General features: G+C 35.1%; 7 protein-coding genes across 7 annotated transcripts; 3 read left to right on the top strand and 4 right to left on the bottom strand.

The window, feature by feature from the left end:
• Positions 1 to 7,062: 7,062 nt before the first annotated feature.
• On the bottom strand, positions 7,063 to 19,416 carry LOC131854380 (ankyrin repeat domain-containing protein 13D). Its single transcript, XM_059205496.1, has 13 exons — positions 19,150 to 19,416; positions 18,020 to 18,161; positions 17,506 to 17,676; positions 15,510 to 15,653; positions 12,632 to 12,809; positions 11,929 to 12,068; positions 11,741 to 11,835; positions 11,020 to 11,196; positions 9,879 to 9,996; positions 8,835 to 9,091; positions 8,003 to 8,127; positions 7,534 to 7,740; positions 7,063 to 7,126 (listed from the first exon to the last, which is right to left on the bottom strand). The coding sequence occupies exons 1-12, from the start codon at positions 19,249 to 19,251 to the stop codon at positions 7,536 to 7,538; spliced, it is 1,854 nt and encodes a 617-aa protein (XP_059061479.1). The 5' UTR covers positions 19,252 to 19,416; the 3' UTR covers positions 7,063 to 7,126; positions 7,534 to 7,535.
• A 4,556-nt stretch (positions 19,417 to 23,972) lies between these two features.
• Positions 23,973 to 30,452, top strand: LOC131854378 (dnaJ homolog subfamily C member 28). The gene is made up of 4 exons (XM_059205494.1): positions 23,973 to 24,192; positions 27,825 to 28,037; positions 28,472 to 28,822; positions 29,858 to 30,452. The coding sequence occupies exons 1-4, from the start codon at positions 24,082 to 24,084 to the stop codon at positions 30,293 to 30,295; spliced, it is 1,113 nt and encodes a 370-aa protein (XP_059061477.1). The 5' UTR covers positions 23,973 to 24,081; the 3' UTR covers positions 30,296 to 30,452.
• A 2,310-nt stretch (positions 30,453 to 32,762) lies between these two features.
• On the bottom strand, positions 32,763 to 74,781 carry LOC131854379 (trifunctional purine biosynthetic protein adenosine-3). The gene is made up of 24 exons (XM_059205495.1): positions 74,292 to 74,781; positions 69,616 to 69,863; positions 64,165 to 64,345; positions 60,081 to 60,294; positions 54,678 to 54,808; positions 54,369 to 54,492; positions 53,397 to 53,619; positions 48,102 to 48,318; positions 47,279 to 47,477; positions 45,888 to 46,131; positions 44,706 to 44,953; positions 43,519 to 43,668; positions 42,747 to 42,906; positions 41,788 to 41,872; positions 40,896 to 41,142; positions 40,038 to 40,153; positions 39,590 to 39,725; positions 38,999 to 39,201; positions 37,733 to 37,769; positions 35,693 to 35,877; positions 34,944 to 35,105; positions 34,337 to 34,470; positions 33,638 to 33,761; positions 32,763 to 32,959 (listed from the first exon to the last, which is right to left on the bottom strand). The coding sequence occupies exons 1-24, from the start codon at positions 74,460 to 74,462 to the stop codon at positions 32,774 to 32,776; spliced, it is 4,125 nt and encodes a 1,374-aa protein (XP_059061478.1). The 5' UTR covers positions 74,463 to 74,781; the 3' UTR covers positions 32,763 to 32,773.
• Positions 74,782 to 76,363: 1,582 nt separating this feature from the next.
• LOC131854369 (mRNA-decapping enzyme 1A) lies at positions 76,364 to 79,093 on the top strand. Its single transcript, XM_059205482.1, has one exon. It carries the CDS (start codon positions 76,441 to 76,443, stop codon positions 77,722 to 77,724), a length of 1,284 nt encoding a protein of 427 aa, XP_059061465.1. The 5' UTR covers positions 76,364 to 76,440; the 3' UTR covers positions 77,725 to 79,093.
• A 5,279-nt stretch (positions 79,094 to 84,372) lies between these two features.
• LOC131854363 (CTD nuclear envelope phosphatase 1 homolog) lies at positions 84,373 to 96,475 on the bottom strand. Its single transcript, XM_059205470.1, has 7 exons — positions 96,232 to 96,475; positions 96,077 to 96,143; positions 93,194 to 93,384; positions 89,564 to 89,676; positions 87,893 to 88,008; positions 87,383 to 87,534; positions 84,373 to 85,907 (listed from the first exon to the last, which is right to left on the bottom strand). Exons 1-6 carry the CDS (start codon positions 96,328 to 96,330, stop codon positions 87,389 to 87,391), a joined length of 732 nt encoding a protein of 243 aa, XP_059061453.1. The 5' UTR covers positions 96,331 to 96,475; the 3' UTR covers positions 84,373 to 85,907; positions 87,383 to 87,388.
• A 746-nt stretch (positions 96,476 to 97,221) lies between these two features.
• On the bottom strand, positions 97,222 to 104,878 carry LOC131854362 (beta-hexosaminidase subunit beta-like). The gene is made up of 10 exons (XM_059205469.1): positions 104,620 to 104,878; positions 103,454 to 103,688; positions 102,039 to 102,148; positions 101,185 to 101,393; positions 100,264 to 100,376; positions 99,705 to 99,906; positions 99,141 to 99,267; positions 98,717 to 98,800; positions 98,207 to 98,415; positions 97,222 to 97,470 (listed from the first exon to the last, which is right to left on the bottom strand). The coding sequence occupies exons 1-10, from the start codon at positions 104,791 to 104,793 to the stop codon at positions 97,278 to 97,280; spliced, it is 1,656 nt and encodes a 551-aa protein (XP_059061452.1). The 5' UTR covers positions 104,794 to 104,878; the 3' UTR covers positions 97,222 to 97,277.
• Positions 104,879 to 105,421: 543 nt separating this feature from the next.
• Positions 105,422 to 115,828, top strand: LOC131854375 (AP-2 complex subunit mu). The gene is made up of 11 exons (XM_059205489.1): positions 105,422 to 105,576; positions 106,737 to 106,925; positions 107,888 to 108,050; positions 108,413 to 108,528; positions 109,147 to 109,249; positions 110,908 to 111,030; positions 111,576 to 111,735; positions 112,098 to 112,331; positions 113,086 to 113,224; positions 114,571 to 114,701; positions 115,620 to 115,828. The coding sequence occupies exons 2-10, from the start codon at positions 106,749 to 106,751 to the stop codon at positions 114,676 to 114,678; spliced, it is 1,323 nt and encodes a 440-aa protein (XP_059061472.1). The 5' UTR covers positions 105,422 to 105,576; positions 106,737 to 106,748; the 3' UTR covers positions 114,679 to 114,701; positions 115,620 to 115,828.
• Positions 115,829 to 144,179: the final 28,351 nt, after the last annotated feature.

Raw genomic sequence — 144,179 nt, 5'->3', positions numbered from 1 at the left:
GGGTAGTCAAGAGGTATTGTGGTTGGTTTTTGCGACTGGTCTAGCGATTTACAACACCCTCTTAGATCCGATAATCGCGGGTTCGATTCTCGCAGGAAACCAATATTTGATTGTGTAACAGCCTGCAATACCCAATATAGGAAGGTGTTAAATATGAAATTGAAAGTAATACTTTCACAAAATGCAGTTTACAACACCGTGTTAGTTCCGGTAGTCGCGGGTTCGATTCTCGCAGGATACAAATATTTATTCGTGTACTAGTCAGTAATAATCAATATACATATGTAGGTGTTAAAATGCCATTTGAAGTATAAAATAAAAACCTTAAAAGATCCGTATATTTATATAAAATTGCCAAATACAGCGTTGTCACAATCGGGTGGCGATCTTACAAATGTGACCGATTGTGACTTGTCACAGTTGTGACTATTTCTGGATGGACTGAATCCCACAGGAACGAATTCCTTTATTCAATTATTATTTCTACCATCCATTAAAAATAATACCTTCAAATTGTCTTCACTTATTTTAAAATAAAACAATCATTAAAAATTCAATATACAGATATATAATCACAATAAATCACTACAAGTCAAGGGTTGTACATGGAATTAAAATAATAAATGTCATACTGGAATTAAAACATATTATTATGTATGTACAATAGTATTAATGTTTGTATTACGTTCAGAGAGTGTTGTAGCATAGTGGTTATTACCATAAACAAAACCGAAATGTCGTAAGTTCGAATACGATCTATATAAAAACTTTGAGGGTCAATTTCTACTTCTGACAGACTCTCCTGTGATTGAAACACGTAATTAATCCTAATTCATATAACTACCTTAAAAAAAGATGGTAAATCACTTGCTCAAGAAATGTTTAAAATATACAAAAAAATAATTAAATAAATGCAAAATATACCTTCAATCACTATAAGATATTATGATTATAGAAATTGATAAATTAGTTATATATCCTAAACATACATACTTAAATATATAACATATACCTCACGGCTCAAGTCGAACGGGGCCTTTAGACTCAATCAGGTAAGCATCTCCAAGATTCAATTAGTTTGTTATCCGTGTTATCCATCACAAGAGAGTTTAACACAAAATCTCACAAACATTAATAACAAATGTCGGTAATAAACACATAGCCACTACGCACTCGAAACATAACGACGCGAGAACGTCAGTTAATAAAAAATACATTCATCAAAGACCTTACTTAGCACTTAACGTAACGAAATATTGATAAATTAAATCAATTCATTTATTAGTTGCTTAGAACTGAGGATAATTTCGTTTAAATATTTTTTTTTTACCATTAAAAACAAAATTAAGTGATACCTCTTTATAATATTTAATCTCAAAGCTTGGGAACTTTATAATATAGAGTAGGAATGTCTATGGTTTTTATGTAATTGGAAGAGAACGGCAAACAAGCTGACGGTCACCTGATGGTAAGTGGTAACCAGGGATGTTAGGGAGCTCCGTAACCGTAACCGAAACTATCGGATATCAGATATAAAAATTATTCGTAACCGTAACCGAATACGAAATAGAAGTTTCGGATAACATCGGATAGGGCCGGGCCTAATTAAGACATATTATGTAACTTTTTTATTAGCTGTTTATATTTTACTTTTGAAATCCCTTAATAAAATCAAATCCGTAACCGAAATTATCCGAAACTAACGGATGATCCGAAATAATTTATTATCTTTAAAAATAAATATTTTGTAATTCCTTTTTATTATTGTTTTTTGATCATTTCTGATTAAGGGGGAGTGTTGTAACTGGCTAATCAGATATGTATTTTATATTCTAAATTTGTATTTGAATTTCTAGGAGTATTAATTGAGATATTTCTATCCCACAACATTCAATTTTCAAAATTCTTTTTTCTTATTACTACAACAATCCGCGTCCGTGGGTGCGGATAAATTATTACGGAATATATTAATTACGCAATAAATTATTTCGGATCTGGTATAATAATCATTCCTATATCCGAAATTTCATATCCATAACATCCCAGGTGGTAACCGTCGCCTATGCACATGAGCAGCACCACGGAAATCACGTTGCTATTTGCCATTCCAGATTTAACATGCACTCCGAATATACATTCATAAATTATATATAATATTTATTTTCATATATTTTACATCATATGATAACATTATTATATCATTAATATAAACAATACTAATAGGACAGAAATCATTAAAACTATTTGTATACGCATGTTAATTACAAAAATATTGCACAGAGCCATTCAACTGTACAAATAGCTGCTGTGACTTCGCTTCAAATCAGTTATAAGGTTGAAGGTAATAAATAGAAATAGAACTTACTCAGTATAGAGATCTAACTCACTCCAGAGAAGAAAGGAAGAAGGAAGGGGATTGTTAGTAATGTGGACTAATAATCCTGTTGCTAGCAATGTACCATGTCAGGTTGAACTCCACACGGTTCTCCCTGGAAACCAACGTGTAAATTGCCATTTGCCAAGGTGAGCTAACTGCCCTGACCTTATGCTCATCTTATCATCTACCACTGGTGCCCCGCCAGCGTAAACCGTTAGCGCAGGCGAGTGTACCATATCATAATCATCCATTAAAAAAACTAATTCCATAAACCAATATGCCATGGCAGATGGCTTAAGTTAAGACATAAGACTGCTTTTTGTTATTACTTTTCTATTTACTCTTTTTTTTATTGTTTCCTTTGTACACAATAAAGAGTTTATTATTATTACTAGCTGTACCCGTGACTTCGTCCACGTGAATTTTAACTTTATTTGTCTAAAATAAAAGTAGCCCAAGTTACTTCTTATTACATCAGCCGGAACAAACAAACAGACAGACAGACAGATAAAAATTGTAAAAAATGTTATTTTAGTGTATATATTATATTCATATGCATGTAGTAAAAAACGGTTATTACAATATTACAAACAGATACTCCCATACTTAGAAATAATGACTGCGTCAAACTTAAAAGTTTTTTACATAAATTAAACATTCTATTAGTTAATTAATTTTATAAATAAAGATCATACATTATTTAAATAAAATACAAATCCAAAAGCGTTATAGGGTCACAATATCTTTAAAAAATTACAATAATATATCTCTCTTGTTTATAGACCCACGAAATAACTTATACAGACAGACTTGAATAGGAAATTGAGTTATACGGTTAGATTGAAGTATTACAGTATTCATATTTTGAGTTTAAGTCATTACCTACCTGTTGTATGAAATTTCCCAATAAATTATGTTCAGAGCCGAGGAACAACTGCTCCATATATTTACACCTCAATATGGAAGAGGCGTTAGACAGAAAGCATTTCAATATACACATTCTAAATACTAACATACGCATTTTCGATATATTGGTCTAGTTGACAAAACCATTCTTATCTCTTGTTAACCTTCTCTTACAGTAAAAGAATGAAAAGGACGAGTATATAAATTATAGTACCGTATAATTAGTTAAGCAACATATCCCATACAATTATAATTACATATGGTTATATATATATAACAGGGGCGACCGGCCGATTACGCCTGTTACCAGACTTGGCAAAGTAATCGTAAAAAAGGTTGGCAATTTCCAACTACAAACCTGATTATACTAGACTAGTGGAAGATGCTCAGAGGCACAGACTAAGTAAGTACCTAGTTACTAAGAATAATTTTCACATTGATTAGTTTTCTCTCTTAATAAAATAAAAAAATACTACATGATTGTGTACTGAACTATGTTGTTTCATTTAAGATTTCAATAAATATGTAATTGGTACATCGCACACGGTTTCAATAGTAAACAGGAGATCTTGGGTATAATCAAGTTGGCCACCCCTGATATATAACAATTCTTACACAGTTCATTTATTGACTTATAAATAAATATTAAATTTATAATTTTAATGGTTTGTATTCTCTTTCGTATTAATAAGCTCGTGATGTACGTTACAAAAGCAAAGGTAAAAGCTCTGCTCAGTTTGGGACTAGATGGCACTGTGATCCTGGATTAGTAATCCAGAACAACTTATCATATATTGACGTAATGATGAAAAACAATTAACGTGTGTATATCAATGTGGGTACATTTCGCTCAATATATATAATATATATTTAGTTCGCCAAACGTTTATTTTTTTATATAAATTTATATCGTAATTAAAAAGTTGATGGCACAAGAGTGAAAATTTAGGGTTATATGTATTTTTTAATGCTAAATCATATAAAAAAAATATCACAAAAATTAAGAAAATCTTTTTAGGGTAGCCCACCCTTATTACTTACGGGTATAAAAATAGAAAACAACTTATCCTTAGACCTACTACCGAGGATACATAAAAAATCATCAAAATCGGTTCATTAGTTTAGGATTTCATTGCAGACAAACAACGTGACACGAAATTTATATATCGATATATATCGAGCGATTTGATAACTCTCGTGAATATTTTGTCATTTTCTTTTAAATTAATAAAATAGGTGGTCAGTAGAGATAGTAGTATTTCATAAAAATGGTTTTAAACCATATTTTATAATCAGAAATTTAATTTAAATTATAGTTTGCGTCTTATATCTTATTACTAATAGAATATGAAGCACGACTACGTGACGAAGAACTAAAATCCTTCCATAGAACCTTCACAGTGGTACAGGGCGGAAGTTCTTAAAAATTACACGCTTCATTTCGAGCTCTTCTAATGCTGTTGGCCGCAGCTGGCCTTTGCGACTTCACCGAATGATGGGGGGGAGTGCAGATGGCACTCCAAACTCGAAGGACTTATGGAGCGGCTGAAGGCTAACTCCTGCCTGACGGGTATAAGTCTGATATATAGGTTAACTCCTGCCTGACGGGTATAAGTCTGATATATAAGGGTACTATAAACCAAAACACTACACTCGTGTATATAAGGTTTATTGGTCGGTTTCAAATACAGGTACAAAAAATGGTATAAAGTAAAATACATATGGACTTTCTACAAAACGAAACGTTAGCGAGTTTCAATTTTGTTACAGCGCCATCTGTTTGCGCTGCATGCAAACAATACTATTTTATGGATTATAATACTTTAACAAAGTCTGATATATAGGTTAACTCCTGCCTGACGGGTATAAGTCTGATATATAGGTTAACTCCTGCCTGACGGGTATAAGTCTGATATATACAAATACCACACTTAGTCAAAGATAGTAGGGGAATCTGACAAAGTGTGGTATTTTGAAGGGGACGGTCCTTTGAACGGGTACGCAGCCAGAGTGAATAAGTTGATTGTCATAAGTTTGGTGTTTCGGGTGTTTTCGAAGTGAACTACCCAACGATTGGCATTATAAGGAACACATACATTGGCAAACATTTTAAGTTTATCAATAAAGTAACATCTATTAATGAAAACATCTGGACGGACTTATTAAAAACTAGTAACCCGCCCCGGTTTACACGAGTCCAATTATTGTTGGGACTTTTTTAAAATGATATACATCCATATTTAATAATTCAGGTTTCTACAGATAAAATGTTTTTCAGAACATACAAAATGTTATATTTTCCTATTAATAATGTTAGTATAGACTAGGAATATCGCCTCAGTGAATCCGTTATGCAGTTGTGGTGTACGTGGGTAGACCGAGATACCTTCTTAGTACCTATGTTAAACATAGACAATCGTCATAGACCACTAGAGTCCCTACGTCACATTTTAAATATACTAAACAACTTAAAACAAATTAAACAGTCCCATGGCTAAAAAACATACAAGACTTTTCATGACTTGTTTTAAAAAATAATAGAATATTTCAAAGCAGATTCGTAAATTAAAACTTAGGCAACTATTGTATATATATTACCATTAGCTGCTTTTGGGCGCATTTTTCACGAATGCGAGGGGTCAAAATGCCTCATGTACCTATTTTTTATTCATTCTTTCGCGCGTATGTTTAATGTCATTACACTTTCTTTTAAAACTATTTTTTTTTTAGATTATCTTCCAGGCACGTTTTATATTTATAAATGACCAATAACTCTATAATTATGTTTTTGCTTTATAGTTAGACGCCATTTTACAATGGTAATTATTTATTAAAAATGTAAATAGATGTTTGTACATTATTTTTTGCGTGAAACCGTGAAAGAGCACACGTGCAAAGGCAGCTATTGATAGCCAATCAATGTATAGTGCCACTCGCTAATATTAAGAAAAAAATATTAGGAAATAAAATTACACTATTGTAATAATATGTCAGAACGACTATGTACAGAGTGAAAGCTTGAGCAGTAGCTGAATCTGAATATCTGAATTAGTTAACTTTTAATCTGAAAAATATTATGACCATTATTAGAATGCTGATACTGGCTGTATTGATCGCAATTATAATGTTTTATGATTTTTTATTTAGATTATTGAACTTTCCAGAATTAGAACTAGCTGCACAGCTTTCTTTCTGTATGTTTCTGTATACCACGATGATGGCAAAAACACTGTGTCACATTAGAATTATTTTAAAATTATTGGTATAATAAAATCATAACAATACAAAAATACTCGTATTAAATTCACAATGCATTGGACAAAGCCAAAAGTATGAATGACACTTTTGTAAAAACTTAGTGGAAATCAGAGAATACATTTTGAAACATATTATTCAGAAACTTATGTTCATTTTACAGTAATATTTTTATAGCTACGTACAGGAATTTAATGGACTTACTATTTTTTCGTCTTTCTCCGTCCGGAAGTCTACTTAAGGGTGAGTTACATCGTCACGGCTGCAGTTTTCTTTCTCTTATTATACTAAATTAATCAAGTTACTCTATTTGTATGAAGTACAATAATAATGTAATATATTTGATAAACACTTTCCAGTTTGTTTCCGTGATAAAATGGAAGATTTCGTGATTACTATTACTGGCCTTATACCTTTAAAGGGTTTTTGTTGTACCTTTAAAATGAACCCTGTCAAATATCGCCCTGCTTGTCTGTATGCTGTCAATCAATTATAAACTTTCTTGTTATTGCAATAAATATCTCACTAACTTTATACGTTTAGGCGTAAGTCTTCATTTGGTGGACGCTTTATATTTTCTATTGAGATCTGAAATTAAAATAATTCAAATTATATCCAAATATCTTTATTCATGTATTATTCATTATTAGGGACAATATTAATATAAGGAAATTGGTATTAACACGAATAATTTTATGGTAAATAAATTTAACTCTCGACGTGCCGTGGTCACGAGCAGCGCCTCGTGCAGCCACTGACCGTCAGTTGTCGAGCAGCGCCTCGTGCAGCCACTGACCGTCAGTCGTGCAGCCACTGACCGTCAGTTGTCGAGCAGCGCCTCGTGCAGCCACTGACCGTCAGTCGTGCAGCCACTGACCGTCAGTTGTCGAGCAGCGCCTCGTGCAGCCACTGACCGTCAGTCGTGCAGCCACTGACCGTCAGTTGTCGAGCAGCGCCTCGTGCAGCCACTGACCGTCAGTCGTGCAGCCACTGACCGTCAGTTGTCGAGCAGCGAGAGCCGCAGCGCCTCGTCGAGCGCGCGCTGCTCCGCCAGCAGCTGGTGCTGCCGCGCGGAGTGTTCCTGCACGGAGGCTGCGAGCGCGGCCTGCAGCTCGTCGTCGACGTCCTGCTCGCGCTCCGCGGCCGGCTCGCCCTCCGCCGCCGGCAGCAGCGACACGGACCGCAGTGACGCCTCGATCGCCCTGCACACATCCCAACCCGTTACTCAACTAAATATACAGTAGTTATACGGTATACGCCGCAATTACATCATACAGAGATAATCTGCAGATTAAGCAGTGAAATTATTGGATAAGAGGCATGACATCTGAGTCCTCTGGAATGGGTTTGGCATGAGAGATGAGGCCATCAAATTCTTTACCATGTTTCTTACATAAAACCAGATACATACAAGTAATATCATGAACAATTCCCTAAGAAAGAAAGGTTGTACATAGAACTAACCTCTGCAGCTGGCACTCCTCGTGGGTGAGCAGGCCGTGCCCGGAGGGTGAGGGCGGGGAGGGCAGCTCGTGCGGGGGAGAGGGATTCCGCGGCCGCTCGCCCCGCAGCGCCTCCCACACGTCCACCTGGTACACCAAACATGATACATTTATTAAGATGCGAAGTACAATAGAATTATTGCGAGAAATACAGATGCTATGTTTACAATGTCAAAATTTTAGAAACCAAAATGGTTTTGGTGGTGGTGGTGCTGGTGGTGGTGGTGGTGGTGGTGTCACCTGGTCGTCGGGCTGGTGCGCGGCGGGGTCCAGCATGCTCTGCCGGATGGCGTAGTGCAGCAGGCCGTCGTCGTCGCCGTGGGTGGTGGTGGTGGTGGTGGTGGTGGTGGTGGTGGTGTCACCTGGTCGTCGGGCTGGTGCGCGGCGGGGTCCAGCATGCTCTGCCGGATGGCGTAGTGCAGCAGGCCGTCGTCGTCGCCGTGGGTGGTGGTGGTGGTGGTGGTGGTGGTGGTGGTGGTGTCACCTGGTCGTCGGGCTGGTGCGCGGCGGGGTCCAGCATGCTCTGCCGGATGGCGTAGTGCAGCAGGCCGTCGTCGTCGCCGTGGGTGGTGGTGGTGGTGGTGGTGGTGGTGGTGGTGGTGGTGGTGGTGGTGGTGGTGGTGGTGGTGGTGGTGGTGGTGGTGGTGGTGGTGGTGGTGGTGTCACCTGGTCGTCGGGCTGGTGCGCGGCGGGGTCCAGCATGCTCTGCCGGATGGCGTAGTGCAGCAGGCCGTCGTCGTCGCCGTGGGTGGTGGTGGTGGTGGTGGTGGTGGTGGTGGTGGTGGTGGTGTCACCTGGTCGTCGGGCTGGTGCGCGGCGGGGTCCAGCATGCTCTGCCGGATGGCGTAGTGCAGCAGGCCGTCGTCGTCGCCGTGGGTGGTGGTGGTGGCCGCGTCGGTGTACCCGCGCCCGATGTCGAAGCATGCGTCGTCGAGGACGCAGGCGGGCCGCTCCCCCTCCTGGATGCAGTCCACGTGCCGCACGGGGCTGCTCGTGCCGAAGATGTTCCCGAACGTTATCCGAGCGTTCAGCACGTGGAACAGGGGGATCTCTGTTTGCCAATGATACGAAAATAATAATAAAAAAACAGCAATATTACCCGTCCTATTGTGGATAGATATAAGTTTTTACAGAAAGATATAGCAAGGTGAAAGGGATTGTTAGGAACATATATTAATAAGTCCATTGCTAGCAATGGTACCATGTCAATGGTGATGTGAATTTACCACCATGAACTAACTGACCTGACCTCATACTCATCTTATCATGTTCCACTGGTGCCCCGACAGCGTAAACCTTTAGCGTAGGCGGGTGCACCATACCATTATCACCCATAAAAAAAGTGTCAAGTTAAGCAGAACTTGAGTTAATACTACTACTAGTGATTCTAGAAGAAGGTTTATATATATAATACATGTGGGTGTACATGTATTATATATATAAACCTTCTAGGGCGAAGTAGGGGCGAGTAGCTAGTAAAATTATAAATGTGAAAGTTTGTTACGCTTTCACCCAAAAACTACTGAACCGATCAAGAAATTTTGTACACATATTCCTGGAGGTATTAGAATGAATATCCTATATTCATTCTAATATTACATTTTATATAAAAAAAAATATATAAAAAACAAAAAAATAACATATCAACTTTTTGCCACTCTAGTGCCATCTAGCAGCCAGTGATGTGTGTGTAAAAACTAGTATAAATATGTAGAAACATATTTTTATACATACATAATACGTGACTATTCAAAAGTGCTTATATTAAGTTTATTTGAATAAAGATTATTTCTAAGTCCAGCGTCGTTCGTCAGGCGCCGCATAATCGTAGCACTTACCAATTTTGACAGGAAACCCGGCGGGCAATTGCATTTGTATGAAGTCCCTTAGCTTGGCGAAGTGTGGGGACGATATCGACGACATCAAATCCAGGATTGGCACTATTTGCTCTTGCAACTGTCGAATTATTTTAAATTTTTACATAAATACAACTATTAAAAATTCTTGAAATGAAACTTTAAGACAAACCTTTAGAGTGCATTTCAAAAATGTAAATTATCTTAATATAGTATTTTACTAGAGGCACGATATAATAATATCGTAAAATGGTGACGAGGCGAGAAGTGATTATTTATAAATAGCTGGAAGAATTGCGATTAAATTTTCTCAAGAATACCTTTTTAGATATAGTCAATATATTATAGTGTAAAAAACGTAAGGTAATTTTAATGTATTCATTAATTGTAGAATTTTACACAGTTACTAATACTAGCTGATCCTCCAAACGTTGTTTTGCAATATAAATTAAGTCCTACTGATATGCATATCAAATTTCATAATAGTCGGTCAAGCCGTTTTAGAGGAGTATGGTAACTAACATTGTGATACGAGAATTTTATATATAAGATGACTAAGTATCGGAACTAAAAACTATAAATAAATTGCTGTATACATCCAAATAGCGTTTCGGTTTATTAGCACCCTTAGGATTTTAGGGTTTATTAAATAGGCTAAAGTGTTAAAAAATTACCGTTAAAAGTTAATTTTGAGAATTTTGAAAAATCACACGCCGCATACTGTTTCACGTTTTTTTCTTTCGGACTACTCTAATGCTGTCGACTGGCCTTTACAGTTTCACCGGAAAATAGAGGGCGAGTGCAGTGGCACTCCAAACCCGCAGAAGGATTTATGACGCGGCTGAAAGTCAACTAACGCCTGACGGATACGACTGTTAATCTGAGGGCACCGCTAGATTTTGAACTACGGCTCAGGTCGTCGTAAATCTCCTTTGAATTGGACAAGCGATCGGCCGGAGGGGAATTTTATGTAGTGAAAATATTTTTTTTATACTACGATGGTGGGAAACAGGCATACGGTCCTTCTGATAGTAAACGGTTACCGTAGCCTATGCACGCCTGAAACACCAGGGGTGTCAGATGTGCGTTGCAGACCCTAAATGTATGATGAGTATGATCTAACCTCAAGCGGGTAGTCCTCGCAGAGCCAGAGCGTGGCGCGGAACTTCTGCACCTTGGTGGTCTCCACCCGCGGCCGGCCCACGTCCCGCGCGGGGGCCCCGGGCGGCGGGCCCGCACCGCTGAAGTACTCCTGCCACGTCACCGGGGGCGACTTGGACTTGCTGTCCTCTTCGGGATCCTGAGGAACACCAACACATTATCTGCTGTTTTATTATTTAACACATACTCTACATAATTTGAAACTTAAATTAGCATACAATTAGTAGAAGACAATTATCAGAAAATAATAGAAAATAATATAAGCAGACAAAAATTTATAGAATATGATAAGCTAATAGAAAAGGTAGCAAAATCAAATAGAAATTAAAACTATTTTACTATTTCTGTGTCCATTTAATCTAATCCATCCAATGTCCATTTAAGTGCAAATATTTGTATTCGGCACTATGCTTGCTACTATCGGTCTGGCTGATTTACAGAACTATTTACAGAAGAATGTATTTAAATATGTCTAACAGTTGTCTAGTACCCACAACGTAAGCTCAGCTTAGCTTGAAACTAGATGACATAGAGTGAATTTTCCCGTGTCACATTATTGGAGGTCGCTTTTTTGCCATAATGTAACCTTGTAACACCAGAAAAATGACGCTGGCTAAGTTACGCCAGGGAATTGACTCCTAAAACAGATATTCAGAAACTTGGACGACGCAGGTGACACAAACCTCGTCTGGCGTGGCGGTGAGGGGCGTGGTCTCCGAGAACGAGGGCGACTCGGCCATCGCCAGCAGTTCTGCCAGGGGCGCGGTGGAGGCGGGCCCTGCGGCGGCCGGGCCCCGCTCGGTCCCCGCGGCGGCCGGGCCCCGCTCGGTCCCCGCGAGCGCGGCGTCCCCGGGGTCGTGGTGGGGCCCGCCTGTCCCCGCGGCGCGCGGCACGTGCTCACTGCGCGTCTTGGACACCAGCTCCACGTTGTTGGCGCTGAACACCTTGCACTCGAATCCGTTCACGTTCTCCGTCTTGTCCTGCCGCCAGCCCCAGATTCCGCTCTTATTTCTGACGAGTACAGCATATAATTATATTTATTTGGAATCTCTTCGGCGTATTTAAGATGTGCAATTAACAGTTTTAACTATGCAAAACTAATCGAAAATCATGATAAAGGAAATAACTGATGATTATGAAATTATAAAATGTAACACTGCTAATAAAACGAGCTACATTATAACTGAAATAGACGAAGCAAAAGTATCCATGTAACCAATTTAACGGCTTCGGTAGTTTAGCACTTTAGCTCACCACTTTTTTACACAGCGCTATCCAGTCCCAAGGTTTTAGAGAGCTTTTATTATGGACACTAAACAATTTATATAAATACTTATACACATATTTTATAAATACATAAAATACATAAGAAACACAAAGATCAATATAAGCAAGTAACCGAACCGGCTACCATCGACAAATAAATCGAGACTGTCAACATTTTGTTTCCTTTTTTTTTTTGAGATGAAAAATGAGATGCCTTTGTTGACGGCCTGGTGTGGGTCGATGTGATGCCTTCTTATCACAGAGCTATTATCAACCTATCAAACATTCTAACGTCCCACAAAGCATACCTCTCGAAGCTAATCTTGTCGGTGTCCAGATAGTTGATGGCTATTGGCGTGTTCAGCCGCTGTTCTATAATATCCACTGTCGGAGGTGGCCACTCGCTCGCCCGGCAAATCGGCTCCATATGCTCAGTCCACGACGTACCTTTCTCGTGGTCCAGCTCTATTAGACTTGCAGTCCGGCCTAGGGACAACATGGACCAGTTGTGTAATTACTTAGGACTTAGAACAAGTTTTATTTAAAAGAGCAACATGCTAGTTTCGTGTTCCATCACGTGATGATTCTTCGTTCCGAATGAGTGGTAGAATAAAAAAATGTGATTAGGTACTCAAAAGTGCTTATGTTAAGTTTACTTGTGTAAAGACTATGTTGGCGACAGCTTCTCAGGGAGAACAGTGGACTGTATCGATGGTGGGGTTTAAAAGAAACGGTTGTCTCTTGAAGCCTGTTTATTCTCTCCACAGAAGTTTCACAATTGAGTTATAACCGTATTCGATGTTACATTCAAGTTTCAGCCGCTGTAGCTCAGACTGTATGGCGTCTATAGGAAACTACCGCGACTGACTTTACAATAATAACGGACTATAACTGCCGTCCGTACTGTGTTCGATTATGACAGCCGTCGGCATATAACAATCCGACTATGACTGTCTGAGTCCCTCTATTATAACAGTATTATGACTGCATTATAACTATATTACGACTAACTCGATACAAAAATTCCTCGCCTTATATATGGGAGGTATAGACTGTAGTGGGGACTACAGTCCTTACAAAATTCTTACTGGCAATAAACCAAACCTTATTTCTATCAGACAATGCACAACGTTATACAACTTCATAACAATATCTTTGCACATTGCCGAAATTCCCTTACTTCTTTATTCTCACAAACTAACAGTTACTCATAAAGAATGCATTGCATTTTACAACTCTACCCAAGAATATTTAACATCATCATCATCATCATCTGCTTCATCCTTATCCCATTTATTTGGGGTCGGCGTAATATGTTTTTCGTTTCCATTCATCCCTGTTCGCAGTCATCGCGTTATTTACTTCCTTTCTTACCATATCATCTTTCACACAGTCCATCCATCTCTTTTTTGGCCTTCCTCTGCCCTTATAACCATCCACATTCATTTGTAACATCTTTCTTAAAATATTATCCTCGTTCCTACGCATTACATGTCCATACCATGATAGACGATTACTCTTCAACATTTAACATTGGTGCAATAACCAATTTCCTTGTCTAATTACAATGCACTGTAAACACGGATTGGACAATATTCATAAAGACATGAATTACCGTGTTCCGTCCGTTAGTCTACAATAAGAATATGTTTACAATAAGAAACCCTACGGTCATCATAAACCCGATGGCTAGAAAATAGTAACGGTGTTATCTTATCACAAAAGGCCAACAAATATTCATTGTGTTTATAAACAATGAATGCCAAATGAACGCTGGTACCCAAACAGATGTTCAACCGTTATCGTAGTTTTAAACAGTGAATCGATGTCTTATTCTAAAACAGCACTTTTAAAAACTAATATTATTTCTAAGTTATTGTCCAATTTCAACACACAACTTATTGTCTACCTAATCTGCACAAATAATATAGGTGCGTCGCGACGCCGCTTATACGTGTCGCCTGTCGTCAATAGACTATTTATATTCTAGTTCTTTAAATTTTCTATTACAACAAGACAAATTGACACATTAACTATCCCTTAAGGCAGAGTTATCAATCCTAATTTTGCAAACGGCCATATATTAAATTTAGAATATGTAGGCGGAAAATGTACTGAATTATTATAGAATTTTATTTATTCAATTATATATAAAATTCTCGTGTCACGGTTTTCGTTCCCATACTCCTCCGAAACGGCTTGACCGATTCTCATGAAATTTTGTGAGCGTATTGAGTAGGTCTGAAAATCGGCCAACATCTATTTTTCATCCCCAAATGTTAGGGGTAGTCCACCCCTAAATTTTTATTTTTTATTGTTTAGACAAAATTTTTAGTTTCTATTTTTTTATGATACAACATACAAAAATACATACAATCCTAAATTTTCACCCTTCTATCATCAACCCCTATTTTTTTATAGCAATTTATATGGCATAACAACGTTTGCCGGTACAGCTAGTAGTAAATAATATACGGTTGATAAATATATATGCGATAAATGTGCGATCGCCTTATTGTTACAGCCCGGGGGTCGGATGTGGCGCGCGGGCCGTATATTTGACACGACTGTCTTAAGGGGTGAATATGTTTTAACTGAATACTGTAATGGTTTATGTTGTTGGCAAGGCACCAAAAGTAAAACAAACATTTTATATGTGCATAATAATAAATAAATAAGCCTGAACAATTAACACGGCGCCACATAGTCCCACGGTAAGCAGAGCTTGTGTTATGGGTACTAGACAACTGATATAAATACTTAGATTTTTTTGTAAATACATACAAAACCAGACCGATACAAAAAAATCATACTCATGAATACAAATGTTTGTACCGTGCGTAGAAAATCTGTCGATTTCAATTCATAATGCTAGACAGCCTTTGATACAGATAGTGGTTTAGTCCTATATGACTTGCAGTCCAGCTGTAATGGACATTGGACTGAAATGTCCAGATAAATACAAACAATCATACTCATGAATACAAATGCTTGTACCGTGCGTAGGAAATCTGTCGATTTCGATTCATAATGCTAGACAGCCTTTGATACAGATAGTGGTTTAGTCCTGTATGACTTGCAGTCCAACTGTAATGGACATTGGACTGAAATGTCCGCGGACTATCGTATCGTAAAGCAGTATGCTAAACCGCTAGACCACTGGATACAAAACGAAGTTCCACTGACCTTGTCCTCTGAATATGAAGGTGCGGTCACCGCGCTGCCAGCGATTGTTCTCGAAGCCGACGAGTGTTGTGTCCACACGAACATTCCCCCCTCGCTTGTACACCTTGTATGTATCAAAGGGGCACATACGGGATACTAGGGGGACTGCAGAAATACATACATATTTATTTATTCAAACTTTATATTAAACAAATGTTATGTAAAAAAGCCTATTATAGGATAGATGAATTTATAGATGATATCAATATATAGCAAGTATAAGTTTATTTGCGGACAACGTTATAATTTATTTTTCATACTGCTTTCTTGATATATGATAGCGTAGCGGCTTTTGTATTAATTGCCGCATGCATCCTCATGTAAAGTGCGAATACTGTAACTACCATATAGTAATTTTTGTAGCTGTGACGTGGTCGAGTGGAATGAGTAGTCATGCTCACTAAAATGTCCAGACATGTGGCGGCGTGGTGGGCCGGGTCATTGGGCTCCCTAAAATATGGTCGAGCGCAGTGATGGCTGGCTCATCCGTCATACTCGTAAACGAGTGCTGCTTGTAGGGACTGGTCTGCTCTTATCACTACGACTGATTTAATCTTATTGTCTTTTTATATTTGAGCCTAAATAAATTAGTGCTGGTTGGTAGTTTCTATTCACACGTTTCGACTTGTAAAATGTGAACTTACAAGGATTGTTTAAAAGAGCAACACACAAGTTTCTTGCTTATTCTTCTTGTGATGAGACAGCTTTCCGAATAAGCGGTAGATTTAAAAAAAATGTTGACTATTCAAAAGTGCTTAAATTAAGTTTATTTGAATAAATGATTTTCTTTTCTATTCTATTCTATTTATTCTTTTACACACAAAATTGTATACACGGCGGACGATCATTTCAGGCAACTAGACCCATATGATAAATACCTTATAGAGTAACATACATATGAATTATAATCTAAATATATATAACTCAAATGTGACTGACATAAATTAACGCGATGCCGCGGGCGAAACCACTGGAACATAAATGAAATTATGCATGACAGATCTTAGTCACGTCGCGTATCCGATCTAATAAGGCAATATTGATTAATTCTACCCCCCAAAGTCAAATAGTCGTAAAATTTTATAATAGTTGTTCATTTTCATTTATTTATTTACTTATTCATGCATAAAGGTCTATGACGTAGGCATAGCTTATAGAGTAATATGATAATTTCCAGTAATAAAATATAAATATAAATTGTCTCTGTGGTCACATAAAACAAACTTAATGCCTGATGACATTCTACCAGTCAACCGTCGCGCTGATCTAATAAGGCAATATTACTATATTATGTGAAGTCATAACAGTCGTAATACCCATTTTATAATAGTTGTTCATATTTTATTTATTTATTTACTTATTCAGGCTACTAATAGTCCATGTCATACATAGCTTATAGAGTAATATAGATATGAAACAGTAATAAAATATAAATATAAATTGTCTCTGTGGTCACGCTACTGATGCTTATCTAATCATCCTCCACTGGTGCCCCACCAGCGTAAACCGTTAGCGCAGGCGGGTGCACCATTCCATTATCATTCTTTAAAAAAAAACTGGCATAAAATATTTCAGCACTTTCAGATTTTCATATTTCATATTCAAACACAATATTCACCAAGAGCAAACAGATAGATAGACAAAAAAATATTAAATTCATTCTTTATGTAAGCACGTATATACTTTAATATGCATTTAGTGATAAGCTGTTAATTTAAAATAACAATCAAACATTTGTTTTCTTGAATTTTACTTATTTATATACATTTATGAGACAGATTATTACATTATGGGATTTTTCAAAAAAGGTATTTTAAGGTTTCCTTATATTTATTTAGTCTATTTTATCTTTTCTTTGCTTGATCCAGGAAAATTATATTGCAGCTTCCCAAATTTCATCAATTAATTACTCAAGGTTTATTTCAGGTTTGATTTTCTGTTGTTGCTTATAACTTACCCCAGCTCGTGAACTCCCACTTCATTTCTACATAGAAGTCAGGCGCTAGTCGGAGCTTGTCCAGCAGGTCGGGGATGCTGATGGAGTGGACCAGTACGCGTTGGTAGTCGCGCCGAGATAGGACCAGCGCCAGTAACTCGGGGTCACCACTCGCTGTCGCCTCTTGGACCGCTGCATTTGACAGAACAAGTAAATTATACTATAATATGTATATAAATTATCATAATTTCATTTTAAATTATACACTATATTAATCTGATGTGTAAGCTATATTACTGTAAAGTTTCATCAAAATCCTTTCAGTAGTTTTTGTGTGAAAGAGTAACAAACATCCATCCATACTCACAAACTTTTGTGTTTATAATATTAGTAAGATATAATACACATAGGTACATATATTCAGAAATGTTTGCAGTGTATATTAACCCTTTTCAAGTAGATATAGTAGGTACAAATGATATTATCAGTTATATTACTGTGTGCTTCTTTTATATGTTGATTATTAGATCCTTACCAGTCCATCCATCTTTCTCACAGTTGACATCAGCACCAGCATCGAGAAGAGCATTTGCTGCATCAATGTATCCGAGGGTAACCGCCAGGAGCAATGGTGTTCGGCCGCGAGGATCTTTCAATTCCAAGTCCTGAGTGGTGAACTAGAAATAACAAATATTACCAACTTACTATTGTATAATTCAAGAAAATGTAAGAGTATTTAACCTTTTCAATGTCCGTCATCTGTCGTAGCGACTGAAAGTGAATAGGTGGTATGTACCAGCTGTATGTTTTCAAACGCGTTTCAATCCTATTTTGTTTTTATATATATATACTTTAATGCACTTATTAATAGACAAAGACAATTATACAAAGATGTGAGCAAGGGCGGGCTTATCTCTGCAAGAGATCTCTTCCAGCCAACCTAACCTGTGATAGAGGTGATAGTTAGCAGGCAAAGATAGTGCTTGAGTTTTTGTAATAGATAACAATATTCTAATGTATACTTAAAAAAAAGATTTTAATAAAGATAAAATTGGTAAAAAAGAAGTCACAGTTTTGTGGGCACAGATCTGTGACAAGACGGCAATATGGTTTAAGAGTAGTGCACAGACATGTGTCAAAACATTTGAAGGGTTAAGTAAATTGTAAGAGAAAATAAAATTGGAGTTTTTACCCTAATAAGCTGATGTCATACCCTTACCATTAAGTTTTACCACTTACTCCAATATTTTTTTTCTTTTACAATTTACTTAAATACTTAAGGCTTAGTATGGCTTCTTGTATTGTGATAATGGGATTATTTTCATGTGAAACATACATTACATTGTTTGTATGGCTTTATTAAGAGCCTTGAACAATACTACAAAAACATTTTGAAATTTATTTAAGTAATTTTTTAATTATTTGTAGTAATATTAGTATCTAATGGGGTTGACATGTTTGGAAACAAAAACCCTATATAATATATTGTCCTAGAATTTAGCGGTAATCATCAGCACTAAAATGATGTTGTGTGTAAAACTGCTAGACCAACACTTTCAAATACATTCCTTTAAAGGTCAATTCAGTCTGGTCGCTAAATGCACCATATATTTATTAGTTGGTTGTATCTTGTATATATTATAATGTACAGAAGAAAGTAAATACATTTTTAGTCTCGAGAGCACTCCTCAGTTCTTCATGCTGGTTGTTCCACACCATCCAGTGTAAAGGATAACGCTGAGCTACCTCCTCCGCAGTTAACGCCATTGTTTAAGAACTAACGTCACTAATTACAACGCGAAATATATTATCGTCATAATATTAAATACACTTCTAAAGTAACAATATGTTAAAACATTAAAATATATTAAAACTAAGGACTTTCAGAATTAATATTATAATAATTTCATTTTATACTATCTCTGTCTTGCTCTGCCGCACTGTCACACTGTCAGTCAATTTGAGACTGAGTCTCTGAGTAATTTCTCTAAATGCTCTGTGTTGTTAAATTAGTGAAATGTATGGGTTGCTTAAAAGTAGACAATTTTGAAAATCGGTTTATTTTACAAACATCTAAAGCTAAAAGACAGTTGGTATAATTTCAGGAGTACTAGATATTTTTAATGAGTTCGAGAGGCATTTGTGGCTATTTGTTAAACACATACATATCTTATGGATAAATGAGATCCCTGTATTGGTCTACCACGAAAGTTACTGCGATTATCGCGTAACAAAACGAAATTCACCGAAATACTCGCTTTTAATTTCCACTAGTAAGTTACAGTCATTATCTGGTTTCTTCGGAATCCATTTATTGGACGGTTGTGCCATATCACTATGATCGTGAACGAATGAAAGATGAGAAGTCTTTTATTATACACTCTTAAATTAGGAAAAAAATAAAGTGGTATACTCCGGATAAAATAAAATGTACAGTCGTTTATATTTAAATGTATTTAAATAAAAAACTACTAAAATTAGTAGTATTTTATGTCATAAGAAAACGTCAAACCTCTATTTACATTTGAATTTTTGTTTTTATTTTTTTATATATAAACTTAAGTTTTATCATCACAAGTGTTTTTAAATGATTTTTTATTGCTAAATTTGTTCGTTAAACATCAATGAAAATGAACATCTAATAACTTTGATTTTATTTATTAGTTTCTATTTATGACAAACGCTAACAAATGTATTTATATATTTAGATGAGTAATCCCACTGTGGAACAATGCATACATTTTAACATTCCTAGCAGAGCACCAGGAGTTACTCGTGGCCACTGTAGAAATGCAGAAGGGCGAACAAGATCCATTTTAACCAAATTATGGGTTCGTTTTCACAGACGAACTCAATGCATTGGAGGTGGATGCACTAAAACTGTAAAGCAGTGGCAGAAGGTAAGCACTTTTCTTGATATTTTAGTACGTGATATGCATTTAAAATGTTAAATAATTTTGTTATTAAATAAAATTTTCCATTACTGATAGTTTATAAATTTTAGGTATGGGCTGACAAAAAATATCTAACTAAAAAAGCTGCTACTGCTGCTCGAAGGTCTGCCACAGCCACTGGGGTAGGGCCATCATCTGCTGAGCCTTTAAACCCAATACAGTGCAGAATATTTATTATGGGAGAGGAAGCTTTGGAGAACCTCAGTCGGATGCACATGTTCCTGCATTTCCAGAGATGAGAACCATTACTAAAATAGTTCTCTAGACTTATATAACATAATGGATGTACTCTGACTGTAGTGAGCATGCATTACTTTTTTATTTTAGTATATGGTACCTCCAAATAGCCTTTTCCGCAAAACTGAATGTCACTATATATCAAGGACAGCTGTTTCAATGTTAACTAAGAGAGAAAAGATAAGACAGTACTAATAAATAACACTTACTTTTACCTTATTATTGATTAAAAAATATATATCATAATAAATTATTGTTATATGAAAATATTTCTGTAAATATTAAGATCTCTCTCTGTAATGAGCTTATATGTCCAATCACTAGTATATTCCTAGACATCATGTCTGTTTTTAGTCCAATCATGCTTTTAAATCTTTATTTGTTTCTATACATTAACGTTTTGTATGAAAGAAAGAAATTATTCTCATTGTCGCAAACGCACGTTTGTTCGAAATGGAGGAAAAATCGCATATTTATCGACTGGTAGAAAACAGGGCTATTCGCCAAGTACTCAGGTGTAATTAAATGGACTATTTGTATGCAAGAATGGAGTGTCTACAAATAATTTTAACGACTGAATATGAATGAATAATTTTTGTGGTTTTTTTTTTTTTAATATGACCAATGATTAATGTGTGATTTGTGTTCTCTACTTGTTGATTTGTGATAAATGAATGACTATAATAGGATAAGAACAAATATATCATTGTACTGGGGAGAGAATTTGCAAACATGAATTACGGGTTAGACAGTTGATTTGTTAAATAATGAGCTGATGTAAAGTTACTTAGTTTATATATATCATTGATACTGATTTGTTCTTATGACTTTGTTCCAAAATTGGATAAATAATGAGTTTAAAAATGTTACTTAGTAACATGTATATAAGTATATTTATCTTACAGTTTATCTAGCAACACAAAGTACTAAGAAATCAATTTTTACTATTAATTTAATGCGCCTCATGAAGCTAAGCACTACTTTCCTAATGAATTTTTTCATTTATATATATATATTTTAAAAACCTGAAAGATATACAATTTGATAATATTTTTATCTATATATATATATATACATATATGTGATTATAAAATAATATTTTATTGTAAAAAGTTTTTAATTTTGTAAATAAGTAATGTGGACTGTTATAATAGAATAGAATTCTTGTGGGATCATTTATTCAAATAAACTTATTATATTGCTGATCTATGACAATTCATAGTATCCTATAAAAGTTATATCATATTTGTTTAATAATCATATTATAACAGTACAACAGTGTACCAGTAATTTTTATACTACAACAAGGACAGTCATTCCCCAGGAGGATCTTAGACTTCTAGACTTCTTTTTGCATATAATATTTCATAAATGTACAGGCAACAGAGATATTTGATTCTTTAAAATCTTGATGTAATGACTATCTCGAAGCTGCCTTCAGCATAAATAGAACATATCCTTCTCCTGAAAGAAAAGAAAACATACTTAACTGTGATTGGAATTTTATAAATGCACTTGATGTTATAGACTATTAACAGCTAATCGAATATTTAACATAAAAAATATGAAATAAATCTATAATCATCTTTTATGACATCCTAATAATGAAAAGGAATGACAAAACATTGTATTCTTGTTTGTTCACCACTTTTATATGTAGTACAACTACAAAGTTAACAATTACGATTTATTTACCCAGCAAATAAGTTGTTTCTCCTATGAAACTCTCCAAATGATCTTTGATCTCGTTATTCTCCCAAATGAATGCATCATCCACCATAAATATTCACATTACTGTCAGCAATCTAAAAAATAGGACAAACATTATAAAGATATTTTAGTGACAAATATAATAACACTATGCATTTTACATTACTTACTTACAACTTGTAACATTTAAAGAGTGGTAATGTTTTCTATTGAAAAATCTCTCTTCATTGACTGTTGTAAGTAATTATAGCACATGGGTGCTGTCGATACATCCTATAACATCAAAATACCATACTGTGTAGCAAAACTGAAAAATATAAACTACTGATTATTTAAACATCAATTAACTTATGCTGATTTCTGAAATTAACAACAATATCATTTATAAATTTACAGCTACAAATAGTTGACTGAACTAAATTAATAGTATATGTATTATAAATCGACAAAGAGCATAAAATTCTATAAAGTTAAATCTTAATCATATTTAATATACATAAACTTACTTTCTCTTCAATATGTTCCTGTCTTCCCTGGACTGAGGAAATCTTATAAATTTCCTTAGTATTTAGGGCATAATGTCCTGTTACAAATCCCTGATGCAGTTTGAGACAGACTGCTGAGCCATAGTGGTGTCTAAATTTTGTCCGACTGCACCCTGGTAGCTACCACTGGCATAAAAATTTAATGCAGTGAGAATCTGAAAAAAAATAGATATGGGAATACTAAATAATAGGTAAATACTAAATTTTTTTTACATCTACAAAATGTACATAAGTTCTTTTTTGGTTATTGGATCGATTGCTCGACTATTTTTAGGCAGGGGTAATAATCGTACCACATCCTGACAAAGATTCTCGAAGACTTCCCGACTGAGTCTGTATTTAGATACAAACTCGAACTAGTACGCATTTTTCTTTTAAACCTGCGTCTTTCAATTTCTTCTTCATTGAGGGCTTCTAAAATTCCAGCCAATCTTGCCATAATGAAATTAAATCAAAATAAAGTAATGCTAAGTTGTAGGTTATATTGAACACAATAATATTTAAAAACACTAATTAGTTTAACTTTTATCACATTATTCACTGTAACACATTAACTGAATTATTAATTAATCACTTTTTTATATATTACAGCACTTATATACGTAAAATCCATACTTACGAAAGTAAAAAGTTAACTATTTAGGTTTCGTCTACTTCGCACTTTAAATCACGATAAACGTGCTGTCAAAACGTCATAATCACGTACGAACGGATACTTCATGGTACGATTTGGGACGATCGAAACGATATTCTCCGTTTTCGGGCACGATTTCGGAAAACGTTTTTCATGGTACGAATCACACGAAATATCGATCCGAAATTTCGGAGTCACTTCGTGGTAGACCTACAGGAAACTGAATTCGCTACCGATACTTTTATTGATCTCCAAATCCCGATTTTATTAGAAAAACAGTAACTAAACATTTATTTTTCCGGTGAAACACTATTCGAATTAAAAAGAAAAATAAGCACAGACTTCTTGACTTGAATGACGGATAACGTTTGTCAATCAGTTTTCTGATCTTATTTTTAATATATTTTTTTTAAATATAGTAATAAAAAGTGTTGTACTTTTATATTATCGTAATTTTAATTTTATCTTCACGATAATAAAGATACTGTTCTAAATTTAATTATGAACATAAAGTAAAATGGGCATCTCCTCAAATACAGTACTTTATTTTAACCAAATACGACCAAAAAAGTATAATTACAATGTTTTCATCAGGAAATTCACATCCATAGCTCAAAAGAAATTGGAGGTAAGCAGGCAATAATTTATATAACTTTTTTTATAACACAGGGGACAAACGAGTATGCGGCTCACCTGATGTTAAGTGATTACCGCCGCCCATGAGCACCCGCAACACCAGGGGAATTGCAAGTACGTTGTCGGCCTTTTAAAAAGGAATAAGCTCTTTTCTTGAAGGTTTCAATATCGTATCGGTTCGGAAATACCATTGCTGGAAGGTGATTCCACAATGTGGTTGTGCGAGGCAAAAAGTTTCTAGAAAACCGTACTGTGGAAGACCGCCATTCATCCAGATGATCAGGATAGGTACGGTGGCGAAACTCAGCAGTTGGTATTAATCCGAACAATTCCTCAGAACACTCCCTGTGATACATGCGGTAGAAAATGCACAGAGATGCAATATCTCGCCGCAAAGCCAATGGGTCGAGTCTGTCACATAGACGTTGATTACCAATGATTCTTGCTGCTCAGTTCTGAATGCGGTCAAATGGAAGTAGCTGGTATTGTGGTGCTCCGGCCCAGAGATGAGAACAGTATTCCATATGCGGCCGGATCTGCGCCTTGTATAATTGCAAGCGATGGGCCGCCGTGAAATACTGTCTCACTGTAGTGAGCACACCAAGCTTCTTTGAGGCTATTTTAGCCTTGTCCTCCAAATGACCGCAAAACTGAATGTCACTGGATATATCAAGGACGCCAAGGACCTCGAGATTTGGCTTCACATCAAGGAGAGAAAATAACTCTACGTATATGGCATGAAGTTATATCCTTAGAGAGAAGGGAGAGAAATTGATTAATATTGTATACAATAAGTAAGATTTATATTATATTCTTATATTAATATATAACATACATGACAGGTATTTTGTATGTAATTTCTGGGCAAAGGCTTCTCTTGCACTCATCTACTTCTCTCTCTCTCTGTCCTGAGCTAACTATGACCAATCCCTGCACAATGCATCCAGAACATCATGCTGTTTTTCCATCCACAGCTTTTATTTAAAATATTATTTATTTATTTATTTATTAAGAAACCTAAACACTCTAAATAAGTATTTGTTTCTATACATTAAGTTTTGCTAAGAATTAATTGAAAGAAAGAAATTATTCTCATTGTCGAAATTAAAACACTTGTATGTTTCATGTAAAAATAATATTTATGTACTGTCAAAAACAGGGCTACTCACCTGAAGTACCAGGTGTAACTATAGAAATCGGACTATATTGTAGCAAGAATGGTGTGTTTATTATCACACAATTTTAAGCAATAGTGAATACTATTTATGTGCTGGTAGTAAGCTGTATTGTGAGTGTTTTACCAATATACCAATGGCAGACCTCCTGTGTAAATGCAGGAGCTCTCTACACTAGCATGGTCCTGTCGGATGATAGTACACTGATACTGCACTCAAGTAAAGAGGAAAATCCAAGGATAAGAACATGTAATGTCATCTTTGTACTGGGAGAGAATCATATGCAAACATGGCAAGTAATAGAGGGTGATAGACAGCATCCTTATCATTTTCAACACACCTAAGAGCTGATGTAGAAGTTTGCTCCAGTTATTACTCACTGATACTGAAGGTACATAGCAGTACTACCTGACTTTGTCTCCAAAATTGGATAAATGAATGCTGTTTACAAGACTGGGAGTTAGTAACATGTATAACGAGTATATTTGGTCACATAGCAATCCAAAAGCTTTGACTAAGAAATCAATTCTACATCAGTAATAATAATAACCCAGGAAAATCACAATGCCATCTCATCCCCAAGCTAAGCACTCCTTGTTTTAAGGATGCTAGAAAACTGATAGAAATATTTATTTAATGCAATTTTTTTCCTATATATATATATATTCCTAGAATACACCTAGAAAGATAAACAATCATAATCACTAATACAAAGATTTGTATCATGTGAGGAAACAAAACTACGACCAGCAGAAGTAAAGTGGTGTGCTCATCTAGACACCAATACCCCTTTGATATGTGGACTGTTATAATAGAAGATATTCTTGTGGGACTAATTTCACTACCACAACATGAAAGGACAAGCTGACTGGATGACAACCTCATAGTGATTCCCATACAAAGTTATATCAATCTTGTGAGGGATAATCATATTATATACCAGTACAACAGTGTACCAGCAAGAGTATACTACAACAAGGAAGTCGCTTCATCTCCCCAGGAGGATCTCTAGACCTTTACTAGACTTCTTTTTGCATGATTATGTAAAAAATACAGTGTACAACAGAGAAGTGTGCAACATCAGAATCAGAACAAATGGCGTGCCTCGAAGCTGCCTTCAGCATGATTAGACAGCATATCCAGAAATACATTTACAAACGAACTTGTACATACAACAGCAGGAAAGACACTCCTACCCTTCAAAAGTAAGAATGACCTACCTACTTATTAAACATTAATTTGCAACAGGGATGTTACGGAGCTACGTAACCGTAATCGAAACTATCGGATATCCAATATAAAAAATATTCGTAACCATACCCAAATCCGAAATAAGTTTCGGATAATAACCGATAGCAGCGGAGCCTAAGTGAGACCTAATATAACCATTTTATTAGTTATTTGTGTTTTACTTTTGAAATTCCTTAAAAAATAATAATATCCCTAACCGAATTTGTCCGAAATTTATGGATGATCCGAAATAATCATATCTCCATCCGTATCCGAAATTTCATATCCATAACATCCCTGATTTCAATAGGATTATTCTACAATAGTCTTGTTCGAGGAGTGGCGAGTACTAGGCCAACAGGAGTAGCCAGGACTGTGAAAGGAATCACATTGAGTCATGATGGGATTAATGACCATGTAGGTTGAAACATGTTTATTTTAATGTAATAATAATAATAAATAAAAGAAAGTTTATTGTCACATCAAAGGCCCATTTGTTTTTTTTCTAATCTAATGTTTGTAAATTCTTAACTATCTAGTTAGTCTTAACTATTACAGTTACAGTCATTAAAAATTGTTAGATCTCTGTAAGTACACTTGTACACAATGTTGTATTATAGACAAATCAATTTTTTTCATCAAAATGTTCAGAATGTTGGAGCTACAGCCCATTCTGATGAATAGAGATGCAGTTTTTTTTCTAATCATGGCATAAAAGTCATCTGTTCGTGCAAGAGCGAACATGCCAGATGCACTACAGAAACGCGGCAGCCATCAACATCCTGAAACCATTGTACTGTACACGCAGGGCGTTGTATATCGCTTGTGTAGTTGACCCACAGAGCCGCCGTGTAAAGTTTGACAGTAAGCTTTAAATAAAATTAATTTAGCTTCTTTACTATACTGCGCGAATCTGTGCGCCAATATATTACACCTCTGCCAATGCTCTGCATTCTCTCTCTATGTCCATCTGCTCCTTCAGGTCCTCAGCCACATAATGTCCTAGATACTTAAAATACGCTACTCGCTTAACTGGAATACCATTGAGCAATATTTTAATGTAATGTAGAATAGTGAAAATCTTGCAATCAGTCGAAGACTATGAGCAGTTAGATAAAAATTCGTTTAGTAATTTTTGCGTGAAAGAGTAAACATCCATCCATACTCACAAACTTTGCGTTTATAATATTAGTAAGATAATATAAAATCTTTGTTACAGGAATGCTACTATATCCTCAATATACCGCTAAATTCAAAGCAAGATGTGATCCGTCAAGCTTTTCTGGACCTGGCCAAGAAATATCACCCAGACTCTGGCTCCCCGGATGCGGATATGGATAAATTTGTAGCCGTTGAGAATGCATTCCGGACGCTGACCAAACACAACAATGGCAACATGGAGGAGGCTGATAAAATTGTCTATGATATTAGAGTTAGTATCATCTTGTATTTCATTGACGACCGCTATGGTCCAAAGGTGTAGCACACCGCTTTGTTAGCTACTTTTATGCGACACACTCTTTCACACGCGTTACGGAGCCCACGCGATTCATCGCGGGAAAGAGCGCGCGCAATTGTTAGAGAAAGAATATATTTTCCAGAATCACGTTTAAGATTTTAAATTATCAATGACTCAATTATATTTTTGCTCCATAGTCAGATGTCCGCCATTTTGCAATTCTAATTAATTGTTACAAAAAGGCGGTAAAGCACGCCCGATTGAAGGACATAAGAATGTGCGTGCGGTGTTTCTAGTTCTCTTTGTCTATATTTATATGCATATTATTTCCTGCTTATTAACCTACACGCCGGAAAAAGTGTGTACAGTTAAAGGCTATTAATCAACATGACACTTTAAAATTTCAGCACACAGCGCCCCAGCACCGTCAATACCTAAGTTTCGAAGGTATCGGCTATGGTACTCCGTTCCAGCGGCAAAAGCAGTGGGCACAAACAAAAGCACAAAGAGCAGCCAGCAACGTCATGGAACACCGCATGTCTAAGGCTGTCGCTAGTGAGAATACCTTAATGAAAAAAGGCCAGTATGGACAGAAGCATGATATTAAAACAAAGTATGGATTCGATAGACTCGTAGAAGATCTAATACAGGAGTCCATGTCGAAGGGGGAATTTGAGAATTTAAGTGGCAAAGGGAAACCTTTGAAAGACCAAAACACGAATCCTTATGTGGATTTTACCACACACAAGTTGAATGAGGTTAGTTATACTATAAATCTATATCTATACATATTAGTAAAATTGGAATGTCTGTTTGTAATATTGAAATAACCGTTTTTTATTACATGCATATGAATATAAATACGGTACATACCAAAATAACATTTTTTACAATTCTTGTCTGTCTGTTGGTCTGTTTGTTCCGGCTAATCTCTGAATTGGTTGGACCTATTTTGACGGAACTTTTTTTGGCAAATAGCTGATGTAATAAGGAGTAACATAGGCTACTTTTATGTTTGAAAATTCTTTAATTTTAGAAAAATTAAATTAATTTCCACGCGGACGAACTCGCGGGAACAGCTAGTATCTAATAATAACTCAAAATAATTCACACAGCGCCATCTAGTCCCAAGCTAAACAGAGCTTGTGTATCTAACCCGCGACTTAAAAGTGAGGCGGTGTGAACACCCACATTTGTACCGTGCCATTAATCTAACCCGCGACCTTTGGAAGTGCGGCGGTGTGCTAAACTGCTAAACCATCGAGACTAAAATCTCAACCCGCAGGTGCCAAAAGAACACTGTCAGCGTTTCACATATTTAATATTAATTTAACAGTATTCACATTAAAACTGTCCAACTACTATATTTAAATTGTAACATTGTGGATTCGTTCATTCCCCGGCGCGTGTTCTGCATATGTAACAGTTGTGTGTGCTCAATGATAATGCAAATTAAACATTTATCTATCTAATCTAACTATGCCGAATTCCAAGCATACGAAGTCGCTGGAACATAACTACTATACCCCGCCCCCCTCCGATAGATCCCCCGTCCAATTCAAACGGAAATCGCAATTACGACGGTTCGAACCCTTAATGGTGCCCTAAAACTAAAGTCGTATCCGTATCAAACGGGAATTGGCCATCAGCCGCTCCATAAGTCCTTCCGTGGGTTTGAAGTGGCATCTACACTCGCCCCCCTATCATCCGGTGAAGCTGTAAAGGCCAGCTGCGGCCAACAGCATTAGAATAGTCCGAAAGAGTACAGCTCGTAATATAATGTCTTATTACAGATGCTTATCAACAACGGTTTCACACCAGAATGGATAACAATGGCCAAAGAAATAGACGAAGATATTGAGGCATTAAAGATGGAAGTAAAACGTGACAGAATGTCTCTAGGCCCTCATCCCCTGAATGTCACAGAAGAAGCCAAATGGAAGGAACTATGTGACAGCAATAGAGATTTAGCTAAATCTATTAATAACAAAATTAACACCTACAATTTAATCGTACCTTTAATAAATAAGCAAAAGTTTCACGTTGAAATTGATAGCATTTTTGAGGATGTGTTAAAGAATGGCGTTGATAGCACGAACAAGCCGATTGAAGATAAAAAGGCAGATGTAAAAAACTCAGTTATTGTTGATAATAATGAGGATTTCTTTGGCACATTCTTCAAGGCGTTAGGTGAATTGTTGACATTTAAAAAAGAGAAGAAACAATGTTAAAAGTGTCTAGAGCAATAGGTAGTGTTTATCCATGTTACCGTGAAACTTCTAATATATTTTTGAATTTTTATATTTCTATTTGCCTAAATAGTAACTGAGGTGATTAGAAATAATGCAATTGTTACATTTAGTTTTGTTAGTACATTTTTTATATACTATGTTGGCAACACATATTGTTGCATAATTTGTAAATATAAATGTGTTATATATATATACACAATACCAAATACTGAACCAATAAATTTTATACTTAAGATAAAAACGTGTTTTGTGTGTCCATTCTGAACACAACTCCTTTACCCAAAATCCCATTCCCCCCCCCCCCCCCACCCCCATTTAAGTTCAGACACCATTATTAAAAAATATTATAAATAAAGAAGAAGAATAAGTAACAAAGGCATCTGTGATAAACATAAATTAAATAAAACATCAGAAAAACGTACAAAATCTTTTATTAAAAAAACTTATGCATTATATTTTAACATTAACAATATTACACTTAGTGTAAAATTATAAACAAATCATCAATTCGCCTAATTGGAGAAGTAAACAGGAATTTTAATATAATATATAAAAAATATTACCATTAAAATTCAACATGTGATAAATAAATCAGATGTATAAAGTGGATTTACATAGACTTGTATCATATAAAACTACTTTATACATACTTATACATTGCAAAATATAAGTTCCTATTGAAATAAGAATTTTAATTGATTTGCAGTAATACAGTATAATTGCTAAAAAACAAACTATAAGATATATAAAGTAAATTTACATAAGCTTGAAAAAAATACATTGTGAAATATAAGTTCCTATTGGTATAAGAATATTAAATGATGTGTAGTTAAATGCGAAAATTATGTCTTTTACATTAATTGTTGGAAAATTTTAAAATATTTATCCTGTATATGTTAATATATATTATTTTATCTATGGTAAGGATAATGTTTGAAAAGTATTCTTTTCTTTCCATAGAGTTAGAAAATCAATTTTAACGTTTTTATAATGTAGGCATACTTAGAAAGAGACATCTAAATGAATAACACTGAATCAATTAAAAAGTAATTAACTTTTGAATTGATTCAGTGTAAATTTCTAAACTATAAAATGTAACCAAACATAATACAGTTTGTGTTATCATAATTAATTTTGTATGTATTAAATAATTATAATATATACTTACATAACTTGTCTCTGAAATAAGGCTGTACGTATTTAGGTATATTTTCACCCAAGAAAGTACCAGGAGCTACTTTAAAAAAAATTCGTGCCGTGTCTTATTTAAAAAGTTATCGACAGTTATACAATTTTCTTATTGTTTTCTTTATAAATTATACTTCTTATATAATTCGAGTATTTTCACATTATTTATATATATAATACCATATACTAATAAGAAATATATTCTTAAAATTTTGGAATGTATAAAATTATTATGACGATTTATTTATTAATAAAAAGTGTATTAATGGCACCAATAATATTCGTTATTAAATCAATTATATAATTAAAGGGATTATTTCAAACAGTCTGAGGGTTAATTACATAACCCTGTTACTAATAAATATTAATTAGTATTAATCTGTTCATTCTAGCCTTATCTTAGCCTAGCTACTCGCCCCGGCTTCGTACGAGTGTACATGTTTTATATATATAAACCTTCCTCTAGAATCACTCTATAAAAAAACCGCTTCAAAATCCGTTGTGTAGTTTTAATTAAGCATACAGAGGGACGGACAGGCAGCGACTTTGTTTTATATTATGTAATGATTTTACAAAGACATCGTGATATAGTCCAAAATGAAATAATCCCTTTCTATATAAGTTCTTGGAATACATACATAATTCTATTAAAAGTAACAATATTTATTAATATTTACACTACTATAAAAAAAACATATGACCAGAGCTTTGTTCTGTGAAAAGGATTAAAAACTAGACAAATTTAAAAAGACTATTCTGGTATTATCGCTATTAGGAAAAGATATTTATTTTAATCTATTATTGATCAATTCAAACGATAGAAATTAAATTGATATATTGTTATTGCTTTACGATTGCTGAGAATTAAAGTACAGTTATGCATCGTACCTTAGAATTTCACTGCTACCGTCAACAACAACAGGCTGTCAGAGGCAGAAGTGGGTTAAACAGCAGAAAATTTTACTGACGGTCCAAAGTGGCCACCGACGTTTATATACAGGAACGGCACCACGGATGGTAACCACATGACTCACTTATGAGGACTAAGACGTACATGCGTAAGTACGTGTGCTCGCAGCATATGCGAGGGGGTTTCACTCTTCACACTCTTCAAACCGAAATACGGCTTAGACGAGTGCTCGACGGTGGAAGTAGGTGCGAGATACGTGTGCTAATGTAGGGGGAGGGGGGCGTCATACGAGGTCTCTTGCGATTGGTCGGCGGCAGTGATAGTCCGCGGCTGATGTGAGGAGGGGGGGTGGGGCACAGCTAGGAGTACCAGACGAGTTCTCCGCGCGCGGAGAGCCGCACCCGCCCGGTGGCCAGCAGGCGGAGCGCGCGCGGGTAGGCGCGGTGTTCTGCGAGCAGCACGCGCTCGGCCAGGGACTCGCGCGTGTCTCCGCGCACCACGGCCACGCGCTCCTGCAGCACGATGGGGCCCGTGTCCATGCCCTCCTGCACAGTTACCATATGACTAGTACACTCTTGCTACCTTTGGACTACAAAATCCGGGACACTACAAGTATATTAGGCGTAATGTGGGCCGACGGCGCCATTGCTAGAAATGTGTGGTACATTGCTAGCAGATTGACTCGTATTATTCTTATTGAAAACCATAATATTTTGCCTCGTAAATTTGCCACGATGGGCTAACTGACCTGACCTCATGCTCATCTTATCATCCTCCACCGGTGTCCCGTCAACGTAAACTGTTAAAGTAACGGACTGATGCTCTTATTGCTAGCAATATACCACGTCAGGTTGACTTCCACGCGGTTCCCCCTGGAAACCATCGTGATAAATTCTTGGTGAATTTGTCACGATGGGCTAACTGACCTGACCTCATGCTCATCTTATCATCCTCCACTGGTGCCCCGCCAGCGTAAACCGTTAGAGCAGGCGGTGCACCATTACATTATCTCTTAAAAAAAAAACTGTTAACGTAGCCAGACGCACATTTACATTATTTGAAAAGAATATGAACTAAGTTTCTTGTCAGTTCTTCTCATCTCATAATCGCTCCGAACTGACATCAGATTTGACATATCACAGGAGTCTGTAATAGACTTACATGAATAAAGATATTTTGAATTTGAATTTAAAATGGAAAGTTTGCGTATAGTGTATACTAACATCAACGAAGTGCACGGTGCAGCCGCTCTCGCTGTCGCCGGCGTCGAGGCACTGTTGGTGCGCGTCGAGGCCGGGGTGGCGCGGCAGCAGCGACGGGTGGATGTTCAGCAGGCGGCCCTTCCACCTGCACCACACCACCGACACCACCGTTACAATCATCATTATTATCCCAATCACCACTCAACGATCCTAATCTCAAACCAGACACACCTTGTACTGTGAGTAGCAACTTATAGTAAGTTGCTACTCACAGTCGTCGTCACGTTGCGTCTCACCCGGAACGCCTTCAAAATAAGTGAACACAAAAACAACTAATTGTAAAAATTGCTATTTTAAAGTAACAGGCGCTTTATATTTGTTTTAGATGTACCACATTCTTTATTAATATTTCTTCTTCTACAACTCCCTTATTAATAATATACGCGAAGTTTGAGTGTGAATGGATGGTTATTACTCTTTCATGCAAAAACTACTGAATGGATTTTAATGATTTTTTTAATTACAATAATATAGCTTATACCTCAAAACAAAACATATGCTACACACTCCACGCTGCTGAAACTTCTTCGTATCAAAAAATTACAAATTTTATCTTTAAAAGTAATTAGTTGATCCATTTTTGGATTTAAATTTAAGCTCAGTTTGTCGGCGAAGATAAGGATCATTTTTAAAACTTACTCAGATACTATAGTACGTTACCTTTGCACAAATTCAGCGGACAGGATCCTCATGTAGCCAGCGAGGCAGACGATGTCAATTTTGTGAGATTCGAGCGCAGCTGAGATTGCGCGGTCGAATTCCTCGCGACTCTCGTACTTTGTGTAGTTGAATATCTGATGAATATATTTTTTATATTATTCATAATAATTTTATCAAACGCATCAAAAATTCTAAGGACTAAATTCTTATTAAATACTAGCTGTTCCCGCGACTTCGTTCGAGTGGAATTTAACTTTATTTTACTAAAATGAAAGTAGCCTAAGTCACATTTATTACATCAGGTATCTGCCAAAAAAATTCCCGTCATAATCGGTCCAGCCATTTCAGAGATTAGCCAGAACAAACAGACAGACAGACAAAAATTGTAAAAAATGTTATTTTGGTGTATATATATATATATATTCATATGCATGTAGTAAAAAACGGTTATTTCAATATTACAAACAGACGCTCCAATTTTATTTATATGTATAGATGTTCTGTAATTTATATTTTTATCGATTTATTTGTTATTTTGCTGAAGTAGATTTCATTACTTAATGTTATTCTATTTAATTATTATGTTATTAGCATGTGTGGGGCTTACCAGGGTGGGTATGCCAGCTTCCTCGGCCCGTTTGAGCGCGTAGGCGTTCTTCTTGTTGGTGACGACCAGCGCCACCTCGGAGCACATGTACTGCGCGGGGTCGCGGGTGGCGTCGATCAGCGCCTGCAGGTTGCTGCCGTTACCTGACGCCAGCACCGCCACCTGCAGGTCACATGTTCAATAATCAATGCTCAATATTTATTGCGTTAAAAATAAATAAAATGAGGTAAGATCCCGTGATTTTTACTAATTATACGCTTCAAATTTAAAACAGTATAAAGTTTTAGGAAATTATCAATATTTAGCATTATTTATAGAATAAATCACTTTAACTAAATTCTCCCCACTACAACTTCCGTCACTGTAGAGTAAAAGAGCGCGGCAGAAGGCGCACCCGTCTCTATCTCCAGAATGAATGCTGAACGCTGTGCTCGCACAGCGTTTATTATGTTAATTTTAAGATTATTTTATTAATTATTGAAGTCGACACATCTCCCAATAGTTCGTTATTTATAGTCACTAGGACTCTTTTATATATATATTGGTATTGGTCATAAATTATCTTATCTTAAATTAAGTTAGAATATATTACATATTTATTTATACTGATCATTTCAATTACACATTGTAATTGTAGAGATTTTGTTTGTTATATGGAGATTATGAGTTAGTGGTGTGAATAATACTGGTGATAAGAAATAAATATATTAATGTGTGACAAATTTAACATTATATCGTGACATCAATACCTTCTTGTTGGGCAACATGGGCATGCGCCGCGTGAATTCAACGGCTGACGCGAAGTTGTCGACGAGGACACGAGCGCCGCCGGGCGGACGAGCTTGTATGCTGCCGATGACCATTGCGCCGAACGAACGTGTTATGTTCATCACCTGTGTTTTATAAATATACAATATAATAGAATAGAGATATCCTTGGTACAAAATAGTGATGTCTGGAGTTTTGGTTGGAAGAAGCATTCATTCATAATTTTTTTACTTTACTAGCTTGTCATATAAATTAATAACGCCATAAAAAATAGGGGTTGATGATAGAAGGGTGAAAATTTAGGATTGTATGTATTTTTGTATGTTGTATCATAAAAAAATAAAAACTAAAAATTTTGTCTAAAAATTAAAAAATAAATTTAGGGGTGGACTACCCCTAACATTTAGAGGGATGAAAAACAGATGTTGGCTGATTCTCAGATCTACTCAATACGCTCACAAAACTTCATGAGAATCGGTCAAGCCGTTTCGGAGGAGTATGGGAACGAAAACTGTGACATGAGAATTTTATATATAAGATTACGATATATACAGTACATTTTTATGATACGGACAAGAGTCAACAACATCCGTTTACAAGTATTGGCAAAAACTTTTCTTTATGGCACAGAGTCATATAACATAGTAGATTACAAAAATTATATAACTTGTAAAACAGAATTTATCTACGTTTACATCCCACTGTCAAATAAAAAATAATGTAAGATCCTCCAGAAAAATTAAGTTAGTGTTGCCTAAAAGTACCTTAACCCTCTTTCAAAAAAATGTATTTTACATGGCACACAAAATATATAACACTTTACCCGCAGATCTAATATAAAAAACATTGACATATACATAATTTTAAAAATAAATTAAGCAATGGCTGTTGACACACATGTTTTTACTCTCTGGACGACTATTTCATATTACATACTAAATATTTATAAATAATAATAAAGTAATAATAATTGTAATAATGGTAATAATCTATAAATTTAAATATGTAATATTAATCTAATTGTTATAATGTAAATATTAATATATGTAATTATTAGGTTTATTAATAAAATTTGCATGCCTACTGAAAAAAGGCATATTACAGCGCAGTGTCCGCTACTGTCACTGGGGCGTTATTGTTATGTGCATATCTGTCTGTAATGCGCGCGCATAAATGACGCGCGGCACTTACTTACTTACTTGCACTTACAAGACTAAACTGTGTAAGCAGCGCGCGCATACAAGCAGTCTGTCACAAATTCATATAGTGTATATCTAAATATATGCGTTGACTCGCGCGCAAGATGACTGACATAGTGATCTATCAACGCACAGTGCGCGTTGAAACCACTGGACGGATCGGGATGAAATTTGGCATGCAAGTAGATGGCGTATGACGTAGCGCGCACATCCGTTAAAAAAGGCGGCATTTTGATTAATTCTACCCCTAAAGGCGCGTTGATACATTAACGCGCAGCGAAGCCGCGAGCAAAAGCGCGGCAGTTAATATGTTAATATACTGACGACCTCGCGTTGGTCCGCGCAGCGGGCTAGTACACGCGGCAGCTTTACGACCGATGATCGCGCGCGTTCGATTCCGCGGCACTCGGTACGCACGGCACAAACATTTGTATTCATGAGTATGATTGCGGCAGGTTGTATCGGTACTACGGTGTTTTCTATATATAATTGAGCCGAATTTACACGGAAAAAAAAATGACGCGCGGCAGGTATCTATGTATTTGTATCAGCACGTGCCAGTAGTGCGCGTTGAGCCGGGCGCGCACGGACAAGCTTTACGCGCGGCTTAACTTGGGTCTGTGTACGTACGGGGTGCACGTGCCAGTTGCGCGTTGAGCCGGGCGCGCAATCGTAGTATAAAAAACGGCAGTGCCATATAACGGAATACGTTACGCGTTGAGCGGGCGCGCACGGAGCGCGGCATGACGCGCGGCAGGTTGTCTCGGTCGTACGGGGTACAATGCCAGTAGTGCGCGTTGAGCCGATGCGCGCACGGAGCGCGAAAGTCGCGCGGCATGTCGTCGTCGGTCACGTGAACCTGCGTGCGCGTTGAGCCGGGCGCGCACACCTGTATACGCATACGGCATTTGTATCTACATATTTATATGACCATTATTTCTTCATTTTACACGTAGCGCGGCATGACGCGCGGCACTTGTACTCGCAACGTACGGATGATCTGCATTACTAATTTATTGAGCCGCGCGCGCACCGAAAGAGGAACAGTAGCGGCGGCAAGGAGTGCACGTGCTACGTACGGGGTCAGACCAGTACGTGCGCGTTGAGCCGTGCGCGCACGGAGCGCGGCAATCAGGCGACGGTACGTACGGGGTGCAGGTGCCAGTAGTGCGCGTTGTGTCCGTACGTACGGGGTGCAGGTGCCAGTAGTGCGCGTTGTCTCGGTACGTACGGGGTGCACGTGCCAGTAGTGCGCGTTGAGCCGGGCGCGCACGGAGCGCGGCATGACGCGCGGCAGGTTGTCTCGGTACGTACGGGGTGCACGTGCCAGTAGTGCGCGTTGAGCCGCGCGCGCACGGAGCGCGGCATGACGCGCGGCAGGTTGTCTCGGTACGTACGGGGTGCACGTGCCAGTAGTGCGCGCGTTGAGCCGGGCGCGCACGGAGCGCGGCATGACGCGCGGCAGGTTGTCTCGGTACGTACGGGGTGCACGTGCCAGTAGTGCGCGTAGTGCGCGTTGAGCCGCGCGCGCACGGAGCGCGGCATGACGCGCGGCAGGTTGTCTCGGTACGTACGGGGTGCACGTGCCAGTAGTGCGCGTTGAGCCGGGCGCGCACGGAGCGCGGCATGACGCGCGGCAGGTTGTCTCGGTACGTACGGGGTGCACGTGCCAGTAGTGCGCGTTGAGCCGCGCGCGCACGGAGCGCGGCATGACGCGCGGCAGGTTGTCTCGGTACGTACGGGGTGCACGTGCCAGTAGTGCGCGTTGAGCCGCGCGCGCACGGAGCGCGGCATGACGCGCGGCAGGTTGTCTCGGTACGTACGGGGTGCACGTGCCAGTAGTGCGCGTTGTCTCGCGCGCGCACGGGGTGCATGACGCGCGTGCGCGTTGTCTCGGTACGTACGGGGTGCACGTGCCAGTAGTGCGCGTTGTCTCGGTACGTACGGGGGTGCACGTGCCAGTAGTGCGCGTTGAGCCGCGCGCGCACGGAGCGCGGCATGACGCGCGGCAGGTTGTCTCGGTACGTACGGGGTGCACGTGCCAGTAGTGCGCGTTGAGCCGCGCGCGCACGGAGCGCGGCATGACGCGCGGCAGGTTGTCTCGGTACGTACGGGGTGCACGTGCCAGTAGTGCGCGTTGAGCCGCGCGCGCACGGAGCGCGGCATGACGCGCGGCAGGTTGTCGAGGAGTCCGCCGCCGGTGATGTGCGCCAGCGCCTTGACTCGTCCCCCGCGCAGGGCCGGCAGTACGCTGCGCACGTAGATCCGCGTCGGCTTGATCAGTTCTTCGCCTGCGCACCACAATTGTCATCTCAGTTTTGGTCACGACTCAATCCCTACTTTTCTACAATTATAGAATCTTAAACCTGTGTCGACTGCCAGAATGTAACAATACAGTGTTAATATAACGTTATTAAAATATAAAATTATTTGCCCACAGAAATTAGTAATATTTAAATTATCAGGCTCGAAGGACCAAAGTTGTATTTGTATTCCGATCGATGTGGCAGACAATACTAGAAATTAACGTATTACAATACTAGAAAGTATAGTAATATAATATTTTGTGGCTCTCTCTCTCTTCCCAATTATTACAAGAATCTTTATAACCTTACATAAAACATATATACATTCTGATTATAATAATATTGATACGAAAAACTACATTCCACGACTTACCTAAAGTAAGCCCTTCTTTGCTAAACGGTGCTTTGTCGTCGAGCGTGAGACCAAGTTTCTTCATCAGCTTGTGTATTAAACTGAAGCCGTTGCTGTGTACACCGTTGGACGGTAGTCCTATTATGATATCGCCAACCTGAAAATAAATAATAATAATATTATATACATTAGAATAATAAATACGGTTTCGGTTCCACATTTTCAATACTAGATAAAAATTTCGGTGTAACTTCTTTTGTCATTTACATGTACAAAAATGTGTGCTATTTTGATGAGCAACCATACCATTAGTTTTTTTCTTTTTTGTTGTGCATAGCGTGCGTGTCGTGTATAGTGTGTTGCGTGCGTGTCGTGTATAGTGTGTAGCGTGCGTGACGTGTGTTGTGTGTAGCGCGAGTGTTGTGCATATCGTGCGTATTATGTAGCGTATAGTGTGTAGCGTGCGTACCGTGATGTCGTTGATCTTGGGCAGGATGCGGTCCCGCTCGACGACGCCCAGCGCGAACCCCGCCACGTCGTACACGCCCGCCGGGTACATGCCCGGCATCTCCGCCGTCTCGCCGCCTGAGGAACCATGACATTACACTATTAGCTTCTTTCAGGTACGGCAGGCTTCATTAATACAGCCGCGTCATATAGTCAGTAGAGATTGGCTTTATCGTATCAGAATTTCACAGGATTTAAATAAACAAATGCAGCACGTGAGAGTGAGAGGAGTGGAGCGTGCCAGCGAGAATACCGATGAGTCTAGCTCTAGCTAGCAAACGCTCACACGCCATGTAGTCCAGGAAGGTGAGCGGCGCGGCGCCGTTGAGAGAGAGTGAGAGGAGTGGAGTGTGAGCGAGAGTACCGATGAGGGCGGCGCCGGCGTGGCGGCAGCCCACCACGGCGGCGGCCACGTGCATACGCCACGCGAAGTGTCCAGGAAGGTGAGCGGCGCGGCGCCGTTGAGAGAGAGTGAGAGGTGTGGAGCGGGGAGTACCGATGAGGGCGGCGCCGGCGTGGCGGCAGCCGTCGGCCACGCCCGCCACCACGGCGGCGGCCACGTGCAGCTGCAGCCGCCCGCACGCGAAATAGTCCAGGAAGGTGAGCGGCGCGGCGCCGTTGAGAGAGAGTGAGAGGAGTGGAGTGTGAGCGAGAGTACCGATGAGGGCGGCGCCGGCGTGGCGGCAGCCGTCGGCCACGCCCGCCACCACGGCGGCGGCCACGTGCAGCTGCAGCCGCCCGCACGCGAAGTAGTCCAGGAAGGTGAGCGGCGCGGCGCCGTTGAGAGAGAGTGAGAGGAGTGGAGTGTGAGCGAGAGTACCGATGAGGGCGGCGCCGGCGTGGCGGCAGCCGTCGGCCACGCCCGCCACCACGGCGGCGGCCACGTGCAGCTGCAGCCGCCCGCACGCGAAGTAGTCCAGGAAGGTGAGCGGCGCGGCGCCGTTGCAGAGGATGTCGTTGACGCACATGGCCACCAGGTCCACGCCGATGGTGCCGTGCTCGTTCATCTTCTGCGCGATCCGCAGCTTCGTGCCCACGCCGTCCGCCGCCAGCACCAGCACCGGGTCCTGAGTAGTGAACAAGTGAAAAATAATCATTGTAGCGGATTCGATATACCAGTAGTGTTGTAGTTGGTTTGAGTTTAGATGTTCACAAGAGGAAAATATAAATTTTAACCGACCACAACACATCTTCAGTATCAAACTCTATGACTGCACTGATTATTTTTATTTTCAACAAAAGAAAATATTCTTAACTTCTAAGAATTTAGTCGTGCTCAGTGGTCTAGAGACCATCGCCTGTAGCGTCGTACAGTATTTCGCAACATTTCATATCATACCAAAAGTCAGTTCACATTTAGTAATCATAAAAATCATTAACGAATTTTATCATCAGTATCTATTTTATTCAATTTATCGGATACTTTTTATAAATTCAGCCCGAACAATTGGTCCTTCGAGCCGGATCTTAACCAGCTACCTATGGATCGCCGCCTTACTGACGGTCATAGGTTCGATTTCATACGACACAAACATTTGTATTCATGAGTATACTTCTTGAAAAATATTATTTTTATATTTCCTAACTTATATTTTTGAGGCAAAGGCGTGTATACGCGTACATATATTTTAACCAAGTTAATATGCTGGACCTACCACAAAAATTACTTAAATTAGACTACTTATATATAGTAAATAAATTTATATAATTACCTTGTACTCTTGTTCAATTGCCTTCAACTGGAAGCAACCCCCGAACCCGCCGAGGCCGCCTATCACACCTGACCGCGTGGTCGACCTGAATCCCAATTATACAAATTCATTATAAAAAAACACCACTACATATGTATGTATGTACTATCTGACCCCGCAAACGTTGTTTTACTATATAAATTAAAATCGCTATTAAAAAGGAGGGGTTGATTGTAGAAGGGTGAACATTTAGGGTTATATGTATTTTTAAAGCCACATTATAAACACAAAAAAATAAAATAATGTTACAAAATAATATAATAATATAACTATTAAAAAAAAATGTTAATCACTTAGGGGTATGAAAAATAGATAGCCGATTCCCTCTGTATTGAATATGCATATAAAATTTCATAAAAAATAGGTCAATCATTTTCGTTTTTTGAGGAGTATGGTAATTAACATTCTGATACGAGAATTTTCAAATTCTAAATTCTTTATTTAGGTAACTCAATTTTTACTACGGTTGTGCCTGTGCAGTAGTGCTAGGAGGCTCCACTTTTCCATCGCTTATATCATACATAACTGTTGATTTCGACCATATGCAGATTGTGTTAAGGCTGCATTTATTTTGTCTTGGGAGAAGTGGAATTTTGTTTTGAAATTATAATAAAATGACGTTGACGTGTATTTTGGCGACTGATTGAAATATACACAAACGGTGGCCGGCCGGCAGATACGTACACATCTATAGCTACTGTACATCCCAACACTAAACTCTGGACTACTACTGCGTCCTCAGATGATAATAAATAAATAAAACAACCAAATTAACAAACTTATACAGCTACATTCCTAATAGACAAACCAATATTTTTTGTAAAACGTTTCTAATTTATTATATTTATTTATATAATTTAATTTTAAATGCACACACTATAGGAGTATGTGTGTGTGTGTATGCGTGCGTACATATGTACCTGGCGAGCGGCTTGATGAGCGATACTAGCGAGTCTCCGGCCTCGATGTCTACGCCGCTGTCCTTGTAGGAGAGCGGGCGCGGAGCCCGGGCCGCGGTCCAGGTCGCCGCCAGAGGCTTCAGCGCGGACAGGAACCCCGATACCTCCGTCTGCGGACCGCCTGCCAACACACGGATAATACTCTCACTACTCAGGCTCACAAGATCACCTTTTTTTTCCTTAAAATTAATGCAGCGCCATCTAGTCCCAAGGTAAGCAGAGCTCGTGTTATTGGTACTAGATAACTAATATAAATATGTACATATATATGTTTTTTTTTGTAAATACATACATACATAATATATATAGAAAACGTACGAGAAATCGAACCATGACCATCAGAAGTAAGCGGTGTGCTAAATCGCTAGACTACCGAGGAGGTTGATTCCAATATTTCTATTTCAAAATAAATATTATTATTGTGTATTTTCAACTATACCTAAGACCGTTGTATACACTAAAGTGTATTAGTTTATTAGTACCCTTAATACCTAAGTATTCTCAACTATACTTAAGGCCGTTGTATACACTAAAAAGTGTATTAGTTTATTAGTACCCTTAATAACTAAGTATTCTCAACTATACTTAAGACAGTTGTATACACTAAAAAGTGTATTAGTATATTAGTACCCTTAATACTTAAGTATTCTCAACTATACCTAAGACCTTTGTATACACTAAAAACTGTTTCAGTTTATTAGTACCCTTAGCATTTTAGTATTTTCAACTATACCTAAGGGTCCTATTTCTTCGACGGTGCCGATGACTGCGAGGTCTTCTCCCACCAGCAGCTGAAGTTCGCTCAAGTGCTGTGGGTCCGCTATGAGGACCATTCCCACACCGCAGTTGAATGTTCGCAACATCTCGTACTCTGACACTTGTCCTGAAAACATTACAGGATAAGAGGCATCTTATAGAGCAAGATCCCAGGGCTCCTAGATATTACTTATTTTCTGAATAATAAAACAGGTGGGATAGAGTAGTTTAGTATATACTTCAAAATTATGCTCGCTAGGTCGGGATGAGGGTCAGTTTATCGGTACGTTATGTATATTTCATTTATACCACGTAGGGGGCAAACAAGCATACAGGCCATCTAATGGTAAACGGTTACCGTAGCCTATGGACGCCTGAAACACCAGGGGTGTCACGTGCGCGTTGCTGACCCTTAAGAAACCTTAACATACCCTTCATAAAAAACCCCCATGCTGTGTAAAAGTACATGGATTCAGTTTTAACGTACCTGTAGTACTTAAAAACAGGACCTACTTTTCTTAAAATCCGAGTCCTAATTTTTATATATGTTTAAACAATGTTGATAATTAACACTGCCATAACCTCATGTTGGCAGTAATTTCTGCCAGACACTCTAAAGCTTACAAAAAAACATTTTACTTAAATTGACAGAATGTAAGTAAAATTATGTTTTTTTTTTATATATATATATATGACATTTTGAGAACCATGTTAATACTTTTTGTAAGCAGAAAGACCAATCCTAGAGGCAAAAGGTCTTCCAGACACTATTGAATTGATGATGTGGGTATGACCGTGAGCATGATCATGAGGTTGGCTTTATAATTGTAATTGGTCTAATAAAAGTTTTTCGTAAACTAGTAACCAACTCTTGTCAGCCACGGCCAACAACATTCGTCAGAAAAAAATATGTCCTTCATAATGTTGGGGCACTCGATACGATACGACGAACTAATTAACAACATTATTGAAGGAAAAATAGATGGAAAGAGAGGAAGGGGAAGACCAAGACACAGCTATATCAAGCAAGTAAAAGAAAAAGTTGGAGTCGTATCGTATCAACAGCTAAAAGGACTGATGGAAGATCGTGGAAGGTGGCGGGAGCTCCACCGACAAGAGCACAGCTCTTAAATTATGAATGAATGAACAGATTTTGAACTTTACCTTTAGCCTGAAGCCAAGCGAAAATAGGTTTGATATTAAATTTCGTAGCATCCAGTTTGACCTTCAGATGTGGTGGTAGTATCCTGGGGATGTTCTCGAGTAGTCCGCCGCCAGTGATGTGAGCGAGACCTTTGATTAGATCTTTCTTGATGGCCGGCAATAGGGCTTTCACGTATATCCCGGTAGGGGTAAGGAACTCTTCCCCGAGAGATTTGTTATTGGTGCTAAAAGGGGCTGGATCGGTGTATCTGAAAAAAAAAAAAGAAATACTGTTTCAAATAGCGACCCATCAGTATTTCGCCCTTGCATTATTATCCTAGCTATTTTTTTATTTTTTTTTTTGTTTAAAACTATGACTACTAGTTGTAGTAAAGGTGTGCACGAGGTCCGTACAATGGACTGCGGCACACTCACCGCAGGTTGTTCTCGGCCATGATCTTCTGCACGAGGCTGTACCCGTTGCTGTGTGCGCCGGTGGCCGGCAGCCCCAGCACGAGGTCCGTACAATGGACTGCGGCACACTCACCGCAGGTTGTTCTCGGCCATGATCTTCTGCACGAGGCTGTACCCGTTGCTGTGTGCGCCGGTGGCCGGCAGCCCCGGCACGAGGTCCGTACAATGGACTGCGGCACACTCACCGCAGGTTGTTCTCGGCCATGATCTTCTGCACGAGGCTGTACCCGTTGGATGATCTTCTGCACGAGGCTGTACCCGTTGCTGTGTGCGCCGGTGGCCGGCAGCCCCGGCACGAGGTCCGTACAATGGACTGCGGCACACTCACCGCAGGTTGTTCTCGGCCATGATCTTCTGCACGAGGCTGTACCCGTTGCTGTGTGCGCCGGTGGCCGGCAGCCCCGGCACGAGGTCCGTACAATGGACTGCGGCACACTCACCGCAGGTTGTTCTCGGCCATGATCTTCTGCACGAGGCTGTACCCGTTGCTGTGTGCGCCGGTGGCCGGCAGCCCCAGCACGAGGTCCGTACAATGGACTGCGGCACACTCACCGCAGGTTGTTCTCGGCCATGATCTTCTGCACGAGGCTGTACCCGTTGCTGTGTGCGCCGGTGGCCGGCAGCCCCGGCACGAGGTCCGTACAATGGACTGCGGCACACTCACCGCAGGTTGTTCTCGGCCATGATCTTCTGCACGAGGCTGTACCCGTTGCTGTGTGCGCCGGTGGCCGGCAGCCCCAGCACGAGGTCCCAATGGACTGCGGCAGCAGGTTGTTCTCGGCCATGATCTTCTGCACGAGGCTGTACCCGTTGCTGTGTGCGCCGGTGGCCGGCAGCCCCAGCACGAGGTCCGCCGTGCGCATGCGCTGTGCGCGCGGTAGTTGCCGCGCGCCGTCGACGACGCCCACCGCGAACCCCGCGAGGTCGTACTTGCCCGCCTCGTACATCGACGGCATCTCCGCCGTCTCGCCACCTACCACCCACCGACGATATTTATTTTTAAAGTGATACTTCTATATAGACACACCCCGTAAATAGAAACACCCCGTATAAGGATTTTTAGTCACGAAAAAGCGTCATCGTCGCGTGGAGGGGATATATCGCGTTGTGAGAGAAAGAAAGGCCGGTGACGGCGGAAAGAGGCCAGGCGCGCGGGGGGTGGAGAGCGGTTAGTCCGCTAGTCTCGACAGCGCGTACTCAGCCAACTTGTCCGTTAATGTTTCACTTCTACCATGTCTCCCAGCATACATTCCTTTTTTTAATTTCCCCATGGTATTAATAAGTACATACAGAGCTGGTTGCTAAAGAAGCAACAATCAGATAAGATACATGTGACCAAAAAGCGGAGGCTCAAATGGTCTGCTGGAGTTACGCTTGTAGACGAGGTGCCAAACCATTACTTGCGAGGAACATTGAAATTAAGACCTATCCAGGATAGGACTGAGTCCAGATTACGTCGGAACGGTCTCATGACATGAGAAGGACAGAAGACTAAAAAGATAACTATGATTAAAAAGGTACTAAACGGTCAGAAACAAAAGAAGCGTGGAAGACTCGTGAAAATTTAGACCCAATGACGATCCAGAAATGAATACTCTGTAGACGCATGATTAGGAGAGCCGACTCCAATTAAGATGGTATAAAGCCGGGAGAGATATTAATACTTTTGTACATAGCACGGCTCAATAGCTGTCTACACACGTGCAGAGCGCACGTGTAAACGTGTTTAAGCGTAAATTGGTTTTCACGCAGAAAATAATGTAACGAAGAGAACGAACAAAACCGCGTCCGTTGTCTACGCACGCGTTCTCAATTGTGCGTGCTTTAATGCGTCATTATAATAATTATTTACTATTTCAAAATGGCGGAGATCTCGCGTCTTCGACTAACATATGACGATGTACTCTTGAATGAAAATCCTAACACTCAGAATCTATTACCAGGCAGGTTAAACCGTGTTGAGATATCGTTAGGTAGCTTTAATTTTCGGGTCATACAATACAAACTCAAGCATAATACTAAGATCACGGAGATCAATTTTCATTACGAAATAAACAAATGCGTACATTTCACCAAATATCTTACAGCTAGATCACAGAATTTTGAACTTTATTACTTACCCAAGAGAGCACATCCGGACAACATGCAAGCATCAGCGATGCCGCGGACGATGGTGGTAGCAACATCGACCTGCAGCCGTCCGCAGGCCATATAGTCTAAGAACGCGAAAGGCTCGGCGCCGGCGCATAGGATATCGTTAACGCACATCGCCACCAGATCTTGGCCTAGGGTGTCGTATTTGTTCATTATTTCAGCGATCTGAGAACAGAATAATGAAATAACTTGTTAGCACAGAACGGCTGAACGGTCAACAAAGACGGCCTCAGTGATCTAGTGCGAGGATTAAGTATTTAATGATAATATCCATGGAGAAATACACACAGCACCCATTCACTAAAAATTCGGGGTTAGGGGATTGTTGGTAATGTGAACCAATAACCCCATTACTGACAATATACCATGTATACTCTTACATAGTACCCTAAAAACCATCGTGATAAATTCATGGTGAATTTACCACGATGGGCTAACTGACCTGATCATGCTAATCATATTATCCTTCACTAGTGCCCCATCATCGCAAAATGGTAGCGCAAGCGGGGGAACCATTCCATTATCATCCATTAAAAAAAAACATACAGCGTCATCTAGCTCATGTTAAATAGAGCATGTATTATGGGTACCAGACAACTGATATAAATAATTATATACATTTTATTATTGTAAATACATACATAATATACATAGAAAACAACCAGATACAAACAAACATACTCATGAATACAAATGTTTGTACTTTTCGAGGAATCAAACCCATGACCATTAGGAGGAAAGCGGCTAAACCGCTAGACCATCAAGGCTGTCAGATAAATATAATATTACCTTCAGTTTGGTGCCGACCCCATCAGTTCCCTGTACGAGCACGGGGTCCTTCAAGCTGGGGTCCATGGCGGACAACTGGAACAACCCACTGTAGCACCCCAACCGACCCAAAACTCCTCGTCTATGGGTGGCAGTTGCTAGTGGTTCTATTTCACGGACCAGTGTCGCTGCAGCATCAATATCCACTCCACTTTGCAAGTATGACAGACCGTTGATTCTGGTAACAAATTTTTTGTTTGTATTCTCTTATTGTAAAGTAAAAAAAAATGGAGTTCATGGACCATAGTTATATAAAGGAGGAGTCAAGAGTCTCCATTCTCAGCTTGGATATATGAGACGAATTATGAATATGAATACAGTATTTTTTTCGGACTACTCTAATGCTGGCCGCAGCTGGCCTTTACAGCTTCACCGGTTGATAGGAGGCGAGAGCAGATAGCGCTCTAAACCCGAGGAAGGACTTATGAAACGGCTAAAAGCTAACTCCCACCTGACAGATACGACTTTAGGCTGAGGGCACTGTTAGGGGTTCGAACTTGCGCTTACGCCGTCGTAATTTCGATCCCTGTTTGAATTGGATGGAGATCGATCGGAGGAGATGAATACAGTAATAATTATTTTTATGTTAGAGTTAAAAAAGTATGTCAATAATTATAATAATAATCTCAGGACAATTCACACAGCGCCATCTAGACCCAAGTTAAGCTAGTTAAAGCTTGTGTTATGGGTACTAGATAACAGATACATATATATATATTTGTAAATACATAAATATTATACATAGAAAACACCCAGACCGATATAAACAATCATACTCATGAATACAAATGTTTGTGCCGTGCGAGGACCCGCGACCATCGGTCGTAAAGCGGTGTGCTAGACCGCTAGACCACCGAGGTCTTCTAGCGGTAATATAATATTATGGTTTGCTTGCAACGCCAATAGATGGCGCTGTGACAAATTTAAAACTCGCTTGTTTGGTTTTGTAGAAACATTATTATTTATTTATACATACTTTATATTACAATTAAACTTACAGATACATGAGTATGGTGTTTTGGTTTATAGTACCCTTAGGACCTTATGATTTTTAAGTGTATGTAGCGTAATGGTTATCACCTTATCACTGTAGCGTTATATTTACTTAATATATTTATTTTCTGAAGTATCTAGCTAATGTGTATGCAGGTGTAATAATTGAACTACATTAGTAGGTTCATTTAATAGTGTACTACATGGCTTATTAGTGTTAGGGTTCACATCGATATTGTCGAAAAATCTGATATTTTATATTAAAAGAAGGTAGTTTTATTATTACTCGTTATCGTTAAACTAGTTGCATATAACCCCCACTCATATCTTCTCTGTATAAAAGAGAGGGTTTTTGTAGGCCGCGGCATTCGGTCTTTGAGCACAGGATGTGCTGGTTGTATTTTAATTGCTAAAGTGAATTGTGTTAGAGACCTAGTTAAATTAATGTTATATAGTTGTTATTTTATTATAATACATACTTTTACTAGTACATAGAGTTGATATATCTAACATAAGTATACATGTTGTACATTCATCGCGGAGTAGTAACGTGGACTAACTTTATAGCAGTTAAGTCTAAATTAAGTGGATACAAATGGAAGGGTGCCGCGTGTTGATAGAAATATTACAAGAGTTAGCACATATAATTGTCTAAAATTGCATGCTCAAAATGTACCTGAATATGAAGTATGTATTTATTCCCTTTGCTTCGCTTTAAGGATTGCGCCAAACGTGACATGGCCACATTTCAAATAGACCACCGTAGCTGGGAAAAGCTCGCAACCAATAAATCAGATTGGCGCAAACGCGTAATGGAGGGTCGAAGGGTTTGCGATGATGCCTGGCTTCAAAGGCTTGCTGACAAGAGACGGAAGCGCCACCTAGGCGGCTCAGTACACACTACTGCCAATAGTTTCCCTTGCCGGGCCTGTGGTAGGCCATGCCGTTCTCGTATCGGTTTATACAGCCACGAAAAAAGCTGTTCACGGACCATTACGCCATAAATCGTCTATAATAGACGCATAGGCCATTATATATATATATATATATTTATTCCCAAGAACAATATAATGACTGTGAGACTTTTGCAAAAGTCACACGAAATAAATATTTTTTTTTAACGAAGACTATTTTAAAATCTGCGCGTATTCTTAATAACAAATTTTAGTGTCTGTCTATTTGTGCCTATCTGTGGCATCGTACTATCTAAATAATAGACCGATTATAATAAGGTTTTTCGTACCGGAAGTGATATGATGGAAATGGATAGTAGTATTTTTTTTTAATATATAAGCATTTAAAAGATATTATTAACAATACATAGAGCGCCATCTAGTGCCTCACTAAGCGGAGCTTGTACCATGGATACTAACACTTATTACACTTTTTTTGTAAATATCTACAAGAACATACAAAGAAAGCAGCAAAAATGATACCCATGAATATAATAATCATGAACATAATTGTTTTTTTTACTATCTTTTAAATAGACTACAAAACAAAATAAATAAACAAAAATTCGGATCTTATATAGCCCACTTAACAAAACATAATCCCTAATCAACACGTTTAACAATAACTTAACTTTTATTATAGTAGTGCTATAAATGTTTAATTGGTGCGACATGCTGAGACAAGTATGAACATGGAAATGCAAATGAAAAACATAAATAAAGCACAGGATATTTATTAAACAAAAAATAATAACAAAATGAGATTCATGATTTGAAGAAATATTATATACCTTGGGAATAGACAACAGAAATGTAACAACAACAATACGAAAAGCCACAAAACATTTATATTCGATTAATTTTTAAGATTCCTTACCGATTCATTCCTGCTTAGGCAAACTAGGACAAAGGTGTGATTTATTAAAAAAAAATGGAATCATGGAATGTCTATGGTATGAGAATTTATCAGCCATCAATCGAACCCTCTGAAACAAAACGATCAATGTGTCAGAATAACGAAGACTGAATAATAAATAAGGTTCTAATACAAGTAAAGCAAAAACCTTATTTTTATACTTTCACGTTTAATACACATCTATACAAATATTATAAACCTGAGGAGTTTGTTTGTTTTAACGCGCTAATCTCAGGAACTACTAGTTCGAATTGAAAAATTCTTTTTGTGTTAGATAGTCTATTTATAGAGAAACCTTTTAAGCTATATAACATTACGCTACGACAAATAGGAGCGGAGCTGCAATGAAAAATATTGCAAAAGGCGTGGAAATTAAACGCAGACGAAGTTGCGCGGGTCAACTAGTTATTAATACAGTTTAACGGATTTTAATACGAATAAGTTATGGTAGATAAAGGACAACCTAATGATGGTAGTTTAACAAACTGCCGGCACTTCAACTTATACATTCATTGTTATTCCAGTTAGCTCGTGACCACAACTAGTGCAATCTAGTCGAAACGTCGAGAGAGGTAAATCCCTTTATTTACCATAAAATTATTCATGTTAAAACTCGTTCAAATATATTAATAAACTAAAAACCTATGTGAGATACTGGTAGTAGCAAAACGAGTGTCGTAATACCAAGGTCACAATATATTGGCAGTATTTGTGAGTGATAAGTCAAAACAATCGAATTACACTCTAACATCATAACTCAAAAAATAATGCATCTGTTTCCTTCGTTTAAAGTAAATGAATATAACGAAAGAAAAGGACAAAACAGTTATTGAACTGCTTTGTCCTTTTCTTTATTATTACCAGGTTTATTACAGGTTTGACTATGAATATGAGGATGTGTATGTAAATGTTTATCAATATCAATCATGTAATAAATTTCATGCCTTTGGAGTGGATTTAACCTAGACAGCGGTAAAAGGTTAATGAGTCGTTAAGATGAAGATGTAGTCACAAATAATAATATACTAACATTTTACTATTTCATTATTGTAACATTTTGATAGATAGACAACATTTTTTTCTTATTAATGGTTCATAAAACCTAAGTATGCATATAATACTGAGCTATTTAGATCTAAATTAAGGAGAGAGTAGACTCGTATTATAGGATCGCCATACTCAATTTATATAGATAATACTCACACTATACAACCATGTTTACTCATAAATACTAATTAATATATGTGTATGTAGAATGTTTAACAATATCGATCTTATCATGTAATAAAAAATATTGTGTGATGGATTTAACCTAGACAGCGGTATATATATATATATATATACATAAGATGAAATGTAGTGAAAAATAATAATATACTAACAATTTTAAAACTATTTCATTATTGTAACATTTTGATAGATAGACAACATTTTTTTCTTATTAATGGTTCATAAAACCTAAGTATGCATATAATACTGAGCTATTTAGATCTAAATTAAGTGAGAGAGTACACACTCGTATTATAGGATCGCCATACTCAATTTATATAGATAATACTCACACTATACAACCATGTTTACTCATAAATACTAATTAATATATGTGTCATGTGAGAATCGAATTTGTGACCATCGCACATTGAGGATGGCTATATTATAAAAATATTGTGAGATGTTTCCAATATATATATATATATATATATATATATATATATATATATCTTAATTGCTAGTGAAAAATAGTTACTGGAGGTATGCGGGTGTACCCACAAGGTTTTAAAACAGAGAAGGTTGAAATAGGTCGCTCTAACCACCAGATGACCAGAGGCCAGGTGGTATAAGGCCTACCTTATACCATCTACAAGATAAAAAACATTTGTAGTCGCAGAGAGACCTATGGAGAAGTGCCCTCGTGACTGGCAATGACGTTCGTAGATACACCGTGTGGATAGTGGATAAAAATCCCACACACCCCTTCGTCACCCTTCTAGGGAGGTAGGGCGTAGGGGAGGGGGTTGAAGATTTCCATATAATAAAAAAAATAGTTAAAAATAGTGAGTAGAGAGACCTACTTGGAGAAGGTTCGGGGCGGGGAGAGTTTTTTTGAAGTTTTCTCAAGATGAAAAACATTTGCGGTGAGCAGAGAGACCTACTTGGAGAAGGTTCGGCGCGGGGAGCGTTATTATAAAGTTTTCTCAAAATAAAAAATATCTGTGGTGAACAGAGAGACCTACTTGGAGAAGGTTCGGTGCGGAGAGTTTTTTTTAAGTTTTCTCAAGATGAAAAACATTTGCGGTGAACAGAGAGACCTACGTGGCGAAGGTTCGGTGCGGGGAGCGTTTTTTTAAAGTTTTCTGAAGATGAAAAAAAATTGCGGTGAGCAGAGAGACGTACTTGGAGAAGGCTCTGTGCGCGATGTCCTTGCGGTGGTGCGCGCCGGGGAAGTCTATGACGGAGGCGGCGGCGGTGGCGGCGGCGGCGGCGGCGCGCAGGGAGGCCGCCCGCGCCGCCACCACCACCACGCGGCCGCCCCGAGTCACCAGCGAGCCGTTGGCGCCGCGCGCCACGCCGCTCTGGAACACCACCAGCCCCGGCATCGCCTGCACCTGGCTCAGACCTGCCGACAAACCCCGTTAACTATACATTAGCTTACACGCGTAAATCGACTTACACGCAGGAATGAAAGATCGTGTAAATTTACACATACACTTTTTTACGCGGGGATGGCTTTCACAGCGTGTATTATACGTTACGTAAACACATACGTTTTTTTACGCGGAAGCGGCTTTAGGCTGCCTTACACGAGTGAATCCGCTTTAACGCAGAAATAAATAATTATGTAATTAGCTGCCTTTATACGTACACTCTTTCACACGGCTTTCACAGCGTGTACGTTTCATGTGATTGCAATCATATGGAAATGTAAATGGAAACAAACGGAACGTGAAAGACGATTTATAAATCTTAAACGTATCATTAGAAAATAAAATCTATAGAATAAAAATTAACATAAAACATACGCTATCACGCGAGAGAAAATAAAGACAAAAAAAAACTGTAAAATGCAATCGCTTACTAGCGCTCGCAATCGTGAGTGATTGGTGTGCAAGTACCTAAGTGGTGATTGAATCAAAATGTTCTATAATAAAAATAGGTAATTCTCTCTCATCTAACAATAAAATATGAGTATTTGCATCATTTCACCATTGCCTTACCTTTATTCTGTTATTTAGACTCGGCACATTTTTATATAATTTAAACTTTAAATATAAAAAGTCAAACAAAATTTAAGAAATCAATTAATTATTTGATAGAATGACTTAATTTTGATTCAGGCCGTCAAATTTGATAATACAAACGACTTACCGCTTATAACGCAGCCCTTAGTGTACGTTTCTGGATATCCTTTAGATGCAATTACAACGCCAACTGCCGACAGTTTAGTGTTCCAAGTTACTTGTTGTTGCTTCAGTGTCCCGTTGACGCAAGCCTGCAAAGTTAATATAAAAAGGGCTTTAGACATATTTCAAAACTGTCAACTCCCTACCCTGTTAACTACCCCAATCTTAGTACACCCTTGGGGATCCGTGGATCATAACTGGTCTCATGCAGACACTACCGAAGATTCGAAACAATACTCAACTTTCCTTTCAGATATATAATTCAAGGTCTTACTTTCATGATGCTGTAAAGGTCCGACTCGAGCAGCGTCATCAGCACTTGGGTCTCCGGGTCCCCGAAGCGGCAGTTGAACTCCAGGGTCATCGGTCCCGCCTTGGTGACCATCAGGCCGGCGTATAGGATACCTGTAACATTGTAACTTGTATGATGATTTATCTCTCCACAAATTGCCAATTTTTGCAATAATATAACGTTGGAGATTTTCATTTAAATTTCTAAGCCATATATTTTACTAATGTTATAAACGCGAAAGTTTGTGAGTATAAATGGATAGATGGATGTTAGTTACTTTTTCATGCCAGAACTACTGAACGGATTTTCATGAAACTTTACAGTATTATAGCTTATACATCATAATAACATATAGGCTATAAATTTCATACCGGTGTAACACCGCGGGCACAAGTAGTATAGTAATATAATTTAAAAAGATATAGTAATATAATTTAAAAAGATATTATGTAATTTGGGCGAAATATAATGATAAATATCAAGTAAGTGTGATGCAGACAAAGTTGCGAGTCTAAATAGTACTAAATATAAGGGACTGGTACTAAATATAAAGGAAAAATTTCAAGAGCTTGTTTGATTGAACGCGCTAATCTCAGTTCATCAACAAACGAACTACGAACAAAGAAACGGACATGACGATCCACCTGAAGATAAGGCGGTAACCGTCGCCTATACATGAACAGCGTACTATCACATCACGTTATCATGTGATGATACCGTGATACCACTCGTGTCTAATTCCGGAAGAGTAAGATATCATCTTTAATCGTAATGTTACTGCCTAATCTATCCTTCAACCGAAACAGCTGATCTGCATGGCGGCTTAAATAGGAGACTAAAGAACCCACGGAGACGACTTTTTCAAAATTTTTTTCGGTTAATGGTATTTAAAGAATTTATTTTTGTTCCTTGTATGTCCGTAATCATCGTATACTATAAGCGAGTTGACTGTAAATGATAAAATGACAAGTCTACCCTTGAGTCTATAAATGGATTGGTTGGTAAATGACAATCATAAAACAAACATTTTAAATCTGATGTACATAAACAATAAATGAAATAAGTCTACAGTCCCTTGACAATTAACATGATGCAATGAATACATAACGGACGTTTTGGGGGGTTGTCAATGAGTAACCTCTGGGCTAGGTTATTAGAACGGACACTCAGCCGAGCCTTATATTTTGAGTTGCTAGCAAGCTACTCTCGAACTAAATAAATAATACATAACCATGGTCAATTAACACAGCGCCATCTAGTCCCACGGTAAACAAAGATTGTGTTCTGTGTACTAGACAACTGATATAAATACTTAATATTTTTTTTATATGTAAATACAATAAATAAATAAGCACAAAACATGGCGCCACGAGACCTTGATACAAACAATAAATACATTTTTTTGTACTCAAAACAACAATGAATACAAATGTTTGCACCGTGCGAAGAATCGAACCCGCTAGACCACACAGGCTGTCGAATGTGTCGGCCGTACTGTGGGTAAATTTGAGAAATGATGGATCTCCGAGTTGGTTATAAACCATAGTGCCTTAAGAATATAGGGAGTAATGTAAAGTTATTTCAACAATGCATATATAAAATCACAAACTGCATCTAACTGCATTATAACAGATGCATCCTAATACAGATTAGTACTTCAAATGATTGATTGCGTATATAAATTAGTATTAAATCATTAATGTTATCTCAGTATAATCGTCAATATACAGAAGCAACAACTGAAATCATTTGCTGAACTCTCATCACCCTATGTAGACAATTGAATAACACACTAAATACCATGACAACAGGGTCCATTATCGGAGTGGCGACTAATTTAACTGAAAATACGTGTTTGCGTTGCTTTATCTCTGTTTATCTGCTCAAATGTGGTGGTGTAAATAAGGCAAACAAACAATTGTAGGTTAAAGGGCGTCTCCACGTATCTCTGTAGGCGGTATGACGTAATTAGATTCCGAAAGTAAGATTGTAGCGATGTTTTTTGTTGGTAGCTTCTACATTATGAACTAGTGGGTCACTCCGAGTACGCATGCGTACTCATAACTTTGTAAGTTGTGTATATTCAAAGATAAATTATAGCGAATAATTTTATGTAATCGTAATAGCAAACAAACTGACGGGCCTGATGGTAAATAGTCACCGTCGCCTATATACATGAACAGCAGTCCAGACATCACGTTAACACATGACGAACTGGATACCACTTCGATGATAGCCTCGGTGGTCAAGCAGTTCAGCACACTGCCTTACTTCTGACGATCGCGGGTTTGAGTCCTCGCGCGGCACAAACATTTGTATTCATGAGTATAATTATTAGTATAGGTCTGCTGGGTGTTATGTATGTCTTTACGAAAAAAATCAATGTATTTGTATCAGTAATCTAGTACCCATAACACGAGCTTTAGCTACCTTAACTTGGGACTAGATGGCGCTGTGTTAATTGTCCGGATACTATTATTATTATACCATTTATACGTTTTGGGGGAACAGGATTGGTAGGAATGAAGACTAATGATCCCAATTCTATCAAATTACTATGTCTGGTTGACTTCAACGCGGTTCCCCCTGGAAACCATCATGACAGATGCCTGGCGAATTTCTCACGACGGCTAATTGACCTGACTTCATGCTCATCCTATCATCCTCCACTAGTGCCCGCTAGGGTATATCGATAGCGCAGACGGGTGTACCCTTCCATTAGCATCCATTGAAAACACCCACTTATGCGTTGCAATTCCAGTTGATTAAGATATCATACCTCCTGTCCTATAAGTTCACTGCCTAATCTTAACCCTATAAGGTGTTTATACCTCCATAAAGTGTTTTTTAGAATTTTCTGTCCCCCCCCTCCCCCCCTCCCACTCTCCAACGTAAGATGGAGTGAGATTTGACTATACCTTAAGGGGACTTAAACATCTCACTAACCAAAAAACTGCTTTCAAAGCAAGCCGCTTTGAAAGAACATTAGGAACACTTTATCCAAAGTATATAGGATAACATTGGTACCCAGTCAGAAGCACGACGGCGCGCGACAAATTTATCCAAAGTCTATATAGGTAATATATATATATATATGATTTCACAAAACAACCTCACAAAAATGAAATAAACGTACATTTTGTATGAAGTCTTGATCGAATGAGCGATATAACTTTGAACTGACGTACAATCTACAGCAAATTTTTAAATATCTTTTCTTTGCCTTATTAACGAGGGATAACATTTAAAATTTAATAATTATTCCAACTTACAACAAAGGTAATAATTTTGGGCTAAAATGATTAATTACTAGCTGTACCCGCGGTTTCACCTGCGTGAAATTTATAGCCTATGTTATTCTGATGTATAAGCTATATCACTGTAAAGATTCATTAAAATCCGTTCAGTAGCTTTTGCGTGAAAGAGTATCATCCATCCATATTCACAAACTTTCGCGTTTATAACATTACTAGATTAACTACTTAAAAATATAAAACAATAGTTTTTAAAAGTAAGGTACAGCATGCTATCTTACTTTCGATGGTCGCGGGTTCAATTGTCCCACGGTACAAACATTTGTATTCGTGACTATGATTGTTCGTATTGGTCTGGGTGTCAACTGCCGATAAAATTGATTCTAACGAGTCAGGTGGCGAGTTTACCGCCTTCTCAAGGATTACATTTACCATTTTCTACTATGAGAAGAATCCGCGATAATTGATAGTAAAGCCGTGTGCTAAACTACTAGACTACCGAGGTTTGTTTTGAGTTTATCAACGTGTGGACTAACCGACAAGTGAGAGAGGGAAGGGGATTGTTAGTAATGTGGACTAATAACCCCATTGTTGGAAAACCAGGTTGACCTCTATGCGGTTCTATCTGGAAACCATCTTGATAAATTCATAGTGAATTTGACTACGCTGCTTGATTACTACGCTGACTGATCTGACCTCATATTTATCATATGAGGTCAGATCAGTCAGCGTAGCTCCACTGGTGCCCCGCCAGCGTATACCGTTAGTGCAGGCGGGTGCACCATTCCATTATAATCCCTAAAAAAATGTGGATTAATAACTCTCTTGCTAGCAATGTACATACTATGTCAGATAGAGTCACGAGGTTCCCCCTGGAAACCATTATGGGCTAAGAACCTGAATCACACTCATCATCATCATCCACAGGTGTCCCGCCAGCATATACTGTTAGCGCAGGCGAGTGCACCATTCCATTATCTTCCTTTACAAACGTCATCCGTGTAAAGTCAGCATAAGATGAAAGCAACAATTAATTACAATTACTCGTCGGGGCCGTCTGTGTACACTATCAAGTTTTATTGGGTATAAAGGTCCCCGTTTCCTTGGAAAGGAAAATAAATGTCTTTGTTGATATCACACAGTAATTGTAACCTTGCAACTTTGATAATAGAGTGAAATATTGAATAGTCGTTATCCGCTACTTTATTCGCATACTAATAGTACTTGTAGGGGGGAGAGATAATATTTTTTTTCAACATTTTATAGCTAGCAACCAGTCCCGGTTGCTAGCAATGAAATTCTGATTCTGGTTAACACCTATGATTGAAGAATTTGCCACGAATACTAATTTACCTAATTGCATGCTCAACTTATCATCCTCAACATGAGCGCAGACGGGGCACCGGTCCATTGTCATAACAAATACAAACTAGGTTAATAGTTTTATACCAATAACAATAATATCCACAGCGTCATCTAGTCTCAAGCTAAGCAGAGCTTGTGTACTAGACGACTGAAAGAAATACATATGTAGATACATTGTTTTGTAAATACATACATATTAAGGATAGAAAACACCCAGAGCAATACAAAAAACAACATGTTTGAAGTTATCATTGTCATTAAACAAATAGGTAATTTCCATACTACATTTTTTACTTCCTCTAACTATACCATGTGCTCTGTAACATGGTGCGGGTTACTTAGTATTTTAGTTGCTTTACAAATTATGACTTAGTATCATTAATAACTGTAGTAACTTAAATTCAACCCAGCCAGAATGTTCTAGTTTACAAATAAAGTCAACTGTCACCCGCACCATGCTACAGCGCACTTAGTATAGATCAGAGGATCCCAAACTTTTTTGTGTCGTAGACCCCTTGCCCTATTTTTCGGTTTTGGGTAGACCCCCTATTCTTACCTGGTACCTATTGATTTTTTTGTAAATTGTAGTAAAGTTTAGTGTTAAAAACATAAAGTAAAAACAACAAGACGACCGCTGTCGTAGATCCCTTGCAGTTTGTCATGGACCCTTGGGGGTCGATATAGACCACTTTGGGAATCATTGGTATTGACTAATGAATAGAGTGTCCTTATTTTTAAGTTGGTTAATTGAATAGTTACAACTCACCGACATATTTAATCCCCTCGGCCTTCAACCCGTCGACGGCCCGCTGCAGAACTTGGTCCTTGACATCCGCCAGCTGGTCGGGGGTGATGAGGGGGCACGGGCTGTACGCCCCCATGCCCCCCGTGTTGGGGCCGGTGTCCCCGTCCCCGACCCGCTTGTGATCCTGCGCTGGGGGCAGCAGTGACACCGTTTCACCGTCCGTGAACGCTAGAACCTATAATAAAAAGATATTAAACATCTATACATATAATAAAAAAATATAGAACTAAAATGACATATATGATAAACTAGCTGTGCTCGCGGTTTCACATATGATTTATAGCATATATGTGTAATTCCTATATCCCATCAAAAACATAAATGTGAAATGATAGCCGAGTTTAATATTATGATATATGCCTTGATTGTTGACTTCTACGACAAAAGAGATGAGATCTAAATGGGTGCCAAGTTAGACCTTAGGCTACAGTATATTATCCTAAGTTATAAGAAGAAATGATATTTTATATTGTTATAAATACATTTCAGGACAGACCATTGAACTTGGCACCCATTTAGATATCTCTTTTGTCGTAGAAGTATCAAGGCATATATCATAATATTAGACTCGGTTATCATTTCACATTTATGTTTTTGATGGGATATCATTACTTTTTGTACATAAATTATACGAGGTACTTATTTATAACTAAATTAATACCAAATTATTTTTGATAAATTACTGTATTTTCGTATATTTACGGGGTATAATTGTCTTTTTTTTGTGTTATTTTCTATATTTTCTTGTAACTTTTAAATGTTCAAGTGCAATGCCAATTCAGAATCAGGAATTTTTGGGCAAATCGGGGCGGTATAACGTCCACAGATGGTTGTACTCTACAATAGAGCTCTCGTGACTTGGATCTAAATTGTTAAGACGTACTCCATCTAAGGTTTTAAGTCTGGAGAGTCCAAAGTAAACCTGCCCTTTATTAAATATAGAGGAGCCTATGTTGAGAAGAGGACTGCCAAAACTAAGGCCTTGTGATTTGTGGATAGTAATAGCATATGTTAAGCAAATACGGAATTGTTCTCTTTCAACATATACATTATTTAATATCTGAAACTTCGTATTGACACGTTATAAATCGAAAGTAAAGACGATTATGTAACAAATTGACTGTTATCTATTGAATTCTCAAGGAAACAATTTGTTACCAATGAGTTCTCATTCTCGAGTTAACTATACATTCCTACTTATAACTATACTAAAATTGTTATTAATTTTTAGTTTAAACTATTGTCTATACTATACGTATTTACTAAAATAATGTAATAATAATATAACCACAAATATATAAGTATAATTTAAGAAAGCTATGAATTTCGTAGCATAAATCGCAACCTTATAGGTTAGATATCGAGAAACAAAACATTGAGTTTTATCGCACCGCTCCCACACGGCGCCGCCGCGGCGCCCTATACCAAAATGCCTATTATTTAATAATTATTTATAAAAATAATGATTTTACACTATCGATGTGCGCTAAATATTGAAACAATAATTAATACCAAATCTCAGTTAATAGGTTTTTTTTACGAGTATATTTTAGACAGAATCTAAATTATAGCAACTAGTGTTTACCGCTCAATGCAATATTTGAAGTTTGCTAGTTATCGACACTGATGTGAAGGGGTCAACGTAAATTGGTAATGATCGACGTTTTCATACAATATTACTTTCCGTCCAGTACAAGATGAGATATTTCGCCAGGGATCAATGTCAATTGGTGGCTATCGACGTTTTCATAGAATTTTAGTATTCGTCCAGTATAAGTTGAAATATAATCAATTAAAGTGAAAAATTGTAGTAAAATGATAACAATTTACCAGTTTCAGATTTTTTCCTTTATATTCACCTAATTACCTATCTGCATGCCAAATTTGAACTTCCTAGGTCATCTGGAAGTGGGTAATAATTTTGATCTATAGTTGATCATGATAAAAATGACGATTTTTGGACATTAATATCTAAATAACCGTTTGAGATATGTTTATGAAATTTGGAACACATATTTATCTCGCAAGTCTCAATATATGAACCAAATTTGACAGGTTTGTGTGAAAGAGTTTTTGAGTTATGAGGGGGTCAAAAGTGGCTCCAAATGGTTCGTGTAAATATACACACGTGACACACGCTTCCGCGTGTCTAGATGTTGAAATTTCATCAAAATCCGTTCAGTAGTTTTTGCGTGAAAGCGTAACAATTGTCCCTACTTTCACATTTATAATATTAGTAAGGACATTGTTAACTGAGTTTAAACAATAGTACTAACATCTCTTGTCTGTGAGATCGTAAATATTTGGCTTGTACGTATTTCTTTTTTTAATTATTAAAATATATATTTTTGCCACCCTTATCACTTAGGGGTATACAAATAGATAACTACCTACACTCATTGTCAGACCAACCGAGTATACATATACCATCGCATCAAAATCGGTTAAGCCGTTTTGGAGAAGTATAGCAACTAACACCGTGACACACGAATGTTTTAATAAAATAATCTTAATCTTAAAAATATGTATTATAAACGCAAAAGTTTTTTTATTACTCTTGCACGCAAACTTATATATTATAGTAACATAACATATGGACCACACAGGTTACATTTTTTTATTGAAACTTATATATTGAAATTTACCCACAGGCAGAGTTAATTATATAAATAACTAAATAATTTTAAATTAAATAATTATAACAACAAACATAAAAACAATTAAATTGTAAATTAAATCGACTACGCGAGAGAATGCATGTCATGATCGTATTTCTCTGATAATATTTTAAACTAGCTATACTCGCGACTTCGTCCGTGTGGAATTTAACTTTATATTTCTAAAATAAAAGATTTTTTAAAATAAAAGTAGCTAAAGTTACTCCTTATTATAACAGCTACCTGCTAATAAGTCCCATCAAAATCGGTCCAGCAATTACAGAGCTTAACCAGAACAAACAAACAGACAGATAGAGAAAAAATGTAAAAAATGTTATATTGGTGTATATTTATATTCATATACATGTAGTAAAAAATGGTTATTTCAATATTACGAAGAGACACTCCTATTTTATTTATATGTATAGATGAACATAACAGTCTCTCGGATTAAATTAATTTGCATCACCGGAGAGATAGACATGTTGTTTGACACACAAGTTATTTTTGGTGTCGTTAAGAGTCGAACTCGCGACCTTTGGGGTCTTTATGTCGAGGAAGTAAAATCACGACATAGATTTGATAATGTGACGAAATTCTCATGAACGGTGACAAATATAGCAGGGCTCGTTTACTTCAAAAGTTCATATATTTAACTGGAATGAGAAAAATAATGATTGCCCATCTGATGGTATTAAATATTAGCTACAAGCTGTGCCCGCGACTCCGTGCGTGGAATAGTGACCTTGACCAAATAAATAAAAAATATTTAATAATATAAACAAAAAATATAGCTTCAAAAATGACGAATTTACAAGCAAACTTTCATCCCCTATTTCATTTTATCCCCTTAAGGGTAACATTTTACAAACTTAGAAAGTTATATATGTTTTATTTAATCCACAGCCTAAAAAATAAGCTTTTAGCTTCCCGTTTTAAAAACCTTTCCTATAAGGGGAGATCCCTTTCAACCCTTTTTCTTTATTTGTATTTAATAAACAGCCTACCCCCTTACAATTCTTAAATCTCATTAAAAAGTAGCCTATGCACTTTCTCAGGGTCTAAACTATTTATGTATTGAATTTCATTTAAATCGGTTTAGTAGTTTTGGCGTGAAAGCGATACAGACAAACAGTTACTTTCGCATTTATAATATTAGTATGGAGTAAGGATTTGAGAGCTTGGGATTGTGAGTTCTTTAGACAGGGATTATTTGAGTGTATTTAAGTTTAGGATAAAAATGTCTATTTCATTATCAATAATTTATATCAGTTGTCTAGTACCCATAACACAAGCTTTAGCTAGCTTAACTTGGGTCAAGATGGCGCTGTGTGAATTGTCAAAAAAAAAATATTATTAAAATATACTCTAGAATTCTAGATACTCACAGAAACCTCATCGCCTTCCAGCAGCTCTTCAATAACGACAGTCTGTCCAGCATCACCGAACTTGGCTTCAGATAAAATCTCGTCAACTGCCTGACATGCCTCCTCCTTGCTTGAAGCGACCACCACGCCTTTACCAGCTGCCAGTCCTGATGCTTTTACCACCAATGCTGGATATGGAGCACTAGAAATATAATAATACATATTCATTTTCACGTAATATTGACAGCCTCGATGATCTAGTGATTTGAGACTCCGCTTTACTTCCGATGTTCGCGGGTTCGTATTTTTAAACATTTATTTTCATGAGTAGGATTGTTTATATTGATTAGGGTATTATGTATACCTAAATTATATGCCTTTAAAAAAAATATCTCTTCGGTGGGCTAACTGTTTAACACTCCATTTTATTTTTGAAGATCGCGGATTTGATTCCTCGCACGGTACAAATGTGTATGTTTGTTTATTTTGGATCTGGTTGTTTTCTATGTATAATATATTTTTGTAAATATATTATGCATGTATTTAGAAAAAAAATATTTCAGCTATTATATCTCTATTAGTTGCTTAGTACACGTAACACAAGCTTTAAATACCTTTGATAACATGTTGTCTGTAAGCAGATTGCTTTAAGCAATAAGGCCGCCTTTTGTTTGCACACAAGAATCCTTCTTTTTTTTAAGAAAAAAAAGCCTATTTGTAATTATTTGTTTCTTTTATGCACAATAAAGAGTTTTATTATTATTATTATTATTATTAACATTACTGATTTGTGAAAAAAGTGTAGTGTGCCCGACAAAAAAATTTTGAGAATTAATGTGTGATAACAATTGTCAGTCCTTCAGGGGGCCCTGAGAATGGGGGCCCTGGGCACGGGCCCCGTGTGCCCTTATGGTAAAAACGGTATTGATCGTGAGGTATTATTATTATTTGGCGGTAGAAATAGATGAGACTGTAAAATAATCTAGTAGTTCACGTATATAATAATAATAATAATAATCTCAGGACAATTCACACAGCGCCATCTAGACCCAAGTTAAGCTAGCTAAAGCTTGTGTTATGGGTACTAGATAACTGATACAAATACATAGATATTTTTTTTCGTATATACATATATATTATACATAGAAAACACCCAGACCGATACAAACAATCATACTCGTAAATACAAATGTTTGTGCCGTGCGTGGAATCGAACCCGCGACCATCGGACGTAAAGCGGTGTGCTAGACCGCTAAACTACCGAGGTCGTCAGATATAGAATGAACATCTTATCATCATCTTAATAATATTATAAACGCCAAAGTTTGTAAGTATTATGGATGTTTGTTATTCTTTCACACAAAAACTACTGAATGGATTTTGATGAAACTATACAGTAATATAGCTTATACATCAGAATAACACATAGGCTATACTTTATATTGAAATTTAATGCGGGTGAAACCGCGGGCTCAGCTAGTCAGATATAATAATGACGAAATGTACGTATTTATGCGGAAATAACATAGTTTACATTTAATCTAGCCCTATTGTATAAACAATAAGTGTTTATCACATTCACAAGAATAGATAAATAAGTTTTTTTCTGTTACGTACATTATCCGTAGGGAGTGAACCATACTTAGATAAATATACCCCGCGAACAAACAACTCTACAATCATCTCGCCATCTCTAAGTTCAAAGGACAGTATTGACAAGGACTTTATAAAAACAAAGTTAAAAATACCAATCTGTAGACATTGGCCTACATCTTTGTATGCACTCGAAACTGACCCTGAGATATCGTTACAAGGGTCGCGACTTCTTTGCGGGGAAGTAATATTTTGCACACTACTACATGGGTGAAGGTGTTTCAAATTTCAAAATATCTTTATTCATGTACTTAGGTCTATTACAGACTCTTATGATATGTCAAATCTACCGTCAGTTCACAATGATTTCGAGACGAGAAGAACTGATAACTGACAAAAACTCAGCTCGTGTTCTTTATAAATAAATGTTGTACATGTTTACAATAATATACAGTAATTTAAATTCAAATTTGTTAGAATAGAGTAACCACCAGCATATGCTATAGCAAAAAACAAAAAATCTAATCAGTCTTCGCAACCTGAACAGACCAGTCCCCACAAGCAGCACCCGTTCACGAATGTGACGGTTTATTTGTAACGTGGACTAATAACCCTCCTGATTGATCTGCACACTGTTTTCCTATTATAAGTTAACTGTCCTGGCCTCACTGCTTATCCTCCACTGGTACCCCACCAACGTAAACCGTTAGTGCAGGCGGGTGCACAATTCCATTATCAACCACAAATAATTAAAAAGCACACTATCTATCTATTACACTACCTTACTTCCGATGGTCGCGGGGTCCCGGGAATATTTGTGCCTTGCAAGGAATAGATCCTTGCACGGCACAAATATTTGTATTCATGAGTATGATTGTTTGTATCGGTCTGGGTGTTTTCTATGTATGTATTTACGAAAAAAAAAATCTATGCATTATTATATAGTGCCCATAAAACAAGCGTTAGCTAGCTGAACTTGGGTCTAGATGGCGCTGTGTGAATTGTCCTGAGATACTGTTGGTTGGTACTGGCACGCTTTATAATGTAATAATTTATCGTCTTAATTCTAACTGGCGACCGCTATTTATTTTTTTATTATAAAAGTAGGTATACGTCCGTCCTCGTGATAAGATCTATTATAGTTTTGCGTTTCAGCCATTTAGTTATTCAAAAGGAATCAGACAGTCATCGATAGATAAGTTTAATTGCATTTTATTATGGCCAAATCATAAGGCCCTAGAGCAGCCCTAGGCAGTACACCTACGATACGGTAATTTTAAAGACGTATAGTAAAGTGCAGGTTTTTCCTTATTCTGTGAGAAGAACAAATTAGTGCCTTTTAAAAAAAATACTACAAAAAGACGACGTCGTATAAGATAAAAATGTTCAGTCTTTGTACATTTACTATACTTATATGTAAAAAAAATATTATTTATAAAAATAAAAAGTTAATACAAAAGGATTACTAATGTTTTTTTTTTTGGTCCGATACGCAGCTGTGGTCGAATGACTATGTTTCAGTTTGAAGGGTGAATACAGTACAATCGCATGTTGTATATCATAAAAATGATCAACATGAAAACCAGACTACGCATCTGTACAAATATAGTATTAGATATATAACTACAAATTAAATTAAATGGTATATCATGTAGGTATTTACAAAAATATGTATTTATATCAGTAGTCTATTGCCCATAACACAAACTCAGCTTAGCTTGGGTCTAGATGACGCTGTATAAATTGTCCAAGATATTATTGTAGTATATATAGTCTTTATATCTATTTAGTATCTAGGTATTATAATCTATGATGTTTGTAACATACTCTGTGCATATTATAGAAGCGGGGTCTGGATTGTAAAATGGCGGGAACGGAATTAGCTTTGTTGCCGAAGGTTGCCATTTTGATGGATTTATAGGTTTTTTATATATTTTTGAATTGTATATTTTGACGCTCTGTTTTTATATACCGATTGTTTTCTAATGCCATATTCTTTCTTTTCTTTTCTTTTTTGCTAGCGAGCTGAATACACATATTTTACCTCACCTACGAACGTGTCTCATTTTAAACTAGCCTAAATACATACAGTCCTTCATTCACAAGCTTCTTATTTAAATTAATATTTAAATACTGTACAATTATTATTAAATGGCAGATACTTCTAATTATATACATAGTCGTTGTGAGAACTAGTCTACTGTTTAAATTATTTTCTTTTGACAAAAATGAAATAGCATATGGTAGTGGTCACTACATTCTACTTAATTGAATTGAAAAATACATTTCTGTAATCATGTACAATAACTGAATTTAAAACTTGATTCTGTATTTTTGTAATTGTATAATACAAGTTAACTACCTATTATGAGTATTCTTTTTAATTGTGAAAAGAATAAGAGCTAAGTTTCTCGTCAGTTCTCAGCTCGAAAGTACTCCGAACTGACGGTAGATGTGGCTTATCACAAGAGTCTGTAATACACCGATACACCTATATGAATACCTAAAGATATTTTTATTTGATACTATAAGTTGAAAAATGAGACTACACAATGGAGATAACGCTCATTTAGCTGTTTATTAAGTTTACTATATTATAATCGATCGTTAAGGTCAATATATGTCATTCAGGATAAAAGAATTTGACACGAATATGAGGCAAAAAATTCCACTGCGTATTTAGGGTTCTATCAGCAGATATTCTCGTGGAACTACTTTTCGGCATACAGCTTGAAAGAATGAGCTGACTGGATGACGTCCTCATAGTGATTCCCGTTCAAAGCTATATCAATTTCGTGACGAAAGACCATATATTGTTAAAGAACATATCTAAATGATTTTTTTTTTAATTTATGACATCTTTATCAAATTATGTCTCATTCAAATATATCTACATATATGTTAAAATATAAAATATCTGTAAAAATAAATTTCCTAAACAAGAAATTACAAGTTACTTACATAAGTCTAAATATGAAATTATGTCACTGCTGTCCTTTCTAGGTCATTATAATGGCCTGTATGGAGTACATTCTGTTACATTCCCTAGGTGAAAATTTAGTTTAATTATTATGAGTTTTATTTATTTATTTATAAACTCTTTATTGCACCAATAGTATATGTATAATTCTTATGTATAATAAATTATACATAAGAATTATACAGAAAATAGATATGGATGTACAAAAGGCTGTCTTATCGCAAGAAGCAATCTCTTCCAAACAACCTTTAGGTAGAGAAAATACAACAAAAGTGGTAGGTGGCGCATGAATAGAATGGAAGAATATATGTATAAAGGTAATAATGGATAGGTTAATAATAATAGTGTTGATTATTATGAAACAAACAATGAGAGAATCTTGAGTTCTAGTTATTAAATACAAATGAATAATACTACTGTTGTAGGACGCAAGTGTGCAGTGTACATGTTACAACCCAATAAAAAAAAATGGTACCATCGCGACAATGCACCGAGGCCGCCTAATACATTTTTTTTATAGCACAGAAATGAGAATAGTATTCCATATGCGGCCGGATCTGTTCCTTGTATAATTGCAAGCAATAGGCCGCTGTGAAATACCGTCTCACTCTGCTGAGCACACCTAACTTTTAGAGCTATTTTAGCCTTGTCTTCCAAATGACCGCAAAATTGAAACTGGATCTATTAACGCTAAGTTTTTTGAAATTGGGCTTCATATCCAAGAGAGTGTCTTGAAAATGAGGAGATACGAAAAATTTAGTCTTTTAGCGGTAAATTTGTGTCTTCGTGGGGTTTAATTGAACAATATTTTTCTGACCCCAAACAGAAACTTGGAGTGCAATGACATACACAAAACAGTTGCTATAGCAAATCAATAATTAAAATGATTAACAACTTACGTATTAATGAATTCCTTGGCCAACGCAGCATCAGTAAATGATTTGTATCTCGCTGTAGGAATCTGGTATTTGTCCATGAATTTCTTGGACCAGTCTTTATTGGCTTCAATCTGGGCCCCGGCCTTTGTTGGTCCAAAGCATTGGAGACCGTAGGAAGTAAGGGCATCTACGATACCAGCGTCGAGGGGATCCTCGGGTCCTATTACTACAAGGTCGATTTGGTGTTCTTTTGCCCATTGTGCGACAGCCTGAAAAAAAAAGAAAAATTAAAAATTGTAATTAACGGCGTGATTTATGGGCCTCAAATCAGGCTCCTCATTTTGTATTTCGCAACTTTCTGTCATTTCATTACCTAGATAACTAACATCAACTATCATGTACTCTCCTTTTTAATTTTATAATCTATGGTTGTACAAATACAGCATTCTTTTTTTTAAATGGCAACTCAGTGTAGGTATGCATTGGGAAGTAACTTGCATACAGTGATAGAGAATACTATAAAATCGGAACTTTATTTCTACCACACGCAAGTACGAAGACCTGTGACCTGTGTCCTGATAAGGGAAACGCACAATCATTGAAAAACACGTCAGATTATAATAAACAAGTAGACGAGACATAGTTAAAACCAATCTATTAAATTTCGCAATCTTTTGACAGAACACGGCTATCACACGCCAGACATAACAACTGGAAAATAAGTGAATATCGTACCTAGTTGCGTGCCTTGGGGAAGGCCAGTAACCAGTTTTTATTTCATTGTGATAACAACAGCTTTCTTACAAATATTTTACAATCTAGAAATTTACACACTTTAGTCAATGATACAAGGATGGAAATGGAAAAAGACGGAAAATTGTACAAGGGGAATAAGTCCAGCAGTGGACTAATATACGCTGAAAGAGAAAGAGAGAGAGTTAATGACAATAATCCAATATATAATTTAGATTTCATCGATAATGATGATAATGCCAGACATACGCTTACAAATGCTTCGCAAAAAAGTACCACTTGAGTTTCTTGTCAATTGAAGTAGCTAGCCAAACTGAACGGGATATAGAGATAATAATAAAAAATTTAAACGCGCATAATTGAAAAAAATTTCCTTTAAATGTAATTTTGACTTGCGACTAGTGCACTATATGTTGCACCCAATTGCAACTATATGTTGCGAGGCACCAATAAGAGATAATAGGATGAGAATGAAAGTAGATCAATTAATAATACTAATAATAATGCTGGACAATTCACACAACACAAGCTAGTCCTAAACTAAGCGGAGTTTATGTTATGGAGACCAAACAACTAAGAGATTTTTTTTTAAATATATTATGTGCATAGTCTACACCTAGACCAATACAAACAATCATGCTCATGAATACCAATGTTTGGATTATACCAGTAACCAAAACATCGGACCACCGAGGCTGTCCAATTAGTCCATTGTAGCGAATTCATAAGAAATTTGTCACGATGGTTCACAGGAGAATCGCTTGGAGTTAGACCAAACAATCGGGTCGAAATGCTGGGAATAGTGCTCCTGGAAACCATGATACACGCGTAAACTAGTTTAGCTCAGTTAACCCGTGATCATGACGGTTGAAACACTGCCGAAATATCGGGAACTCAATAACAACGTGGTAATATCCCGTGATTTTTACTAATTACACGTATAAGGAATCCATTGTTTATTAAACTCAGTTGGGTTTACTAACTGAACTTATAGGCGTTAGGATCTGTGTTGTTGGTGTGATTTGAAGGGTCCTTATGCAATGCTATATTATTTTGAAATAAAAACAAAACCGTCAACTATATGGTAATCAAATTACGTGTCTCTTAAGAAAGTTTCTAAGAAGAAGGGAATAACAATGGATTCAACATATAGGCAAAATTAAAACCATCGTTTTGTTTTTTTTTTATTCTAGTGACATACTGTCATAATTATTTATGAGGAATCGAACCCGCGACCATCGGAAGTACGTCGGTATGCTAAACCGCTAGACCAGCGAAACCGTCAATTTTAGGTATCTCATTAACTTGACCTCAATGGACTATTGTGTTACAATTCTCTACATTGCTAGTTTACTATTTACGCAACAAAATTTATATAAAACGTATAGTTATTGTAAACACAATCCATTATTACATAAATATATTATATCAACCAATTTAATGGACAAATGTGTTATTGGCCCAAGCACAAGCATTGTTGAACTTATTGATAATGAGGTTATCTTAGACTCCAGATTAGTAATATTATATATAGTTGTATCTATTAAAAAACTATTTCATATATAATGCAATAATTTCTTTAGTATAATCACATCCTTACAGTATTATATCTATAATCATAATCATTACATAGTATAAAACAAAGTCGCTGTCGCTGTCTGTCCATATCTATGTATGGTTAAATCTTTAAAACTACGCAACGGATTTTGAAGCAGTTTTTTTAATAGATAGAGTGATTCTAGAGGAAGGTTTATATATATAATACATGTACACCCGGGCGAAGCCGGGGCGAGTAGCTAGTAAAATTATAAAAAAATATATAATTAGCATGAAATCTTGAATAGGTTATATATATTAAAGTGTCTGTTTGTAATTTAAAATTAACAGTTATTCACTACATGAATATGACAGTATATACAGTACGTAAAAAAATATTGTCTTCTGTCTTGTACTTGCTAATCTTTAAAATGACGGGACTGATTATGACGGGATTTTCACTTGCAGATAGCTAATATTATACATAGTAACTTTATATTTCAGAAAAATAATTTATTAAAAAAAAGGTTAAAAGACAAAGTCACAAGTAACAATTTTATAATATACTAGCTACTCGCCCCGGCTTCGCCCGGGTGTAATTGTTATACTATACATATAAACCTTGCTCTTGAATCACTCTATCTATTAAAAAAAGCTTTAAAATCTTTTTTTATTGCATAGTTTTAAAGATTTAAGCATAAGGACGGACAGACAGCGACTTCGTTCTATACTACTTATGTAATGATTTACAAAAAAATGTTGTAAACCTAAAAACTACAGTAATAAATACTATTATTATTATTGTTTTAATATTATAGAGAGAGAGTGAAAACTTTGTTATGAAAAACTAAACTCTAACTGCACTAATTTGAGAAATAATTTCCCTAATCACCAGGATGGCCACTAGTACAAGTATAAGAATTTATTTGTATAAAGATACTAATCTCTAGAATTACCACAGACATTTCATATTTTATCTTGCATTTGATATTCATTAATGTTACAGACTATTAAACATAGTGCTTTAAGTCTGAGTAAAGTGGAAGGGCATTATTTGTAATGTGAACTAATAACCCTATTGCAATGTTGGTTTGACCTCATCAGTGCCCCTGGAAACCATTAAAGCATTTGCAGATAATGTGATGGCCCGAGTCTAGGAAAGAGTGTGGCCTTCATTTTATTAAATTAACAGGCATCAGAAATTGTCTGCAATCTGTAGCTTCATCTTTATATTTACACCAGCTGTTCCCGCAACTTTTTCCGCATGGAATTTAACTTTATTTTTCTAAAATAAAATATTTTTTATGAAATAAATGCAGCCTAAGTTACTCCTTATTACATCAACTACCTGCCATTAAAAGTCCCGTTGAAATCAGTCCATCCATTTTAGAGATTAGCCAGAACAAATAGATAGACAGACAAAAATTGTAAAAAATGTTATTTTGGTGTATGTACGGTACATATTTATAATCATATGCATGTAGTAAAAAATTATTTCATTATTACAAAAAAATGTATAGATGTATAGATTATTAGTAGATTAATAAAATAATGGAAATAAATAGAAAAAATCTTAATTCAAATGAATTGAAAGCAAGCACTTGAATAGTAATATTTTTGGTCCAAATGAGTCTACCACTGACCAGAAATACAGATTCATCACAAGAAAAATAAGCAAGAGACTTGCATGTTGCTCTTTTCAATAAATGTTATATTAAACAAAAAATTCACAATAACAAGTAAGAGGTACGCAATAATAACAAAAATATTACACATAATTATTTCTCTACAAAAATATTACTATCATTTACAAACTTTCATTCTATACTATTTATTTTTAGAAAGAAAGTTTTATATAGCATCTGAAATTTTCTCAGGCAGATTTAGAACAGACTCGGGCAGTTTGTTGTAAAACCATAAAACAAATTACAAATTTAATAAGTTGGAGTATTCAAAGCACTATTATTAAAGTGCCATTATAAAGTACTTTTAAGTTTATATGAAAAAGGATTTTTTTGAAGGTGCAATAAAGAGTAATATTTTTTTTTAATATTTCTCTCTCTATTAGCCTTATGGTAACTTTAAGTGTGATCACTGGTAAAAGTTTAGTTTTAAATATCAAGTCTAATAATTTTCAAACACAAAAACTTAAACTGGCGGGCTTAGATTAGAGTTACTACGTCTCAGTTTCTGTAGGACTTTCCAATTAGACCACCCTAAAAATGATAAAATAAATTAATCTGAACGTAAAAGAAGTTACGTTCAGATTTAAAAAAAAATATTGCTTTTTTACTCGAAAAGTTTGTAAATCTTTTGCCTCGATTTGAATGCGCTGGTTACCTTACGTCTTACATAGGAAGCTTTTAATAGAGAATGAGTATACATAATTATAAATGTTGAATACTAACTGGATAATCTGTGATGTTTAATTCCACACTCTCGACTTTGTTTGTGGTAGAAATGCCGACACTTCCAGGGGTGCAGTATATGCGTTTCACGTACGGAGAATCTGCAAGTTTCCAACAAAGCGCGTGTTCCCGGCCTCCGCTGCCGATCACAAGTATGTTGCCTTCAGTCATTTTAATTAAAAACACTTTACGTACGAAAACTTTTGTCACGTGTCAACGTCTTCAATAAACAGATTATATACAACTATATTAGACTTATAAAGTTCATTTAAATCAATGTAACATTTAATTTATTTGTTCAAGTGATTTAATTTATAAAAAGAAATACGATTTAAATTGTTTTGTTATTATTTTACAACACAACCATCAACAGAACGACTGAACTATAAAATGACATTTATTTACTGATTTTATTAATGACATTCCGTGATTACGTCAATGTCAACAACAATAACCAATACTAAACAAGCACCAACCAATACCAATAACTGTATAGGGATGGTGGATGAATACTGTGACTTGTTCTGACCTAATGACCGAGTAGATTCGAATTAAATCGATGTAATCGATATCAATCGATACAATAAACTTGTATATAAATATATACAGTCTATAGATGATGATGATAATAATTCTGATGTTGAAGACTAAAGTTTATTAATTTGCATTTCAAAATTACAACAGGTCTTTACTATAATTTTATAATATATGATATCCCTTCGTATATCCTACCTATACAGTATAAAAGTTGAAATCCTAAACAAATTATTTTTTAGTTTAGTATTTTTATATTTCCATCCTTGTAGTGAAAACCTTATGTTTAATGAATTGAGAATAAATTAAGAAGATATCTTTAGCATAGTTAATCATGATGCTGATATTCTGAGTCTATGCTTATAATTATGTTATCCACTCTTATCTAACCAATTCATCAAAAATTCGCTAAAAAAAATTAAGGTATAATAATAATTAATGCTGTAGTTATATAGAACAAAATTAAAGGAAAAGGACCAAAATTAAAGATATTACTGATTATTATTAAAGAATGTATTGAAAACGGTTTCTAAAAGTTGAGTTTATGTAGAGTACTAGATTATAACTGTATTGCAAAGAGAAATATATTTATCATTGGAAGAAACGTCTATTGAACTCTTCTATTAATTTTAATAAATAAACGAGACGATTATCTACTCAACTATTTGTTATTAATGTTGTTTAAGAAATATATGAATCACATCCCTATTTTTGTGATAAAATAAATGTTAGGTAGCTCTATTTTTATCAGAAACGTTAAAGTGCAAATGACAAAGGCCAAACTTTTCAGAGCTTTATGATAAAATGACATCATTTTATGTTATTCGATATTGCTGATCGTACTTGTCACTGGCAAAAGATTATAAAACTTTTATAAAACATTACTTTCATGGTATTACTATGAAAACAAATCTATTTATTACAAAATATCTTTAAAATTTGTAGAGTTCTCTTTATAAAGTTTGTATTATCTATATATACTATAAATGTAAATAATAATTTAAAATCGTTTTACATCGTTATTATTCAAAATACAAAACAAAGTTATGAAAATTAAAAAATATTATTAGTTATCGATTTTTCAATATCAAAATCAAATAGAATCGAACTTATACATCATTATTTAAAGTCAGTTGGCGATTCATTTCACGCAATATTTCGTTACCCTAATAAGTTTCTGCAGGCAATACATATCAGAGTTGGAGAATGAATAGTACTAATTATTTTCTTACTCGTATATTACATTTTAAATTTTTCACATAAATGTTGTATTTAGCTATAACAATAGTTTAAGTAAGTTCATGTATTTTATCAAAATAAATGAGGGTATTTAATAAATATAGCTACGAGTTAGTATTAACCTAAAATTAAACAATACATCTACCGTCATAAAATATACATTTATTTAAGAAAACAATGATTCTTAGATTTAGAATGTCTTGTTATTACTTTATGTAATATACAATTAATAATATTTGAGGTTCTTCACATGCCGGCATATAATGTTATTTAGAGTGGTACGAAACGCACACAAATATGGCGAAGTTTGTTCTTGTCATTTTATTGTGATGCTCGTACGTTGTAATTAATTTATCTAGTTTTTTGTTATTTTAAAATGGCTGACACCGGTCTACGTATGAATTTTGCTGCTCTAAAGAGGGCAGATCCATACGCCAGAGAAATAATTGACAGTGCTACCCACGTTGCTCTTTATACATTCGAGGAAAACGAATGGGAGAAAACGAATATCGAGGGTGCTTTGTTTGTGTACAGTCGAAATGGGGAACCGTACCACAGTTTAGTGATTATGAACAGATTGAACACGAATAACCTTATTGAACCAGTGTCTAAAGGAATAGAATTGCAGCTTAAAGAACCGTTCCTTTTGTATAGGAATGCCAAGTGTCGTATTTACGGCATATGGTTTTATGATAAAGACGAGTGTGTTCGAGTTGCTACGAAATTAAATTCTCTCGTCAAAGAGTCAATTAAACAGCCGCCTGCCGAGAATATGGCCCAGAACCCTGTTTATACGCCTTCTACGCAGTCAAACGCGCCCGTTGATATTTTTAGCATGTTGAGCAAGGCTCAAGACGACTTCAATTCGAATAAGGGCATCGTGGCAGGCAAATGTGAATCGACGCCTTCGCGAGCACCCGATATGACGTCACAGAGTGTAATGGACTTCTTTGCAAAGGCTGGGAGCGGGGCCGCGGCGCAAATGCCGGCTGTATCTGCGCTGCCATCTCCTGGCATCTTTGGTCCACGGCCAACGGATTCGCGGGAAGGTCCTATGTTGCTCCAGAGACTAATGAGCAATCCTGCACATTCAGTCGAACATATAGAGAAACAACAGCGCTCTGTAACACCACAGGAGGCTCTAAGCTCCAATGGCAATGTGTCACTAGACTCTTCCATGCGACAAAATAGCAGTTTTCCATTGAAATCTACTCCCATTGAGAAACACAAACAAAGGTTACCTCCAATGCAAAAGCCACAGTTGGAATCTATCGAGGCAAATGGACTGAATCCATTGGAAATGGACTTGAATATGATGCATATATCGTCACCGAAGCCTACTTCTCCATTGGCAACATATTTGAATCAGTCACAGGAAGTTAACCACTCGGTAAGCTCTTTTAATGGTAGCAAATTAGAGGATGTAGGGGTGTATTCATTGATCAACCCGACGGGCAGCCAGCCAAAACCAGCTCTGATGCCGCCTACAATGTTTACTGCTAGCGCCAGTAGTGATGTCCACTCCTCGCCAGAACCTCTAACTAGAAATCAGCTGCTGCAAGCATTTAATTACCTCCTAAAACATGATGCTGACTTCGTAAACAAATTACATGAAGCCTATGTTAAATCGTTCTCAGAGAAGGCATACTCGGTGTCATAAATTTTCTTTTGGACGAGTGACTCTTAATGTTACGTCACTATGTATGTACAGTTATATTAAAGTAGAAATCCACTAAAATGTTGTGTAGACCTTATAGTTTTGTAGAAACCCATTGTTTGGACAGAGTATTTTTAAATAAGTTTTAAATCTTTGACTATGTCATTAAAATCTGTATACAAAAAGAATTTTAGTGATTATTTGTTAGTGAACTGTAAAATGACTACCCACTATGATTCCTTGAGTAACTCTTTGTGATATAGCTATTGGCTCTGCTAGGGTCCCATTTGATATTTGATTCAGCTTTTGTGGACCTGTTTTTTAATAATTGTTACACAATTAGAGTTCATTGCGATGTAATTTAATATATAAAAGTGCAAATAATTTAAAATATGTTACTCAATCTCACAGAGATTCAGTGTTTCATGGGTGTATAAATATCATTCTATTTATTATGCAATGGACTTTAAGCTAATGTGGACAACTTTTAAAATAGTTTGTAACATTGTTAAGGACTGCAAATCTTTGCTATATTTTTTTACAAGAATTATAATTTCCTATTCATTACACCTTAGTAGTTTATGCACCAGTTTTTTTTAGTTTTATTGTACATGTCACTGTTTTTAATATGTAAAATTTGTCAGTAGACTTTGAAAGTAAGTTTCTCGTTTTGAATTTACTCAACTTGTAAAATTAAAGTTACAGTCTGTGTATTTGTGTTAATCTGATGGATTGAGAATGGCTTTAATATTCATTAGGTAGTAGACGAAATCGAATTATAATGTTTATTCTTTTTCACTTGTAATATTAAACTAACTTTTAAGGGAGAAAACATTTTTTAAGTTATATTTCTCCTAAGAATAAATTTTCTATAAATGCATAGTTAATATTTAATTCACTTTCTTAGAATGTGTATGATATCTATGTTCGTAGGGATTTATACAGCTTATCCCAGAAAAGTATTTTTAAATACATAGATCTTGAAAACAACATTTATATAAATTAAATATAAATTCGAATAAAACTATTGACCTCTAATATCTATGGTCATTTTATTATTGAAAAAGGATGAAGAAAAAATCAGAATATATTCAATATTTGAAATATGAATATAAATTCTAGAAAATAGGGAGAGCTGATTTACTTAATATATAAAAATCATTAGGCCTACAAACATTAAAATACTATAACTGCATGAAATAAGTTTGATTTATATTTATGAAAGTAATCCAGAATGCTTCCTCAATTAAATGGAACTACAATGTTTGTTTAACAATTGTAAATTGTCATCAATGTAATTTTGAGAAATTTTTGGAAAACACTTGTTAAATACTTGCATAAAAAATAGTCTCAAATTAAAGGGTTCAAGTTATTTCTGATCTTTTATTTTTAACTATATCATTTTTTTATGCAACCTCACATCTGCAAAGAAACCAATTATTGGATCTGGATACCATGGACCTATAAGTGGAACATCCAATGATTTTTGAAACCTCTGTTTAAAAATATATTGAATGCTCCACAAATGGGCCTAAACTCCCATCTGTGAGAAGTCCTGTAATTGGTCTCACAGATGGGGCGTTGATATCATTTTGACAGCTAACAACTGAAAGGGTAAATGGCAAATTAGCTGACGGTAAGTGGTAACCGTCGTCTATATGCATGAACAGCGTAGTGCTGTTACATCACGTTATCATATAACACCCATGATACCACAATTGTGTTGCCTTTCCAGAGAACTAAGATGTTATGCCTCTTGTACTCACTGCCCTATCTCACCCTACAAATTGAAACACATCTTACAAAACAAGCTGCTTGGCTGAAATAGGAGACAGGTTGCAAGCAGCAGTCATTTTACAGTCTACCTCATTAAACTATATGTAGTATATAAAATTCTCGTGTCGCGGTGTTTGTTTCCAAACTCCGAAATGGCTTTACCGATTTTTATGAAATTTTGTGTGCATATCGCGTAGGTGTCTATTTTTCACATCCCGCAATGATAAGGGAACCCAGAATACTTTTTTGAGTAAGTTATTTATTTTAATTTTATTATGATTTATAAATACACACAAATCCAAATTTTCTCTCTTCACCCATCATCATCATCATCTGCTTCTTTCTTATCCCATTTATTTGGGGTCGGCGAATATGTTTTTCGCTTTTCGCTCTTCTACCATTAACCTTTATTTTTTATTGTAATATTAATTAATATGGTAAAACAACGTTTTCCGATTTTATAAAAAGGCTCATGAAATGTGTGAATGTGTATACGTCCCTCGGCTCAAACTGCGCACTTCGATTTCTTGATTGGTATGAAGATATGAACCATCAAATTAATTATTAGGGTATGTAATTAAAATAAAAATCAACCGTAAACAGCGTTTATTAGTACACAAAATCGTTTGCAACTGAATCTGTATACTTTGTACATGATGGAGTTACGTAATCCTATTGTCATTCATCTCTTCAACAATTGATAAAAAAAAATAGTCCATCCATTTTCTTACAAGGTATGGCAAAAATCGATTCAATTAAATATAAACTTTATTGCTGCGACATAAGTTCGTATACCATTCTGGATAACTAAGGTGTTATGGCTCCGTACCTAGTAATTCCACTGCTAAATACGATAACCAGAACAGTTTCAAAGCCGTCTATTTGACAGCTGAAATATCTACAGAGATGATCTTGGCTTGTAACTGCAACTGTCAAATAGTTCATACATAATCGCAAAATTTACAATGATTAATTTGAAATAAGAAACAATTGCAATAGCGTTACATAATCAAGCTCTAAGATCCGAGACATTTAAATAATGACAAATATACAGTTTCTTTACCCGACTTTAAGTCATATTTTTTATTTATATTTACTTCCTAGTTAAAAGAATATCCTGGAATTAATGTAGTAATAGAAACTGGCCAATAAACAATAGTAATAGTAGAATCAAATCGATTACTGCCATACCCTGCGGATGCAACAAAGTGATTTGCCGATTTTTAAAAATTCCTCACTCAATACAAATAATTGTAAGTAAAAAGTATATATATACAAAATTAGAATATCTAAATCAGTTTAAGCGTCGTCGAGTCACCATCCGAACAGGACAGTGGCCGGTGCCCAATGTTTCACACAACTGAAATTAAAACTAAACATATCGAGATCAAAAATGGGCAAACCACTAAATCTTAACTAATGTCTCTCACTGGAAGATGTGATTGTTTGCACGAATTTTTCAGCGGCTTAAATTGTTATTATACAGATTTGGTTATAATGAGTATGTGGTGATACTGAACACACAATTTCGAAACGACAGCTCTGTATTATCTGTAGACAGAGATCCGTCCAGAATATATAGAGACCCGTCCAGAATATACAGAGATCAGTCCAGAATATATTTAGATTCCAATATATGTTTAAATTACTATTAAAAGCTTGTGTATTTATTTGAATACTATAACGTATCAAAAGTATATGAAATCCTAACCCAGCTGAATACTATCATTCATAAAACCAACCAAATTCCCCAATGACAAAGGGAAAGCTGATAAAAAAAACCATTATACTTTTTTTTATAAACGGCCGCGGTGTTCTAACGGTTCAGTACACATCTTTCTAGTTTAATTTCATGGTCATGTGAGCAATGTCGCAGGCAAAATTTAGTCTTGGACGATATCCAAATTTATTTAGTACAATAATAATCACAAACGCGACGTCAATATCACAATAGAAGACAAAGAAATTAATAACACTCCTTGCGAACAAGACATTTTGATAACAATTTCGAATTTGGGTTCGATTCTGTATTGCAATTCTCCAAAATCATCACAAAAGATACATTCTAGAGAATATCAGAATTTCCCTCTTTAAATATGATGGTAAAATATATTTATTTTAAGAATATTAACTAATAAAATACGTTTGCAACGTTACGACATTCGGCGTCGATTTTCACAATGAATTTAGGAACGTTCAATATTTAAATTTTCTAAAGTTATCTTAAAGATAAATTTTAGAAAATTCCAGAATTTACCCGCATTTATTGTGATACTAATAAATTTGTTATTCTTAAGAAAATTCCCTACTGAAGTGTCGCAACTTTTACATTATGTGTCAATTTTCACAATTTATTTAATATTTAGAACCTAATATTGTAATAGTGTATAATTATATCAAAGACGGCCTCGATGGTCTAGCGGTTTATCACACCGCTTTACTTCCGATGGTCGCGGGATCGATTCCTTGTACAAAAAAAAACTATTGTAGTAGCTAGTGTTTATATCAGTTGCCTTGTCCCCATAACACAAGCTATGCTTAGCATGGGACTAGATGGCGCTGTATGAATTATTTAGGGACATTTTTAAGGAAAATTTATAATTTCCTACTTTAATTACGACATTAATAAGTTTGTTTCCCTCAATAATACTTGAAGTCTCGTAACATTTGATATAGATAATGCAATAAAAAAAATTATGGTTTAAAAGTTTTAAAAGTAATTAAAACTTTTAAACCATAATTTTTTTTAAATTTATAGTTACTTATATGCATATAAGTAGTGAACTAAAATTTACTATATAACATGTTTATCTTTTTTATATAGCTTCGCAACAATCAACAGAAAAATAATATACAGGTACACCGCATCACAACTTCCATTAGGCCTGAAATTAGGCGATTTTTGAAAAATTTGTGCAAACATTGTAGTATCTCAGTACACACCTCACCTTTGTTTAAAAAAGTTCATAATTCTAATTACATAATGCACTGGTAGCGTTATTAAAAAGTTACCATAGATAAAACAATTTTTTAGAGTTGGCACTGCCCTTGTGTCGAGGAACTCTTAAGAATTCATCTATGCAACCGATTGCACCGTAATTGCCCTGCTACAAAAATGTTTTTCCAGTTTCATACAATGCATTGATAGCGTTGTTAAAAAGCTACCATAGATCAAATAAATTTTTAGAGTTGGCCCTGCCCTTGTGTCGACGAACCCTTAAGAATTCTTCTATGCAACCAATTGCACTGTTTAAAAAAATTAATTCCACAGATTCATACATACATATTTTTAATACACATTACATAATAATGTAAATACTGATATAGATTTAAATTAGGTGCTGCTATTTTCTAACGGCCAGTTACTCACTGAGGTTGTGTTGATATATTTTAATTTCTTTCATAATTTACATATAATATACTTATTAATAAACTGCATAACTAAAGTAAAATCGATTTTAAATCTATACCATTAAAGTCCATATTTAATTCACAACGAAAGAAGAAAGTTAATTTACCAAAATTTCTTTTTTAATTTACTGCACTTTGCTACTGAACGATGTATAAGGGCAGGATAAAAAACGTGTATAGGTGTGTACATACATTTGTGCGTTGATGTATCGATAAATAAAATATGAAATATTCAGTTTCGTTCAGCGAACTAAAAAGCAATTTTGTAAGTATCGAAATAAAGTATGTTTTTGAAAAATATTCAATGATCAAATATAACGTTTGAACAAATAATTGCAAATACTTAGTACATAATTTTGAGCATCTTTGGAAAATTCTTTACACATATCTGGTATAAATACACACATATATAATTAGTGTTCTTTTTTTAAATTTCAAGAGTACCTAGTTGTCGAATGAATACATACATACAATGATTTGCTATCTTATGTCTTTTAAGACAAAAAGAAGGAGTGATACTGTTCGAAATTTAAAAGTTCAATTTCAAACAACAGAATAGAGCAATAGTGCATAACTTAAGAATAATTAACTAATATGATATTTAGTTATTGTTTTTCAAGTCACCGCGATGGCAGGCAAAGGATCTAAACTATACAGTTTTTTAGTAAAATTTTCTAAGTAAATTTAATCTATATTACAAAGTCAATACATTTGTTTTTTCCTTCATATGTCATTAGTGAAACTATTACTGTGTATTTAATAGAGACTAAAGGTATACATTTTCTGAAATATAAAGAAATAAGAACTGTTTTAAAAGACGCTGTGTTGACTATTTTACATAAGTACGAGTATCCTATTATTATATTAATATTACGTACATTTTTATACAACTATTTACATGTTTTGTATTGGTGTAAAAGAAAACAAAAGTGAGGTGTCTTATGAACTTCACATAATCTTGGTTCAATTCTGGTGGGCACATTAAATCTATTTTATTTATACTAGAAAAGGACAGGCGATCGCGCTGTCTAGTTCACACGCAATACAGGGTCACCTGCAAACTGCACTTTCATACAAAACGGTACGAAGTTTTATAAAAAAAATATATGTATACAAACGTTTGGAGACAACCCTGTATTGACGTGCTCACATTATTGTTGCGTCTCCTTCTTATTATTACCGAATGAAAGAGACGCATATATAAATAATCAACTAACATTTGACTCATAGACTGTGGCCTAACCCTGAGCACAAACAACTGATGTATATTGAGTATTAATCAGCTTATATTTATTTATTATTATTTATATAAAACCCTGCTATTAAATTTTCAATATTAATATAATAGAAATACTGGATTCCTAGATGATCAAACTACAAACTCTATAATGTAAAATCTTGTAAATATACAGACAGACGGAAAACATTGATATATATATATATATATATATATATATATATATATTTGAAAGTCCTATTGTGCATAAATGAAGAAGTGTGACTCAACATCTTATTTATATTATAGATAATTGTAAACATGTACAACCATATTTGAAAAGGATACGAGCTGAGTTTCTTGTCAGTTCTTCTCATCTCGAAATCATTCCGAACTGACAGTAGATTTGATATATCATAAGAGTCTGTAATAGACCTACATGGATAATGATATTTTGATTTGTATATATTTTTTTTTCTTCAATTTTCCTAACTACCTTCGACGGTAAATTACGGTGATTCCTTTAATAGACATTTAAACAACTAGACATTGAACTGTAATCATTAATACAGTTACAAGTTAAAAAAAATAGAATATTTTGATCAGTTATCTTAAAAGCAACTTTGTACATATTGAAATAAAGTATGTTTTTGAACATCAATATATATTAAAACACCAATGAAGAATAATACAATTTTCATTAGCTAAAAGTAACTTTGTTCGTATTGAAATAAAGTATATTTTTGAACATACACATTAAAGTATATAGTGATCATCGTTTATATATCATACTGTCTACTACCTACAGGTGATATTCCAATATAATACTTAATTCAGAATTCATAGAACACAGTTTGGAATACCACAAACAAAAAACGCTAATTATTAGCGAAATTCGGAATATTATGGTCTACGAATTGTAGATTAGCGTTACTTAAAAATTACAATTTCTATTATGAACCCTTGTAGTTGGTTATAAGGTCAATGTTACCATGACAACCGGTAACTTGTTAATGTTATGATCACTCAGAGAGGCCACGTCATAATTTTTATAAAGATTGGCTTTCACTATGCATCCAAACAGACGCTGTAGAAATTAACAACCACTCTAAAAATCTTTACATCTTATTCCGATTTTTATGATTCATTTTTAAATAAATTTCTATGTACACCCACATTGCTATTGATTCTAACATTTGTGAATTAATAAAATATTGCACACCTACAGAAAATCGAAATCTTTACCTAGTATAAAATGAAATCGCTCCCGCAGTTTGTTCGCTTAGATCTTTTAAACTACACAACGGATTTTAATGCAGTTTTCAGCTATAGATACAGACTTTCAAGAGGAAAATTTATATATATAATACATGTAAACCCGTGCGAAGTCGGGTTATCAATACTTTATAATACATGCATTATTTATCAAATTTACACGGAACCATACACGTTAATACATGGCAGCATCACACATTAATATATCCAAGTCAAAGAAAAAAAAGAATCATAAAAATCGGAAACTCAAAGTCACACGCATACGTCAAGTGAACACCGTTTGGACGCAAAGTGTTGCCATAATTAATATAAGTCGAAGCGTTTCAGAAACGTCAGGAACACCCTACCGCACGTAGGTAACTCACAGTACGCGTTGACCACGCGCAACACTTTACAGTACAACTTAAAAACCATTAACTATATTCATATGTATAACGACTTAATGTTCTGAAATAAATAACTCCGGGAGGCCGGGGCACCCCTCATTTGTACAAAAGCCCATTTTCACCTGCAAGAACAGAAAAAACAACATTTTAGCATTTAGGTTCTAAATAGTAGATTCATTCGGACGAACGGTACGGACAGCGATAGTCGATTTTTTTTTTTTATAACACAGGGGACAAACGAGCCTGCGGCTCACCTGATGGTAAGTGATTACCGCCGCCCATGAGCACCCGCAACACCAGGAGAATTGCAAGTACGTTGTCGGCCTTTTAAAAAGGAATAAGCTCTTTTCTTGAAGGTTTCAATATCGTATCGGTTCGGAAATACCATTGCTGGAAGGTGATTCCATAATGTGGTTGTGCGGGGCAAAAAGTTTCTAGAAAACCGCACTGTGGAAGACCGCCATTCATCCAGATGATCAGGATGGTATTTCAGTTACTGGCGGGTGGTACGGTGGTGAAACTCAGCAGCTGGTATTAATCCGAACAATTCCTCAGAACACTCCCCGTGATATATGCGGTATAAAATGCACAGAGATGCAATATCACGCCGTAAAGCCAATGGGTCGAGTCTGTCACATAGACGTTGGCGTCGATTGGCGCGAGGAGTTAAATATATGTTGTTTTAAGTAAATATACAATAGCTGCCTTTACACGTACGCTCTTTCACGCGAGAATCCGCTTTCACGCAGAAAATAATGTACATTACATGTATAGACAAATACATATATTTTATTTAAATAACTTTAATGCACGTCATACATGTAAAGAGTATATATAGGACATATGGCGGACTGAACACCTAATGATATTTTCTACCAGTCAACCATGAGTTGTGCAGAGATAAGTTGTTGGCGGTGCAAATAATATTGTAATATTTTTATAGAATATACATAAATAAATATATACAAAAATATACCATACACACATAAATACATGACCAGTAATCTGACAATGAAATAGTAATTACAGCCGACCGAGTAAGTATATTCCAACATAGTAATAGATACAAATATATATATATAAATTTAGCAATGTAGTAACAATGAAGATGCTTAATGCTAAAGAGAAAAATATATAAATGATAATATATAACATTTACATATTTTTTCACTTCTACGTGCTTCTGATGCCACATCAGAAGCACGCGATATTTTGGCTAATACATATATTTACATGGGACAGCCAGCGCGCGCAATCGTGAGTGATTGCATTTACCTATTTTTTTACCACTCTTTTGTGTCTGTTTGCGCGTATCATTCATATCATATAATTTTTTTTTAATTTTATATTTATGTTTCACAGATTTTAGTTTCCAGACACGTTTTAGATAAATTATCAATAATTCTATAATTATGTCTTTCCTTCATACTCAGATGCAAGGATGCAGTCCCCTACAAGTATCGGTCACTAATAAGGGGTAGGCATGAGACATGATCCGTACATCGAAAGAGGCAGTAGACATGAGTAAATTATACATTAACAAGGAGTAGGCATGCGACATGATCTACGACAGGTGTACTGAGCATTAGTCACTCACCGGCGGCTACCAGAGACGGTGCAGGTGTAGGTTCCTGGAGAGCACGGAGCGCACGTCGTGCGTGAACCGCAGCGCGTCCAGCACCGGCAGCAGGTTCAGCAGCGCCACGTCCAGCGGGTCCGAGAACCACGACTTTATTGGTATTGCATTGTCTGCCAATACATAACATATTACGTTTAATATATAAGAATAACTAGCTGTGCCCGCGATTTTGTTCGCGCACGCAGCGGAAGCCCTCAAATATGATTAATTTTCGCCGTTTTTGCAACATTTTTCACTGATGCTGCGCTTCTATTGGTAGCAGCGTAATGTTACATCGCTTAAAGCCTTCCTCGACAAATAGACTATCAAACACAACAAGAAGTAGTTCCTGATATTTGCGCGTCCAAACAAACTCTTTAACTTTATAGACCCGGTAAACAATATAAATAATATGTATTAAATACGAAAGTTTAAAACTAAGTAAAACGTACAAATTACTGGGCCTCATACCAAGGTACGGCACATTACCTGGAAAGTCCCGGTACGCCCCGGGAGAGTTGTCCAGTATGAAGACCCTGTTTAGGTCGTCACATATTGACGACAGGTTTTTTGTGTATGAACCGTGCTCCGCGGTACAGTGTTGTCTGGAAACAAATAATAATATAATTATAATACCGCCTCCTCTATATCTCCTCCGGCTCGAAGGACCATTAATGTAGGGTCCTAAACTAAGGACTTTTAAATTAAAAGGTTTCTTGGACTGTAAGTTAAATGTAATAATTGAAATATAAAAAATACAGAGAATGATCGGATATTGTGCGCGCGTGTAGTATTCGGTGGCGAGATCAGAAGTGAGGGCCGGTCGGTCCGGTGCTATCCGCACTCCGTACGAGCCGCGCCCCGCAGCACCGCTCGCGGACTCCACTCCGGCGAGCCGACGATGTCCGAACAGTAGAACTTTTAAGAAAGCCGTCATTCTTAACACATACTGTAAGGATATTTTTTTTATCATCCTGACGGATCTTTTAAACTGATCCACGCTTGGTTAAAGCCCGCGTGTTTGAAAGTATTGCCTCATAGAAAGGAAGATATAATATAGTTAGCTGACGCCGCAAACGTTGTTTCGCCATATAAATTAAAATCTCTATTAAAAAATATATTGCTGATAGAAGGTGTAGTAAGTATTTTTTCATCACAATATAAAGAATAAAATTTTGTCCAAAAAATAAAAAATAAATGTTCGGGGTGGACAACCCTTATCACTAAGGGGTATGAAAAATAGATAGTAGCCGTTTCTCATATGGTAACTAACATTGTGACACAAGATTTTCTATATAACATATATAAATAAAAATGATATTAATAACACAGGACAAATCAGGCGCCATCTAGTCCCACGCTGCGCAAAGCTCGTGTTACAGGTACCAGACAACTGATATAAATACATAGATATATTTTTTTTGTAAATACATAATATACATAGAAAATACTCAGACCGATACAAACTACATGGCTTATTATAGTAACTTTTGTACCTTCATACTTTATATTCAGTTTGTTTTTTGTATACTTTTTAAAGAGTAATAAATAGAGACCGGATTATATGCAACATTGAAAAATGCTTGAAATATGCACGAAAATTGGCAGACTATGCAAAATTAAATGATAAATTTTAGGAATCCAAAAAAAAAGGAAAAATCTTTTTTTATTTCAAAATCAGCATAAAATTAGTAAGTTATTTTTTGATAGGCGATAATAGGTACAGTAACATTATATGACATTATTATTATTTTTTTTGTAAACGTAAGCAAGTACGAACATGTAACAATTTGTACGTAATAGGTCTGTTAAGTTACGATAATAAAATGAAAGAAACAGCTCCTTCATTTTATTATCGTAACTTTCAAAAAAAAAAACGCGCGCGGGTACTGACTGCGTTCCGAATTGCAATAGTCACAATTATTCCTCAATAGCCCTTATATTTTGTGACTGTTATTATATTAAATTTGGTCGCATTTCGGAACGCAGGGTGAGTGAAAAATATTGTAAATGTACCGATAATATGCAGCATAACTAGATCTTAGGTAAAATATGCTATTACCTCTGAGAATGGCGAAAATATGCAAATGTATATAATCCGGTCTCTAGTAATAAATAAAAAATAAACTAAGTGTTGTAGGAAATGGTAAATCTCCTTACCTATAAAACCTCCTGCGCAGTATACCCCGTCCGTTGTCTAGCTTGTCGGCGACGGCAGCGCCATATATCTCCATTGAAGCGGTGAATACCACCAATTCATACCATTGTGATACCTGCCAAACAAGACAATACTTATATTTAAACTTTCGCTTTCAGTATACATTATTAATACAGGTAAACGGGTTTTAATATGAATAACTTTATGGTAAATAAATTACCTCTCTCGACGTTTCTGACTAGTGAAATCTAGTCGAAACATCGAGAGGTAAATACCTTTATTGGGTATAAAATTACGTTTAAGTATATTTAAAAACAAGACATCAATTTAAAATTATCGTTGAATGGCGATCTTCACCGTTTGTTTCAACTCCAACTGGTGCAAGTATTTTGTATTCATGAGTATGATTGTTTGTATTTGTATGTATATTATGTCTGTATTATACTTCCAAAAAAAAAAACAAAGTATTTATATCAGTTGTCTAGTATCTATAACACAAGCTCTGTTTAGCTTGGGCCTAGATGACGCTGTGTGAATTGTCGTGTATTATTATTATTATAAGTTTAAATTAAAAAATAATTTATACATATGAATGTGGATGGTTATAAGGGCAGAGGAAGGCCGAAAAAGAGATGGATGGACTGTCTGAAAGATGATATGGTAAGAAAGGAAGTAAATAACGCGATGACTGCGAACAGGGATGAATGGAAGCGAAAAACATATTACGACGACCACAAATAAATAGGATAAGGAAGAAGCAGATGATGACATGTAGGACATTTTAGCCGCTTATGAATGTAAAATTTTTTACATTATATTTTTAATTTTTTCCCTACCGTCCGTATTATAACAAAAATGTCATATCTATTATCTTGTAATTTCACTGCTTGGCCTGCACCGTACTACTGAAACACATCTTACAAAGTAAGCTGCTTGGAGGCTGAAATAGGTGAGACTGTGGACCTAGCTGACGACTTTTTAGTCTTGTACGACTTTTTCAGTCTTGTAGCAGTACACATAATTTGTGTAAAACAGCTACGAGCCAACTACCGGCGCAATTTTTTTTTCCGGTCTCCTCTTATGCTGTTGGGCGAAGCCGGCCTTTACAGCTTCACCGGACGATAGGAGGCGAGTGTAGATGGCACTCCAAACCCACGGAAGGACTTATGGAGCGGCTGAAGGCCAGCTCCTGCCTGACGGATACGACTTTAGTCTGAGAGCACCACTAGGGGTTCGAACCTCGGCTCAGGCCGTCGTAATATCGGTCCCCGTTTGAATTGGACGGGGGATTGATCGGAGGGGAACCGGCGCAACGCGATCGCCTTGCTTATAAACTCGGTGCGAGCAGGAGCGCACTCGTATTGCCTTCTCACTCAATGAATGGAATCACCTGTTTGTACTAATGGTATACTAATGACATAATTTTACGCACATAAGTTGTAAATTATTCCGAATAAAATATCTACGAATACGACTAAATTAGTGGCTTCACTTCATCCCATACACGCCACTATAGTCTCATCATCATCATTTCAACCCGGAAGACGTCCACTGGTGAATATAGGCCTTTCCTTTTTAGTCTACCCAAATTCAATTAAATATTACAACCTCGTTGCATGGGAATATAATGGAATAGTGAAACACTTGTAACTCATAAACCATACTTCAATAAATCTATTTACTCATAAAATATGTTTACTGATTACAAATGTCAACAGTAACTAGGGTTGCAGGGTTATTGTATTCTGGGACTATAAATAAATTATCCTTAACAATGAACACAGCGCCATCTAGTCGCACGGTAAGCAGAGCTTGTGTTGTGTGTTCTAGACAATTGAAAGATATACTCAAATCCTTTTTTTGTAAATATATATTAGTAGTATGCACCCAGATGATTGATTGTAGCGCCTCGCACGCTACAATCAATCATCGAAGCCGCGACCATTGGAAGTAATGCGAAGTGCTAAACCGCTAGACCACCGAGAACGTCATAGTAAGTTATATCGTAGATATAATGTAAACTGTATAATTAAATATCGTATATGAAATCATTTAAAAAAATTATGTCTTCATAAAATATCTAAACCCCGATTTTTTTACGTTGGTAACTCGTTACTCAGAAGATTGCAAGTGGCAACCCTAACAACATCTATAAGTACTTTTATAATTGTATCATTCATATTTACAATGTAACTGTAGGGGCCATCGGCACTGAACTCGCGAACACACATTTGCAAACCACGTGCGAATGATTCCCACTCCACTGTTCTTTTAATAGATTGCTTTGTTTATAATGGCCATACTAGCTGTTCCCACGACTTCGTCCGGGAACTTGACTTTACTTTTCTAAAATAAAAGTAGCCTAAGTTATTCCTTATTACATCAGCTACCTGCCAAAACACGTTCCGTCAAAATCGGTCCAGCCATTTCAGAGATTAGCCGGAACAAACCGATAGACAGACAAAAATTGTAAAATATGTTATTTTAGTGTATGTACCGTATTTATATCCTTACGCATGTAGTAAAAAACGGTTATTTCAATAAATGCTAAAATGCAAACAGTATACAGAAAGATTAAAATACTTAGTCATGTTGAAAATGAATGCCTTTGTCTAATTTTATAATTAAAATATTGACATATTAAGATATTAGATAATTTTCAATTTAATTGTTTAACAATGTCATAAATAAAATGTTTTACTATATAGTAATACTGCTACTGTTTAATGTATTATACATATAAACGTTCCTCTAGAATTTTTTAAAAAAAAATACGTCCGGTGCGTACTGATTTAAGACTCATTTGTTTTATACAGAGAGAACAATAATCTCAGGATAATTCACACAGTGGCACCTAAATCCAAATTAAGCTAGCTAATGCTTGTGTTATGGGTGGTTATCTACCACTGATATAAATATATAATTTTTTTCGTAAATACATACATATTATACATAGAAACCGATATAACAATCGTACTCAATAATACAAATGTTTATTCCGTCCAACAATGGGTTGAATGTTTGATATTGGATGAAACTAAAATTGGTACTTTATTTAAAGTAACAAAAAATGTACACTGACCATAATACATATTATCCTAACTCACGCAAGCAAACAATAAGTATAATGTTGATGAATGAATGAATGAATGAATGAAACTCTTTTTGTTCCTCTCACAGAAAATACAATTACATACACAATTATGTATAAAATTACAAAAAAAAAAAACAATAAACAAGATAAAGAGGTAACAATGGGCGGCCTTATCGCTAAAAAGCGGTCTCTTCCAGGCAACCTTAGGATGGAGAAAAGTGATTAGATTTGCGACTGGTAGAGGTGTAATGTTGGTAACAATATTGGAAGAAATGTTATAAATATACATATAAGATAATAAAATACAAAATAATATAATAAACTTACATATACATATATATATATGAATATATATACAATCATACATACATACGACCGTAATACTACTATTACGATAACTTAAAATTGGATAAAATTATTAGAATAACATTTTTCAATAGCCATTGTAATGTAACATTCGAAATGCAAATTCATTCACAAATAAACGACGAAAGAACTGGTGTTCTTACCAAATAAAGTTATTTTGGAAACCACTTACTATATCCAAAAAGTAGTCGACATGCGGCCGCTTGTGTACGAAGAACCTGACGGGGTGCTTGTCGATCGTGACCTTGAGCACGAAGTCTGGCGGCGTGCCTGGCTTCACTGTCGGCCTCAGCATTGCGTCATGATGCGAGTGGATTAACGTCTCATCTAGGTCTAGTACCAACATTTTCCTTTTCACTAAACCTGAGGAAGGAAAAATAAATTATTCAAATATTATTTAAATCTAGCTTCCTATTTACATACTACTTAGTCAGATGGGGCTGAGCCGGTAGTGTGGCGCTGTGCAAATAGTGCTTAAGACTCTTCTCATCTTAACCTACATTTTTCTCTTCTCACCAACAGAACAGAATGTAATTTGTTTGCTAAAATAAAATGAACTATATGGTCTATTATACATAGGGTTGCAATTCAGAATGTAAAATATTTTATGTGAAGTTTACTTCTTCAAACAATGTAATTTATTATATCAAATTAAAAACTACTTAAATATATATATATGGTTGATATATATGAAACACAAATTTTATTTAAAATTTGGAAACTTTTCAAAATATTGATATTTTTTAATAAAACCTTTACACCCTAATATTAAAAAAAAAATGGCATCATATAAATTTACATCTACTTTTCAAGAGGTATCATATGAAGAGTATCTTATCAACAACTTGATCTAAAAACAGTTTTTTTTTGTACTTTTCTTATAGCGATGGAAAAACTAAGAAGAATAACATTGTTACACTTTAACCCAAAGTTTCTAAATAAAATCTAAATTAACAACAGTTCATAAATTTATATGCTGTTGTTATTTTACGTATAAACGGTGTGACAATATCTATTTGCATAAAAAGCCACAATTCTAAAAAAAAAAAAGGTAATTTCCTAATGAGCAAAAAAACAACAAATGAGTAATGTTTTATTCAGCACCATCTAGTCTCCAGTGGTATATAGTGTCATCATTCAGTACGAAATAGGATTTGTTAATAATGTTTACTTGCAATCCCCTTTTTTATCTTCTTTATTGATGATAATGGATTGGTCAACTCGCCTGCGCTAACGGTTTACGCTGGCGGTGCATCAGTGGAGTATGATAAAATGATAATGAAGTCAGGTCAGTTAGCCCATCGTGACATATTTACCAAGAATTTATCATGATGGTTTCCAGGGAGAACCGCATGGTACATTGCTAGCAATAAGATCATCAAACCACATTACTAACAAACTCATTTCCCTCTGTTTTTTATGTTTTATGACCTCATTGCTAGCAATGTACATGTCAGGATGAACCCCACACAGTTTCTCTGATGACAATCATGATACATTCTTGGTGAATTTGTTATGGTAGTCTAATTGACCAGACCCATGTTCAACTTACCATGTTTGCCCCACCAGCATAAACCATTACCAGGCAGGTGCACCATTCCATTTTAAAAATCTCATTCTCCATAATCACATCTCATATAAACATCATTGAACATTTCATAGAACATAATGAAGTTGTGAACATTATTATTGAAGGAAAAATAGAAGGAAAGAGGTAAGGGTAAGACCATGACCTAGTTAAATGAAATAGATTAAGGAAAATGTTGGAATCATGTTGTATCAACATTTAAAGAATGACTGAATATCATATTAATTACCAAGAGCTCTACCAATAAGTGGGTGATTCCTACATTATGAAGGAATAAATATACACATAAATTGAAGTGTTTAGATATATATTTTTTTCTGTTCTTTGTATATCCGCATTCAGTAATGGTACTATAATCGGATTGGTTGGTAAATTACTATGCTAGCCTAGTCCAGTGAGTGCACGACTTTTTATTTAAAAGATGCCGGAGCTTTGATTAGTTTTTAGATACTTAAAGAATTTAAGCTATTTTGTTGAATTCTGTTAACATCTTAATCCTACTAATATAGCTATAATATAGCTTACACATCAGTAACACTTCCTATTATAAACATTAATGTCTGCGAGTATGGATGGATGTATGTTACCTCTATAATGCAAAAACAACCAAATGGATTGTGATGAAACTTTACAGTAATATAGTTTATACATCAGAATAATATATAGGCTATAAATTTCATGACGGTGAAACCACAGGCACAGCTAGTATAATATAAATCCATTAAGTCTTTAAAATCTTTATATCATTACACACAGATATATATCTCAATAGCTGACCTGAATAGAATAGAAAATCATTTATTCAAATAAACTTAATTTAAGCACTTTTGAATAGTCAACATTTTTTTCAAATCTACATACATAATATCTACATAACTTTCTTGACAATTATCATTATATTTCACCCAATATACATAATATCTGTTTAAATTATAGCTTATGTGTTATTCTGATGTATAAGCTATATCACTGTAAAGTTACAACAAAATCTGTTGAGTGGTTTTTTTTGTGAAAGAGTGACAAACATCCCGCCATCTACCCATACTCACAAACTTTAGCATTTACATTAGTATAAGATTATAATATAAAGATATAAATAAAAACTGTTCATAACATATGGGTCTACTAACAGTATGAAATTACTAGTCACACTGCTATTATATTTATCTATTCATATCTATGACACTACAATAGTGAGTTTTTTTTATTAGCTCAGTATTTATAAAGTTATAGTAATTTGACATAAATATCAACAAGTGTGTGTATTATTATTGGGCATTAGTTTTATAGAAATTGGATCTAATAGTACCATAACTTGGATAATAAAATATAACATAAATTTTTAACGACACCGTTGATTAGAGTATCAAAACAAGTTGCGATGTTTTGATACAACACGATAAGAACACCGGGCGCCGTATCAGGTGATGATTTTAAATATTCAACCAGATAAAAATGATTACTTACTCAGCCTGTGTCTAGATACCGGGGAAAGCGGATAAATTTCATACTTGACAGATTGGTACTGCGCCAACTGAAAACGAAACACCACGTGAGACTTCAATTGGTCTTGTACTTAAAATAAATCACTGAACGCCCAAAACACTTTACTTCATATTTACCGCTCGATATTGCTTCTTAAACATATAACAAAAACAACTCCATACTTTAGACGCGATAAGCATAAACGTGCGAAGGCCCATTTGCAATTGCTTCAGCATTTGAATAGATTAAGAGAGGATTACGATTATATAAATATGATTTGTATTAATCAACAGCGGTTGCAACGAGATCATTGACGGCGTAATTCAAAACAAATTCCATTTATTTAACTGCCGAAAACATCTAACCCGCCATGACATAATCGACCCAATTCTCAAACCATAAGAAAGTAGAACTTTTGCTTTCATTTTGTCTATGCTGTAGTGTTGTTCATTTCTTGTCATCTAATGTCAAAAATTCGTGCTTGTCTATGGTAGTCATGTATGTTTATTTGTCTATACAACAATCATTATAAACAAAAATAAAATTAATACATACCAACATCTATACAAAACAGGCATTAGCGTAATATTATACTATAATTTGTAAAAAAAAAAAACAAAAGCAGATGGCGCCATTATACTATGACCCTCATGATTATTTTTGATTTTTCGCATAATTTTGTATGAAATTATATGGGCCATAAAAATGTAATGTATTCTTAGAAAAACAACTTAAGTCATGTTTTTGAAAGGAAAATACTCTTAAGTCGTCGTTGGTGGTCTAGTTATTTAGTACCGATACCAAGTTCTCTTTAAATTGCCCTGTCTTGCTATTATTAGTTTGTAGATTTTAAATAAAAACTTTAAAAACACTTGTTCAAAATTTCTATATAGTACAAGTGACTTAAAATTTTAACGAAAGAGATTTGTTCGGATGAAATACGTATGTTTAGTCGTGGGATCATAAAGGTCGTTATAAGAATAATAAACGGATTTAATCCACATCATAAAAAGGTCTTTCTTACCATCGTCTGTATCTGATGATGATGGCGCTGTATCAATGATCCAGGGTTATTTATTTATATTCAGATTTTTATAAGGAATATGAATCAAACGCGTTTTGTCAGCATTATTTATTGTAACACTATACTATATTATTGATATAGTTAAAATAAAAAAAAGTGTTAATGTTTGTTTGTGACACAAACACTGGGCCCGTTTGGTGGCTGTGCCGCTATTCCTCTCCGATTCATACGACACGTGTGCTCCTCTAGACGATGACGAGCGCTGTCTAAAGCATCCGTTCTAGCTCTATAACCAGCTACAGGAATATTACTCCACAGTCGTTCCGCTACCGCACTAGCTCGTGGCCACACTCTGTAGAAAAAGAAAATAAAACAATACTAATGAAACTAAATACAAATTAAAAGAATTTATGAAGTAAAGTAAGTATATTTATGTATTTGACTATATGTACAACGGCCTAGATGAGAGATTGATTGCGGAAAATGGAGTCCAACACATATATTTAACTAACAGGATAGCTTTAGGCAAGGCAATTTGAATATATTGAATCATAATTTTTTTTATAGTTTAAGTAAGTATATACCATAAGCACCACATACTATAGATTTCAGAAACGATATTAAATTATGCTACGGACTATAGCTGTCCAAATGGCCTATCGGGTCTGAGTCATACAAAATGTAAACTCTCCGAAGAGCTTGTAAACTAAAAATACAATTGACCATTCCATAGCTCAGAAACCGTTAACAATATCTTTTTAACAGAAGACAATATATTTTTTAAATTCAAAAGCAAATGCAGTGACTGGCGTCTCGTCCTTCTTATTGTCTTTTGGGGCGACCAAAAGTCTGAATATTGGGAGAAGTCAGAAAGGCAAAATTACAATACTACTATATTTTAGACAGTATAAGAACATGGAAATACATATACCATACGGTCAATAAAAGTATACCTAAGTAATAAGTATACAAGAATTAAATAGTAAACAAAATTTTTCTAAAAGTGCAAAAATTCATAAGTATGAAATTTATGTTTTCTTTTTATGGTAACAAAAAAAAATACATATTCCTATAGTCAAAGTTCCAACCTGCTAAGGACGTTAACATCATCAACGACCTCTCCCCACATGCACGCTTCTCCGCCTATGATGTTATGCAGCAAGGAGCTGTTATTCGTGGCGTTGTAAACCATAGATCTTGGGTCCGCTGTATAAAAGTCCGTCCAATCCCCGCCGGTCTTTAAATGGTCAAGGTACCAACTAGCAGAAAATATGAGTCGGTATCCATGTTGAAGTACCTGATTATATAAAATATGAATTAATAATCTATCAAAAACAAAATCTTATAAAAGTTAATCTACTTATTTTGAACAAGCTGGCCCGCATAACTAAATCTGCATCACACTTAAAAACAATACGTATTTGGATTAATAGGTTTGTAAAAAACATATATTAAAGCCAAAATTTCAGGAGTAAGCTCTGCTTATTTTGAATAGTTTAGTGATTTGTGAATTATGCAGAAAAATAAACTATAATATAATAATCGATTTACACAGCATCAATGTAAAATATCATTGTTTAAAATTGTTATATACTTACCTGAATCATAGTAGGAATCCATTGCGATTTCCAAACTTGAATAATAGTATTTCTCGACAACGGAACACCTTCATCAAATACTTCCTGCAAATAGAGTAACCTTTATTCCCAAAAAAAAAACAAATATAAGACGTAATAACCCAACCCTGGACAATTTACATGAAGCCATCTAATCCCAAGCTAAGCAGAGTTGGATACTAGACAACTGACATAAATACTTAGATATATTTGTTTTCGTAAATACATAGTATATATATATATAACACTCAGACCGATACAAACAATCATACTCATAAATACAAATGCTACAATGGTTTTATTCCTATAAAACCCGCAACCATCGGAAGTAAAACGGCGTGCTAAACCGTTAGATTACCGAGGACGTCAGAGTCAGGTAAAATTAAATATTTTTATTCAAACTTACCTGCCACACGATGGGAATAGATTTGTTCTGCAATAATGGTATAACGTTTTGCATAAAGAGCCCATGTAGTTGAGTTGTAGTCAGGTTATGTTTGACCATATAATCCATAAGCTCAGGATTTGAATTCCTGTAAAACATAAAAGTACAAACGTGTTAATAAATTTATTTATTTATAAACAGTACTTAAACATAGGTACTACCAGGCCTAAAATTAAACGAAGTTCATTAACCGAGTGTTAATAGTTTATCTAAGCAGTAAGCACTGACCTATAACCAAACGTTCGTTCTGAGTTATTATTAATATCAAAACTAAATACTCCATATTTTTTATTATTCACTATCGTACGCAATATGTGAAATAAAATAAATTATAAAGTTATTTAAAACAGATAAAATATACTTAATTTTTTTTTAATGTAAATAAATACATAATATACATCGAAACACTGAGCTAGGAATCAAACCAGCGATCACTGTAAGTCCATCGGGGGGTCACCGCTAGACTGGCAGGGCAGTGAAAATAGTAATTAGCAAGACAAAATTTTGTCAAATTCAAAATCTTACCAGCAATTCAACTCCACTTCATCACCGCCGACATGCAAATATTTGTCAGGGAACCATTCCTGGACCTCTCCGAACAGAGATTCTAGCAATGCATACGTGGCATTGTTGATGGGATTCATGGGTCCTAAACCTATAACTTTCTTTTTGTTGTAACATTTTGTCAAGATGTCAGGGTATGCTACACCCCATGAGCGAGTGTGGCCTACGAGCAAATAAATGATCACAATTATGTATAATTAAACTTAAATTTTCTTCTTACACGCACTGTTATAAAACAAATGATATGATTTGGACAAAAATCACGGGTAAACTGAACCTGTGACTGTGACTACGGCGGTTGAAACACTTCCAGTATATCGGCAACTTAATAAAAATAAAACATGGTAAGACTCCGTGAATTTTATTAATTATACATATAAATAATGACTGCCTCAAATTTAAAACAGAATTTGACTTTGTAGGGGGAATTCACCAACTAGTGAGGGAAAGCTGGACCTGGGTGTGGGTTCTACGTTTTGGGGAAAACTGTTACAATCTACATATAATTTATAATAATTACCTGGTACGTCGAATTCTGGTAGAACTCGTATCCCTCGTTCTGTAGCGTATTTTAAGATCTTTTGGATATCTTCATGTGTGTAGATCATAGAAGAATGGTACGCACCAAAAGCACTGTGGACAGAAACTACGTGGAAGGATGTCTTGTTTCATATTGAAATTAAAAATGAATCTGTATTTTGGTAATCATGTTGTACAAGCTTATTTGAAAAGAATAAGAGCTGAGTTTCTTGTCAGTTCTTCTCAACTAGAAAGAATTAAGAACTGACGGTAGATTTAACATATGTAATAGACTTAGATGAACAAAGATATTATGATTTAGTTTAAAATAAAAAATCACGTTTACATGTAATTCGAATAAAAGAGAACTTGTCATTTAAAAAAATCAAATTACTTGATGCCTTAAATATTGAAACCTCCAAGTGGTCGCCTTGGAAAACATCTTGATAATTTGTAATATTTTGGCTAACGGACCTCACTTCCGCCACTGTCAACCGTTAGCGCAGGAGGCGGCATCATTCCTTTATCTATACATATAAATAAAATTGGAGTGTCTGTTTGTAATATTGAAATAACCGTTTTTTACTACATGCATATGAATATAAATACGGTACATACACCAAAATAACATGTTTTACAATTTTTGTCTGTCTGTCTGTCGGTCTTGTTGTTCTGGCTAAACTTTGAAATAGCTGGACTGATTTTGACGGGACTTTTTTTGGCATTTATTCCTTATTACATCAGTAACTGACGTAATAAGGAATAACTTAGGCTATCTTTATTTTAGAAAAATAAAGTTAAATACACGCGGACGAAGTCGAGTGTACAGCTAGTCATCCATAAAAGAGAACAGCAAAATTGCCCCGATTTAATCTCAATTGCTGCCAACCCCATCGCCCAATAAGTGGATATTAAACATTACCTCAAATCTGGAAACTTCTTGCTTTGGTACGGAAAACTTTGATCATCTACTATATGCCAGTGGAAAACGTTTAGTTTATTCATTGTCATAGCATTTAATGTCTTCAGAATATTCGAAACTGATATATAATGCCGCGAGGTGTCCAACAGAAGACCACGATGATTGTACCGGGGGAAGTCTATAATATGGGTTTTATTAATTCGAAGTTGCTGCAAAAGAGTAGTAGATCTAAAATTAGTATAGATGCCAAAGAAAAGAGAGTAGACAGAGAGTGGTAGAAGTAAAATTAAATATCAAAAAAGATTATCTATCTGATGGATCGAGTGTCAAATTAGTGGTACATGATGAGGACACCAAGAGTGTACCAGAATAGCAAACGATAGAGACGTGAGAAATGGCTCGTTTTGGTATGGTGTGGTAAGACATCTTACTTCACTATATAATGACTATGATGATTCTTATGATCGAATAAGAAAAACTAAAACAGAGTGAAAATTCTCAAAGTATATTTTTCTCCTGGACAATTCACACAGCTTGTACAGCTTGGCTCAGCTTGGAACTACTAGACAATCGATATAATTATTTTAATATATTTTTTTAAATATGACCACAACATATAAAGGCAATACTCAGACCAATACAAACAATCGTACTCATGATTACAAATGTTTATACTGTTCGAGGAATCGAACCTGCCAGTATAGAAAAGTAAGGTGGCTATGCCTCTATACTATAGATGCGATGTCTGCTACCTCTGTTTGTGTCTATAGGTCACCGTTACCACATTACATTACATCCTAGGTTGACCATATAAAAAAAACATATTAATAATGAAAATAATATTTGTAAGTTACATTGTAATCATCGGTTAGATAAAAGAGCTGCGACCATGTTTCCAGTCCTCTTAGAGCACCCCATATAGAATCCGTTTTTAATATTGATATTCTGTCTATGATCAGTTCATCTGTAAATAAAACATTTTAAAACTTTTTTTTTGACAATTTACACAGCGTTATCTAGACCCAAGTTAATCTAGCTAAAGCTTACGTTATGGGTACTAAATAACAGATACAAATACATTGATATATATGTTTTTCGTAAATACATACATATTATATATAGAAAACACCCAGACCGATACAAACAATCATATTCATGAATACAAATGTTTGCACCGTGTGAGGAATCGAAATCGTGACCATCGGAAGTAAGGCGGTGTGCTAAACCGATGGACCGAGTCCGTCAATTAATGTACAACTTCATACGAGGATTTCCTAAAGATATATCCACACATAAAATAGACATGCAATGCGTGTTCAGACAATGGAGTGTACTTTGCATTACATATATATAACAAATAAATCCTCTAATAAACCGTTGAGGGCCATCGAGCGTTAAAAGGGTTATCGCCGGGTGTTATTGTGGCCACTTTGTTACGGTAAGTACGTAAATTAGATAAAAATAATTCTTATCGTACACATATTACGAACGCTAATTATTAATAAATATCGGTAGAAATAAATTATGAAAATGACGTGGATGTATTTTTTTAATTATAATAATAACTTTACGGTTATAATTAGTAATGGTCTATATTTACATATGTATTTGTAACGCAACTTCGTCTGTAGAATAGAATAGAAAATGTTTTATTTAAATAAAGATAATTAAATCAGTCTTGAAAAGTAGTTATTTTTTTTAATCTACCGCTCATTCGAAAATTACGAACGAAGCAAGTTTCTTGCTCGCTCTTCGTGTTGCTCTTTTCCCGATATTTGCTATTTTATTCGTTGCAGTTCCGCTTCTATTAGTCGTAGCGTAATGTTATATAACCTTCTTCGATAAATGAGCTATCTAACAGTAAAAGAATTTTCATAATCGGATCAGTACTAACGGAGAATACTACATACACCCAAACTCCCAAACTTTAGCTCTTTAATATTAACTCAATATAGATCTATAATATTATAACGTCGTGAGATTCAATCCGGCGACACTAAAAGGGCTGTGTATCAATTAAATTTCTGATTAACTCTCCGATGATGAAGAACACCAATAACAACGAGATTAACCCGAATTAGCATTAGCAGCAAAAAAGGCCCAGCTCCCTTGTGTGGCTGAGAGAAAAACATCAACTTGCTGTTGCAGCAAGCAATTCCCGGGACTTGACCGGTGACCCGGTAAGTCTCACCTCTGACAGTAAGTCCATGGAATACCAAGAAGTTCGTCTCACTCTTTGAGGATAACAGAGTTAAAAAACTATACTCACATTTTTCATCCATATCCAAATGCGGCAAGTCTTCGCATGGTGAAGTTAAAACTATTTCCAATCTCTCCAACTTATGATTATCATGACCATTGTTTACTGTAGACGTTTCTAGAATTTGTTTATGTATATGTTGCCGATTTTTCTTAAATCGCCGTGCTATACCGTGGAATGTTCTAACGGTGAATGCATATCTCTCTATTGCTTTATCCAATATTTCACAAGTATAGTTTGTTGGCTGACAATAAAAACATGTTTTTTTTATTTATTATTATTGTGCATCTTATTAATATTATAAACGCGAAACTTTATGAGTATAGTTGGATGTTTGTTACTCTTTCTCGCAAAAACTACTAGACGGATTTTCATGAAACTTCACAGTAATTTAGCTTATACATCAGAAAAACGCTATAAATTTCACACGGATGAAACCGCGGCCTTATCTAGTAAAATATATGACGGATCTTTATCTCAGTGAGGCAATGTAGGTTAATAATAACAATTATTATTATTATAAACAAGGTTTTAACTTACGAAGAGATCATAGAAGTAAGTACCTACATAAGTAGGTACTTACTTCTATGATCTCTTGATTTCTTGATATGATATGATGATGACTACATAAGTACTTAAGTATCAATCTTTACGCTAGATCCCTTACGGTATAGGCAATGGAAAACGCGTGTATTTGGTAGAAACCAATAAGAATAGAAATCCTTAAACTCAACCATATGTACTATACAAATCCCATGCATACACGCTAGTTTACGAGACTTATATATAACTACACCATCAGGTATTAAAAAAAAACAAAAAGAAGACCTAATTTAATACAACAATATACTTATTCAATTGAAAGTTAAAAAAGTTAACAATTGACAAACTATCATCAATATCCATTTGTGTTGATAAAAATACAGCGTAACCTATATACATATATATACTAGACTACTAGAGTATATTATCTACATAAGAGTATAAACAAACAAGTGCTGATACATGCAGTGGATTACGTACAAAATGGAACATATATATGTGCAAATTAAATAAATCAATAAAACAACTACTATATATTGATTTATAATTAAATATTGATCGCTAAAATATTTCGTATTGCATCAGTAGTTAATAAAGAAATCAATAATTTGAACAAAAACTAAAATCCTTACCGTAATAATAAATGAGGAATTATGTGTAAAATATGTGTATTCTTTTTTCTCAAATTGAGGTTTAGGCCACACCTCTCCTTTTGTCGGAGGATAAAGGGGTCCTGGATTTATAACGTACATACCGATTGCAAAAAAGTCACCAACGGCAACAAAAATTATAAAATGTCTCAACATTTTGGGGGTAAAATAATCTACACTTCCCCTTATATTGAATTATATAACTATTAACTATTTAAAATATATATATCATTCACATTTAACTTGTTATATTATTGGATAGCCTATAACACTATAACGTATTCACTGACGTGATAAGAAAAATATGTGTTAAAACGTAGCGATGCAGTAAATGTACAAGGAAAAATTAAAGATTGTAGGTACTTATGGATTATCTGAAAAAAATATTATGTTTAATAATAAATAAGATTGAGTTCGTCCTACTGACATACACTACTGCGCCATCTATATTACTATTTCAGAAAATTAAGTACTTTTCGTTCTACAAACTATAGCGCTACTGTGTGTTTATTGGCCGTGATGATTATGATGGTGTCCTTTCGCTTTAAGATGTGACTTTTTCATTAAATTCCTAATGATGTTATAGTTTTATTTTTACAATTAATGATATTAATTTTGATCCTTTACAGTAAAAGTAAAAGAAAGGGTATTTGTCTATGGTTTTTAGTCCACAGTCACACGAGCGCCATTTTTATGTATCACACAATCACGAAACTAGAATTCAGCTCCTGTGAATACGGGCTTACCACTAACTATTGACGTTTTGACGTTTCATTCTCGTAATTTCATTTTGGGGGCGGCTCCAGTTGTTTCCTGTTAATGAATCCTTGTTAATTTTAAGAAGAAATTCTTAGAGAAATATGAAATTATTTGATTCTTCGATAATATGAAAAGATTATAGTCTTATTTATATCTAATGTTTTCTTCAACGTAATTCAGGTAAATTTTTTAATGTCATTCTATTAGACCTTACAAAATTGTAATCGGCATACCCTTTCTAAATAGTAATTATTATTGATCTTCCGGAATTAGAATTAGCTACTTATATATTAAATAAGCGTTTTGTAAAATCTAAATTTTTATATTAAGAGATATACACCAAATGTGTAATATATTATCTTACTAATCAATTTAATTTTTATTGCTAGATGCTTGGTAGAATGAGAATAATTTATTGTGTTTAAGCCCTTGACCATCGTCGGTATAAAAAAAGGCGGTTGCGTATTTTTTGTTTTAATTTAAAAGTGGGTGGTGAGAAATAAAATTTTGTGAAATTATTGATTTAGTCATCTGAATCTCTTAGTCATTAGTCTAAGCTTTCTCTCTACTACAATAATATAGATTCATAGAATAATAAATTATTACATTATAACAATTTAATACCATCATATTTTCTTCACAGTCTTGCTTCTCATAACAGGAGTCTATAACCTATCACCATTTGCTAGGTAGCTTCATTTGTTTGCCTTCTCTTGCCAGTACAATTCTACTGTGTGTAATATGATCTCATTTATTTAATTTTACATCTTTACTATCTGACCTAGCAAATATTAATTTGCCATATAAATTATTACTTAATGGATTCATATTATTTTGTGCTATTAGTATGTGTGATTCCCATATCCAATTCAGCAACATGATCACTGCTGTTGGAAGCATTTGGCATTTGGTCTCAAAAGAGTCAGGTTTCAAAGCTATATCTGATCTATATTCATTGCCTGTTGATGGCAGAGGCATGGCAGATGTCAGAGGTAGAATATGTATTGGAATATCTGTGTAGATTCAATAACAGTCACAATTTGATCACTATTAGTGTTATTGTAATGTTTCCTGAAGCAGTGGTCAGATTTCCGCACCAAATATTTGTGGTGTACACATGGTAGTGAAATAAAAAAAAATATTTGATGTCTCACAGTAAGATATATTGCAAATCTGCACTAAGGAGATTCTTAGATTACCATTCTCTGAGTAGTTATATACCGCAAATTTTTATTAGTATTTTGTGATTGCTATTAAAAATGAATTAGTAATATGTTTATTTAATTAATGAATTTAATTAAAATTATAAATGTTTATAAATTAAAATTTTGATTGTTCAGGCCTAAATCAAAATGATCGGGGGCCTGTTTGTCTACAATCATAAGGGCGAGGTGCTGATCTCGAGAGTGTATAGAGATGACATTGGCCGGAATGCAGTGGACGCATTCCGAGTGAATGTCATCCATGCAAGACAGCAAGTGAGGTCGCCAGTCACTAATATCGCTCGCACATCATTCTTTCATATTAAGGTAAGATAGATAGATAAAATCTTTATAAATATTGAAAATATTACAAACTATGCAACGACCGACCGATGACTACATTTATGAATATATTTTGCCCAATTTATATAATATCTAGTTAAATTATAGCCTATGTGTTATTCTGAAGTCTAAGCTATATCACTGTAAAGTTTCAACAAAATCTGTTCAGTAGTTTTTTTATGAAAGATTGACAAACATTCAGCCATCTGCCCATACTCACAAACTTTAGCATTTATGTGTATAGTATACATTTATATTTGTTTGTAATATTAATGTTGTCTGACTAATATTATTAACTCAAAAGTTTGTAAGTATGAATGGATGAATGAATGTTTGTTACTCTTTCACGCAAAAGCTACTGAATGGATTCGTTAAATCCATTACCTTACAGTAATATATGTAGCTTATACATATTTAATGTGGGGTGAAACTGCTGGCAAAGCTAGTTAATAATAAACAATAATCATCCTACTATTGGACATGGACAACATTTTGTTATGAAAATAATATGTTTCTATAAAATTACGGTCATAACAAAGTATTGTGTATATAGAATTTCAATTGAACTCCTACAACTTGTGGGCTTGTCCTGCAGGAACCCACAATAAGAATACTGTAATTGTATTCTTATATTTTTTTTGTGATGGCCTCTGTGGTACAGCAATCTAAGACACCACTTAACTTCTGATGGCCGCAGGTTCTATTCTTTGCATGATGTAAACATTTGTATTCATGAATATAATTGTTTGTATTGGTCTGATTGTTTTGTATGTTTGCTTGTTTATTATGTAAGTATTTATGTATGTTTTTGTCTACCCCAGTACCCAACACAAGTTCTGTTTAGCATGGGACTTGATTGCTCTGTTTGAATTGTCTAGGTATATATACATATATAACATTTTTATTTACTGTGTGTATTAATATTTTTACTTATATGTTACTTATAGCGTGCCAACATTTGGCTGGCAGCAGTCACCAAGCAGAATGTGAATGCAGCCATGGTCTTTGAGTTCCTGCTGAAGATCATTGATGTGATGCAGTCATATTTTGGTAAAATATCTGAAGAGAACATCAAGAATAACTTTGTCCTCATTTATGAACTTTTGGACGGTAAGATATCCTTATTTCTGATTGTCCTATCATAGTTTATTATCGAATAATTGTGGAATAAGAATCATCAAACGCAGTTTACCAAAAACACATATAAAAAAAAACAGTCCAATTAACAATCTTTATTTATAGTGTGAACAAAGCGAATAATTTTATGGCAAATAAAGGTTTATACACATTTCCACTAGCCATAGTTAACTCAGATGCTGTTAACAAAACAAATAATGTTTATTAAACTCGACAGATTAAACAGAAATTTACAATGTCCTTCTAGGAGAAAGAATAAAAATATAATATTATTAATTTCAATAAAATATAATAATTTCAATTTGATTTACTAATTAAACATTATTCTTTTTCAGAGATCCTGGATTTTGGTTATCCCCAAAATTCTGATACTGGTGTTCTGAAGACATTTATAACACAGCAGGGCATCAAATCTGCGTCCAAAGAAGAGCAGGCACAGATTACCTCACAGGTAACTGGCCCATTTCATTTTTTTAGATGATTGAATGATGCTGCCTTCTGTTCTAATAGTTTATGCTGTCAATGAAGCATGTTGCATTGATAAATGAAAATGCACTATTATTATTCTAATGTCATTAATAGCGAGGAAGAGTTAAAGCAAGATAATTACAAAAAAAAGTAATATGCATATATTGGAAATAAATTATAACGAAAAATTCTTAAAAATTTGCCTTTTTGTTTGTTGTAACAGTCACTTTTGTATTTTTTTGTTCCTATATATTTCGGTTTTAGTTTTAACTTAACTAAAACTTAACTTAACTCTAACTTATTCTACATTTAAGTTAGAAATAATCTATATTCAAATAAATTGTAATTTGGAATAATCACTTTTTTTAATCTACCACATTTTAAATGCAGTTTTAGCACAAGAAAAATGAACAAGAAAGTTTATTGTTGCCTTTTCAAACATTGTTGTACAACTTTACATTTTTAAGTCAAAATAGGAATCTGTGATCAGTTTTGATCACTACAACTATATCGTGATCAAAGCTGATCACTCCAAAGACACTGTGAAAAGATAGTTCATCCTACTATATGTATTTTATAATATATTTAATTTTACTTACAGGTGACAGGTCAAATCGGATGGCGTCGGGAAGGTATTAAATACAGACGCAATGAACTGTTCCTGGACGTGCTGGAGTATGTCAACCTGCTGATGTCACCACAAGGTACTCTAGCAGCCTGTAGTCTATACATGAACAGCACCATGGATATTCCAATGACATTTGATGTGTTTTAATAACATAGAGTTTTTTTAGGGATCACTGGCTGTGCCTGCGGTTTCACACGCATGATCTTTATAGCTTATATGCTGATGTATAAGCTATATTACTGTAAAGTCTCATCAAAATCCGTTCAGTAGTTTTTGCACGAAAGAGTAACAAACATTCGTCCATACTCACAAACTGGCGTTTATAATTTTAATAAGATAATGGAATGGTGCACTCGCTCGCGCTAACGGTTTACGCTGGCGGGGCACCAGTGGAGGATGATAGTATGAGCATGAGATCAGGTCAGTTAGCGTTATCATGACATAGTTACTAAGAATTTATCACGATGGCTGCCTGAAGGAATCGCATGGTGTTTAACCTGACATTGTACATTGCTAGCAATGGGATTTTTAGTCCAGATTACTAAAAATCCCCTATGCCCATTTCTGAGGGTTAAGATCTCATTTCTCCATACCCTATAATTTCATCACCTTTTCCCATCCTTTATAGAAAAATAGAAAATAGAAATAATCTTTATTCAAATAAACTCATTACAAGCACTTTTGAATTATTTTTTTAATTTCATATTTTGATTCTACCACTTATTCGGAATGCAGAATCATCACAAGAAACTTGTGTGTTGCTTTTTTGAATAGATGTTTTTTTATATAATAATTACAGTATCACAAGTAAGAGGCATGCGATAATCAACATAGAAATCGCTACGCACTCATTATTAGTGTAATCAGATAATATTGTCAGTGCTATGGATTTAAAGATTTTCTATAAAAACATTATTATCGTTAACGAATTCTTCAATTTTATATTCTATTTTGCAAAGGAACTGTTTATATGACATTTAAATCTTTTTTCTGGCAGATTTATAACAGACTCTGGTATTTTATTGTAAAACCTTACTCAATTGCCATAAAACGAATTACTAACTTTAGCCAAACGACATTTAGGTAAAATCAGTTTAGTTTATACTGAATTAAAGCTTATAAATATAAAACAAGGTACTTTGTAAGAGAAATAGATAATACAGTGTTATTTGGTGCATGCTTGATTGCCGTATGTCGTATAGCTCTTTAAACCCCGACCTTGGGTCATAAGTCCTGGGAACTGTTCCGAGTTTACCTCTCAGCCATACGATGGCCCGGCACCTGCACGCCATCCAATCCAGGGATTGCTAAGAAGTTCTTCGCTCTATTTGTGGGATGATAAGTGTTCGATCTCCGTCCAATGTAAACGGAGATCGATATTACGACGGCCTGAGCCGAGGCTCGAACTCCTAGCAGTCGCCTCAGACTAAAGTCATAATGTCAGGCCGGAGTTGGCCTTCATTCGCTTTATAAGTCTTTCCGCGGGTTTAGAAAGCCATCGACACTCGCCTCTTATCGTCCGATGAAGCTCTAAAGGCCAACAGCATTAAGTAGTCCCAGAAAAATGATTCTAACTGTTGTAAGATGCAATCTTGACAAGAATGTAAGCTGTTCTGTTTCAGGTGGTAATAATGTCACCAAATTAAAAGGCTGGTGCAAATTACTAAACACTGATCCCGTAAATCCCTGGAATGCTAAGAAGTCAGTCTTTAACAACAGCCTTATTTCCAACAGGTCAGGTGCTATCGGCCCATGTTGCCGGGAAGGTGGTGATGAAGTCATATCTCTCTGGTATGCCGGAGTGCAAGTTTGGCATCAATGATAAAATCGTCATGGAAGCTAAAGGGAAAGGAAATGGTTAGTTCTCTACAATATAATAATAATATTAGATTTTAAGAACTTGCTGTTCCTAAGTATCGGTTAGAGAAAGTCAATGGGTATTTTATGGGAATGAGTATAAAAATTTACAATAATAGAAATAGAAATAGAAATACAAAACATCTGTTAAATCGTAATTATCGAGCAAAGCCTATTACTTACTAAACAATTACTTAAATGACAAATATGCATGGCAGATTTTCATTTATTATTAATAATCTACATTAAAATTTCAGTTAAAATTAAAAGACACTTTCCTAATAACTTAATTTAAATAAACTGGCTCTAAAAAAGTTTTTGTCAGTTCTTCTCAATTCAATCTGTATATTGAATTGGATGATATGGAAAAATTATTATTACAACAAAATTAAAATTCATTAGCGTCTGAAATATCGTACATGAATAAATATTTTTTTTTATTTGATTTATGTTTTTATTTTCTTGTTTTGTGTATGTTCGGTAATCTGAATGTTGGCAATAAAGGTTTTATACTATGTCTCTATAAAAAATGGCGGATATTGCAGGTGGTATATCTGGCAACACTGACAGCGACCCGGCGCGGTCGGGCAAGCCGGTGGTGGTCATCGACGACTGTCAGTTCCACCAGTGCGTGAAGCTCAGCAAGTTCGAGACCGAGCACTCTATATCGTTTATACCTCCGGACGGAGAGTTTGAGCTGATGAGGTCAGTACTATATGGCTGTTTTATATTTTTATAAAAATAATATGATTAACTGTATATTTATTATATTTTACTGTAATAGTAATAATAATAATATCTTAGGACAATTCACACAGCGTCATCTAATCTCAAGCTAAGGTGTTCTGGGTACCGGACAAATGATGATATGGATACTAGACTTAGATGTATTTAATTGTATTTATTTATATACATAATATACATAGAAAACATCCATACTCATGAATACAAATGTTTGCACTGTCCAAGGAATCGTACCCGCGACTGTCGAAAGTAAATCGGCGTGCCAAACCGGTATAGAACCGAGGTCGTCAAAACTACTATTAATAAATAATTTTAATCCACAGATATCGTACAACTAAAGACATATCGCTACCATTCCGCGTGATCCCGCTGGTCCGCGAGGTCGGCCGCACCAAGATGGAGGTGAAGGTGGTGCTGAAGAGCAACTTCAAGCCCTCACTCCTCGGACAGAAGATCGAGGTGAAGATCCCCACTCCGCTCAACACCAGCGGGGTACAGTTGATATGCCTGAAGGGGAAAGCCAAGTATAAAGCCTCAGAGAACGCCATTGTTTGGAAGTAAGTACGGTAAATTAGTTACTAAATAGCGCCATCTAGTCTTAAGCAAATCTGCTGCTGCAAGTGATAAAATACGTATATATTTTTTACCATCAATATATGTATATGGGACACAGTTACCTAGATACATCAATATAATAATTGCAATTAATTATGGCTAGTAAAACAAACTCAATATTAACGACTAAGCACCATGTCTAAACTGTGTCACCCCACCTTATATTTTGCTATTGGTAATTAGTATATAAGATCAATATTTTTATGTACATTTGGTCAGTCTATTATCATCTGTTATATACATCGTCTCAACCGACAACATATTACAATAATATCCAGACCGATACAAGAATTAGTGTCGTATACAGTAATATATTTTTTATGAACACTTATCTAATAAAAAGTTTATTTCATAATTACTAGACATTTCAAATGGTGCCTATCTATTCGAAAAAATGTCGGAGAATAGACTCTAGGTGCTCGATGCTAGACATATTTAAATATATTTTTATGAGTGGTAACACCTTGTAGTCAGTCTGTCTCCACAGAGGAATACAAAGTTGACCATGATTAATGAGAGTGAATGAATAGAAAGGAGATGAATGACAAATAGAGTTCCCTACCTCCAACTCAACAGCTTCCTTTACACGATACATTTATTTATGATGAGAGAGAGAGGAGAAATGTTCACACACGCTCAATAGTGAGTGATACTGCCTGTACACATATGCTCTTTCACGTGGTAATCGGCTTTCAGAATCAAACGCATGGCGGGAATGAAAGAGACCCAGCTGTCTGCCGAGATCGAGTTGCTGGAAACGGACACCAAGAAGAAGTGGACGCGGCCACCCATCTCCATGGGATTCGAGGTGCCCTTCGCACCCTCCGGATTTAAGGTTTGACTATTCAATTTCAAATTAAAATTCAAAATCATTCATTCACATTACATTATTACATTTTAGCCGCTTATGAACGTCGAGTTTTATATACTAATATTTTTTCCCTAACGTCCAGATCAGCACACAGATTCAATTGAGAAGAACTGGCAAGAAACTAAATTGAATTTCTTATATTGTTTGTTTTGCCATATAAATTAACATCGCTATTAGAAAATAGGGGTTGATTGTATAACGCTGTTTCCCTTGTTAACAATTATAATTATGGACCTGGATTATAATTATAACCCAGGCCATTCACACAGCGCCATCTAGTCCCCACGCTAAGCAGAGCTTATGTTATGCATTCTAGATAACTGATAATAAAAATAGATATATACATTTTTTTCTAAATACAAACATAATATACATAGAAAACACCAAGACCAATACAAACATGCTTACTCCTGAATAGAAATGTTTGTACTGTGTGAGGAATCGAACCTTCGATCATCGGAAGTAAAGCGGTGCTTAACCGCTAAACCACCAGGGCCGTCAAAGAGAGCCATGTGTGCAAAGCAACGGGTGTTACAAAGGCATAGCTTTATGATAGTCTTCAAATGAAATGAAGTTAAAACTCTTTATTTGTTCCTGTCACATAAACTAATACATTTATTTATTACAAATATAAAAACATCTTTAAATTAACCAAATTTTCATGGATTAATTTATATGGCAAAACAATTTATATCGTTTGCCGGGACAGTTAGTACAAATATAAAAACATAGCTATATGTATATAGCGAACTGTAAACATGTATGTAGTTATATATCTTCGATCAGCAGCATGTATGCCATTTTATTTATCATCATAATTACATAGTATAAAATGTCCCTATGTATGCTTAATCTTTAAAACTACGCAACGGATTTTGAAGCGGGTTTTTTTATAGATAGAGTGATTCTAGAGGAAGGTTTATATATATAATACATGTACACCCGGGCGAAGTCGGGTGAGTAGCTGGTATGTAATAAATCAAAAGAAGGTTCTATTATTCTCTATTTACAAGCAAATCACTCTTTTCTCTCTAACATGAATTGAAAAGTGATTCTGTATTTTAGAAAAATGAAAACAACACACACATTTGAAAGATTTGACATATTATAAGAGTCTGTAATAGACCTACATGAATACTAATATAAAATACATAATAATAATAAACATTTCTTCAGCATTACAGTATTCTTAGATGCTATTTATCTTATATACAATACAACTAAAAGCTAAAACTAGTAACGCTGAATGTGAATACAGATATTTTGATTTGGTTTCAGTTGCACTGTTAAATGTGATTCTGTGTGTTTAGGTCCGTTACCTGAAGGTGTTTGAACCCAAGCTGAACTACTCGGACCATGATGTGATCAAATGGGTGCGGTACATCGGCCGCTCAGGACTGTACGAGACACGATGCTAAGCACCACACACAAATGGTTTCATGTAAGTATACCTTTTTACTGGCTGAAACAATTATGCACTAAAGAGACATATCCATACGCCACCATGCCGCCTGAGGCACTTTCTTATTGATCCCGACGACCCCATAACAGTAGCTAACCTTTCCACGGGTCTACACGTTCCGTCCCTACCATGCTTTCACACACAGACACACGACACCGTCCTCGCCGGCGAAGACGACGACCTCAATCAACCTGGCGCCATACCATTGCAATTATCAGAAATTTGGCCAAATGGATTTTATTTAATCACACTGTAATATTTATAACTATAATGTTGATCATTTGGTATAATCACATTACTTTATTTAAAACTATAATTCTTCAGCATAGTTATTATCAACAAGCATGGAGAAATGTCTTTTAAAAAGTTCCATAGATTATAAAATATTATTTTATTTCTGGAATATTGAATATATAATATATATATTTACATAGTGTAAAAGGAATTCGCTTCCGCTGTCTTTTCGCTCAGATTTTTTAAACTACGCAACGGATTTTATTTCAGCTTTCAGCAATAGTTAATTTATTATATTAGTTATTCAAGGAGACTGTTTATATGTATAATACATGTATAGCCAAATGACACAGGGGCGGGTAGTTAGTAGGCTATAATTTAAAAACATATAGATACGAAATATAATGATAAATGTTAAGTATGATGCAGATGAAATTGCGCGGGTCAGTTCTCAATTATTCAAATTCAAAATAACTTTATTCATGTAGGTCTATTACAGACTCTTATGATATGTCAAGTCTACCGTCAGTTCGGAATGATTTCGAAATGAGAAGAACTGACATGAAATTCAGCTCGTATTCTTTTCAAATTAATACACTAATACAGATTAATTTTTAAATTAAAACAAAAAATACTATTTTTAAGGTTCTCTTTTTTTTTCAGGAATTTGCCGATCGAACGGAATCACGCATGGGAATATGGCATGTTACATAATATATGAATGTATATAGGATTTCATAACCCATTGTCATACAGCATTATGAGATATATTTTTTTATTATTTTTAATTACGTCAATTTATTATTCTATTGTCCCTTTTGTTGTGCTGTGACAAAAGAGATTATTTTTATTGGTCTTAGTATAATTTTTAATACGTAAAGAGTAAGTACTCTCTCGTTTATATACCCTTAATTTTCAAACAAAAATTAATATGTCGTCAGTAACAAAGAAGTGAGTTAGCGCTTCACCAAATAAAACGTGTCCTGAAAACCGCATTATAGCGTCCTTTGAATTGTCAGTCTGAATCACTTCTATAAGATTCGATTCGATCGATCAGCCATAATAGTATTTTACTTTTTTTAATATAATAGATATCATTAATTGTCTCATAATGAGACAGATTCAACAGATTAACAGATTCTCTGTTAAGGCAAAATCAATAGATATGAATATTTTTTTTTTTCTAAAAAAAATAAATATTTATATTATTTTATCTATTTGATTATATTATTTTAAAAATTGATTAATTTATACTCAATGTTTTTCAAAGACGATAAAGAAGTTTTATTAGGTGAGCTCTACCCGTTTAACTGTACCTACATCAAACTTAATTTTGTAATGTGAACCCTAATTATAAATGAAATTAGACATAAATTTGGTTAATCCACTTTTCTCCTATTAAAAATCTAAGAAACCTTTCGTTTCTACGGTTTTTGAATTAAACGTGGCTTTATAATTTTGAGAGATGATAGCGAGGTTTATATAACTGTTATTGATTTATAATGGTCGAAATTCTGTTGATACAACATCGAATCTCAACATCTGATGTTATATTAATTTTATCAAACGGATCCCGTTTGATGCTGCATAAAGATAAAATTGAATTGTTTATTATACTATAGAAGAGACATAATAATTTGCAAAACATATTCTATATATTGCACTTAATAATTGACAAAATATTTTTTTTTTATAAAATTACGTTAGCAAAATTTTATATTTTATAAATCGATTTTTAGTTTAGTCTCTAACGCATGCTGGTGTCATAGCAACTCTTTGTGACGTCACTATCCTGTGTGCACATTGTGTCAATGGAAAAAAAAAAGAAGTCGTAATGTACCTAGTCTATGATGTAGGTGTCATGGCAACGGTTGGTAAATCGTATCTACATTGTGTAAACGATCAATTGTAATGTTGTCACAATATGCACACAATGTCATAGGAGTGACGTTAATGATAAAACCTATTTAAAACCTGAAATAAAATTTGATTACAAGACTTCATAAATTCATAATTTCTTCAAATAATATTGCAGAAGTTCATGTTGTATGGTCTTGTTCCTTTGCCTTTCAACTTTTGGATGAAATAAAACTATTTTTTTTTTAATACTTAAAATATTTTTTTTTCTTTTATTGTGAAAATTAAGGCATAATAATATTTTATTACAAATTTGAACTATTTGAACTTTAGTTTATTTATATATTATATGGTTTTACTTATTGCTTACTTTAATCATATGTATTGTATCTATTGTAAGTTCATATATCTGCTGTTAATATTTAAAGGTAAGGTATATAGAAATACTCTCATTGTATTTTACTATCAAATAAGATAAACATATATCGGTCTATTGAATTTGAATAATTGGTATAACGTGTCAGAGTTCGTTTTGTAATCTCGTACAATATGCCGAATGGTTTGGTTTTTATTGGTCCTAGAAATTTGTTAGTATAAATTATTTAAAAAATAATACAAAAAAAGAAAATCAATGACACGGTAAATTTTAAAATATGAAAGAATTATACAGGACTGTATTTAGTTCGTTAAATTACTAGTTTGAAAAATTATCCCCTTTGATCGATCTCTCGTCGAATTCAAAGGGGGATGCCCGAGATTCGAACCCCTAGCGCTGCCGTCAGACTAAAGTCGTATCCGTCAGGCGGGAGTTGGCCTTCAGCCGCGCCATAAGTCTAGAGTAAAAAAGTAAGAGTGCCATCTGCACTCCCTATCGTCCTGTGAAGCTGTAATGGCCAGCTGGGGCTAACAGCATTAGAGTAGTCTGAAAAAATGGAACCCTATGGTATCATTATATTCTTCTAATCGTTTTATTTCTTGGACCAATAAATGCCCTAATATTTTATTGTCAATGAATTGTGAAGACATTTTTTTTTATAATTATACACACGTTATTAAAATTGTATAAGTAAATTATATTGATCAGTGATTTAATTGTTTATCTCACTGATTCGTCTCAAAGTATTATATTGAATATTTGGATGTAATATATTAAATTATTCGTAGTACATGAATGAATTCCTACAGCGTATGTTTTTAAAAAACAGTAATTTACTCATTAGACTAGCGTCATCTAGTGGTTTAGTACATTGATTTTGATCTAAGGTCGCGAATTCAAATTTTGTTCAGCCCATATAGACATTTATGTGTCAGTTGATCTTTTTGACTGACTCAAGGATAGTGGGTTTTTTTATTGGGGTGTTTGGACGAATACCAGATTTTTTTATGGATGATAATGGACCCATCTGCTCTAACGGTCTATGCTGGCGGAGCACCAGTGGGGGATGATGAGATGATCACGAGGTCAGGCTAGTTAGTCCGTCGTGATAAATTCACCATGAAATTATCACGATGTTCACCACGTGGAGGTCAAACTGACATAATACATGGGGTTACTAGTTCACATTACTAACAATATCCTTCCTCGTTATATTGCCAGATTCCTTTAGACCTGTAGCACAGCGACCTGCATAGATCTATTGTGCTCGTCCTTTATAAAGGTTAGCTGCCTAGACCCGTCAGGGACCAGAATTGAAGGATGATTTTTATCTTTTCAGGATAAATAAAAAAATAAAAACGAAATATATCTTTTGGAAAGTATATCTATACTTTCCAAAAGATATATTTCGTTTTTGCACGAGTGGGCTACCTGGCTACCACATGGTAATAATGGGATAGGATAACGTTATATTTAAATTTACCGACCGAAATGTGGTCATGTCAAGTGTTGAGACCACGGATACGACCTATGTTAATGGCAGCGTGAAGATAATATTACAATTTTTTTTTATTATAATATTTTTTTGTTATGAATTATGTCATAGTAAAAATAAATTGTTAAGAACATATTACAGATCAGGCTGTATGGTCTTATATCTTTGCATGTTCTAATGCCCTGAAAAACTTGTGTTAGTATTGTCATAATGTTGCCGCGTTTTTAGAATAATTTGCAGTTTAGAAAAAATGCAACAAAATGACCGACACAAACTAACAATTGTAACCATTCCTTAGATATATAAAATTCCCTTTTATATATATATATATATATAGATTTAATTGTATGTATTTATATCACTATGGAATTAGAGTTTAACGCGGTAATCGTATCGAGGCATGATAAAAATATGATAAATAGTGTATTATAATTAAATTATTAATTTATATTTATTATAAAAAAAATATATACGAAATTTATTAATTATATGTATTCAGAAGTAATCATAGCATCAATGTATGTATCGTATGTAGTATTTAATCATGAACCTCATACTGTATTTTAAAATATATGATACATATATTTTGAAAAACGTCTGAATTCCTAAAAATATACTAAAATTATTCCAACAAATATCTGTAGAACTACCGGCAGTCGTAGGCAGTGGTAATTAACATCAGGCGGGCCGTATGTTTGCCACGTATATAAGCATCAACTGCATAATCGTTATTTCTTGTCAAATGAATTTATATCATACATAAGAGGCCGTAAGGTTCTTTATTATTAAAACTTTTGTGGATTTTAAAATAAATACACTATAAATTTTATCATGCCTCGTGGTCGCAAGTTAAAAGCTTATGGTATGAATTTGCAATGAATTGAATATATATACATGTATTCAGAAATTGTATTCTGTAGATTGATATATATATGTATATTATAAGTGCATGCTGTTATAGAAAGCTTATATTGTATCGTGTTACAGAAACAATGTACAATAAATAATAAAAAATAACATGTTTTTTATTTATTCAAATCCATTCAATTTTTTATATTACTGAGATGGCAATCAAGCATACGGCCCATCAAAAACAAGATATCTTTATTATATAGGTCTATATAGGTCTATTACAGACTTATGATATGTCAAATCTACCGGCAGTTCGGAATGATTTCGAGATGAGAAGAACTGACAAGGAACTCGGCTAGTATTCTTTTCAAATGAGGTTGTATATGTTTACAATAATACAGATTCATTTTTAAATTCAAATTTGGGAGAATAGAGTGACCATTCGCATATGCTATTGCAATTTTGTCAAAATCTAATTAATGTCAATCATCTGATGGTAAACGATTACCATAGCCTATAGATAAATCTCACTTGTAGGTTAATAATGTAGGTTGCCGACCCTTAAGAAACCTTCATATTTCCGTACTGAAGTCTCAGAAAGGTATATGTGGTAATAGAAAAAATGCTATGATCCTAATTAAATAAAGAAAAAAACTAAACAACCTGACGTCCCAACTGATGGTAAGTAAAAAGTGTCGCATATAGACATGTCCATTTTGCCGACCTTTTATATTTTTGTAACAGTCACAGAAAGCAATAAAATATGGTCGAGCGCAGTGATGGCTGGCTCATCCGTTATATTCGTGAACGAGTGCTGCTGGTCTGCTCTAATCACTGCGTCTTATTGAGTACTAGCTGCGCTCGCGAGTTCATCCGCGTAAAATGACGATACTTCCATAGAATCATTCATATTCCCTTTCAACCTCTTGCAACCCTTTTTCACATTAAAAAGTAGTCTATGTCCTTTGTCAGGGTCTAGACTATCTATGTACCAAATTTAATTTAAATCGGTTCAGTGGTTTAGGCGTGAAAGCGAGACAGACAGACTAACAGAGTTACTTTCGCATTTATAATTTTAGTAAGTATTTAATACTTTGTTTCTAATGAATTTGTGGTAGTTTATATTCTCACATCTTAAAAATGTAAAGTTACAACAATTATTTAAAAGAGCATCACGCAAGTTACTTGCTCGTTTGCTTGCTGTAGCTTTCCGAATGAGCGGTAGCCTATGGTTTATTTATTTAAGCTAGTTGCCTCTACTTGTAAAGGTAGACAAGGAGAACGAGAAAGAGTAGTTCCCGCGTTTTTGTAATAAATAGTTATCACTGCAAAATGGCGGACATCTGATCATAGAGGAAATACCTATTTACAGATTTCATCATGATTGAGGAATTATAAACGTGTCTATGAAAAATAATATCAAATTAAAATAAAAAAATGACAACTCGGCGAATGAAAAATGCAGTAAAAAATGAGCACAAAAACAATCAATCAGGATCAGCGTGCGCTGGCTTTCCCGCGCTAAATCTGCGTTCAAGAACGTGTCTGTAATCTGAAAATTTTGAATGGGTATTAAAGGGTGCGTTATAATTGCGTTGATTTTTAATAGAGTGCATATATGTACCTTTAGCGGGTAGATTGTATTTTTGATTGATAGATTGACAGCAGCAGGAAAAGCGATGATAGAATGAGACCAGTCGTAGCTTTGTATTTATGTGTATTCTTATATTATTTACAGTAGTGAATGATAATAATAATACAAATGGAAATTATATAAGAAAAGAAGTGATTCGGCCCGCTATGACAGGATTGTTATTTTTCTCCCTCATGTGTCGCTAGGCAACGGTGTTGCCACGCGTTGTCTGTAGATTCGCCACATACCTAAGCGTTCTTAATATGTAATCTAAGCTAAGTATCAATATTTATTTAGATATTATAAATTTATTTGTTATAATTGATTAAGTATGCTGATCTATAACATCACTCTGATCTTAACTTTAAACTTATTAAACGGTTAGGTATACATTACGATCTATAATACGAGGCCTGGTCAAAATCGACAAACTCGAAATTTTATTTCATTGTAGTGACCACACATTAAGAATTCAAATGTAAGCGGTTATGTGGGAATAAAATAAAAAGATTAGCATAATGAAATAAAGAAAATAAATTAATATGAGAATATAACATATCTGTGGGAAAATGCTAACTATGAAATACGCTGGACTTGAAGTTCAATCCTAATGGGTCTAAATGGGTCTATGAAAGCAAACTCTCTACGATCTGGGGTGCTACGTGTGCGGGCGGCGCGTTGCTTCCTCAGGCGATAGAGTAGACGAATGTGATATAACTGAATCTGTAAGATACACAATATGTGTTTCCAATAAATATAGGTACAAATATTAAGCGGACATTATCCATGAATACATATACAACTAAATTGTAGGTAGGTATCTACAAAATTATGTAGCAGCGTATTTTTTCAGACAATTCCCTTTAGTAGTCTTCGTACGACGTCTCGCCAATAAAACGAAAACAAGCAACTCAATCGCATTATAAGAACAGCGGAGTAAATCGTTTTAGCAGACCACAATCCGAAAAACAAATCTAGATTGCGACTGATCTTGCCGAATGAGATTTTAAAATGTAGACAAAAACTTTTAATGTATAAAGATTTTATACCTTAAATTATAATGGTTCCGTAAGTTAAAAATATTTTATACACCTAAAGAATATATACAAACAACGAGCGCAAACATCTTCCATAGGATGGTCCATTACAGAGGCACTGGTATTTAATACACTGTTGCCGACCCAGTGCCTTTAGACTTAGACATACGTTATATATATATATGGGGATATATATTGTAATTTACTAATATACATCAAGATTTTATCATTATATTTTCCAGAGGGAACCGCTTGGAGGTTTCCATTCCTATTCCAATCCTCGACAATCCATTTCGTCGGGTATTTGAATCCATCGTAGATGGTGCGAGTCCACAGTCGCCTCTCGGATTAATTTGATTTAGTATCGGTGTTTTAATTATCAAAGAGACAGAAAATATAAATTGAAATATAAATTTATTATATGTATACGATAAAGTGAACCGCTCAAGTAAAACAGAATTCGGATAACCATTTTCCGTGATTTCCGTTAGCACCAAGTAATAGCAGAGTTTGGGCTATTACTTGGTGCTAACTGACTCACGGAAAATGGTTTTTATATTATTGCGGAGTTTGGCTATTGGCAGATGCTTTAGACCTATAGCACAGCGACCTACATTAATATTATATAATAATAATAAATTTTATTTCATCTCCACAAATTACATAATTCCAGTTTTATTATATAAATAGCAACAATAAAAATTACAAATATAATTTGAGGGAAAGACATCAGGTCTCCCCTTCATATAAATTTGTTTTAAGTGTGTGCGCCTCTGTGTGTGTGTGTATGTGTGTATGTGTGCGTATGTGTGTGATCATGTGTGTGAGTGTGTGTGTATTTTTTTTTTTTGAGGATTGATAATGGAATGGTGCACCCGCTTGCGCTAACGGTTTACGCTGGCGGGGCACCAGTGGAGGATGATAAGATGAGCATGAGGTCAGGTCAGTTAGCCCATCGTGTAAATTGACCAGGGTGTGTGGAGGTTGGTACTTTGCTAGCAATGGGGTATCAATCCACATTACTAACAATCCCCTTCCCCCCTGAGTGTGTGTATTGTACTCGCCCTTTATTAAAGTTCACTGCCAAGGCCAAGAATTAAAGGATATTCTAATGAGCAATGGGTTTTAGTCCTTAAGATAGAGTGTGTACCTTCCAAAGACGATATTTAGTTTATGCATGAGTGGGCTACAACCACATGTAGTGTAGAATAATAAATTACGCACTGAAATATTATAATTATCTTATTACTAGACGGTAAAAAATAGTTCAGTACATACATTTATCATATGGAAAAACAATGAAGTACGTTCAGTAAACTCGTGTGTAAATATTTGATCACGTACCGTAAAGACATCACAATATAGCTACGTGTCCAATGAATAATTACGTACAGAATTACTCCAGAGTGTAGTGCCCTAGTGATTTACTAACTACATTGGGAATGGAAGGTTGTTGGTTCGAATCTGGATCATAGCTAAATGTGTCAAATTTATTTCGGATAAGAGAGAGAGACGGTGGTAAGGTGGATCGCAAAATGACTTTAAGGGGGCTACGGGAAGTTGCAATAAAGTGTGACATTTTTTTTTAAATGCATGTAAATGGAGTGTTCCTACCGCCTGTGCTAACTGTTGCGCTGGCGTCAGGGAAGGATGATTTGATGAGCAACAGGTTAGGTCAGTTAACAGCAACAATGGGTGTTGCAAATACACCAGCAATTTATCACTATAGTTTTCAGGAGGAGTCTACTGGATGTCAAATTGACATGAAACAGCTAGCTAGCTATCCCACTCCCCACCCCTATTGTGACATTGTTTAAAAAGGAGTTAGAAGAGTCACAAACTACGTGTAAATAATAATTGAAAACTCCTGGGTGGGGCAGACCCGTCCCACTCTCCTTGGGAACCCTCCCACCATCCTTGGGGCCCAGGGAGGGGTCTACATTTTTGAGAAATCACATTTCCATTTTATTGACTGAAATTTGTTGCGTTGTCATTCATGGATGCCCCTCTATGATAAATTACTTTACTATAGGTACCACACAATATGGCGTTATGGCGCATTGTGAGAACATCTGAATTAGGATAAGACGCTTTGTACCGTGGTAATCAGATAATGTACGAGTACAAATGGAGACCCCAATCTGGTACACGCAGCCTTGAGGCTGTTTTTTATAGACGACATTCATATGTTTTTCAGGAGAACATGGCTATTTTGTAATAAAGATAAACAGCAGTTATAATAGGTAGATATAATATTTATAGTACGTCTTTACATTACATCATAATTAGTTATATCTTTTATTATATCACTAATATAATATAAGTTGTAGTGCGTTTTTTTCCCATGACTCATTAGTTATATGACTAAAATATATGAATAACTAGTTGCACTCACGACTTCGACCATGTAGCGGCCAATTGTACCTTGGTGAAATAAAAAAAAATGATCTAACCCAAAAAATCCAAAGAAAAAAGTTCTTAATTTCAGCTTAAAGATGACGAATTTCCATACGAACTTTCGTTCTCTATTTTATTTTAGGTTGTAGGGATTAAAAACTTTGAATGTCATAAATATTTATATTTAATCAACAGCCTATAAAATCTTAGTCTTCCAGCTTTAAAATAACTGTACTTTCATACAATCTTTCATCTCCCCTTTCAACCCCTTACAACCCTTTTTCACATTAAAAAGTAGCCTATGTCCTTTCTCAGGGTCTATACTATCTGTGTACCAAACATTTACATCAGTTCAGCGTGAAAGCGCGACAGACAGACAGACAGAGTTACTTTCGCATTTATTATTAGTAAGAAGTATATACATAAAGTTATCTCTCTAAACAATTCTGACAATTTTTGCAAGTATTGCTTATATATCAGAATACACTCAAGGAATCCTAAAATAATATGCAATTCGACATTCCATCATGTTGCAATGTCCACAATAATAAGATCCATTTTAATCTTCAAACCTAACATCGCTGACTGCGACGTCTTACTCTCGAGAGCTAGTCACGAGCGAGTATCAATATATCGATAGTATAAATTTTTACCTTTTTCATATTTTTAACGGATGATAATGGAATGATGGACTTGAATTATACTAAGAGTGAATTTAAAATTAGATCTCGATTTCGCCCCTTGGATTGGTCTACAATTAGTAAAACGTCTACTAAACCTAAATAGGAAAAATCTTACAATAATGAAAGGGACAATGACGGGTCACTGTTCCTTATAAATATTTGTACACAATAGGTGCTACAGACAGTCCTCTTTGTCGGGGCTGCTTTGAAGTCGAAAAACGTCCGCTTACGTAATCCTGGAATGCATAACGGTGGCTACACAAAGCACACAAATCCTCGAAACTGTAAGGTCGCTCCGTGAAGCCTGTGAAGACACCAGTAGGTTTCTGCGCATCTGGGAGGAGCTTGGCTGGCTACTTTAGTAGTCTCGGCTCTATACGCATAACGGCCCAAATGAGAGACTAAATGCGGACAACTGAGTCCAACATATAATACAATACAATACAATTCGTCTAATAGTAACTTATATCAGCCATCAGAAAATAAATAACGATAGCATTGTTTTTTTTACACTGTCAGCACATGATATATGGTAGAAAACCTATGAGAATGAATTAGAGGGAAATTGTACGATCATAGTAGAGACCAGCACTATTCAATCATACACATTTCGTTTATCAGAAAATAATAATAATACCCTTGATCAATTCACATAACGCCATCTACTCCCAAGATAAGCAGAGCTTATGTTATGGATATTAAACAACTGACTATAAATTCAAATTCAAATTCTGGGTGCTAAACCATCTAGACTACCGATGCCGTCAAACTACGTATATATATATATATAAGGACTTCTGGCAGTTTTGGGATCTAGGACCATAATAAAAATTGTTGTAAACACAACTATGACTAAATATCGAAGTTTACTTGATCACAGCACTATCTAGTGTCGATAATCCGGCCGAAATCGATGATCCAACACCTGTTAAAGGCGTGCTAAGTACTCCCGTTGACTTGTTCGCTCACTGCAACCACTTGTCGACCGAACTATAAACCCTACCGTTTTGTTTGCACTATGGTTTGTATAATAATTTTATGTTTGATTCTATTTTATGTACATAATTAGTGTTTTTTATTTATTTGATGATAATGGAATGGTGTACTCGTCTGCGCTAAGGGTTTATGCGGGCGGGGCACCAGTGGAGGATGATAAGGTGAGCATGAGGTCAGGTCAGTTAGCACGTCGTGACAAACGTGTCGTAGTTTTTGCGTGAAAGAGCAACAAACATCTGTCCATATTCACAAACTTTCTCTTTTATAATATTATTAAGTTTGCACTTTTAAATACAAGATATTAAATATATATTAGAAATTTTGTTACCAAAGGAGTAATTGTAAACATTGTCTGGACCTGACTGAAACTTAGCACTGAACTGAAAGATTGTTGCCTTCAATATTCTCTTAGCAGATTCCTATATGTAGTTTGAGACCAGTAACAACCAAATTATATTGATAAAAGTTCTGTAGTTTCGTTGATTGAGTCGGTATTACATATACAATGTTACAAATAACTTGTAACTACTCGTTACAACTGTTTGACCAGGTCATGACGAACGAGTATTAGTTTTTACTAGCTGTTACCAGCGACTTCGTTACCGTGGAATTTATTTATTTAATTAATAATAATAATAATAACAATAACCTCTAGCTAAAGCTTGTGTTTATGTCAACTGATACAAATACGTAGATATTTTTTTTCCGTAAAAACATACATATAAATATATACTATGTAAATACATAGAAAACTCCCAGACCGATACAAACAATCATACTCATGAATACAAATGTTTGTGCCTTAGTCGGACGTAAAGCGGTAGCTAAAGCTTGTGTTTATGGGTAAACTAGACAACTGATACAAATACGTAGATATTTTTTTTTCCGTAAATACATACATATAAATATATAATAATAATCTATGTAAATACATATACACAGATAAAATATATATTATATATGGAAAACACCCAGACTGATACAAACAGTCATACTCATGAATACAAATGTTTGTGCCGTGCGAGGAATCGAACTCGCGACCATCGGACGTAAAGCGGTGTGCTAGACCGCTATACCACCGCACCGCTAGAGGTCGTCATAGTATAGTAATAGGTTGATTAGTCCATATTACCACAGATAACATAATATGATATTACTAACAATCCCGTTTCCTTCTAGAGAGAGTATTACAGTAAAACAATGCGCGGTTAGATAATCGTTAAATAGCTGAAGTAATGCAGTTGTATTATATAATATTGTTCTGTAAGAGCTTAGCTTGTCTTATTAACAGCCAGGGATGCCAGCTGTACGAACATTCTCGTACAAATATAAGACTTGCCTTTCGTACGAAGATAATTTCATCCTTGTACAAGTTTGTAGAAAATTTTGACCTGTGTCGGTAAAACGAACGAACAACGACAAATTCACCAAGAATTTATCACGATGATTTCCGCTATACGACAATACATTGCTATCATTAGTCGACATTAAGAAAAACTAAACATATAATACTGGTAGAATTTACTGTATCATGGAACACAAAGACTATGGAATAAAAATAAATAAATACTACAAACGAATTAACGAAAAACAGTTCTAAGTTGTATTTATATGCATCAGTGGAAGCGTGTATCGCGTATACCAGTGAAATCTCTCTACAATCTTCTAAAAGATCTTGGCCTGTCCTAAAACTGCAATGGGTTCTATACTAGTACGTGTATCTAGAGTTGCATTAGCTTGCTCCTAACCGATTTGTCTAGGCAGGTAAAGAAATATGAGCGGTGAAGGCAAGTTTTGACGTACAGCGTCAAGTGGCCCCAAAAACCTCAGCGTCTCAAGACCCGGGAACACTTCGGGGTTTCCCGCTCTACCACACGATAGACCCGGCACCCACACGGCGAATTCGTATAATGCTAAGAAATCGTATCTGCTTTCGCATAATTCTGTTTTGAGGTTGGCAACCCTGACAAGAATATAAGTTGTTCTGTTTAGGCGGTAACAATGGCGCCGAATACACAGGCTGGCGCAAATTACTAAATACTTGCGTACCTACAAACATCTGAAATAGAGTTATGTAATTACATTTTTTTTATAAATGATAATGGATGGTGCACCCGGCTGCTAACGGTTTATGCTGGCGGGGCACCAAAGGATGCTAATGCTAAGGTGAGAATAAGGTGAGTCAGTTAGCCCATCGTAACAAATTTATCATGATGATTGTCAGTGAAAACCGCGTGGAGATCAACCTGACATGCCACAATGCTAATTTTGAGTTCATCGCCCATTACTAACCACCCCCTTCCTCACAATAATTACAAACAGAGACTCCAATTTTATTTATATCTATAGATTATAATGTTTTTTATGTATTTGAAATGGCAAAGAACCTTTTCCACCTGATGGCAGTAATCGTCGTCTATATACATGAACAGCATCACTGACATCACGTTATCATTATTACTCTCTTTGTCTCTTCACTGCCTTATCACTTCAACCGAAACTCATCTTACAAAACAAGCTACTTGGCGGCTGAACTCTGGTAATAATTATACCAAAAATAAAAAACCCTGAAGATGCCAAAGTATTCTGTACTTTATTATCAGAGTTGAGAGTTGATAGTTTACGAGACAGTGCAACTTTTTACTTTACACTTGCAGAGATATTACTTATATAAGCTTTTACTATAAAACACAGACATGCATAAAAAAGATGTCACAACTTTTTTTTTATGAATGAATAGCTATTGTCAGCGTCTTCATTTCATTTTTGGCTATAAAAGATGTCCATGTCATTCTCTTGGTACAATGTATTTTTAGATCAAATTTCATTATGATATCTTTGTTTACTATATACTTTGCGGCGCAGGTATATAAATATAAATTTTAATTTATAATAATATTGGTACTCATTCGCAACTCCTATCTTCTCTGTGACTCAGAACGTGACATTAAAGTCAGCTGTTAAAAATGGAAAATGTTTGATTGACATCTGCGAATGGCTGTATGGGCTGAGTCCTTTCCCAGTGACGAGAAAAACAGAAAGAAAAAAAAATACATCTGTCAAAAAATGTCATCACGTGTTTTGAATTATAGTAGAAAAGTATATAAAACTCAACGAGTAATTTGAAACGACAACAAAAAACCGGTCTCATCGTATAATAAAAGGCATTCGGGTATTTTCCTGATTTCATTTGTATTATTTTATTATTATACAACAAATAAAGTGACTCAATCATTTTAATTTCTATAATACAGTCCACATTGCGCAGTATACACTATTCTGAAGTTCCAGGCTGTGACCAAGACCTTTTAACAGACAGACAAACTGGTAAACATGAATGAAAATGAATGATGAAATTGTGTTGTTACGCTGCTGGAAGACTACAATGGAGTCAGGCCATTTAGCTCATCCTGTCTATTCAACTTTTAGTTCTTTTATATTTATTATTCTTTTAATTCTTCGCCTATTGTCTAAGCTAAACGATTTATAACTTTTAATAAAGTTTGTTGTAAGAATTTGTAAGTTAATAAAAGTGACTTCGATTGCGTTCGGTTTAATTATTTCACACTGCTTTCTGAAACTTTAAATAGCTTGGAAACCAGAAGATCAAAATAATTTTGTGTCATACATCTGAATGCAGAATACATAATTATATCGAATGTAGTTAACCTTTTTTATTTCTTCGTGGGGAAATCCGTCATGGAGAACCGCCCGTCCCGGGGGAGACGAACATGCACTACCGGTCTCCCACCGGGTAAAACCTCACGGTGTTCCTACTTCACGGCTTTTGGTAAGGTTACGGGGCCGTAATAAATTTCGCCGCAACAACCCGTCAACCTAACCGATCTCGATTAAAAAATCCACAGGTGTGCATATAATTAATTAAGCGGACATGTTCCAGGCGCCTCACTGTCTACCCCCTTGGAGAGGAAAGCTCAAGCTGTTTGTTTTCGAACAGTAAGTAGACAATAGTACCGTCCTAGTGACCGAGTGTGAGCGATCGACCGCGCGGCGCACGCGCGGCGGCCGCTCCGCCGACAGTCGCGACTCGCGCCGCGCCCCCGTCGCGCGTCTCCACGGCCAAGCGACACGGCCAAACCCGTCACGACACTACATCAACAGCTAATGCGATTTGTTTACAACACTCCCATCACGTGGTCACCTCGATGATGGCGGAGCGGACGGTCACGTGACTGCCGCCACACCACGCCAGCACGACCAGCGCTCCAGGTACGTCGTTTTCGGCTATTTTCGGTTTTCACCCCAATACACGGTGTAATAATGGCTCTAGGTACGAACAGGCGATGTGAAATGCTAATTTCCCCTGAAAACATTAAAGTACAAAAAGCAATTGGTATATTCGATCAACCACTTGTGTAGAAATCTGAATGAACGTTAATAATGTGTTTAGCGTTTTGTTTCGTTTCAGCACGAACTTGATTAATGAAATGAATTATCTATTCAATATTGTTGAAATTCAGTTAAGCATTTATTATCGGGTGATACGTATCTCTACAAATACAAGATAAGTTAATTCACACAAGTATGAATAAACTGGTATCAGGAACGCATAAATAGCATAAAACGTATGTTAGTTTCTTTAAAATCATCACAATAATTGACGGTGTTGCAGAAATAATGAAATTATATTTGTTCTGTCAGTGGTTCTTATCATAATACGTAGTTATCAAGTTAATCATGTTTTAGTTTTATCTTCATTTACGCAATAATGATATGAGATGGCTGTTTATTTATTTTCGTCGACTTGTGTGTCGTTAATTCGTGGAATTAAAAAAAAAATATCGTTTTTCCGTGAAAATAAATATATTTAAAACACCTGTTATATCATATTTTTTAAGCAAAGCCTATTACTCACTAAACTATTACTTAAATGAGAAACGTGCATGGCAATAGTTGTTCATGCACAGGCTTTACATTTAATGTTAGACGTTAGATAGTTAGATAGACGTATAAAAATTAAATTAAGTTTAGTTGCCAGTTCTCAGTTGAATCTGTAAAAAAGTATTAATACAAAAACCTGACTTTTATGAGCGAATAAATTGTCCTACATGAATAAATGATTTTTTTATCTGTTTTATATGATATATTACCTGAACCTGAGCATCGTCGTACAAGCATAACTTTTTTTGTTTTTAAAGTAATTGGAATGAACTAAAAATTATGTGAAAGTAAAAAAAAAAATAGAGCATTTCGTACCCAAACCGGTTAAATCGTTTCTGATTTATTAGTATGCGCTAAAACAAAGACTTACAGACAAAAATTGTAACAATAACTATTTTGTGTTATCTTATGTTGATAAAGTTCTCTAATAATAGTTTTTCTTAATACATCTTCTATGTATAGACAACCATCATATATTTAATCACCAAATATTTTTTTATTATAGATATATATATATATATATTGTATTTGATTATATTGACAAAGGATTTGAAAACTAAAATGAAGGAACTTAAATTTATACTTAAGTGAATAAGTTTTACTTGCGTTGTCAAATAATTTGATAATTACAGACTTGGCTGTATGACTTACGCGTTTGCGCTTCCCCAGATGACATAAAAAATAAAACATAGACAATGAATTTGCATATCTCATTCGTTCGAATATAATTCGGAGCCGTTAAAAGGTTGATAAAAAAATAATGAAATTAGAAAATTCAAGGGAATTTTATGTAATGTTTTATATCAATTATTTGATTTAGATAAAGCAAAACCTTGCGCCAGATAGAACGATAGCTATTTTTAGCTACTTCAAATGTTAATTTTAACGTATAATTATCAGCTGACATGAGGACATCTCTGTTTATTTATTAATCAAAATATTTCGTCATTATTTAACCAACGTCAAATAGGAAGAGGTCATTATTTAAACTTTTTTTTTTTATTAATGTTATCCGATCTCAGGTAATTTGTTTATTTGTTAATCGAAATATTTCAACATTTTTTAACAGACGTAAAATAAGATGTGGTCATTATTTAAACTTTTTTTTATTAATCAGGTCATTTTTTTACCGACGTCAAATAGGATGATAATTACCTCAGTTCTACTTTTTTTTTATAAATGTTACATAATATACGGATTCGTAATACAATCTATCTTCACTTTAATTTTCATTATATCCGTGTATTCGGAAAAGTTACAAACAGACAGACCCACAGCTCGCATTTATAATATTAGTATGTAGACATAGCTTTGGTGGTCTAGCGCTGTGTACACCGCCTTACGCCGACGGTCGCGGGTTCCATTCCTCACACGGCACTAAAATTTGTATTCAAGAGTATAATTGTTGGTTCAGTCCGGGTGTTTTATTCATTATATTATGTACTAGCTTTTGCCCGCGGCTTCGCCCGCGTTAATTTATCCCCTTAGGGATGGAATTTATCAAAATCCTTTCTTAGCGCATGCTTACGTTTTAACATCTGCCTGCATGCCAAATTTCAGCCCGGTCCGTCCAGTGATTTGGGCTGTGCGTTGATAGATCACTATGTCAGTCACCTTTGAGTTATATATATTTATATTATAATATGCAATATACATTATATTGTGTATTATTTACAAAAAATGTATCTCTGTATTTATATCAGTTGTCTAGTAACCATTATACAAACACTGCCATAGTCTGTGTAAATTGTAAAAAAAATATGATATTACACAATTAATGTAATAATGATAAACAAAACGATATTTAGGATTTTGTTTAAATGTAAAATAACATTGTAATATATAAGAAAATGTACCAGTTGAGTTCCTTGCCAGTTCTCTCCAACAGATGTAGCTAGCCAAACTGGACAGCAGAATAATAATGAATTTTAACGTATATAAGTGCAAAAAATGACCTTTATCTCTTTTAGAATAGAGTTTTTTTCTACAATATTAGTTATATAAAAAAAAATTTGATGTAATTTTTTTTATTCAATATTTTTGCGTAAATAGGTTCTCGTATCTGTTATTTTTCTTAGTGTATCTGACACGATATTTTCACTAACATTCTACACCTTTTGGAGAGATCTTAACGCCCACTCCAGGCCTTGAGTGGCTTCTAAAAATATATCGTTTACCGATCAGCTGATATGATACGGCGAGACTAAAACTATGCTATCGTGAAAAAGATTTTACTACCTACCAGTACCGGCTTCGCTTGTATCCTATTGGGTATCTTTATATTTTTTTAATAATAGTATAAAACAAAGTCGCTGTCGATGTCGGTCCGTCCCTATGTATGCTTAAATATTTAAAACTACACAATGAATTTTGAAGCGGATTTTTTAATAGATAGAGTAATTCAAGAGGAATGTTTATATATATAATACATGTAGGTACACCCGGGCGGAGCCGGGGCGAGTAGCTAGTTTTTAATAAAGCACTATTTACGTATTTATTGCCTCGGTGGTCTAGCGGTTAAGCACACCGCTTTACTTCCGATGGTCGCAGGTTCGATTCCTCGCACGGTACAAACATTTTTCATGAGTATGATTGTGTATTCGTGTATGTTATGTATGTATTTACAAAAAAATATGAAGTATTTATTTTAGTTGTCTAATACCCATAACACAAGTTCTGCTTACCGTGGGACTAGATGGCGCTATATTAACTGACCTGGGTTATTATTATTGATAAATTCTACATTACATTTACCTTATCACTATTTTTTTTTTATGTGTACAGAAGAATATAGTATAAATATAACTTTATATGTTATCTGTGCTGCATGTGAACGAAAATATGTTAGGTATTTTTATATTCAACAATTAAAAAATCAATAATATAATCTTGATGGATTCTAACGTTGGATATGCTCTATCTATATATTAAATATAATGAAAATCCATCTATCCATTTAAGTAAGGTTCAGTTAACTGCCAAAGTTATTCACTAAGTTTTATATTATACTAGCTAACCCGCGTAACTTCGTCTGCATCACACTTACTTTATATTTATCGTTATATTTCGACCAAATTACATAATATCTTTTAAACTTATAGTCTATATGTTATTCTGATGTATAAGATATAATAAACGCGAAAGCTTGTGAGTACGGATGGATGTTTGTTACTCTTTCACGCAAAAACTACTGAACGGATTTTGATGAAACTTTACAGTGATATCTTATACATCACAATAACATATAGGCTATAAATTTCACGCGTGTGAAGCCGCGGGTAAGGCTAGTATTAAATGAGAAAATAAAGCAATCGCAAAATTGAGTGATAACCAGTTAAGCGAACAAGGAGTTTCTTACACACAAAAAACAAACTCGCATTATAACATTAGTTAGAATTACTAGTAAATTTGATGAAAAGCGTCATAAAACCGGATCTAGTCTTCAGTGGGCAGTAATACAGTCTTTTAAAGACGCTGTACGGGAGATAAGAAGAAATAGACCAGCGCTATAAAGTATTTTAGCACATCAGTTTACGAGGGGCGTTATAAACATTCGTACCACGCTGTCCTGTGTTCAATAAATACAGCTTGTAAATACGTTTGTATCTGCACCCATTACATCCATCCTACTTATAAGAATCATCCCAAGATGTAATCAATGACTTTCGGCCACGGTGGTCTAGCGGTTTTGCACACCGCCTTACCTCCGATGGTCGCGGATTCGATTCCTCGCACGGCACAATTCATGAGTATGATGTTTGTATCGATCTGGGTGTTTTCTATGTATAATATGTATGTATTTACCAAAATAATATATCTATTAATAGGTCCAACAGATATTGTTAGTATTTTAACAGATTTAATTTTGGATATGTTTTTTGCTAGTAGTTCTATTGTTTACTCTTCTGTATATTGTTTTATATTATGTATGTTATTTAAATGTAGAGATGTAGAATGTCTTAAATGTAATGGATTAAGGGACCGTATTAGGCACATTGATTGAAGTAGAAAAAGTATAATCCATCACATTTAAAATAATTATTGTTGCTAAGTAACAGTTTGTGTGTAACGTGCAACTGCAATTGGAACGAAATTCAAATTCAAATTCAAATTCAAAATATCTTTATTCATGTAGGTCTATTACAGACTCTTATGATATGTCAAATCTACCGTCAGTTCGGAATGATATCGAGATGAGAAGAACTGACAAGAAACTCAGCTCGTAATTTTTTTCAAATAATAGTGGAACATGTTTATGATAAATACAGTTATTAAAATTCAAATTTGGGAGAATAGAGTGACCACCAGCATATGCTATCGCAAAGAACAAAAAATTTAATCAGTGTTCACAACCTGAACAGACCAGTCCCCACAAGCAGCACCCGTTCACGAGTATGACGTATGAGCCAGCCATCATTGTACTCAACCATATTTGAGGGAGCACATCGACCCGGCCCAACACGCCGCCACAAGTTTGAACTTTATAGCGAGCATGACTGTTTCAGGTTACTCCACTACGTCAATTATATTATTTACAGCATAGGCTGTACCGATCACAGTTTTCACCCATTACAATATTAAATTTACATTATTTAATTTACAATATGTCATTACAAAATTTATAATAAGTTTCTTTATTGTTATTACATTATCCATGTCAATGGGAAAAATTATATGCCTCATAACAAAAGTTAAAATTGTAATTAAGTCCACACATTGTAGTCATTTAAGTAGTCGTTTATTTTATAATAAGCTTTAGAGCAAAGTGTTTTTTTTACATGTATCTTAAATTTGGCTTCACTTAAATTTAAAACACTATCTGGCAATTTATTATAAAAACGTATACAATGTCCCATGAAAGATGTACTTACTTTTTTGAGACGATAACTAGGCATATTTAATTTATTTTTATTCCTTGTATTAAAAGCGTGTAAGTGACTATTTTTTGGAAATAAATTTATGTTTTTGCGTACATACATAATATTTTCATATATATATTGAGAGGGAACAGTAAGAATACCTGTTTCTTTAAAGCGTTCTCTAAGAGATTCGCGACACGGTAAATTATATATTGAACGAATTGCTCTTTTTTGTAATATAAAAATTGATTCTACATCAGCCGCTCTTCCCCACAATATAATACCATACGACATTATACTATGGAAGTAACTAAAATACACTAGTTTCGCTGTTGCAGTATCAGTCAACTGTCTAATTTTTCTGATAGCAAAAGCAGCCGAGCTTAGTCTTTTGGCTAGTGTGAATATATGTGGACCCCACTGCAATTTATTATCTATAACAATACCAAGAAACGAAGTCTCATCAACAAAGTCCAAAACATGATGATTCATACTAACAGTTGTCGTTACTTGTTTTACATTTGGTAAAGAGAATTTAACACATTTTGTTTTCATTGAATTAAGCGCTAGATTATTTGATGTAAACCAGTTTAGAACATCCTCAAGAGCAATATTTATATTATTAAAATCCTTTGTATTTCTTTTCACTTTGAAAATAAGTGATGTGTCATCAGCAAACAATACTATGTCAAGTATGTTTTGAAACTGGTATGGTAAGTCATTTATATAAACAAGAAAAAGAAATGGGCCAAGTATAGAACCCTGGGGTACACCCATTTTTATAAATGACCCCTTGGACTTGCTTCCTTTAATGTCTACCACTTGAATTCTATCGCGCAAATATGATCCAATGAGTTCTGAGGATTTTTCTCTAATTCCATAATGCTCTAGTTTGCGTAATAATATCCTATGGTCAACGCAATCAAACGCTTTAGAGAGATCACAGAAGACACCAATGGCATCCTGTGAATCTTCCCAGGCACCGAAAATACTTTGTATTAAGTTAATGCCTGCATCAGTAGTAGACCGTCCACTCATAAATCCAAATTGCTGTTTATGAAATAAATCATGTGTATTAAAATGAGCTAACATTTGTGTAAGTAGTATCTTTTCAAAAATCTTACTAAATACTGGTAAAATTGAGATAGGTCTAAAATTTGATATATTGTCTTTGTCACCAGATTTAAATAGCGGTATTATTTTACTCACTTTCATTAGATCTGGAAAAATACCTTGATCAATGCTCATATTAAATATTTCAGTTAAATGTGAAGCAACTTCACTTATTACAGTTTTCATGACTCTAACTGACATACCCCAGATATCCTCAGTTCCTTTTAGATTGAGAGCGTTGAACGTCTTTATCACACAGGAGCAACTGATATGATGAAAAGTAAAGTCATGAACGCAAGGATTTATGGTATTTTTTAATAATGTTTCAGCTAAACTAGGTGACGAGTTTAAATTTTCCGTAGCTTTGAGAGGTATTGTTGAAAAGAAATTATCAAAAGTTTGAGCAACTAGTTCATTATTATCAATAATAACGCCATTTTCTGCTTTTAACTCATATTCTGACTGGCGCGACTTAATGTTACCTGTTTCAGTATTTATTATATTCCAGGTAGTTTTTATTTTATTTTTAGAAAACTTAATTTTATTCTTTAAATAAAGTGCCTTGGCGGCCTTACATACTTTTTTGAATAACTTTGAATAATTTTTGACATATTCATAGAATATAGGATCACGCAAATATGATCTAATATCATATAATTGATACATATTTTCCCTACTTATATTGATACCTAATGTTGACCATTCAGCGTACTTAGAATTATTGACTTTAAGTTTCTTTACTGTAAAATTTTTATCAAAATGATTTTTTATTATATTGAAAAAACGATTATATGATATATTTGGATCAATATTATCAAGTATCAAAAACGGTAAACTTCCATTTAATCTGTTTTTAAAATTCTGTAATTTAAATGCTGTTGTTGGTCTGTAGAACTTATACATAATCTCGTTTTTTTCATTACATGCGAATGTTACTATTTGTCCACAATGGTCTGACGGCAATCTATTTATAATCGATTTATTTAAAATACTAAAATTACAATATATATTATCAATACATGTTGCCGTAGTGGATGTAATCCTAGTAGGTTCAAAGAAAATATGATCCAGATCAAAACTTTTAAAAAGGTTTCTAATTTTATTACTTATAGGACTATCAACAAGAAGATCTATATTGAAATCCCCACATACCAAAATAAATTTGTTACTTTTGAATGCTAACTTCAGTACATCTTCCATGGTAGACTCAAATTTTTCATAGTCTGAGTTAGGAGGCCTATACACACATATAATTATGTGTTTCTCTAGTTCTACACATGATAATTCTATAATGCATTCATTTGAAAGTGCTACAATATCTTTACGTTCTTTCCCTTTAATGTTATTTTTTAATAAAATAATTGAACCACCTCTAATTGAAATTTGCCGAGTAAATGTACTCAATATTTCATAATTTGGTAACTGAAATACCATGTTGGACTGTTTCAACCAATGTTCTGTGAGGCATACAATGTCAATATTAAATTTACTTATAAATAATTCTATCTCTAATTCTTTGCCAAGAAAGCCTTGAATATTTTGATGTACTAAATTTAGTTGCGATGGCTTTCTCTTTGTCTGTAACTTAAGTTTAAAGATTCTTGCACAGAAACATTAGTAAAACTACTAAAAACTGTGCAGTCAGAATAAGTACCCGTTATACTACTTATAACAGGATTGTGTATATTATAAGCTAACAAAGTAGCTATATGTCTTTTATCAAAAAGTGACAAATACAAAGTATTTTTAGTCAATGTAAATTTTTTTACAAATTTATTTGTATCAAAACAATGAATGTTGTCATTATAACAGCTCATGTTATATATATGAGTGTTAAGTTTAAAGATATAATTATTTCTATTCTTTGATAATGATTTTGAGTATGGAAATGTACATATTACAAATTTTTTAATTCTCATATTTGAGACAGATTCAAATAAGTTCATCAAATCATTTTGAGTGATACCTAAACTATTTCCAATGAATAACACAATAGTTGTGTATTCAGTATAACTATTTTGATTTTTTAACATTCTATCAACTATATAATTAAATGGGGCATTCGGCATACAATTGTTTTGGATATGTTCACTCAAACAGTTATTCATGAGCGATCCTAGATTTATTCCTATACTATCTGAATATATTACAGTGTTATTCTTACATGTGTGGTGACTACTAACAACATTGGGTAGTATATTTGTTTGTTCCGGAGTGACAATGGATGTTGATGAAGGTGATGTGTAATTGCCCGACATAGTGTTGCAGTCTGCATGTTGCTGTGACAGTTGTTCTGATGTTCCACTTTCACTTTTTGAGTTAAATTCAAGCAATTCCTTCATCACAACATTATGTTTTGATATTTGAAACTGAGCATGTGAGTACTTGTCACTAATAGCATCCAATGATGTTTCCAGTTCTTTTATATGCAATAATAACCTTGTAGTATTTGTATCAAACTGTAATTTATGGGTCCAGAACTGATTTTCATAATATTCTAATTGTTTTTCAAAATTAAATTCTTTTTCTTTTACTAATTTTGATAAGGCAGTTTGATTAAGTTTGAAAGATTTTCTTAATCTTTTAATTTGTCTGCTTATTTTTCTATAGTTCTTACTATTGTAATTAGTTAGAGGGTGCTTTACTCGCTTCTGTTGTCCAAAAGACTTCTGTGTGTCGGAGATGGAGTGGACAGGGTCAGGCTCATCACATACACTTTGTTCGATCAACTCGGCATATAATGTCATAGTCTTTTCTGCTTCTTGGTCTCCCATTTTTGTGGTCAATGTGTTAATTTTATTATATGCTTCTGACAATTCACATTCCAATTCATGGATGCGGTTGAGTGCACAGTCATGAGCATTCCGGCACTGGTCAAAGGAGTCGACAAGAAACTGCAGTTGATCCCGTTCTTTTTGTACATTTTGAAATTTACAGTCTAATTCAGCCAAGTTTTGCTTTAATATAGTATTTTTATGTACTATATTTGATATTTCTACCTCCCCCTCATCCCGTTCCTGAATTAATTTGTCACATAGTTCCTTCTTGTCTTTTAACTCCTGTAAAGCCTTCTTCAATTTCACATCCAAGTCCTTACTGCGAGTGACCATTTTTACTGGAAACATAGTAAAGATAAAACAGATGAGTATTGAAAATATACAATTTAGTAAGGCTGATTAGGGAGTTAATTATAAAACAATTTTGTAGTTGTGTATTTTTTTATATTTATGTATTAATTATTAATTAAGAAAATATACTAGAAATTGTCAGGGAGTACAGTAAAGACAAAATAAACGAATCGTTAGTACTATTATGTAGGTAGTTAGGAGTGTATTTTGTAAGTCGCAATTATTGTTAAATATTTCTAATATTACTTTAGGAATAAAATGAGTAAAAAATGGTAAATCTAGATACTTATTTTTCTATAAATAAAACAACATTCAAAGAATTTGTATATAACAAACGATCTATAGCATGTGATGAATTGATGACAATCTAATTATTTAGATTAGCAAGAAAGTATTTATATTAAGAGGTAGTTTATTGATTAAATAGATTACTCAATCAAAGGTAAACATATAAATAAAAACAATACTTCCCCGGTTTATCCAAAGTTTATCCAAAGTTTTTCGAATTTTGCTGCCGTTGACCCCGTTTGACAAGATGTCGATCGGGCAAGAATTTCACAAATTAAATCTTGATGAAGTCTTTAACAAACACTGGTACTAATTAATTATCACTTATTATATTAAATTTTTTTAAAATACACGATTATTTATTAGTAAAATTAAATTAAAATATAAATAATGTATGAGCTGTTTGTTTTGACAGCCGGCCGCGGTGTTGGCCAATATCAAATAAATTATATTTACAACTGTATACGTAATCCACTGAATATCTCTATCAAACACAAGCTTTAGCTAGCTCAACTTGGGACTATATGACGCTGTATGAATTGTCCTGAGATTATTATTATTATTAATTTCGTTTACTAGCGATTAGTTCGGTCTGCATCTGGAATGGCAAGAAAGTTTATTTATTTCTTCTTTTGCACAAAACATTCTATAGAATGCCATCAGCATTGTCAACCGTCGCTTTCATTAGAGATAATGAGGCGGTGCAGTTTAATAATTAATATAAAAATGTATAAATACAGAAAAATAATATATAAATTATACCAATATAAGATATATAATTGAATAAAAAGGTAAAATATATAAGCTCATAGATTCAAAATTAAAAATTCTTTATTTAGGTAACACAATTTTATAAACTACATTCTACAGTAGTTGAAGACTTCTTTTAAGCATAAAGCTGCCTGTGCGTGCCAGGGGGCTCCACTCTTCCGTAACTTATATCAAACATTTGTAAAATGTTTCTAGTTTATTATACTATAATTAGTTACATAATTGGATCACATACAAATAAAATATAAAATTAATAAATATTCACACAGTCTCATACAATATATCTTTAGATAGTGGTTTGGTTGAATATTGTTAGAGAAATTTCGAATAATGTTCACGTAAAAATCTCTTCAAGGTGAATTTGGTTTGAAATCTTCTGTGGCCAACGGGAAGTGCATTTTAATGATTGATGGCAGAAATTGTGAGTTGGCACCTATTGGTCTTTCCATAAGTTTTTGTGCCTTGCAATTTCAATTGAAATACTGTCAACAGTTTGTTTGCAAAAATATGAGTACAAATTAGTTTTTATAATAAAATATTTAAAACACCACATTTTACTTAGTAGGCATGTAAATATGGTAGATTACTACTACTAGACTACAAGACTACTACTAGAACTAGTAGACTACTACTAGAACTAGCGATTCGTATAGAAGCATTAAAGATTATATTTTACCTATGTAAGCATTGAAAATATATTAGACTAGCGATCCGCCCGACTTCCCTTTGAATTTTGAATACAAATGTATTATACATATAAACTTTCCTCTTGAATCACTCTATCCAAGAGTGAAAAGTGCATTAATAACTGTTTCGTAATTTAAAACATATAAGTGAATAGACAGCGACGGCAACTTGTTTTATATTATGTAAAGATATAAAAATAATCGAAACAAATTAGAAATATATACGTCGTAAGGTAATTTTTATATTTATGTCAATATTATAATTTGTCATCAATATAATTAGTGGCAGAATAATACGGTTTAGTAACTGCTTTACTTTAGTAATCATTCACTACTGTATTCTACCCATCAAACAGATATATACAGCTTTGTAAGCTATTTAAGGGAAGAAATAAATGTGACAGAAGTACCCAGGCAGACAAATTTATACAATACTAGCTGACCCGGCGTACTTCGTAACGCCTAACAGTCGTTTCTCTATTTTTTTAGTTCATTTAATACTTATTCTGCTATTCAGGACGCCGGGTCAACTAATAATAAAAGAAAGTTAATAAGTCAATAATTACATTATGTCAAAAAATAAAAAATATAAAGCAACAAAAATTTTTTTTGAACAGTCAATAAAAAATTACAAGTTCATATGTTTTATATGAACCAATATTAAAAACAATAGAGTTAATAACAGCCTTCCTTTTGGATAACGGTTGGAAATTATACTAATACAGAAACTGTGTCATGGGCTTATAAAATTAATAGTTTGATACAGCTACGACATGTTAATGTAATAACCCCTTAGTATACACGAACACATTCATCTGTACTAATATTATAAAGCTGATGTTTGTTTGTTTGAACGCGCTAATCTCAGGAACTTTAACTTTACTTTAGTACGAATTGAAAAATTCTTTTTGTGTTGGAGAGTCCATTTGTCGAGGAAGGCTTTAAGCTATATAACATTACGGTATGACCAATAGAAGCGAAGCATCAGTGAAAAATGTTGTAAAAACGGTGAAAATCATATTTGAGGGCTTGTGTTGCGAGTGCCGCGCGAACGAAGTCACGGGCACAGCTAGTAACAAAATAAAATTATAACATATTTATGAGTAACTCATTTTCGTAGACTTACTACGCACCAGTCTACGAGTACTACGCAGTGATGGACCTAAAACATTGTTTTATTTTATTTTTAGCGTTTATATGACAACTTTTAGCGTTTATATGACAGCTTTTAGCGTTTATATGATAACTTTTAGCGTTTATATGATAACTAACTGTACACGCGACTTCGTCCGCGTGGTATTTAACTTTATTTTTCTAATTTAAAAGATTTTTTCTAAAATAAAGGTAGCCTAAATTACTCCTTATTACATCAGCTACCTTCCAATAAAAGTTCCGTCAGAATCGGTCCAGCCATTTCAGAGATTAGTCGGAATAGACAGACAGACAAAAATTAAAAAAGAAAAAGAATAGGGCCGAGGATAGATTGGAGATGAAAATGACAGCATACTACTCAGAGTGCTATCACAGATTAACCATTGTTATCAGTGCTTTACATCATCACGATTTTTTCGGACTACTCTAATGCCGTTGGCCGCAGCTAGCCTTTACATCTTCACCGGACGATAGGGGGCGAGTGCAGATGGCACTTCAAACCAAAGAAGGGACTTCTGGAGCGGCTGAAGGCCAACTCTCGCCTGACGGATATGACTTTAGTCTGAGGGCACCACTACGGGTTCATACCTTTAGTTAGTTACAAATCCTTATCTACCGATAGGAGGCGAGTGCTGATGGCACTCCAAACCCGCGGAACGACTTATGGAGCGTTTAGAGCCTAACTCCCGCCTGACGGATATGACTTTAGTCTGAGGGCACCGCTAGGGGTTCGAACCTTTAGTTAGTTATAAATATATTTTAATCTGAAACAAACAGACTGTCATTTTATCTCTTTTTTCTCTTGTCACAATACAGCTTCAAAAGATTTAATTTAGCGCGTTTTATTACAATATTGTCAGTTGCCAATGTTTAATAAAAAAATGTATAAATAATGAAATGAATGAATTATATTAGGTTGTTATATTATCTACTCAAAGAAGTAATTTGAAATGATACAACTGAGAAATATACTTGTATATTTCGCCCTTCCGATCGAT

The sequence above is a fragment of the Achroia grisella genome, unplaced genomic scaffold (assembly GCF_030625045.1).
Source record: "Achroia grisella isolate CSIRO2021 unplaced genomic scaffold, CSIRO_AGI_Agris_v1 utg980, whole genome shotgun sequence".
Lineage (NCBI taxonomy): Eukaryota > Metazoa > Arthropoda > Insecta > Lepidoptera > Pyralidae > Achroia > Achroia grisella.
This window is presented reverse-complemented; position numbering and strand designations above follow the sequence as displayed.

Excerpts from the sequence above, each read along its gene's own strand:
- LOC131854375 (XM_059205489.1), top strand. The coding sequence starts at position 106,749 with ATGATCGGGGGCCTGTTTGTCTACAATCATAAGGGCGAGGTGCTGATC. Across the intron at positions 108,051-108,412 it reads CATTTATGAACTTTTGGACG|AGATCCTGGATTTTGGTTAT; the intron begins GTAAGATATCCT and ends ATTCTTTTTCAG. Across the intron at positions 108,529-109,146 it reads AGGCACAGATTACCTCACAG|GTGACAGGTCAAATCGGATG; the intron begins GTAACTGGCCCA and ends TTTTACTTACAG.
- LOC131854369 (XM_059205482.1), top strand. The coding sequence starts at position 76,441 with ATGGCTGACACCGGTCTACGTATGAATTTTGCTGCTCTAAAGAGGGCA.
- LOC131854380 (XM_059205496.1), bottom strand. The coding sequence starts at position 19,251 with ATGGCGTTAACTGCGGAGGAGGTAGCTCAGCGTTATCCTTTACACTGG. Across the intron at positions 17,677-18,019 it reads TGAGAAAGATGGATGGACTG|CGGTCCAAGAGGCGACAGCG; the intron begins GTAAGGATCTAA and ends TGTCAAATGCAG. Across the intron at positions 9,092-9,878 it reads CGGGTTTCCTGTCAAAATTG|AGATCCCCCTGTTCCACGTG; the intron begins GTAAGTGCTACG and ends ATTGGCAAACAG.
- LOC131854378 (XM_059205494.1), top strand. The coding sequence starts at position 24,082 with ATGGGCATCTCCTCAAATACAGTACTTTATTTTAACCAAATACGACCA. Across the intron at positions 28,038-28,471 it reads AAATTGTCTATGATATTAGA|CACACAGCGCCCCAGCACCG; the intron begins GTTAGTATCATC and ends TTAAAATTTCAG. Across the intron at positions 28,823-29,857 it reads CCACACACAAGTTGAATGAG|ATGCTTATCAACAACGGTTT; the intron begins GTTAGTTATACT and ends GTCTTATTACAG.
- LOC131854363 (XM_059205470.1), bottom strand. The coding sequence starts at position 96,330 with ATGCTGAAGCAATTGCAAATGGGCCTTCGCACGTTTATGCTTATCGCG. Across the intron at positions 89,677-93,193 it reads TCGACTACTTTTTGGATATA|GTATCACAATGGTATGAATT; the intron begins GTAAGTGGTTTC and ends CTTGTTTGGCAG. Across the intron at positions 87,535-87,892 it reads GGCGTACCGGGACTTTCCAG|ACAATGCAATACCAATAAAG; the intron begins GTAATGTGCCGT and ends ATGTATTGGCAG.
- LOC131854379 (XM_059205495.1), bottom strand. The coding sequence starts at position 74,462 with ATGACTGAAGGCAACATACTTGTGATCGGCAGCGGAGGCCGGGAACAC. Across the intron at positions 53,620-54,368 it reads TAAGGGCTGCGTTATAAGCG|GTCTGAGCCAGGTGCAGGCG; the intron begins GTAAGTCGTTTG and ends GTTTGTCGGCAG. Across the intron at positions 39,202-39,589 it reads CAAAGAAGGGCTTACTTTAG|GCGAAGAACTGATCAAGCCG; the intron begins GTAAGTCGTGGA and ends TGTGGTGCGCAG.
- LOC131854362 (XM_059205469.1), bottom strand. The coding sequence starts at position 104,793 with ATGTTGAGACATTTTATAATTTTTGTTGCCGTTGGTGACTTTTTTGCA. Across the intron at positions 99,907-100,263 it reads ACCAGAATTCGACGTACCAG|GCCACACTCGCTCATGGGGT; the intron begins GTAATTATTATA and ends ATTTGCTCGTAG. Across the intron at positions 99,268-99,704 it reads GAAGTGGAGTTGAATTGCTG|GAATTCAAATCCTGAGCTTA; the intron begins GTAAGATTTTGA and ends TATGTTTTACAG.